The sequence below is a fragment of the Eucalyptus grandis genome, chromosome 8 (genome assembly GCF_016545825.1).
Source record: "Eucalyptus grandis isolate ANBG69807.140 chromosome 8, ASM1654582v1, whole genome shotgun sequence".
Classification (NCBI taxonomy): Eukaryota; Viridiplantae; Streptophyta; class Magnoliopsida; order Myrtales; family Myrtaceae; genus Eucalyptus; species Eucalyptus grandis.
Genome location: NC_052619.1, coordinates 68,236,344 through 68,359,991, shown reverse-complemented (window position 1 = coordinate 68,359,991; position 123,648 = coordinate 68,236,344). Strand labels below are relative to the sequence as shown.

Sequence of the window (123,648 nt, the reverse complement as noted above, 5' to 3'; positions counted from 1 at the left end):
CGTGACCTTCTTAGAGGTGGGCTATCAAAGGAAAGTCAACAGAACTTAAACTTAGCATAGCTCTATCATGCTCTAGCAACCGCAACTTCGCATTCAATTAAACATGCAATTTATCTTACCTTTTAGAACCGCTACTAATTAATTATTGTTGATTAAACGTCCAAATAAAGTGCATGAATATATTTTATTTATCAGAACTAGAAATTCAATGAATTTAAAAACTTGATTATGCTAAGTAAATTTAACGTCCTTTCAGTCACAACCATGGCAAGATTCCTTTAATTATATGATCAAAGGTAAATTTGAGCCACACTATCTTCCAACACTATTTCTCCTAATTTTCTTTTTTCTTTTTCTTTTCCTTCCTTTTTGCTAAATGTGATTATCTTATTTATTGACAAGTTCCTGTGTTTTATTGTGTAAAAAAAAAAAAAAATCGGGTTCGTTGTGGAAGAATGTCCTAGGGGATGGACTTTGGGTGAAATGGTGGATTTGTTTGGCAAGATGAATATTGGAGAGAGGAAGAGGAAGAGGAAGAGAGGCTTCATCCATGCAAGTTGTCATGAGTCCCGCCTGCCGGAAAAAAAAAATTGATAAGTGGGTCTTATTGTACACGTATCAAATGATAAATAGATTAATCTATAGTCTTACGTAGAGGGATAGTTATACCCAATACCCTCTCAAAGAATATATTGGATAGGCGCAACACTCTATGTGAGAGAATGGTAGCTCCACTCTTTGGGCGTCACCTGTTTGATGGCCCAACTTGTCAAGAGATTTCAAACTCCTCTCTCTCTCTCTCTCTCCCGTTAGTCTCCTCTCTCTCACTAGTGTATTAGGAAATGAGAAGTGAAGCGTGAATAAGAAGAGGCTGCCATCACAAGGAAAGGCAAGCAAAGATATACATGAAGATATAACAACAGATCGTTTAGTGAAATGGAAACGGAAAATTAGATCAAGATGTCAAACGTAAGGTTTATTAAGATGTCAATTCAAATAGGAGGCTCATCAGCTTATATCTATGAAACGAAGATAGAAAATCGAGTGTTAAGATGTCAATTCGAACGCGAAGCTCATTAACTCACATTAGTGAAATGGAGATGGAAAATCAAGTTAATATTTCAAATCATTGGTTTGATCAGTAAAATGGAGACAGAAAATTGGGTCAAGATTTTGAATGCAAGGCTTGTAATTGAGTTGAGATAGGAGAAGACTTTGGAATCCCCCGTCAAGTGAGGCCCATCAGACATGTGGCAACCAAAGAGTAGAGCGACCGTTTGAGGACGTAGAGTGCAGGACCTATCCAGTTTTTACTGTGAAGCTTCACTCTTCCTCTCAGTATGTTATTCCATCTATCCAAGATAGTTGATTGGCTCTGCAACAGACTTATAAGCATGAGCAATGTAAGGAGCACGTCAGAGAAGGCAACAATAGGATAGGATAGGGTGTGCAGAGTCCATTCAGCACAAAAGAAGAACTCTTATAAATTGCAATGAAGGAAGTAGGGGTATAGAGGAGAGACTCCCTTTTAGTATTATTTCGAGCGCAAGGTGTAGTAGTCCCTTTTGTCTTTTATGCTTTCATTCATCAGCCAAACAAAGGGATTCCCCCCCCTCCCCGGCGGAACAAAAGGGAGTGTTGAGCACAAAGTTTGTGCTGTGAAATTGAGTATAATTATCGAATTCAAAAACATTCGAGTATGTGAGCAATTATGATTATATAATTTTTTTTCTAATTCGATAGTAGATTATTGACCATTGTCATTCGATTGGATTCCACAATGATATTTTCACGGCATTTCGTGTTCTCTATTTTATAGATATGCATACATATATTAATCTAAATCAAAACATCGTTCCTTATTTTTTAGACAACACGAAACACACAAGAGTGGAAATTATATTAATGTAAAAATTTACGAACAAGATCTATAAAAGTACAGGTGCATATAGATAAATTAATATCAGTCCTAGGCATATTTAATAAAACACTTAGACTAGAAAGAGTAGATATAGTAAAATCCAATACGTCTTTAAATTAGTTTATACTTGATTTTAAGCGCAAATATACCTACTGATTAATGAAAATGATTGAAATAAAAGGGATTATAAATTTTTGTTAAATTGCCATTGTGAAAAATTGTGAATAATATCGAATAATTTATTTGATTTTGTTATGGAAAGTTTATAGACTAGATCGAACAAATTTAACGTTTAAGGACTACATTAAACATTTAGGAATAGTTTAAGGATCACATTAATATATTAAAAGTTTAAGGAGGAAATTACAGATTCGCATGGCAAAGCTTCTACTTGGGGAACAAATTTTTTTTTTTCAGAAATAGTTCTTTTTATTTCTACTTCGAGAAACAATTTCTGAATAAAATAACGTGCACAGTAACAATACAAAATTTCTATTTTTGAAATAGAAAATAATAGAAATGCATTTGGTACGATTTATAAAGTTTTGTATTTATTCGTTTTTTCTTCTTACTCACGAATCGTCAATCATCGCATCGCCTGCTGCGGCACGACCGCCGCCTGCGACCGGTGGGCTGTGGGCGGTGGTCGTGGGGCAGTCGTGCACATGGATGGGCCCCACACTACGCCCCTATAAGATCATTGGTAGTCTTCTTCCCCCTTTCTACCCTAGTGTATCGCTCTCTCTCTCACTTTCGCCAACTTCTACCCATGTGTAATGCAAGGAGATCAATTCTCACTTTCGCCGACTTCTACCCGCGTGTATCGCACTCTCTCTCTCGCTTTCGCTAATAAGAATGCAAGAAGATCAATTGAGGGTGGCCATGTTTTGTGGGGGTACTACGCATTATTCGACAGAAGCCGCCTCGACGTTCTCCAAAATTATGAAACACAAGCCGAGCTTACTTCCGTTCCAGAGAGGCTGTGGGTATATTCGCTATTGAGAATCTTTACAAAGAGGTGCCCGCAAGCCACCATGAATTGACATACTTGCAAGCCCATGTTTTTCCCCCAATGTCGTCATTATGGCGAGCAGTAGGGTTTCTCCACGAAGCGCAGTCGATATTTAGTCAGGTAAATCGTCAATTATTTCTTTTTCATAACATAATGCTTGAGGCTCAGGCTCTGTCATTCTTACTGTAGATACTTTTTGTCCGTCCAGCCCCAAATGGAGGCATCGTTATTTTGAACACCATGTATCATACGATAACTCCCCTGTCCCAGTCCAATTGCCGCCACCCAACCGTCGTCGCCGCAGCCCCTAACTGCGGGTGACCATCATCGTCGCTGCCCACAACCCACTGGCCACCCCCGCCAGCCAGCGACCACCCGATCGCCAACCGCCTGCCGGCTGACGACCGCTGCTCTACCATCGCACAATCGCCACAGGACCGCTACCTACGACCGGTGGTCAGTGCCCTGTGGACAGTGGTCGTGCGGCGGTCGTGCGATGATCAAGCAATGATCATTGGTCGGCAGGTGGCTGGCGATCGGACAGCCAGGGGTGGCCAGTAGGTTGTGGGCAGCGACGATGATGGTCGCCCACAATCAGGGGCTGTGGCAACGATAGTTGGGCGGCGGAAATTGGACTGGGCCAAGGGGAGTTACCGTATGCTACATGGTGTTCAAAATAACAATGCCTCCGTTGAGGGCTAGACGGACAAAAAATATCTACAATAGACATAGCCTGAGCCTCAGGCATTCTACTACGAAAAAGAAATAATTGGCGATTTACCTGACTGAACATCGGAAGAAGTAAACCTACCACTCGCCACAATGACAGCACTGGGGAAAACACGAGTTTGCAAATATGTAAGTGGCTCACGGGCACCTCTCTATAAAGATTCTTAATAGCGAATATTCCCACAGCCTCTCTAGAACGGAAGTAAACCTCAGCTTGTGCTTCATAATTTTAGAGAACGTCGAGGCGGCTTATGTCGAATAATGCATAGTATCCCCACATAACATGGCGACCCTCAATTGATCTCCTTGCATTCTTATCGGTGAAAGCGAGAGAGAGAGTGTGATACACGCATTATTCAACAGAAGCCGCCGACGTTCTCCGAAATTACGAAGCACAAGCCGAGATTTACTTCCTTTCCAAGTAGACTATGGGTATATTCGCTATTGAGAATCTTTACAGAGAGGTGCCCGAGAGCCACCATGAAGTGACATATTTGCAAGCCCGTGTTTTTCCCCAATGCTGTCATTTTGATTCCCCTAATGCCGTCATTTTGGCGAGCGGTAGGGTTTACTTCCTCCACCAGGTAAATCATCAATTATTTCTTTTTCGTAATAGAATGCTTGAGGCTCATCTGTCATTCCTATTGTAGATATTTTTTGTCCGTCCAACCCCAAACGGAGGCATCGTTATTTTGAACACCATATACCATACGATAACTCCCAAAGCCAAGTCAAATTGTCGCCGCCCAACCATCGTCGCCGCAGCCCCTAACTGCGGGCGACCGTCATCGTCGCTACCCACAGTCCACTGGCCACCCCGCCAGCTAGCAACCACCCAATCGCCAGCCGCCTGCCGGCCGACGACCGTTGCTCTACCATCACACAACCGTTGCACAACCGCTGCTTGCGGCCGATAGTCGGTGCCTTGTGGGCAATGGTCGTGCGGCAGTCGTGCGAAGCTCGTGCGGCGGTCATGCAATGGTCGAGCAAAACATGGCCACCCTCTATTGATCTCCTTGCATTATTATCAGCGAAAGCGAGAAAAAGAGAGAGCGCGATACACGCATTATTCGCTTCCTTCGTGCTTCAGGCATCACTATTTCTTCTTCCACTGGCAATTGGACTGGTCCAGGGGGAATTGAAGTTTGGTACACGGTATTCAAGATAACAATACCTCCCTGGGGCTGGAGAGACGAAAAAAATCTACAATAGGAACAGAGGCTGAGTCTCACGCATTTTACTACGAAAAATAAATAATCGACTGTTTACCTGAGTAATGTTGACGGCCCTTCATGTTGGAAGTGAATATTACCGCTCACTATAAGAACGGCATGAGGGGAAGAAGACGGGTTTGCAATCATGGTGGCTCGCCGGCACCTGTCCGTGAAGATTTTGAATGGCGAATGCACCAACGGCCATTCTGAAACGGAAATATACCTCCGCTTGTGCATGATAATATCGGATAACATCGGGCCGGTTTCTGTCGAACAAAGCATAATAACCCCCAATGAATATTGCTAATCTCCCTCCATTTTTTTGGCGAGAGAGAGAGAGTGATATTGGTAGAAGGGGACGAAAGTGAAAGAGATACGGATAAAAGGGGGAGGGGAGTGCCAGGATCTTATAGTGGGGGCGTAGTTGGGCGCATCCACGTGCATGATCGATTTTTTCTGTTTTGGGAGAGGGTTAATGGAGGCGGTTTTTTCTGTTTTTTTTTTCCTGTTGGGGGGTGTCAGCTTTGACATATCTTTATATGTTATCTTCTTCCACTGCAGTGTACGCGCTTTGCATCAAAATAAGCATGCCGATAAGCATGTTGACTATCTCAAAAAACCATATTGCATGTGAGAGCATATTTTTCCCTTAAAAATTTAAAGATTATTAATGTCATTTTCCCTTTGTAATATGATTTGTGGCTCTATCAGAATAAGGCAGATAAGAAACAATTTAAACCGATCCATCCCTTTGTTGTACTTTGCATTTGGTATTTATGACATCTCCAAATTTCTACCGAGAAAAGAAGACAACGATTACCTCTTCTTCTTCTTTTTTCCAAGTAACTTGTTGGTAACGTATTAACACTTTTATAAAATTACCAATTTTTGTTATTAGTTTCTAAATTACCAACTTTTATTTGAAAAATTTACTAACACTTTGGATTTACAACTCTCATATGAAATTATCAACCTAAATTAGAATAACTTACCAACATTTGTCTTATTAAATCACCAAATAGTTTTGGGTGCCAGCTTTCATTTGACTTACTTACCAAAATCTAATTTCTTTTAAAAAATTTACTAATATATTATTAATTTACCAACTTTTATTTTATCTTGGTTAGCAATTCCTCATCAGCTATCCTTTCTTAGCGCTCAGCAATTTAAATTAGCGCGACTTGCCTTCTCCCATTACATTACCAACTATTATTAGGTCACATCTCATTGAGTTATTCACCGACAAGGAAAATGACACAAATAGTCCATAAATATTAGCTTAATGTACAATATTGTCTCTAAGCTTTTAATTCGTCCATTGTGGTTCCTTATCTTTAGCCAAAATGTGCAATACCATCCCTTAACTTAACGTAATATCTTAACTTTTAGTACATATTCAATAATAATTCATAAACTATATAGAAATGTTCAATATTATCCCTGAACTTGAATAAATAGAAGAATAATATTAGATCTGTTTATATAGATTAGGGATTAGACCGAACGTTTATTATAAATTTATGGACTACATTGAATAAGGTAAAAGTTAAGAGATGATATTACACAATGGGTTAAAATTTACACACCATTCATGTCATTATCCATTCACCGACATTAATTTACTTATTTGAATTTGCTAGCTTTTCTTATCATTTACAGATTTTTATATAAATACTCAACGACACCTTAGTTTACCAACTCTTTTCAAAAATTAACAAGTTTAATTTTCTTTTAATAAACAACTATTTTTATCTTTTACGAACTTTTCTTTATTTTTCTTAAGCATGTCTTCAATTTATTAAAACTTGTATGAAATTACTAACTTGAATCTAAGTGATTTTATTAACTTTTTTTTCGATTAAGTTATCAGCTAATTCAGGCTTTACCAATTTTCCTTTGAATTAGTTATCAAAATTTTTGTTGTTATTTTTAATCTACCAACTTTTCTATTGCGTTACTTGATTGAACAAAAATAAAAACTCATAGGTCACTAAAACAGAGGTTGATGATGTCATATAACACCCGATAAAGTTAAAGAGCTAATAAGATAAGTAAATAAAAATTAGTAAGTAGAAGATTAAAGAGAGAGAGAGAAAGGGATTGGTAATTTTTAATCTTTTGAGTCGGCCTTACTCTATTCTTATGCTAATTCTCACCCTCAAATTTTTTCCCTATGCCTCCTTGCATGGACCACTCCTAAAATAAATTTGTCCCCACCCCAACCCCGTGAGAATGTAGAAATTCGAACCCCATCTCCTCTTTCCATATTAGAATGGTAGCCATTGAGGTAAACTTTAATAGTTGAGGTTGGTATTTCCTTTTTTTTTTTTTTTTTTTTTTTTACTCTATCATACTCTAATCCTACTCTAACACTCACTATCAGACTTTTGCCTTGCCTCCGTGCAGGGCGTGAGAATCGAAACCCACTCCTAAAATGAAATCGTCCACATCCCAATTCCCCCTGAGAATGTGGGGATTTGAACCTCTCATCTCGCCCTCCCCCTCCCCCTTCCAAATAGGAAGGGTGGCCATTGAGGCGAACCCCCAATGGTCGGGGTTGGTAATTTAAGGAGTGAGTGTTGACAATTTTTTTTTTTAACCATTCGACATCCAATAAATCGAACAACACAAAGAATTCAGCAGTCCAGAATATAAAATTCCACAAACGAATTTATTTCACATTTTCGTAATGCTCGGAGGAGGCCGGTCGTTATAATCAGTTAAAACGAAACGAAGGACAGCAGCCACACAACCGAAGAACCGCGCTTCGACTTCACAACCGTTTTCTATCCACAACAACTGCAGCAGCAGCAGCAGCAGAAGCGAGATTCAGACAGGACTGAAGCTCGCTCAAGCTCTCGCCTTCACCGCTTTCATGGCGTGCATGTTTCTCCCCCAAGGCCTCTCCCTCCCTCCTCGCCCCACCAATCTCTCCGCATTCCCTTCTTCTCCTTCTTCTTCTTCAAGTTTTTTCAATCCTCTGTCTCCCGCTCTTCCCCGGCCCCGACCTCGACGGTCGCTTGCTGCGAGGGGCGCCGTGTCGGTCTCGTGCGCGCTCCGAGCTCTCATCTTCGACTGCGACGGCGTCATTCTCGAGTCGGAGCACCTCCACCGCCAGGCCTACAACGAGGCCTTCGCGCACTTCGGCGTGCGTTGCTCCGATCAGCCTCTCAACTGGGGGCTTGAGTTCTACGATGAGCTCCAGAATCAGATCGGCGGAGGCAAGCCCAAGATGCGATGGTCGGTGTATTGTTTAAAGAACTTCGCTTTTTCAATTTTTGGGATTTTCCCTTCTTTTTTTCAGGGTTCTGGATTGTGGAAACTTGTTGGTGATTTCTTGTGGGTGGTGCTGGGATTTTGTGAAGGTACTTCAAAGAGTATGGATGGCCTAGCTCGTCGATTTTCGAGAAGCCCCCTGAAAGCGACGAGGATCGGGCGAAGCTGATCGATACGATTCAGGTATAGTAGCTTTACTTGTGGTTTGGCTTTGTTTATGAGGATCTTTTGATGGTTAATTTTTTTGAAATCCATTTGAGCTTCGGGAAAGGAAAATATAAAAAAAGAGGCTACTTAACCGTAAAAAAGAAAAGTTCTTCGAAAAGCAAGTCAAGAGACAAATGTGAAGAGCTATGAATAGGGAAATGTGGACCTTCTATCTCGTATTCGAAGATATTTAAGTCTCAGTTTCGAGCACTCTGGTCATCATGTTGCATTCGAACGATTCCTAAGGATAATGTATGTTTGGGTTGTGCTGTGTGGAGGGTATACTGACTATGGTACACAACAGTCATTGTTCACACATCTCAAGTGGATTGGCGGAAGATTATAGGATATGCAAATTCAGCTCATCAGCATACAATTTGAAACTGAGAGCTTGAATCCACTCAAACAGTACTTCAGAAATGCTGTCAGTTACAATGTCGGAATGTTCATGAAGTCAATTTGTAAAGACGTGTGAATTGCGTAGTGTTAGGCAGGACTCATGAGATTGACTATGCACTGTTGGTATAGTGGTTCCGATATCAATCTCCCTATTCATCATTATACCCTAATCTTTTTACAGTTCTCAGTGATGTTGATCAGTAGGCATAACTTCGCTGATGAGGAGTTGATGCAGTTGTTGTTATAGAAGTCAACAGGGCCTGCACTAACATTGTCTACTCTCAGTTTCTAGTTTCATGGAGTACGGTCCAATGATCACAAATTAACTTCCCACAAAACCGCTCTAACAAAGGTTTTCGTAAGTGTGAGGTCTCTGCCGTTTTCAGTCTTTGTTATGTAATTCGGTCTCTTATTCAGACCCTCCACAGGTTAGTAACAAGTTACGACAATCAGTTGACTGAGGAAGACAGTAAATGTTGACATTTCAGACCTGTTAGGTCCTTCAGAAACAGGTTGCCTTGTCCATGAGGCTTAAGGTGAGGGCATGTTTGGCAACAGCAAACAACTCATCCTATAGAGAGATCAAGCTCTGATCAACTTTTCCCTTAATCTAAAAGCCCATTTACTCTTGGAAAACATTTCACATATATAGCCATTTGGATGCCATCTGTATTTTGGAGACGTATTTACTTGTTACAATTTTCTTTTGATTCTTGGAATGTTAGTTCGTCAATTGATCCCTTTGCACTTCTACTGCTTTCTCATGCTCTAGTAGTCTACTATGTCAAGCTCAAACTGAAGTTGTGGTCATAGAAGAGGATGCCGCAATAGTTGGTATGAAATTGACACCCCCAGTCATGGGAAATGCTTTGTTAAATGATAATTATTATAGCTACTGTTGCTTCAAAAGTAAGAGAAAACTGCAAAGCCACAGAAAGAAAAATCATCCAATGACTGTATCTTCTTTTTCAGGATGCTTTTCCTAGGAAAGGAAATTATATCTAGGAGGCTTAGGAAGTTAGGATGTTGATATTTAGTGAATGAAGCAAAGCAACCCTAGTACTAAGACTGTACCTCTTCTGTTGTGGGAGATACTATATTTACATGAACTTTTGTGACATTTTCAGGACTGGAAGACAGAAAGGTACAAAGATATAATCAAATCTGGAACTGTAAGATTACATTATATTTGGCATGTCCTGGCTTTACACAAAAGAAAAAAGATACTCTTGTTTGAGTCTGCTATGATTAATGAGATGTATCTAAACATCATTTTCTCAGGTGAAACCTAGGCCTGGAGTTTTGAGACTGATGGATGAGGCCAAGGCTGCTGTAAGAAAAATTCTACACTAAAATGTGATTAAGTAAACATGGTACATTGAATCCACGTGTTTGTGGTTTATATTTTTATATAACCATTGAATCTCTAGTTTATTTTAGTCCTTTAACAAAGATTTATTCTACTTTATTTTCCTCACTTTACATTTAGCCTAATTCTTACTTGTTGCTAAAATTGCTTCTTGCAATTATTCCCCTCAACTTATCTTCAGGGGAAGAAATTGGCTGTTTGTTCAGCAGCAACTAAGAGTTCAGTCATTCTGTGTCTTGAAAACCTTATAGGAATGGTATGGTAATCTAGCAGAATCACAGAAATCTTGCTTTCCTTTTGAGTGGGCTTTAAAGAACATCTTTACACAGCTTGAATCATGATTTTTGTAGGATCGCTTTCAAGGTTTAGATTGCTTCCTTGCAGGTAAGATGAAAATAATTGTTTGGACTCTTGATATCTATTTATTTGATTTGAATCATACTATAGATTCATTTTGGGTATGAAAGATAGGGGGAAGCTTTCCAAACTGTCAGTTTGTGTTTGATTTTTTGTACTATCTGCTTTTTCAATCGTGCTTTTTTTTTTTAACCATGAAAAAAAATCGTGCTTTTCGTGACATCAATCATTCTGAGACTTTCTTTATAATCCTTGTCTGTTGGGATTCTTGTTCAATGGTTGATCTCACTCATTTAAGTAACAATAGAGGAAATCAACTCTAAATTTTATTCGCCACAGTTGTTTTAACAATGACTTGAAATTCTGTCTCGTAGGTGATGATGTGAAGGAAAAGAAGCCAAATCCTTCAATCTATCTCACCGCTGCCAAGGTGGCTGATACATGTGATTTTATGGCTTTCAACATCTGTGGAAAGTGTCATTAGTTCATATCCTTTGTTTACTGGTTTGTTCTTTTCTCGGGATGGCAGAAGCTTGATGTATCAGGGACTGAATGCTTGGTGGTAGAGGACAGTGTAATTGGGCTGCAGGTATATAATTTCCAGTAACAATGTCTTATTAGGATGAGGAAACTTAGTCTTATTTGAAAACAATTATGAATCAGTGAATTTGCAAATAAGTAAAAATTGTTAGACAAGATGTTATCAGTGTCATGAAGCAGGCATGCTATACTCGATACAGAATCGTCACTGAGTTTTCTCTCTGTTTTATTTATGTGATCTCTGAACCGAATACACTTTGGTTAAATTCTTTAGGCAGCGACGAGCGCCGGGATGCCTTGCGTAATTTCTTACACATCTTCAACAGCAAACCAGGTGACGTTCTCTTTTGATTCATGGTCTTGGAAAACGTGGAAAGTTTTCCAGCGTGATAATTCGTTCTCTCTCTCTCTCTCTCTCTCTCTCTCTCTCTCTCTCTCTCTCTCTCTCTCTCTCTGCTTGCAAGCTGCAACATTTCTAGCTTAATTTCATCATGAAAGAAGTCTGAAAGCTGTTCTTTGAACTCAGGATTTTAAAGAGGCAATCGCCAAATACCCTGATATGGGCAATGTGAGGTACAGTTGCCCCCTGACTCACTGCTTGTGAAACTTCCGTACTTGTTGGTTGGAAATAGATCGTAAGGTAGTTACAATCTATGCAGATTGACGGACTTGGAGCAATTACTTCAAAGTGCTGTTGCTGCAAAATAGGAAGACAAAGTACCTCGCTGCAGCTATAGAGAGCTCGAGAGCTTACCTTGTAGATTATGTAGATATGTTTTCTGCATATGAAGTTGGTCAAGAGGGCGATGTTTCTATTTCTCTTTATCGCAAATGCAAAATCGGAGAGGAATTGTGGATAGGTATCATGATTCTTTGGAAAGGGTATAACTGGAGGTTAAGTAATATCGATTCTTCTGCGACTGGGGCTGGAAGGGAGCAACTCAAACTTCTAACCCCGCACCTTATTCTCTTTATGAAAATATATGGGCCGGTCCTATCGACCAAAATTACTAGATTGAGAGGTTTTGTCATGAATTTGTACTGTCATTTTTTTAGAAGATCGCATAATCGCCCTTAAATTTAAGAGCAAGTTGCACTTTGGACAGAAGATTTTCAATAGATGATCTCACACTACTCTAAACTTTGGGCATGCTCAGCAGGAAAACTGTGATCAAAATGAAAATCAAGGAGACTGGAATTAAGCCCTTCAATTCATTAGCAGAATCTAACGTAAGTCTTATGTTGACCTGTTCTTTATATGTCCACCGCAGAAGGATCCTGGCATGGAAATGGTCTGAAACAAGCCCAGAACATCTGGTTCGGGCAGAAATTATGCAGACTCTTCCCTCTTTCCGTGAATTTTTAACGAATTTACAGCATCATTTTCATGACAACCAGTGGGAAATTAGGCAGCTTCTGGCCATGTTTCCACCAAACATTGCCACATGAATTCAGTCTCCCGTGAAGCAAGTGGTCCAAATCGTCGAACCAACTTAGGGCCGCATGAGATCCACATTTCTGCGGGGGTGACGTCTTAGATCACTCACCCGACCGCCTAGCTGAGAATTTCACCAAGATGGCCAGTGCCATTGCTGTTGCCATTGCAAACTAGCACGAGAAGGAGAGATCTCCACAGCAGACAAATGATTATACGAATACTAAGTTTAAGTTTTGCTTAAGAGTTGTCAAAAACATCTTCCTAACGTCTAACCCATGCGTACCACTTCGCATCCGAACCGAATTCTAGTAACAAAAATTCAGTGGTCAAATTAGACGTTTCAAAATGTTTCCTGAGGGGGTGACGGCCAGCTCCTTGATTTTAAACGTTCGGTCTATGGCCAGATGTTTGCGTCCTTCTCCAAGGCGTTTTGGTCAATTCAGGTCGCTCTGCAAATCTGAAACTTGGTTCAGCGAGCACAGACACAAAGGACACGATCCATGGGACCATGAAAATCCCAAGACGATAAGAAAACTCCAACGCAAACGAAAAAAATTACAAATCATACAAATTCAAAAGTAAAAAAAAAAAAAAAAAAAAAAATTCATTGCAATGTCGTACTGCAAAAAGGTCTGTCCACAAGAGTTTCTGTACATTTGTACATAATTTTCAACGATTGTACACATTTAACTAAAACACACGCACATAAACGCTCTCTCTCTCTTAAGTATAATCTCATACTAAATCCTCATCCCAAAGACAAACAGAGAGGTTGGAATCGCATGCATCCGAACAGGGTTCCGAGATCTCTCTCGCAGCACAACTCGAAGTGGGATTTCTTGGAAGAACAAGCAGCAGCATTAGCCGGCGATAATTTGGCAATGCTTGTTCATGTTGAGTTGATAAATCTCGGAGACCCCATGAAATGTAATGAGTAAGCAAGCGACGGTGTGTACGGCTACTAGGGGTTGAACAAGCGGTTGCGGCACCGGCATTTCCAGCCCAGGGGCTTGTAATTGGAGTACCTACCTGGGGATGCGGGGGACGGGTCGACGAACTCGGCCGGCCGGCTTGCCTCCTCTCTCTTCATCTTCTCGCGGCCTGCCGCCGCGGGCAGGCTCGGCACTTGGACCGCCATGCAGGGGTGGCACCCGTTGCACTTGTTGTGGCAGCTCGGCGGGGTCGACCCGAGCCGCGTCTTCTCCTCGAACGACAGCCCCTGCCAAGGCACGAGAGCACCGGACCAACGTTCAGCTGCCCACTTAAAGATGGGAGAGTTCCACGCCGCTAATGAAAATTACAAGAAGACTAGAGGGGAGAGAGAGTACCTGGCGAGGGAACGAGGGAGGAGGGAGGAGGAGCAGGCAGAGGAGGAGGAGGAGGAAGAGGAGAGGAGCGGCGGTGCAGGTGAGGACTAAGCGGGAGAGGGTTGGTGATGAGCTTGAGTTCATGGCTTCATTTCATGCCTCTCCATGAAGTGAGATCATGGGTCTGAACTTAAAAGAAGATCAGCTCAGCTCAGTTCAGGCATTAGCAAATGATAAAATCCTAAATGATGAAGCAAACAAAGTGGGTTCAGAATGTGAAGAAACCCAAGAGTTCCAAGACCCCAGACCCAGAGTCAGAGAGATATATAGAAGAGAGAGAGAGAGAGAGAGAGAGAGTGAGGTGTGGTGGGAGAAATGGTGAGTGGTCTGACTGCAGTAGAGAGTAGAGAGAGGGTGAAAGGAACAATTCAAGGAAGGGAAAGCAAATTGGGAGAATCCAAATCAGAGGGGGAGAGGACAGTTTGGACTATTTTATTGTTTTTTCTTTTAATGCATTTGTCTATTCCTATAGAGGGGGCACCTCTACCAGCAGCGGAGCTGTGAAGGAAAGCGATAGACTAGTTCACAAATGTATTTTCACATAAAAATGAAATGCGCCTTTTAAGACCATTGTACTCTCCTGTATAGAAATATGCAAAACGTACGAAAGGGCGGAACTTATATAAATGAAAAACTTTAGACAAGTCATGTTCAGCGTAGCTGAGACAAGTATAAGATGGGAAGGGAACTCATCAAATTCTGTTTTGATGTTTCCAGAAATGTTAGAAATTAAGTTCAATTTTCAATTTTCCGCAACGGGGCCCTTGGGAAACTAGGGCTGCCTTGACAAAATTAAAATGAAGAATTTAGTTCAATGTGTAAAATTAAGGGAAAAAGTCACATAAAGCCCCAAACTTTACCAATTATAACACATTTATCTCAAATTATTTTTTGTGACATCAAAAACTCCAAATTTATACATGTGTGACACTTTTTATCCCAACTTTTTTTCATAATACCAAAAAACCAAAACTCATACTCGTGTTACAATAAAAGCCCTAAACTTTTGTTTTGAAACTCCAAAAATCCCAAACTTATATTCAAGTGACACATTTATCTCAAAAACTTAGTGTCATAAAAAAAATGGATTTTTGGTGTCAATGTATCACATTAAATAATTTTGGAATTTTTTATTTCAAAAAAATTAGGGATAAATATGTCATAAATTGCATAATTTAGGGTTTTTAATGACTTTTACTCTAAATTAATAAAGCATATTGTCACAACCAAGAGATTTCCGGAGCTAAAGGGCCGTGCCTTACCATGGAGGACCTCTTGTGATCGTCGGGATTCCCAACAAGACTCCTTCCAGAACTTTCCAAGGGTGGGGATACAGTCATTACGCCAAATTATAAAAGTCTCTAGCCATTAATGTCAGTAGTTGATAGTTATCATTAGTGTCAGTAGGTTTGGCGGTGTGATCTCGTCCGTCGGATAAAAAGTCAATAATTTGAGGGCTTCTAGTATAAGAAGGGTGCCCTCCTCCTCATTTGTATTCATCAAATCATTTCAGTAATATCAAAGCTCTTTTTTTTTCTAGAGCTCCCTTCTAGAAACTTTCTTATTGCCCGTGACAATATCATCTTGCTGTAAATATTTAAAAAAAAAAAAAAAAAAAGAAGTGGCTGAAGTAGAGTAAAAAACATTTTTTTTTTTTTTTTTTTAATGGTGGTGGTGGTGATGGTGGTGGTGGTGGTGGGAGAACGGAAAGTGCAAGGAGTGGTAAGAGTCTGCAATGAATGACAGTAATTGATGGGGGTCGCTTTTCAGTCGCATTATTCATAGTTTTGTTTGGGGGTTGTCGTGGAGTTTTGACTGCGATTTGATTGAATGAATGGGACAGTTCTGGGAGTGTGGAGGAGGGATAGGAACTGTTGTTTATGAGACGGTCTGTTTGCATAATGAACCCTGTGAAAAGATATCGTCAGTTAGCATGCCTTACGTGCACAAAGCGGTGAAACATGCTTTTCACCCTTTTTAGGACCATTTACTTCTTTGCGAGGGTGGATAAGTAGTACTTCGCATTATTTGGGCGATTGAAAACGGGCCCAGCACATCGGTGTCGTGGCTCGTATGATCCAGCCCGTGACCTCTCGCTTTTAAAAGTTTTAAAATTATTTGAAATCACATCGCTCGGATCTCCTGCAAGTACAAATATTCTTGATTTTGGATTTATATTAGCCTTCGACAGATTACTACCTCATTTCCCACTTCCGGATTTTAGTTCGATGAGTGATGGAAGCAAATTTTCAATGACATGAAACGTAAAAAAGTAATGCACTGTTATATGCAGGCAAAATGATTCAATAGTCCACAAAAGCAAATAGTTCATAGGCTGAATCCTCATAAGGCCCTCTGGAAGGAGAAATTGGCAACTCTGATTAACTTACTATAGGGAAGTGTAAAACTCCAAGGTCTTCTCTTTCCCCAGAAGAGATCACAAGGGTTGATCTGCTTCACCAGCGATGAGCCATACATCAACAGTTTCGCATATTTGACCGGTAGGATTCCTCATCCACAATCACTGGAGGAATGCTCCACATCCCAAGCGACGGTCCTCCAGTCCGCCCACCTGAAACGTAACATCATATCCATGTAGACGCTACCGAATTGAAGTTTCACACACTGCATTAACAGTCTCCACCATTTCACGCACCTTCTGCAGTAGCTTCTTCACATCTTTTCTGATACTTGGCAGACAACTGAGGCTCCAAAGCTTTCAGCAAGCAATCATACTTCTCTTCAGCCTCTGTAATTGATTTTGCCTGCACAATAAAAAACCATACGATAGTTTGAGAGACGCACATAAACTTCCATCGATGATGATTCTTGCTATTCTAATTTTCCTTATAGCTGATAATTGTTGCTTTACATCCCTCAGTCAGATGTTAAACATAACATTTGCCAATTACATGCCACAGTTTACCGTGCTTAGCATATGGCCAAAAATTTATTTGTTAATCGTTGCTTATATACTCATAATCACTTTCCAGATATTAGGTTCCACTATTTTATGACATTACTTTAAATTTGCAGATCAGTTGGGCAAAGTTTTAGTTTGGGTGGAAATTTTCACATGATACTACAAGTGTGAGTCGAAGCAACTACTTTAATTGGAACATTAGAGGCCAGGTCGTGCTCTTTTGTATATCAACGCTTCTATTCTAGATTTGAAAATGTATAGCAGCCAAGCACAATCAATAACCAAAACAAAACTTACTGCCAGATAGGTTGGATCTCAAGTTCACAATTGATGGATAGGGGAAGGTCAGTATTCACATAGTAATTCATTTACCAGTGTCGTAGCATATTGGAATACCTACCAGCATGGCTGGGGCTGCAGAAGCTCCATATATTTTGATGAACATGCGAAGGATATTGAAACTATTTTCTAACACATCATCCTGCAGAAAAAAAGATATGCAAAAACAAAGAGATTACATACAGAAACTACAACAATAATAAGCAGTAAAGTGCTATATCTTAGGGTATTTACCTCATAGTCAAAACTAGAGCATCCACCAAATTGATACCAAGCAACAGAAGGGAGAGGAGAGGATCAGTCAGGAAATGTTATGAACAGCATTATATCAGTAAAAGGTCCCAATGACACGCAACACATGCACGCACCAATAGAATGACTTGGCTGATCACATCTACATGACGTCCTCCTTGAACGTGTCCAATATGTGTTTCTACATGTACATACAATATCTAAATAAACATAATATTTACCCCAGAGATGCACACATATACACAATGCTTATGATCCAGACACAAATAAAAGTACATGGAGTGCACGCACATACACTGAGTATGTACACATACATAAACTTCTGGATAGACCAGACACTGCAGATGCAAAGTCACTTGTCGATTGGAATACTATCTATTCAATGTACTGAGTTGATTTTGCAATCATAACCAAATGATAGAAGCCAGACAAAAGCATACTTACAGGTCATCAGAGATCTCTACCAAATATTCCGATATGGAAAGGAACTCCATATGCAGGTCATTCACCTTCAGAACAAGTTGAAAGAAATGAAGAATTCACTTAGGGGCTACCATGAAATGAAAAGGCAAGAGATAAATCATACCAAGGTAGACGATAAGAAGATTAGATAATCAAGAAAGCGGACAAGTACATTGTACCAGCTATTCATGAAAGCTAGAGAAAAAAATCATCGTAAGGCATTTTCTTTTATTTTCCTTTACATTTTTTGCTTGTTGTACACAAATAGTACTAGCACAAGTCTCTTTGATTACAGCAAAAGCATGTGCTTATCTATATAACAATATAATTCCAAACCAAATGTACAGCATGATAGTGACAACACAATACAAACAAGATTTACAATCGCAGGGATGAGAAACTGGCAAAAAACAGACACAAACAAGCCACTCCAAAACAAACTGACCAGCCTAAGTTCCTGTTATCGTCATCCTTTCCACTATACAAAACTTCATGTAAAACCATTTTGAGCTTTGAAACAAGTTTTTAAAGCATCATACTTTCATAGGAAAATCCACCATTGACTATAACTTCACTGCATATTTTAGTGAGGGTGTGTCGAATGACTATAAATGCATGTCAAGTGAGCATGCTCCTACTAATTCAGACCTCTCAGTAATAGTATCCGATTTTGTGCTAAGGACATTGGTCCAATAGGGCCAACAAGACCTAAGATGACAATGGAACCATGAAAAATAGGATCTAGAAGATGACATCCTGTTAAATTGTGTGTGGAAGCATCCAAAGATCAGCATAGAGGCCTCACATTCTAGGAAACACAGCTCTTATTATTGGTGGTTCTCTATTCACCTTAAAATTGATAAAAACCAAATCATTCATATTACACTTTATTAGAGTGCTAGTAAAAGCGATTGAGGTTGCCAAGAGGAGATATCTTTGGGAACCATAAATTTGTCAAAATAACAAATCACGAAAGATGCTTCTGTTCAGAGGGAAGAAAACTCAGGAATTACCTTTTCACCTCTCAACTCGTATAACAAAAGATTCAGTACCCTGTAATCAAAAGATTTCAAATGTATTGCCCTTGTGACATCTTCAACTGAAACCTGAACAAATAACTTTGATTATAACCCGACCTAGAAAATTAAGATGGAGACGTTGCTCATCCAAAATGACAATAATCCACAAAAAGCAATACATGACAGCTGCTAAATTACTTATGCAACAGTAAAAAAATCTTATTAAAGCATATCTTAACTAATAGGAAAAAATTATTCAAAAGCTTATGTCATTTATTCAAAGAAGCACCAGTTTGTCTCTCCTCCATAATATGAAATTTCTTCTCAGTCAGATGATATTCATACAAACTGAAAGTCCAGACCATAAAAAGAAAAATAGACGCACATTACACACACACACCCAAAGAGAGAGAGGCTTCAAGAACTATGGTAGCGGACTATCAAGGAAATCTCCAAGAGCAAAACCAGAGCAAATGTAAGACCAAGAGCACAAGTGCTTAAAAGCACTTGAACGAAGCATAGGACATATCAAAGCATCCATACCGCCTCCTCGGGCATCAAGGCAGAGCATAGCTTTCTTTCCAGTGCCCAGAACTCCTCTCCTGATTTAAATTCTTCATTTATCCTAGAAAAAAGAAAGGTGAACAGCTCAATCCCCCTTCATGTTTAGCAGATATTACCTTCAAAAGAACAGTTCAAACCTGTCATTTAGAAGTCCTCGAAATTTAAGAAGACTCTTAAGTGGTCCGAATGGATCTCCTTTGAATGCATTGACAAGTTCACTATTGAGATCACAATCCCTCTCCTGTATAGTGGACAAGATCTTCACTAGAAAATTTCAATCATTTCACATTCTTCACGTTTCTGTAAAGGTCAAGAAGATTATGACCTCAGATTGAGCTCTTAGAACTGGGAGTCCACCAGCAGATAGCTGCACTATTCTCTCATTCAAAATATCCAGCTGCACAACAAATACAGTAAGGCGCATGATTAGAATGTCTAACCACCATCCAGTAAAAAGCACCTTTTAATGGGCAACCCACATGGGGAAATAACATTCCTCCAGGAACAAAGTCTATGGAGAATTTTCCTGCTACTTTTAAAATGCTTAAGAATTTCAAAATAGAGAACCTCAACACCCATGGAATGGATGATAGAAGGAAATAGTTTTCCTTGCCCAGAGCTTTAGGAGCACACTAAGCTCTCCTCATAAATTACTCTTAGTCACCAGCAAATTCACAAGACTGTTTAGACAACCTGATGCATGGAAGCTTCTAACAAGAACAGCAAAAGGGAAAGAAACTTAAAACTTTCAAATCGATGCATACAAATTTTCACTGCACGATGAATTGCTGCATTCGCAAAACTTTATTGTGGAATGACTTTCCTCATGCCTTTATTGGTAGAAAAATCAACTTCCAGATGAAGGAGCAATGAATACTACCTTGAAGTACTCTATACTTTTGAAAGAACTGAAAGCCAATGTGATAACATAATGTCTCATGTGTCAAACAGAAAAAACGTAAAAAGCGAGCTAAAGCTTGAGAATAAAAGAGCATATAAATGAAGATAGATATAGAATTCAAATAAATCTGAAGATCACCTGATAAATGTAACTTTCTGTGAAAGAAAGCACGGGTAGATATTTGAATAGTGATTCTGGTCTGTTCACATCCATTTCATGAAACATAAAATAGGACCTGCACTGCCAATTGGTAACATTATAATTAAATCACTGGATGAGATCAAATGGAGACATATTTATGGAACTTGTTGATGGGACAACTTACAAATTTGGGAGGTGTTCAACCCAAAACTTGACCGCCAAAGATGATGTCATAAAATTGGTATAATCATGATAACAGCAGACAACTAGAGAAAGGTCTATGGATTTTTTTTATTTTGTTTTTTTGGGGGGACAGCAGAAAGGTCTATGGATCACCAGCTGAACTTTAACAGTTCAGAGTGTCAACTGACAGTCTCCTTTTTCTACTCTTTTTTTTTGCGCCCTGGGGGGTGGGGGGGTTGGTTTGGAGACGAACAGGTTTACCATGTACGGAAAGAACCCTTTACTTTAATAAAAGAAATCCGCATTAAGTCTGAATATTAGGCATATGGAAGAGAAGGAAGCTCTAGGAATGCCCACGAGCCATAGAGCCTCAATTAAGTTTAAAATGCTGATAGTGGGAAAATGAGATATGAGAGAAAGAGGAAGAGATTGTGTTTAATTAATGATCAACATGCATCTCTACCAGTTTATACATTCCACTCTACCTTGTGCATTGAATGACCAACAACCAGCATATGTTCCATGACAATCAGGTTGGAGACAATCAGGTTGATCATGTAGGGAAAAAAACCTTTACTTTAATAGAAAAAAATCCACATTAAGTCTGAAGATTAGGGGTATGGAAGAGAGAAGGAAGCTCTAGGAATGCCCAAGAGCCAAGAGCCTCAATTAAGTTTATAATGCTGATAGTGGGGAAATGAGATAGAGATTGTGTGTAATTAATGATCGGCATGCATCTCTACCAGTTTATACATTCCACTCTACTTTGTGCATTGAATGACCAACAACCAGCATATGTCCCATAAGCAGGCAGGATAAAGAAGCAGTCCAATTAATGCGAGAAACACTTACAAAGTCCTCAAGGGTTGAATTTGCTCTCTCCATCGCATTGAGTCCAATTACAGCCACATTGTGGAACTCAGTTTGCAGGGCACAATCGGTCTTCTTGTTTAATTCAGATTGAACTACAATAGCCCAAGAAACCAGCTCAAATAAATCTAGGGAGTTATCAACACTACATGAGAGAGAGTGAGAGAGAGAGAGAGAGAGAGAGAGGCAATGAGGTTGATGATGATAGAAGCATCGAAGCACCTCTGAGCCGAACATGAGATAGATGATAAAGAGAAGTGGGTTGACTGCAAACTTAAAGGATTAGGCCCAATTAATGGCAAGAAAGCTGAATCAACCAAGCTGACTTAGCAATCAGCATGTGATAACCTTGCAGACACAATCATTACATCAGAAATATAATGAGAGCCCTACCATATTTAGAATCCTTGTTTTCCAGCTTCATTAGGTCATTTTGATCAAGCAAATGGGAGGCCTCCTTGATCAACGTCCTTAATATCTGCAAAAGGCGAAAGAAGCACCCATCAGATTCGATGAACCAAATTTTAAGGCAAATGAACTTAGTAAAGTTTACTTGTACTTCACCTTTGGCAAGTATTCATTAATTAAATTGAACTTCCGGTCCATATCGAGCTCCCCACATGGTTGTATCTGCAGATTTAATATTGTTATGATAAGAAAGAAAGCCAAAACGCAAAAGAAAAAAACATCAGCCGTGACTGTGCTTCTTTTGATAAAGAAAAGATCCCTTCCAATTGATGTGAAAACCAGACACCAGATGCAGCCTGCTAGATTCCAACACCTGCTAACGTCAGTTTCACCGGTGAAAAAGTACCTAAGACTCTTTCTCTCCCCTCTCTCTTAATCCTCAGCCGTGAGCCTGCTGACCGGCCAAGCAGCAACTCCGACTGCCACCTTCTCAACGAAATCCACTCGCACCACCACCGCCACCGCGACTCTCTCTCTCTCTCTTCTCGTCTTAGATACAATAACGAGATATGGCTTCCTACACAGCCGGTGAAACGCAAGCGGAGAACTCTTTCTCTCCCCTCTCTCTCAATCCTCAGCCGTGAGCCTGCTGACCGGCCAAGTAGCAACTCCGACCGCCACCTTCTCCGCCACCGCGACTCTCTCTCTCTCTCTCTCTCTCTCTCTCTCTACTCGTCTTAAACTACAATAACGAAATCTGCCTTCCTACACAGCCGTTGAAATACAAACCGAGAACCGGAGCAAAAGAAGCCGGAATTCGAATCTTCCACGCTTCGAAAAAAGCAACGCCGGCGGGCGGGGACCAATCGAAAGGGTTAAAAACCTAGAAGGCGCGAGCACGCAGGCGCTATCTCCATCGACGGAGCGACGGTTGGCGAGAGTTCGAAGGCCGAGGGATTTACCAAGAGGAGGAGGAGATCGGCGAGGAATCGATCGGAGTCGGGATCGGAAGGCGAGACGCCGCGGCGGCGCATCAGCTCCAGGGCCGCCTGCGCTCGCTCCAGCTTCCGCAGCTCCTCCATCCTCCGTTTCTGGCTCGTGACCTTTTCCCCCGATCGGACTGCGTTCCGGGAACGATCCGCCGTATTCGTCTTTAGCGGGAAGCTCTGCAATTTTGCCGCGGAGTCCAAATGGATAAATATTTTAGGGACATGCCTAAATTCTCAAACTTATCACAAAAATATAATTTAGTCCTAATATTTTTTAAAAGTATAATTAAATTCTAAAATTTATAATAAAAATATAATCAAGTTTTAAATTTTTACAAAGTATAATCAAATCTTAAAATTTATTGTGAAAGTGCAATTAAGTCTTTAAATTTTTAAAAATACTATTACTAAAAAATGACTTGAGTTTACAATAGTACTTTTTGAAAATTTCAAAACTTTATTTGATAAGTTTTTGACTTAATTATATTTATTGATAAGTTTTAGGACTTCTAAATTTTAATTTTGACATGTAAAAGTCATAAGAAACTTGATACATTGATCATAAACAAATTTTCACACCAAAAACCTTTAATTTATAATATGAGATATAATTACCTCAAATTTATATTTGGGTGATACATTCACCTCAGTTTTTTCATAATGCCAAAAACCCCAACTTCTATTATGTGATATGTTTATCTAAAAAAAAAATTTACCAAATTTTCTAAACTTAAGACCCACGTTGTGCATCCACTTTTCATCAAAATTATTTTTTATGTTTTTCCTTCCTCCTTAGTCTTTGTCACGCCTCTTATCATCACCATTGCCACCGTTCTTACCATTGCCAAGCCAAAAAGAAAACGGAGGTGCAAGTTTTTTTTTTTTAAAAAAAAAGAAGAAGGAAAAAGCATATAACAAATTACGCATTTTTGCCACATCAGCATTCCGTCAGCATCATTTGTTCTAGATTTTTACCAACAAGCGGAATTTTGACGGAGGATAAATGTGGGTTCATATTGTTATTAAAAAATTAAGATAAATGTGTAATTTGAGATTTTAGTAATTTTATCCCCGTTTTAAAAAATAAATGATATGTTGATCTTTTCATATTTTAGGAAGGAAATAATAAAGGAAACCAGAACGGCCCACCCAAATCCAAGAAAAGGAAAGGCCCAACGAAACAAAAAAAAAAAAAAACTTCCTTCTTTCCTACCGCCACGCGATTCGAACCTAGGGTTTCCCAGTTTCCACAGCTCCCCGTCCAATCTGCATCGCGCTGGTTTTGATCCCAGGATCTCTGTCTTTCTCTTTCGCTCCCAGCTTCAAGTGCTCCAAACTCCCTGCGCTTCCCTCCACAAAACGGTCGTCTCCTTCCCCGAGCTCAGACTCTCTCTCTCTCTTCTCCGCCTCGCTCCCTCCCGGCTCCTCCCGTCCGAGGCGAAGGCTCGTCACCGTCCGGTTACCGCCGTCCGCTTCCGGGTGACCGGATGCTCGGGTGCTTGCTCGACTAGTCGGGGGGCTGCTCGGCTGGTTCGATGCTTGTATAGGATCGGAACCGGCTTGACAAGGCAGAAGAGCACGGGCAATGCGCTTGTTTTCTCTTTGCTTGGCGGGACGATTGAAGTTTGAGGTAGTCTGCTTGGGGAGTTCTTCTTGTTAGCTAGTCGGCGGGATCTCTGTACCGATCGCCGAGGCGGCCTTTCGACCGAGAGAGTTGCCGGTCGCCGCAGGCGGAGAGTTATACCTATCGTGCCGGGGCGTCCTTTCCGGCTCGGGTTGGCAACCGTAAGGAGATAAGTTAGCGCTTGGGGCGGTTTTCAGGACCGGCTATGGCATCGCGGTTTCAAGCCTCTGTGTTGGTGGCTTCGCCTTTGTACCCGAACTCCATAGCTTGGTCGGACGAGAACTTGATTGCTGTGGCCTGTGGTCGCCTCGTCACTATACTGGTAAAACGCCTAGTAGTTCACTCCGTCAATTTGTCGACTTGTCTATGCTTGCTTATAACGGCGGCTTGTTATGTTGCTTTGTGCTCAGTTGTCCTTTTGCTGGGCTGATTTGCTGAAGTTTTGATTTTTCACTTGTGATGTCTGGTCTGGTCTTAATTGGTGAGAGGATCATGGGAATGAAAAAATTCAACACGGTGCAACGGCAGAAAGAATGTGTGGACATGCTTTTCGCAAGAGTTTTTTCGTATTTTCTCATGGCGTAGTTTCATTTTCCTGGAAGCTAATAATACTCTACATTTCACTATACTCTACGCTGAAAAGATAGAGTTTCTGTTAGCCTGGTTCTTACAAAAGTTCGTGAAAATAATTTCTTTGTGGCTCTACTTTTCAATTAAATTTCTCTGCAGAATCCTGCATTGCCTTTTGGACCTCGAGGCCTAATCAAAGTACCCTCTACCGAACCCTTCTCAATTGGAGTGATCCAAAAAGAAGGTATTTTTATTTGATCTCGTGTTAGAAAGTTTGCTGGTGTTCTATATTGACTATTTTCCCTGTGATTCCATGTGATTCAAGAAGTTTCCCAAGATATAGGAACAATAAGACCTAGTCTTTTCCCAATCACACCCAAGTTGCATAATGTTTCTGTTATATCTCCCCTTGGTACAATATTACCCTTGTACAATATTACACTTGGTGAACATTATTTGTGTGCTGTAGGCAAATAATGCCAAGCAATTGTATTGCCATGAATGGATCATGATATGTCTGCAAATATTACCTTTAGCAAACACTCACTGGGTTTTGCCAAAATGTGATACAACTTGATTGCTGCATTATCAAGAGTAGTGGACTTCTCCTTTCGATTGTGTTTTGTGCAGCGAATTGGATATGATATGATGTTACGCTACTTCTATATTATATCCAGTTTGCTGGTACCCAATTCACTTCAGCATTTCATCAGTAGATTAAGAAAGCAGTGTTTCTTCACAGAATTGCTCTCCAGCTGCTTGTTGCCTACCTGTTTATCTCGTGATCGTGATCCTTATGTACGATCAGTCTCATGGTCTCCTCTTGGAATGGCACCTAATGCAGGGTATATGTTTAATCTGCTCCATTGCTTTTGCAACTTCTTTTGCTCTCATGACATAGTCATGTGGATACTCCTCTCAGCCTGTGTTAGTATGGACCGGTCAAATCTAAGTCCATTTTGTTGGTGATAGGTGCTTGCTTGCAATTTGCACTACCGAGGGCCGTGTGAAGATCTATCGTGCCCCTTTTTGTGATTACTCTGCAGAGTGGATAGCGGTATGAATCAGGCACTAACAACCACCTTATTGAATTTGTGATTTATGTGACTTCTAAATATTTTGGAACCTCCATATCCCTAGTTTCCTTATCGATGCTTGAAACAGCTACCATACTATATACAGCTTGCAGCTAAATACTGGAGCGGCTTCACTGTAGGTTCATAAAAATGAGATTTATTGAGGATTTGAAATAGATGATAGATTGATTTCAGCTAGGAAGCTTAACAATGAAAAGAGCTGGATCTAGTTACTTAATTTTTCTTCAGTTTTGATGCAGTGCTTCTGCATTAGAGATGGTTCTGTTTAAGCTTAAAAACATATGTTTCTGTGTAAAGTTTTTCATGAAGCCTTTACATGCTAAATATCCATGGGTGGATAATGATGTCTTAAATATGTATTAGACGTGGTATCACTGTTGTCATAACATAAGTACCAAATGAGGTTCTGTTGTCAATAACATATACAATGTCAGGATGTCATTTGTTATTTACATCTTATCCAAATTCATGTCAACAGTTGAATAGTCAATTTTCTGCATAGTCTCCGCTATGTCATTTCATAAGTCCACAGAACACTGTCTCTGGTATGAGTTTGTGATCTTTCAAATATGTGCAAATCTATGCTCAAAGAAGATGCACTCCAGTCATAGTATGTAGATTAAGGTATAAAAATCCCCTTTGTGGCCTTAAGCTAATTTGAAGAATCACAGTTATCCTAAAGTTTAAAGACCTAGGATGTGAATTTTCCCATTCATCACCAAGGCCAAGTTGTTCAATTGTACTAGGCCATTTGCTTCTTGAATCTGCAGGTTATGGATGTATCAGACCTGCTTCATGATTACCTTGCAAATGGCAACTATCAAGTGTTAGAGATTCCTTCAACAGAATTTTCTGATGTGAGTTGTTCTGACTATATTTGCCATTTTTTGGTCTTAACCGTTCATCTGATAATTAAGAGGTATTCAGGCAGAGCAATTCTTTTCCTGGATAATGATCTTTAAATTTCATGTTGCAAGAAGTTTGTGACAGAGCAGAGACGTGCCAATAATCCAGCAAACTCAGGTCATAAGATGGAGTTGAAGCGAAAGAGACTTCATACATCTGGAATGATGTAAATCGCAATTCTCTTCCTTAAATCTCCATTCACTTGTTTATTCTTTTCTACAGGAGTGCATTTCCCCTGATAAACATGTGTTTGTGTTTTTTACTTTTACATCGACTTGCAAACATGGAGTTTCTGATTAAAATTTTATGTTTAGGACTCCCTGCAACAATAAGAGTTCAAAAACATCGAGGGAGAAATCATGTCCCACAAACAGTAACGATAATGAATCGGCATCTGACATGAATGCTGAACAAGAACAGGGATCTCCTCAGGTATGGCTTTGTTGCTAAAGTTCCTTCTCTTATCCTTTGAGCAAGAAGCGTGAGATATTTCTGGCTTAGCATGCTTAAATTGTTGCTTCTTGAACCCATCTCTGGTAGTATTTTATGTTTTCTTACTGTTGGACTTTCCCAAATAACAATAACAGCAACAGCAAATGCAATTCCTTTCGCATGGAATTAGATATATGATGCTTTCATTCTGTCATATTTAGAATGTATTCTCTCCGACATCCATACATTGATGTTTATCGAGTGTTTTGCAACTTCTTTCTCTGATTTTAAAAGTCTTTCAGGCTTTTGCAATTAGCGTGGTTGGCTCTGTTAGCTCACTTATACCCTATTTGCTTCTCTTCTCTTGGCTAATAAACCCAAACAAAAGGAATTGCAAGATACTTCTTTACGGTTCTGTTCCATTTTTTAACAGGCCTAGTTGATGCTTTGTTCTCATTTGAATCTGTTACATAGGAACAAAAACTTGGTTTGCCTCAGTGTGGTTTGTCCAGGTACTTATACCAGTATTTGTGCTTCCCCTGTTTGCAGGCACAGGAATTTCCACTTGTGAATGTGAATGAAGATGAGTCATTTCAGAAAAATTCTAAATCTCATGGGAGATCCACTGGGAAGAAAATAAAAAATCCCACACTCCCGCTAATTAGTGCAGATCAATATGCTTCTCGAAGTGCAATGCTTTCTTCACTTGTTATTGCCTGGTCACCGTTGTTGCAGTTTCCGTCTGAAAGTTGTTCACAAGTTCAAAACAGTGCAACTCGCTTTTCGCTGCTTGCAATAGGAGGGAAATCAGGCAAAGTTTCTTGCTGGAAAATTCATGCACAGGAATGCTACTCCATTGAACATGGCAATGTTTCTCCAGATGCAGTGGTTGTTGGGATCTTTCAGGCACACAGTTCATGGGTCTCTGCAATCAGTTGGGCACTACTTACGACTGATTCTTTACATCCCCAGGTTCTACTTTCTACCGGGAGCTCCAATGGCAGGTGACTGTTGGAAACAATCATATTTTATCCATTGTATACATCTTTTTAAATAGTTTAACCTGTGAGGAGACATAGTAGATCCTCCCATGCCATTTCATTCTAAACTCCAGGGCTAATCTTAGGGAGTAGTCCTCTTATTGTGATCTGTTTTGTCTCCCCATTTTAGGTATTGAGGGAAACCCTAACTGAGTATAAGTTTTAACCAAGGCTATTGAAAATGGGGTTTATTTAGTTTAACAATTTTTCTGCCAATGACAATGTACAGTCAAGTAACTTAATATGGTGAGTGAAACCTGACATTGTCATGCTCTCAGGATGCATTTGACGCTTTTAACAATCTTTCTTCTTCTTTTCTCTCTCAAAACTTCCTGATATCTGCTCCTTTCATTGGCAGTAAGAGAGAAGAATTTTATTGGATCCTTTTAATGCCTGATACCAACACTCTGGAATGTCTCATCTGTCTGCTTCATTCTATTTTTTTGGTTTTTGGCAGTGTGAAGATCTGGTTGGCACATTCTTCTGAGCTTTTGAAGTCATCAGAAGCCAATTCTTCTCCTTTCGTCCTATTGAAGGAGGTAGTCTTCCTTGATTGGAATTACCTCAAATTAAACAATATTATTTTCCAATTAGCTGATTCTGTTTTGGCTTGTGTAATTTTTAGATTATAAATCCTGATAGCATCCCAGTCTCAGTTCTTTCGCTTACAACACCTGTTAGATCTCCACACAGGCAGCTCTTAGCAGTTGGAAAAGGGTCTGGATCTTTTGAAGTGTGGGTACATGAGCAACACAATTGTAACTTCGAAAGGATTGGATCATATGAGGCACATGACCATGCCGTGAGTTTCTTCTAATGGATCAAATTTCTCATGCTAGAGGTTATCATCTGTTTAGGAATCCATTATCAGGTTACTTCTACTTGATCAATCTTTTAATGCATGTTGATTTTGATTTATGTGTTTAAGAATCTGTTTTCAGGTCACAGGTTTAGCTTGGGCTTTTGATGGATGTTGTTTGTACAGTTGCAGTGAGGTACTTTTGCCCAAACAAATAAATGTAAGTGGCTCAATATTTAGTGGATGTTGACTCATTTATCTCTCTGTTGTCAGGATAACTTTGTACGCAGCTGGATGTTTCAAAGAAATACCCTATTTGAAGTACCTATTCCTTCTGCTATTCCCAGCCAGAGAGGCTTGATTGATGTAGGGCTATCACTTTTTCTAATTCATGGTTCCTTTAGCATGTTATTTTTCTCTCTCTTTTGGCAAAGTAGTATAAGAAAAGAAAGAAAAAGGTCCTTTTTGGAGATTGTATCACATGTTGCCTTTCTCTTCAGGTTCCAAATGTATTTCATTCATGCTTTGGAGTAGCAGTGTCCCCTGGAAATCTTGTCATGGCTATGGTATGGATCATGGTATTCTTGACTAAATCTTCACATGGTATTCTTGACTAAATCTTTACACTTACTTTCATCATTTGACATGTTCCATTCCTGTGAAAGGAGTTGTCTTTGGTCAAATGATCTGCTCTGTTTAATGAGGCAGTAAATGAAAGAAACTAACACCTAGGGCACATTGTTTACTCATTTGAGATATTCGTTTGGTAGAGAATTCTGTTTCTTGTTCTTTTGACTCTTGTTTACTATGCTAGTAATGCCATATGACATCGGTTGATCCAGTTGTGGTAGAGTATGGTCTATTCGATAGGATCACACTTTATAAGTTACATAACAAGTTCCTTGGTTATTTTGCAAAGCGCTGGCATTGGTATTTAGTTTGGCATGTGACTGATTTTGTTCAAGATAGTATTATGAAAACATAGAACTCTCAGGATCATTTGACACTATTTAGATGAATTGTGTGCGTCTTTCTTAGTGTTCTCTTCTTCTGCTTCTTCTTTGTCAAAGTTACAAATTCAATAAAGGGGTTTGGCAATTAATCCAATTAAACAAAAATCAATGTCCAGAGAGCTAGTGCAGAAGAAAGACATATGTATAGAAACCTAGACAATGGGAGAAAGTGCTCCAATCAGAGCACATAACTTCAACTTAATAAATAGAAACTTCCAGACAAAAATTGTTTTTCAGCGATGGGAACTTTTGAACATGTCTAAATATGCAGTCATTGCCAAGACGTTCAATTAATTTATTATGGTTAACGCCATGATAAATCCTAAACTAGTACCATTTGGACACATTTACCAACTTTTTTCCAACCCAAAGTGGTACTATTTGTCCCAATTTTATCCTCTGTAACAACACCATCCAGTTTGTTCAGGGAAGTTCCCTATGCGTTGTCCAAGGGACCCGACTTACCAAACCTAATGGAAGACACATAGGGCACTTGACAGCCAAATTAGCAAGAGTTTTGATGGAGGGTGACATAGGGACAGTCGTATCCTTTCGGGGGATTCTATTGGTCAAAATATAGTTGGGGGTAAATGTCTTCATATGGTACCAATTTAGGATTTTTCATGGTATTAATCAAATCTATTATACTACGAGTTGTGTGATTCCATTATCCAAGCCTTTACTGAAGTTAATTTTATTTTACAGTCACTTGTACTCCCTAACAATGTATAATGCATGAGCTCATCAACCTGTCATGATATGAAAACCTTACCAGAACTTCAACATTTTACTCTGGTACTGCAGGTTCGCAGTTTTGATTCTTATGTTCTGAATCCAATGTATCAGGCAAGGTAACGTACTCCTTTTGCTTTTAATGTAATCCCATTAAAGTGTATCTCACATCACTTAAGTACAGGATTGCAATGAGCTCGATATGCATGTAGTTTTTCTTCGCAGGTTAGCTTAAGATTGTTGGTTGGAACATTCTAACATTTTATTAGAGTCAGGTTCTGCATTCTTCATGCCCTTTTCAGTACTTATTTCACTTTATTTCTTATATTATCCCAGTTTTCTGTATTTTGGTTTGACTAAATGTGCAAGATAATCCTTCTGTCAATTTTTCATTTCGGCTTGCATAAGTGTATCTCTCATGACTTAAATACATAGTTGCAATGGGCCTTGTATTCATGTGATCTCTCTCCATTTGTTTGCGTAAGCTTTTAGATTAGACATTCTAATGACTCCAATAAATCTGTCTTGCACATTGAAAAAGTTAGAAACTTGCTTATCATTTCCCAGCGCAACTCACTAAATACAGTGGCAGAGACAGATATAACCAGAGTAGCTCAAGCCTTTTCTTGAAGGAACGTTAATGGATGTATTTGATACTAATTCCATGTGCAATGATATGATGAATATTAATGGATGTATTTTATACTAATTTCATGTGCATAAAAAAGAAATTGGTTTCTGCAATTTATGCTTTTAAACCTCATTAGGTCTCAAAAAGCTGCTGTTGAGTTTCTCTGGATGGTTGGGCAAAGAAGTGACATTTCATCCAGTGAGAAGTTGAATTGTGAAGCCTTATCTGGTGTCTCTAAGGAGGAACTAGCTTGGTGGAAGTCCAATATATTATGGTCATTGCGACAATACGAATGTTTTGAGAAGCCTCTAGTTATGTGGGATATCATAGCAGCATTATTAGCTATCAACCAATTAGTGCCGCATTTTGTGGATGATTTACTACTTGAGTGGCTCTCAAGTTCTTTTACGGAATCGTGCTCAAAGCTTTCAAAGGAAAAAGTTTTGGCAGATTTTTCCCGAAGACTCTCAAAGCTTACCTCTCGGCACTTGCATCTTCTTAATGTTATATGCAGACGTGTAATATTATCAGAAGTAAAAGCTTATGATATTAATAGCAATGAACATGACCACGGGACAACGTGTGAAAATCGAGAGGAGCAAATGATGTTATGGATGGACCTTCTTTTGACAAGTGAAAGAGAGCTCCGAGAACGACTTGTTGGTATTAATTTTGCCTGTTCCAGTCTAATGTCTCAAGTTGATGCAAATATGTCTCCAAGTGGATACTGGTATCCATCCGGTTTAGCTCAAATGGAGCAGTGGGTTGGGTGTGGTCAAGTGCGGGATCAACTAAGGCTTCTAGTATCTCAAGCCAATTTGAATGGGAAGAGGTACTCAGTACTTAACTCTTTATTGCAGATGTTTGCTTAATTATGTAATGATCTGGTTGATGGGAGCTCCAGGTTTTTAGGGAGGTCTATGCTTCCAAAAAATAAGACTATGGATTATGCCCTTCATAACTATTATTTTGGAGAAATAGAAGAGTGACTTTGAGCAAGTATTCAAAGTCTTTTGCTGCTGAAAAGCCTTGCAGGCCATCCCTTAAAAATAGCATAAATCTTTTTGACCTAACTTTTGGTGCTCTTCTTGGAATCGGATTGTGATGCTGCTTCTTCTGCCCATTGCTGCAAGTACATCTGGACAACATGAACTCCTTAGGAAAGCTATTGGGTATCAATTTCTTAGGAGAGTCAGTATCCATTATAAATGCTTAATGTTATAAGGAGTGAGAATAAATGAACGACTAGAGTACTATGAGACATCCTCCTACCGTGTCATGCTGATTTTTATCTCCATTTTATATTTAGCATCTGCAGCTGAATAACCTTAGTCAAAACTAAGGATCCACAAACTCCTCTGTTGCATACACATCAGATATCTTTTCATCTATCGTAGTTCTGTATGCCTTTTTGATTGACAATTGAAAATTGCCGTCCTCTGTTTGTTAATTAGTTTCCACTGCATTTTCCATTAAATGGCAGCCTGGGCTCCCGTGACCATGTAAGGGAAGAGAGATGCCCCTATTGCACGGCTTCAGTTCCTTTTGAATATGCAGAAGTTGCATATTGTCGAGGCGCAAATTCCAATGGCAATGTGGGCCAGAGACACAAACTGGTCAGATGCGCTGTGTCGATGCAGATTTGCCCAACGACTCCCCTGTGGTTCTGCATCTGTTGTCACCGGCGGGCTTCGAAGCTGGCTCCGGAACCTCTCTTCACAATGGTTGAGTATCCCGAAAACTTCGCTTCTTTAGTTGGATCTTCTCTAAGAGTAGCCTCAAAACCTTTGTGTCCCTTTTGTGGGATTCTGCTGCAGAGACACCAGCCAGAATTTCTACTTTCGACAGTGCCAGTTTAAATTAGTTACCTTGCTAATTATGTTGTAAAACTGTGTGCTCGTCAATAATCATAATTCTATGCTTACAAACATTATTGTTCCGAAAAAAAAAAAAAAAAACGTGATTCATGATGATCAATATCTCTTTCAGTCCTCAAGTCAACAAAACGCTCCTCGTCACAAGATGATCACACAGGCATGAAAGGCTAGAACGACAGCAATGTCACGCTGAACACGGGGAGCTCTCTAAGCCAGTGGACGGCACACGTCCATGTTTGGACAGATGAAGGCGTTTTTCATGCGCAGTTAGATGTCTTGACACTGTCACAATAAGGTCGAGATCGCGCCAAGTCTCTTCACGATCGATTAGTTCGCGTAACCAATCATTAAGCCCTACTGGGACCTGTAATCCCGCTCTGCCTTTCGCGCTTCCTTTGATAAGAAGGCGTCGAAGAAGCCGCAGCACCTATCGTTCCTTGGACGATCCCAAAGAGCACCCATGTGCCGATCACTCGTAATAATTCAGCTGCCCACCTTTGGCAACAGAGAGACTGCAGAGACAGAAAGGGACCTCCCAAACGTACCTAAAATGCATGGGACCAGAAAGAGAGAGGGAGAGAGAGTCCTGACGAGTGATTCGCGAGCTGATGTTTAGTTGGAGGGACCAGTTCATTTCTCACATGTCGGTGTAATTGCGTTTGTCCTTTTGATTGTCTACGTGCTGAAACTCGATCGAAATCAGAAAAATGTGAGGACGTTCATAGCAAAGAGGAAGTTCCACGGCAACTGCAAATGTAATTGTCAGAAATTTTTTGATTTGAGGAACCGGACGCGGCTCGTCCTAACTCCCACTGACCGCGTGTGAACTACTTTACAATGCGGACAGCATACACGAGCAAAGACGTAGACCGGTTCTGGGGACTTGTAGATACTGCATGGGTTTCCAAATAGATGGGTCTCGATACGTGTACGGCTGTATAAGAAAGAAGCAATTCATGTGTACCGGTGTTTCATCTGACTTGACTGGTTGGAGGTCATAATTGTTATTCAGTCTATCGATTGCCACTTTCTGTAAGTCCTTCCATTTTTAGCCAAGAATTCGACCCCCGTATCGCTTCCGTCCACCTTCTTCTCTTAAACCAACTTACGGATTCGAATTATGCTCCGTTGACAAAGTCATATTGAACTCCTTTCCTTAACTCCTATTACCTTATTTCCGGGCGAAATCTCTTCCTACTTAAAAGAATATTGACATAAATGACACGTGAAGTAAATCTTAGTTTTTCTCCAAGCATATGGGAGAGAATATCACATAATTGCCAATCCCAACTGTTGGTCTCAGCAGGAAACGTTCATTCGAGCATGTATGTACCCTCCAGTCCACCATGCCTCACGGGTCTTCCCTAGACATAGCATCTTCCATTAAATATTCCCCTAAATTCCACGTTTTCAAGAGTTCGTGCCAGCAACTTTAAAAAGTGCCACATTAGTAAAATTTACCATCCTAATCTTTCGGCCTTGAAACTCCTATGCCGTATCATCATTAAATAACTTCTTTCGTCATAAATGAAAGAGGAAATCAATTGAATTATGCATCAGAGTCATGACCTTTTTTATCATATTCTCGCTCTAGCACTACTTCCTAAGAGCAATGTGTCTATTGATTTCACCATTATGTGGATAGAGCCTTCATTAGGTGCTGCCATCCAGCCATCAATGCTTCTTCACGAGTCACAACCTCTGGAGGGCCTCAGATTTGATCACCGCTGTTGTCGTCGGTAGACATTGTCATCTTAATTGCACTTGCTGACTAGGCCTCCATGATGTCATTGGCCGCCATCAATCTACTTCCTAATCAGAGCCTATTGGAGAGTGGGGGGATGGCAAAAGGTCGAGGGACATCATTGGTACAATGTCAAGTCAAAAGTGATAGCTTCAAAGCAATAAACGAGTCCTTTAAGTTAATTTCCCATAATAAAAACTTAGTAATATGATGATTTACAAGTGCCAGTGGATTATTGGAATATCTCACGTCACGTGATGGAAATCAACTTTTTGGTACGTTTAGCTTACTTGGTATGAATGAGGGTGTAATAATTTGGACACCCCTCACATGACTTTGTCCCCTCATATGATGTCGGTATTCTCCCATGCATTAATTTACCAAATCGTCCTCGTTCCCTCCGAAGTCCCTAACCAACCGACGCCACCTCGACCGTTGATCTCTACCGAACTCTCTTCCCTCCCTCCCAAACTCCCTCACCTAATTAAATCAATAATAATAATAAACCATCGTAAATAAATTAAATTAAATTAAAAAAATCGCATTTAATTGAAATAAAATATGAAAACCCTATAAAACCCCCCTTCCCTCCTCTCCCTCGTCCGCACGCACTCCTCCCTTCAGCCGCTTCTCTCTCTCTCTCTAGAATCTCCCCCGCCGCCGTTAGAGAGAGAGGACGCCCGCGACGGCGACGGCGACGGCGACGGCGACGGTGACGGCGACGACGGCAATGGCGGTCGCGAGCTCCTCCGCGCTCTCCTCCAAATCCGCATTTGCCGGCGCCCACTCCTCCCTAGCCAGGCCTCGCCAGCCGGCCGCCGCATTCTCCCTCCTCCCCGCGAGGGGCGCCCGCCGCCCGATCTCCGCCGTCCACGCGGCGGACCAGCCGAAGACCCCCGGCGCGGCCGCCGCGGCGAGCAACTCCTCCGCCGTGACCGCGCCGGCGGCGCCCCGCCGCCGCGGCGGGGACCGGGAAATGGGCCGTCGACAGCTGGCAGGCGAAGAAGGCGCTGCAGCTGCCGGAGTACCCGGACAAGAAGGACCTCGACTCCGTGCTCGCGACGATCGAGAGCTTCCCCCCGATCGTGTTCGCCGGGGAGGCGCGCAGGCTCGAGGAGAGGCTCGCGGAGGCCGCCATGGGGAACGCCTTCCTGCTCCAGGGCGGCGATTGCGCGGAGAGCTTCAAGGAGTTCAGCGCGAACTACATCCGGGACACGTTCAGAGTGCTGCTCCAGATGGGAGTCGTCCTCATGTTTGGAGGACAGATGCCTATCATTAAGGTCAATTTGCTTCTTCCTTTCTATTTTCTTTCGCATTGCTTGTACCTGCTGCTGTAGAGAAATTTCTTGTGGATTCTGGGCCTTCTCCTTGAGGAGGAGAGCTCGTCTTCGAACTATCTGATATCGTAATATGAGATATAGTTGTTAGCATTCCTACGAATAGGTGGTTCTTTTACAATTCATCTGTTTTGACAGTTGATTTGGGAGAAAATCGTTATGGCATATCAAAAAAGAAATGTTTTTCTTGTTACTGGACACGCCTTTTCAACTCTTCTTCTTAGTTGTATGAGTTATCAAAACCTGCATTGCTTGACTGGCGAATATTTTTGGTTTCATTCTGAAGGTGGGGAGAATGGCGGGTCAATTTGCGAAGCCTAGAACTGGCCCTTTTGAGGAGAAGGATGGGAAGCAGCTGCCAAGTTACAAGGGAGACAACATTAACGGCGATGCTTTTGATGAGAAATCAAGAACTCCGGACCCTCAAAGAATGATAAGGGCTTATTCTCAGGCTGCAGCGACTCTGAACCTTCTAAGAGCATTTGCAACTGGAGGTTACGCTGCCATGCAGAGAGTTACCCAGTGGAATCTTGATTTTGCAGTGAACAGTGAGCAGGGAGATAGGTAAACCTGGCTGACATTCTTTTGTTTTTAGTCATCATGGATTTCCTTAGTGATGATTATCATTTAAATTTAGTGGAGATGGAAATAGAGGACTGCCGAAATGATGTAGCATTAGCTAGTCCTTCAACTAAGCTTCCTTTTGTGCATAAATTCAGCTCTGTAGCATCCTCCGAATTACTGGACTGATTGCTGAAAGTGAGCCTGGTTTGAGCTTATTGCTCTTACTTGTTAGGCCTTAACAATATATTCTGTTTCATATTGCCGGTGGTGAGGATTGGATAGTGGATATTGGTGGTGCTTTATACTACTAGATAGGTTCATTGCATGGATCTAATTGTCTTTCTCTTGATACGGTTTATTAGGTATCAGGAACTTGCTCATAGGGTAGATGAGGCCCTTGGTTTCATGGCTGCTGCTGGACTCACTGTTGAACACCCTATCATGACATCTACTGAATTCTGGACATCTCATGAGTGCTTACTTTTGCCTTATGAGCAAGCTCTGACTCGTCTAGATTCAACTTCGGGGCTGTATTATGACTGCTCTGCTCACATGCTCTGGGTTGGGGAGCGTACTCGCCAGCTTGATGGTGCTCATGTTGAGTTCCTCAGGGGAATCGCCAACCCTCTTGGAGTTAAGGTATGCTGATTTGCTGTTTTGTTACGCCATGGTTGGATCTCAATGTTATTTAATCACCCATTGTCAAATGAATCTACTTCATATAAACTCCATTTCTCATGGTATGATCGTAACCCTCAATTGTTGTTGCAGGTAAGTGACAAAATGGATCCCAATGAGCTGGTTAACCTGATAGAAATCCTGAATCCACGTAATAAACCGGGAAGGATCACGATTATTGTGAGGATGGGTGCTGAGAATTTGAGAGTAAAGTTTCCACATTTGATCAGGGCGGTCCGCAGAGCGGGGCAGATTGTCACCTGGGTCTGTGACCCAATGCATGGAAACACCATAAAAGCACCATGTGGACTCAAAACACGTGCCTTTGATGCAATTCTGGTATGAACTACCTGTCAAAAATTTCTCTCTGTCACCACCATTTTGCTCAGTTAGTTTATTGCACGTATAATAACCATTCAGATCAAGTTTGAAATAGTTGATCCAATCCTCAAAAAATGACACAAGTCACAAACAAGCACGCCCTTTTTTTATCTTATGGTCAAGGAGAGTTATTGAGATAGATGGCTTGCAAGTAATTTTTAGGTTAAAACTCCAATTTAAGTTGCAAATGAGTCGTATGGCTTCTGTTCAGCAAATACAGGCCCATAGCAACAAAAAAATAAGGAAAAACAGTTTTGTGACATCATATTCTGTCGTACTATTTCAAATTGAGGCAGGTAACCATATTCTGGTGTTTGTTTTCCTTGCCAATCAATCGGAGATATGCACTAAGATGCACTAATGGGATCCAGCTCATTTAATTGTCCAGTAAATTGACTGTATCTCTAAATAGAGGTTGTCAAGCTATTGGTAATCTTTTGTGTCCATAACTTTCTAATCTTATACTCCACTTAGTACTAGCTGATTTTCTATTGTAACTGATTTTCTATTGCCTTTCTAGGCCGAAGTGCGTGCATTCTTTGATGTTCACGAGCAAGAAGGAAGTCATCCTGGAGGAATTCATCTAGAAATGACTGGCCAGAATGTAACCGAGTGCATTGGAGGGTCCCGGACTGTGACATATGACGATTTAGGCTCACGTTATCACACACACTGCGACCCAAGGCTTAATGCTTCTCAAGCCCTTGAGCTGTCATTCATTATTGCTGAGAGACTTAGAAGGAGGAGGATTGGAACCCCGCGCATGCTTTCATTGAGTGTTTAAAAGGTTTGGACCATCATTTCTCATGAGTGGCAAACTTGATGTCACTGGTGATGATTACTGATGTTGCTTTTTCAAGGAAGCCAGAGCAGATGAAGTTTTGCCGACCTATTGTGTAAACCAGTATATAGTTTGTTGGTTCAGATCGTCTATTCGTAGTAGTGTGTAGTTGGTTTGTTCTGTGGAAGCACGGGGAAATGGTGTTGGGGTTTGATCAGCATCCAATGTCTTATTGTAGGTTAAGTTTGAGATTCAGTTGTGGACTTGCACATCAATTTGTTTAATAAGAGCTTTGTCTCAATTTTCGAAAAGAATAATACGAGCTTTTTGCTGAGCATAAATGGAAACAGCGTGCATTGATCCATGAGGTTGGGGCATACTGGAATTGTTTATTAGATATGCCAAACTAAAATGATATGTAAATCCATTGCTGCTGCAGCAACTGATCTCTGTTGGTTTAGGATTTCATTTCTATAACTGGTAGCGTGACATTGGTTTTTTTTTTTTTTTTTTTTAATTTGGTCGAGGTAGCAAGACATTTTTGACAATGATCGGCGTTGTACTTCAGATTAAAACATTATGCAAAAGAAAAATGACACAGATCATTTCTAGATTTGCACCGTGTGTAATGTCATCTTTTAATTTTTAATTTGTTTAGTGTGATTCTTAAACTTTAATCCAATGTTCAATACTAATCTTGAATTTTTAATTTATTGAATATAATCTCTAAACTTTTGGTACACATTCAATTTAGTCCTTAGACTATATAAAAATGTTCAATATTGTTCATTAATTTTATATTTAAGAAATGATAATATTAAATAATTTCATAGTAGTTTAGGAATTAACTGGAACATTTATCAAAGATTCAAAAATTACATTGAACAAATTAAGAATTCATGGACAATATTGTACATTAGGTCAAAGTTTAGAGACCATTTATGTTATTATCCTCCAAAGAAACTTATAAGGATGAAGAAAACATGAGATACATTAACAATTTTCATCATTTAGTCTCGAAGTTGTGAAATTCAGATGGCTAATCAACTGTGTTTCTTCTTAGTGCTGGACCACCATAACTTGAAAAGGCTGGTTAGGAATATATCCGGCGAAAGAAGAGTGCCAAAAAGTGATTCTATTCTATTCCTTAGGAACAAGACATGATGACGTGGGAAACTCTACCACGTCGGAGGTTGTTATCTTGAGGAGGAATGATTTGCTTAGAGGTTCAGGAGCTGAGGCAAATTGTGTAGAGAGTTAGGACGAATGAAAGTGCAAGTTGCAGCAGGAGGCCAAGAGAAGAACCAGAGGAAGGAGGCCAGGGATGATGTCGATTGGAAGATGAAGAATTGAAAGCGGGAAGTCTTGGCGTGGCTACTTTTCTTTTCTTTCCTTTCCTTTTCTTTTTCTTTTTGGCTCTGCAAGTTGCTGCCTGTCCCTGACATGCCACATTGGCGTGAAGTTAGATGGCCATAGATTCATTGCTCCCACGTATTCACGTGCCCACCTCATCTTCAAAGACTGGTTTCGCTCCACATGATGAAAGTTCATGTCACACTTCAGATAGCTCTACTGGCTGAACGTTCGAAAGAACCTCTCCTCATCATTTTTACAGACGATTCTTTTTGGTCAGCACCTTTCTTCCGGAGCCTCCTTGTCGATTCTGTTTGTATAAAGATTCTCGCGAAATCTCTGGTCATAAGTGAACCTCCGTAATGGCTGCAATCAATCCCCCCACCCCACGTTATCCTCCTCATGGCTTCCGAGTCATCGGCTCCCTCCAACTTGGCTCCTGGTCCTCAAGTACGTAGTTTTGTAGCTCCGTGGTGAAGGGGTCTGTGGACAAGTATCTTATGCCTCTTTCGTCAAACCGGGCATCTACCACAGAGTGATTGCAAACCCATCATAAGCAAATACATTTTCGAAATTTCTTGGCAATTGTTAGACCAGTCAGGAAGACCCAAAGCGTTACCTTCGCAGCCATAAGAAGCGGACAGGTCCTCATGTAGCTTTCAAACTGTTGGAGATATTTCGAAAGTCTACTTGTTAGTCTCTCTTGTTGATCTGAATAGTCGGTTAGTGTCTGGATGTTTATTAAGTGAGGTGGTTGGATAGCAGATTAATTAAGGGTGTTGAGGGTTTCACGTCACCTCTGGAAATAAGCTTCTCATGTATATCTTTGTAATCAGAATGAATAATACACTAATTTAACTCAGAATATGTGACAGTGGTTTGAAAGTAGAGATGTTTTCTGACCACCTTCAGAGTGTCACCGCTATATCTGCTGGGCTCTGTTATGTACTTAGCGAGGCCTAAGGAAATGCCCTTTCGAGTAGATCCTTTAAAGTCATGATGATCCTCCTTGTACCAGATAAAGCAAAGCTAGAGCATCAAGTGCAATTCCTCTCCCCAGCAAGCCATGAGCGCAACCCCTCGGATCGAATTCATGGAATTCACGATGCTTCTTTATCCGATTGAACTTGACAAGGGCACCACTACAATGCTTGCAAAGGCTGTGGAATGAATAATGGAGCCACGCATCAAATGAAGAGCGATCATTTTCGTGCAGAGCACCTCATACATGAAAATGATCTAACTGGTGTCACCCTAAATGAATCTAATGCAGATAACTTGGGGAAATAGTCGGTGCTCTGTTCACGTTGGGGGCTGCTGAACAGGACATCCGCTATGAGAAGATCTACCAAAGTTAAATAATCTGAGACCATGCCTCACCACCAGACTCCCGAGGAGATACTATCTTAAAAACATCACAATTGTCGTAACATTCTGGAGCTACGAATTCTTCATTTGCGATCCAGAGCCAGAAGTGCTCCATCAAAATCAGTTTTAGCGGCGGCAGAATCGCCTCCAATTGTAGGCTTCCCAGTCAGCCAACAAGAAAGGCAGCTACAAGAGGAGCATTAAAATTTTATTCCCTGTTTTTTTTTTCTTCTAAAGGGCGCACGTATAATGAGAAAGGCCTGAAGCAAGAAGCTCAAAATGACAGCCTCTGAGGCTCTATGCATTCCACACTGCCATCTCATTGGCTATGACGATGATTTTTCAGTTTCCTGTACTTTGAATCTTTCATATTAGGATGTTATTGGACGCATATATGAGCTAAAGTTGGGATGCTGCAGTTAGATAAGTATAATCTTCAATATAGAGACAGGCAAAACAAGCAGGTCTGATATAACGAGCACATAAGAGCAAACAAAAATTGACAACATGTCAGCCAAAGATCAGCTTAACACCCAACATTAGAGTTGTTCTGGGAGGATGAGTATTCGTCTGTAATACCATTGTTGAGCACATTAGGCAGCTTCGTGGAAGACACATCACAACTCATGCTCGAACACCGAAAAAAATCTGAAAGTTCGTAAGATCATCAGGTGGTAGGCAATGGATTCAAGCCTCTTGTTTTCTTTCTTCCTTGATTTCAAACGAACAATCAGCTTGTGTTTAATCAGGCTACCAAGTCTTACCAGCTGGTCATTTTAAAATTCAGAAGAGTGCAGCATGACCACTGTAAGTCGTGTAAGGCATAAAAAGGAACTACTTCCTAAGCCCTTACAAGAATGTGAAATCAATCGAAGAAGTCCTAAGTTTTAGGCAAAAGTGCTGCGCTCTAGCCATACCTTGGAAGAGGAGCTTGCCTAAAGGATCACAGGGGCAACAATCTAACACCATCCTTGTGTTCCCGGACAGAGAGAGTTCATGACCCAGAAAAATGAGATCAGTAGGCATTTCATCTATTCATATTCCAATGGACCAAGACAGATGAGAAAGGGAAATTGGCAGTCAATCCACCACTAAAGGAGAAAACTTGGTGTTAAATTTTAGTTTGACTAAGAGTATAGGAACTAGGAAGTAGTGTGAAACCCCTCAAGAGCACTCGTCATTTAAAGAAAGAAGCATGCTGATTGGAGAAGCAAAGGAGATATCCACACTCAAAGGTTGGGTGTCACACCTTTTCACAGGAACTTCTTAATGGGAAACAATGGTATCTCCAATTATAGCCCCTCTAGGATGTAAAATATTTCTTTTCACCCCTAATAGTGTATGAGACTAAATGAATAAATTTCGATAAGGCTAGTTTTCAATGCATAAAATTCTAACAAATATGTCTTGTTCATTCCACCTAAAATCGATTTTACGGTATAGACACTTATGACCTCCCCCAAGGGATGGAAACACATTGGCAAAGTTTTCAACAGCCAGGACAGCATAAAGATGCATTTTCAGATGATCATCGTAAAGAACTCTGTTCAACAACTTACATTCAAGCAGGTTTCCAGTGTACACTCAAAATGTCATACTTCATAGGTGATGGTCGTATCCATTTTTGATAACTACCATCCAACAGATAAGGGAATCAGATGTAAAAATCACACTTGAAAGTAAAATTACTGAACAAAATGTTTATGCAGATAAACCAAGGATTTCCTTAACAGGAAATGAATGACAAAATTCCCTTCCATCCTTTTTCATTGTCTACTTGAATGTAAGTTGTTACACAGCATAGTTATAAATATGGTGAAAAACATAATATTCTTACAAAGGAACCGCCCATCTGTTACAGAGAACCTATCATTCCAAACAAAAATCTCCAAGCATTCCTATAGACCCATTTAAAAACTTACCGAGTTTTAAGGGCCAAAATTGGTGGAGGCAATAACATAAATGGCAAGAAATTTAGCCATCAATGATCTTAAGAACTAGATTGAATCAATTAGTGTACATGAAGTGTGAGAACACAACAACCAACCTTTGTTCAGCCTTCAGCATTGAGTCTAATTTCTTCAACATCCTCAGCCATGTCACAGTCACTATTGTTCACCTCATTTGCATCTATTGAGGGCTTGCTCTCTTGCACTGGAGATTCCTTTGCAGGTTCCATGCGCAGCAATAGCCTTTCTAGCAGCTCCTGACAATCGAGTGCAGTCACCATGACACTCAATGACGCCTTACCCCTCCAGCAACCAATGGCTATCGGGGACTCGTGCACAAGATTTGGATTTGATGAGCCTATGTTATCTACAGGAAAGTAGGTAATGTCACAGAAGAGATCATTAACTTAATGTTATAACAACCGTACGATGTTGCATACCTTTCCGCAAAACTATAACACAGCAGCCAGGCATCAGCTTTGCTGCCTTCTCACTGAATTCAGCGTCAACAAGATCTGTAAATTTAATACTCTTGTATTGCAAAAGATGCTTAAAATCCGCCACAGATGCTTCTAGGATTTGTTTGGTCACATATGGGAGGATGAGTGGCAATCCTTCAGATGATATGCGGAACAAGCATGGTGCAGAGGTACCTTCCCTTGATGTTTGTCGTTCCTGCAGAAGTAACCACCATTGTGACGAAGTTAGATTGCAACATCAAATGTATTACGAATAATAAGATAAAAAAAAAGAAACAATTTTAGATGTTACACATCCAAATAGTAACAGGAAGAAGAAAAGCAAAACTTGTCAATCACCCATTGGAGAATACAATATCTAGTCTAAACCAAATATTTCCTAGAAATTCCCACTAATGAAAAGTCAACACCTTAGATAATTCACTAAAGTTACATATAAAATTCTCTATACACTGGTATACACTAAAGAGAATGGGAACCACAGGGGGAGAAGAGCATTCAAGAAGGTACACCTATTGCTGATGCACAACACAAGAAAAACCGTTATCATATGCAGAAAGATACTTACAAACATCTTAAGGCCTATAGATGTTATCTTAAGTTGCTGGCCCACTTTAAAATTCAGCTCCAGAAGTTCCTTAACTGATTCTGAAACATAGTAAATCCTCTTCACACGGGTAGTTTCACTGTTCCTTGTAACAAGGTGGTTACTCAATGGGAAGGAATCAACAATGCCATAAAAGTTCTTAATGCTGTTTATGACATCTTCATCTTGCAAAAACACCACAGGATCGACGCCCCTCCACTTGCCTTGCATCTGCAACTTCCTCTTACCACCTGCTTTGCCATCATTTTGCTCACTTGGAGCTTCAACCCCATTTGAGTTATCATTTTCACAGGCATTCCCAGAATCTGTCTCCAAAGGACCTTCTTGTGGGGCATCCCCACAAGCTTCCAGAGCTGCTTCTGCGACTTTCTCACTGTTGCCGTTTGCTGAAAAATCCTCGGATGTCTTCATATCTTTAAAGACCTTATCTTGAGCTTCATCAGGCTGTCCATCAATATGAAAGGAAGATTTTGCTTGATGGCTATTGTTTTTCTCCACAGTACCTACTATTTAAAATGCAGAAACATAAATCAAGTATTAGTATAACTAAATTGATGGAAACCTGTGGTCCTCAAGCATCTGTTTCAATGGATCAGATCACAGTCTAAATTTCTAGTTTTAATGTCTTTTTTTTGTTTATGATTGATCTCATATCTTTTACATACAACTTCCATACATACTTTTCTTTACTAATAAATTTACCACTCATAAATCTGCAACCATGTTATCTGATTATAAGAAAGAAAATCTGTCATATATAAGGATAAAGATCATTTTTCTTGACAAAATTAACGATTCACCAGGAGTCAAAAAAGAATCTCATAATTGCAAAAATGAGCAGCAGATACAAATCGCCTAGTGGAAGGATTGCCATTAAAACTACAATTATATAAAGGCAGGAAAAAATTTGATCAATCCAAATTCATAAACACATTAAAAAGAGGCAGCTCAAAAGGATTTTTTTATTTTTTTTATTTTTGGTATTCCATGTTCATCATGGACTTAACAGGATCTGAAGTTACCTGGCAAGGGCCCCACTTTGTGTAGGACAGCAATGAAGAAAGCTCCGCCATTCTGATCATGAGGCACTATTCTCATGCAACGTTCCAGTGGAAAACCAGAAACTTCCTCCTCAAGATCATTGGCCGAAGTCACAGGCTTATCCAATTGAACAGGCAGGTCTTCCGAGCTTGTAGTATGACTGTTCTGTTGTTCTTCTTCAAGTTCTACAGAGTGATCAACAGGTTCTACAGAACTACCTGAAGGAAACATACTGGGATTCACTGCACCCCTACGAGACAGGGGACAATCCTTGTAGGAAGCCAGCCAGGTGCCTCTGTCACGAACCTGCACTACCAAAGGAAGTAATGGAGTTCACATTCTAGAAACACCGATTTACACGGTGTTACACTCATTATTGCCAGAAGCTCAACCTATTCAACAACTTGCCAAAATTTAATTGCTCAAGGCAAGGAGCAAACCCATCTGGAAGCTCATTCTGCTTTGATAGGTTGATAATAAGTTACTATGCCTTCATAAGTTCATTTTCTCACTTAAAGGAAGACTTCCCCTCTTAGAGATATTTTTCCCTTCACGTGATTTTATTCTCACAATAAAGTTTCCTCTCGTAAAGAAAACACAAGCATTTAAAGGTGGACCTAAACTCCCTTCATACTCTGATAAATGAAACCCAGATTTTCCAAGCATATTTCCAATCCCACATCCACTATGTCTTTTCCAACATCTCAGACCATGCATCGGGGTAACTCTACATCTAGGGTTTCTAGCTTAACCTGACTCCACAAAAGATCTATAGTCCTGATCGGCATACCAGACAATGAGAAAGCTCTGGAAAGTTTGCCAATGGCATGGATTCTTTTCCCAGTTCTTGACAAGAACTAAAAACCTTCACAATTATAATAAATCGAAGAAGAAAATCAATTGTAGCAGTAAGTCCGAACCTTCCATTTCCTAAGACCTGGCCGTCGGATAAGTTGAGGAAGCTCACTAGAAACATCAAGTAGTTCAACACAGCCTCCACATTTTCGCAGAATCTGGGGGGAAAGGAGAGGGTCATACCACAGTAAGAGATGTTTAAACTTCCTCCACGAGTTCTTCATAAAGCAGTCTCAGAAATAGTAGCTCAGAAAACTTTAAATTGCAAAGCAGTCATAGAGAAGAGAGACGCTCCAAAAACATAGATATCCAAGAGGAGAATTCATATCAAGATTTATTAAATTGGAAAAGTTCTCAGATAGGTACCTCAGCAACCACAGCCTCATCCTCAATTGGATTCATCGAACAGGTCGAGTAAACCATTCTCCCACCAACTTTGAGCAATGATATCCCTGCATTTTTCACCGAGTACTAAAGATTTGCTCCTCAATGGGCTAAATTTGTAATGTACAAATACAAGATTAAATATAAGCAAATTGTTAATTTTTTGCTAAGCCTCCTTAGACAGCAGGAATGGCAGAACAAACAAGGAAAAGTAGCTCTACGTTTTGAAATTCAAACTTTCCAACAAAGTCGCATGAGTGTGCACTTACAGTCATAATCAATCAACTCCAGAAGCATGCAAATTATGCATTAAAGATTTATAAGAATCTCAAGGCAGCCTTGAGCTAAATAAATATAACTTTTTGATAAAAAAGAAGATAAAGAAATTGCTGCAGCGTCAAAGGGAGCGAAGCAGGACAAAATAACATAAACTGTTTGAACAACTTTTTTCAGCAAAGCTACCTCGCATCGCTATCTGAATTTGCAAGCCATGAATTCCATTGCCCATTCCTGTATTCCTGTCATAACAAACAAATGTTACACTTGGCACACAATGCAGTTGGAAAAATCGCAACAGAATATGCCCAGGCCATAGGGACAAAGAGAGAGCTTACCACTTTCTCCAGATATCCGGGGCCTTTCTGAGGGTACCATCTCCGCTGCAGGGAACGTCACACAAGACACGATCGAAAAGGAGTTGATTAAGGCATGGACCTAACTGATTTCCCATCTCAGAAGTATCAAACTGACTTTTGCTTAAACGGCAGCCTGGGAATTGTTGAGCTTCATGATTTGTGACCACCAAGTTGGCAGTGCACATTCTTTTTGTTTGATGAATGAGAAGATTGCATCGTTGGACATCCAGATCATTGGCAATGACCTAACATAAGAAAACCTATAGCATCAGAACAGTCTCATTGGTATGATTATGAGAGCAATTCCCCAATCCAATGGATAACTTTATCAGGCAAATCACAGGTAAGATTATGAACCGAGAGTATGCAGTTGGATAAAACAGCCATTACACAAATCATTTACAAGGAAAAGAAGAAACCGGGAGCAAGAATTTAACTATAGGGATACACACCATTCCTTTTGGTAATGATCCTGGTTTTGTTGATCGGTGTATAATCTCAAGCAACTGGAATGTTTTTGATCCAGGAGCCGCACACACTGCATACATGCAAAAAAGAATGAAATCAAAAACCACTTTTAGCATCTTCCTTCCCCACGGGAGGGGCTGGGCACCTTTTAGGTAGTCCAATACGGATCCCATTAAAAGTGTGCTGCACAAGATTTTTGGAGACTGTTAATTCGTCACTTGTCAATATAGTGCTAACTTTATAGTTAATAGTACTATAAAGCTTACATATGAACTCCGTGAAAAAGAAATAGACTTCACAAAATACAATATCTATGTAGTAAGTTTTTACAAGGCAAGCAAGTAGAGTGCGTCAATAAAAAGAAATAAATGGGTCCATGAAAGAAGCAAAACCACTCACTGTCCAGCACAAAATGGTCTGGTTGTACATCCAAGAAAAGAGGTGGCACCTACACCAGAAGCAATTCTACTTTAGGAGAAAGCCTGGACCAGGAAAGAAAAGGCACGACCACATTTTTAGAAGACTTTGATGACGTAGACCCACCATGCTCACAGCTTCCTGTCTAGTGATGTTACCAATCTCATTCTCCAGCTTTAAGAACTCATGAAACCTGAAAGTTAAGCAGAGGAAGATTAACAATGGCCAGTATCTGAAGTGATTATACATCAATATCTGTTAATTTATTACATGAGTCTCCGGTAAAGGCATGAAGTTTTCTAATGTACCAAAATCTTGTTGCTTATGTGGTGTAGTATCATTTCATGTGCCCAGCAAACCCTATAACTTCATCCACCTTAAGTAACCTCAAGCCAACATCCCACATAACCAAGAAATGGTGGCATAGATTGATCAAGTTCAGCATGCTCATGCAGGCTGTGTTTCTCTTTTAGAATGAGCTAGCCAAAGTCCTACCATCTCGTTATGCCAAATCCTGGTTCGTAGTGCATACTTGTTTGCTTGGGAGATAGTCCATGACTATAATTGTGATGGACTTTCAGGGTAGTGACATAGAATGAAAAGCTAATTCTAATTACTGCCCGCAGCAAAGAGAAATGTCACATCAGTGATCGCTACTGGTTGCTGCAGTCAAGGAGACCACTAAAGTTGTGACTTATGACTCATAGATCAAATGAAGTTGCTTCAAGTTTAATGTAGTAGACAAATGGTAGGGAAGTGTTGATTGTAACAATGAGTAGTGATAACAATTGTAAGAGGCCATGCGTTGGTTTAACAATGGTATCCTTGTATCTAGCAAACTGATGAAAGTAAAGTTGCTCTCAGATTACATAATGGCAGAGGCCAGATGCTAGAGAATTGTGCCAATAGCATCTCCCAGCCAAGCTGCAACCCCGTAAATCTCAATGTTAGTGGTGCAAAGGGACAACTCTGCTACCTCGAATTCTGTTATAGGATTAAGGCATTGCTTGATGCCTCCCACAAGAGAGATGAGCCTGAAAGTATTCTCTAGCTACAAATAATGTCATCAAATGCACAACCTACCTCTCAAGAGCCTGATTCTTCCTCAGCTGCATGCGGGAAAAGTTTGAATGCCACGCAAGATTCTCAGGATACCAAGCTAATGGTCTTATAGCCTCCACTTCATCCCCCTCAATAAACTGGAGAGAAGATGAAAATGCCAAAATGACTAAAAAAGAACAATAGAGAATAAACAACATTACAGATGCTATAATAACAATAATAAATGTCACATGGATCATCACACCTCAGCCTGTAGAGATTTTGCAAAGTCATTCTCTAGCTGTGATCGAATGTCCATCCAAAATTGGCTACTGTAAATCCAAATGAATGATATACAACAAAACATGTTAAATTCTATATGTTAAACGTCTACTTGTAAGTACGGTGGTAGAATTAAATAGGTTTCCTTGCTCTTAAATTTGCAGAAAAGAAAAAAATGACTGAATAATCCTGTGTCTTGAACAGCCCAACTAGCAAGATTGATTTTCATGACCAGAACTGCTAGTAATCAAAATAACATACATACTTCAAAACAAACTGGATGAACCAGTGGTTCCTAACAAATAATAGTACTAAAGCAGATGCCATTAGTCAATTCTAATGAAGACAAGAAAAAAGATATAAAAAGGAAAAGAAATAAACAATTATAGGTAAAGTAGAAAGGACAAGATACAAGAGGATATCCTCAAAAGGTTGCCACAATTTTTATTTTTATTTTTTGCAGGAAAAAGAAAAGCCAAAAAAAAAAAAAATGCAGCAGCACCAATCCCCAATATTTAAATTCTAATCTAAACCAATCTTTAAAATTCAAAATTTCAATCCATGAACTTCCATTTTTGTGAGATGTTGGTCTGAGTGTAGCACTTGAGTCACCCAGGGCATAAGAAACATGATGACTTGATGTCACCTCACCTTCCTCCGCTTATAATCAGGACTCTGTTGAGTATGGCAACTACACATGAAGACTACATTCAGGACTTAATGCAAGTTGCTTAGCCTATGGTAAAAGTTAGTGACATCAGTTCACAACCTTTTAATCACAAGAGTTAATCACCACTAAGCCAGTCAACATCCTTAAAGACATTTATTGGGACTTATGTTTCAGCAAACAGCCATACCAATTCTCTCACTCAAAATCAAAACTATTGAAGCAACTTGCACCTTGCATAATACATAATGACACCTTGGCTGGTAGTTCTCATTTATTCTAGATGACTTAGAAATAATTGTAGATTAACAAGTACTTAATAGAAACTTCAATCTAAAAGCTTAGTAATTAGTGGAACGAGACTATATTTTCCTAATACCCAGACAAACACCGTAATTTTAAAAACACCCCCTCTGATGTGCAAACCTGACAAAGAACAGCATGTGGAATTGAGAAACAGGGGATAAGTAAGACAAGAACCACGCGCAAAATGAACTACTAGACAGGGGTTGAGAAAGTGGTGCCCAGCTCTGATATTATTTAGAAAGTCCAACTTAAAAGCTTGTCATTAGATGGTTTATGAGGCTCTGACCATCCTAAAAGTCCCAACCTATGAAACCACAGTCCGTAAATTGACATGAAGCAAAGGAAAGCAGAGCCACAATCTTTAGTGCAATTATACATAGTAATTCCTAATGTGAAAACGCAATGAAAATAACAATCGACAGTGATAAAATGAACTAGTACGTTGATGAAACTTATAATTCCGATTCCGTCAGTAGTGCGAAAATATGACAAAGAAACAACCAAGTTCGAGAAAGAAAGAAAATTCCGAACGATTCTCTGCGAACACCGCCTGGAAAAAAGAGATAGTAGCTACCTCGAATTGATTCGAAAAGCAGCAGGCAACGGTTTCCGGAGGCACTCCATGAACGCGTCCCACTCTTCTTGGGACACAATCCCTTGCCCCTACAATGCATTGCCAAAAGCAGGAAAGTTTAGAGCTTTAAGCAGTCGAGCACATCCTCAATCTCCTAAGAAAGTACAAAGCATACATCACAGGCAATCTGACCCGCAGAGAAGCACAAAAACGAACGCACACAAAAAACGTGAGCGTGAACGGGATCAAACACATACAATACAAGACAATACTTGAAGGGAGAAGAAGTAGAGAGACCTTGTAGTATTCGTCAAAGACGAGGTTTTGAGTGGCGAAAGGCTGCCAGGAGCCCTTTTCGGCGGCCTTTCCGGCGTCGTTGCCGTCGTCGGCGCCGGGGTTGGCGTCGGCGGGATCGGATTTGGGGCGCTTCCACACGTTCTCCCTGCTCTGCGAGAAGTGCCTCCTCTGCGTCCGCGACCTGCCCCTTCCGCCCATATTTTCCGCCCACCGCCGCCGCCGCCGCCGCCGCCGCCCTCTTCTGAGCCCTCAAGAAACGGCGAGGCTCAAAGGTTTCTGCGTATCGCTAGCCGTTTCCTGCGTGGGGGAGCGAAAGAGGTTCTCTTTCTGCTCTCGGACGGGAAGAAGAAGGAGGAACCGCAGAACTGGGCCGGCTACTTGGGCTGGGCCGATAATTGGGCTGGGCCGGGCCTCAGTTAAGATGCAATTCTCAAATTTGATTACTTGCTAATGAAATTTAATCAAAGTAAATTCCCATAAATTTCTCTTTAATAGCAACCACTCAAAATATATTAGATCAAAATGCTTGCAGTTTAGGTTCACATCCGATGTCATGATTGAAATAATATGGTACAGACTTAGCTTCCTTTTTTTCAGGAAAAATTAATTATTTGAAAATTATTTTTATGAGAATATGCACTTTTTATGTATCTCTTTTAAAATCGATTGCACACTATTAGAGAGAGAACAACGGGAGGTTCAGTCAAAAGCATTTGGCGCACTCTCCTTTCAATGATTAAGCAAGTAAGAGAGAAAAATCTCTTTAACTTTCCTTAAGTAATTTTGAAAAAAGTCTAATCAAATAGTATCTGTTATATTGTATTGATATATATATATATATATACCACATCGAAAAAGCAACAAAAAATCGTTAGTTGAATGAATAGATCATTCCTAAATACAACCATGATCAATCAAAAAATCGTTAGTTGAATGAGTGGGTTTGATTCTTAAAAAAAAAAAAAAATATGATCAACTTTCCTAAACAGGCAAAGTAAAAAAAAAAAAAAACAGCCATGATCAACTTTACAATACCACCATAGATGCAATCATACAAGATGGCCATATAGGGATGAGCTTTTAATGAATAGTAAGTAAGCTGAAAGGCCAATATGGACAGCCGGTTGCTTTCGTAGTATGGTTTTTGCTCGAGATGTGTACTGCTGGAGAGTGAGCAAACAGTGAAAGGACTGTTGAAAGCGGGCAGTATATGAACGGTAGTTGGTAATCAATGCCGGGAGAAAGAGGTAGTCAAAGACTACCCTTCTTCTGGGAGTTGTTTCTAGAATCTCATTTGATAGTAGGCACTCCTTAATCTTCAAAATCTAGTCTAGTTCTGCTGTAGAGGGCTTGATACTCATCTTGGACAAGCCTCGATCAGGACAAGATCAATAGCAAAATGAGGGTAATCGATCAATTGTCTGTTTTTTAACTTTAAAATCGATGGGTGGACCGTGCTTGTGCTATCAAGTCGACAAATGACTGCTATTTTAATATATGTTTCGATCGCTAGCCGTTTCCTGCGTGGGGGTGCGAGAAGAAGTTCTTCTTCTCCTCTTGGACAGGGGAAGAAGAAGGAACCGCAGGACCAGGACGCACGAGAGGCCGACGAATTGGGCTGGGCCTCCGTTAAGATGCAATTCTCTAATTTAATTGCTTGCTAATGAAATTAATCCAGGTAATTCACACAAAATTTTCTTCAATGGCAACCACGAAATATATTATTTCAATTATGATCATAAACTAAAGGGTCGTAGACATGGACTAATGCTTACAGCTCATTGAATGCTACGGTATGTACTTAGATTTTTCTTTTTTGTTTCGCGAAAAATTAATGATTTGAAAAATAATTTCCAAAAGTAATTGCTTCTATCCCTTATAAAAATGAACGAACAAAGGATTAAAAAAATGAACGATCGTTGTTTACTAAAATATGCAAACATAAATTGTTCTTGATGATGAAACATTTTTTCATTGACTAATTATTTCAAAAGATACAAGTAATTATTTTAGGAAAATGTTTTTTCTAATAATTTATTTTCCACAAAATAAATGCACATAAAGTGAAAATTAATCTTATCACTTCAAATTTCTGCAAGTATTGATTACAAGAGGAAATGTCTTTTATGGATTCTTTTGTCCTAATAAAATAAACTTAAAAAGGTTTATAAGTTATAGCACCTCAATGCTATTAGTAGTGCTTTGTGAAAGCTACTGTCGAAGTACTTTAGTCCCGAGGGTGCTCCGATTGTGAGATCTAAACGCTTTGACAAGCGGTAGTAGTTGCGGAAAAGTCATTCCACGTACACATTTTGATACCATAATTTGAAAGATTAGAACACTTCTTTAACGACATCAATTGGCACACATGCAAATGTAATTCTTAATCAAATAATGAGCTAGGCAAGTAGTTTATATGGGGTTGATGCCTCCTTCATGTTTCAATCTTTCCATTTTTCGTAACCATTTTTTTGGCTAAAGTCTCCCACCTATATTTGAAAAAGAATTTGTTCAACATAATGATGAAGAAACCTTTGTTATAGTTCTGCTTCTTTCTTCCTCTGAAAATGAAGAAAGACTAGTCACAAATCGCCGGTTAGGTTAGTCCGACTGAAAAAAGACATAAGACTTTTGGCGACTTGTCAAGCTTCGACCAACTAAAGTAAAGATTGGCTTCTTACAAAGGTCCTTCACTACACACTTTCTATATGTTTCTTTTCATCATCGACTGCAAGCTATCAAAGAGAGAGAAAACATTGAGAGGCGCACACAAAAGCATTTAACCCACACTCATTTCAATGATCAAGCAAATAAGTAAGCAAAATCTCTTTCACTTTGTAATTTTGAAAAGAGTTTAGCCAACTCATCTATGCTATACTATATTGATATGTGTACCACATCAAGAAAGTAATAAAAAAATTATTAGTTAGATGAACAAATCATTCCAAAACGCAGTTATGATAAGCTATACAATACCATCACAGATGCATTCAAACAAGATGGCCATGTAAAGATTAGCTTTTAGTGAATAGTAATTATGTTGGAAGGCCAAGATGGATAGCCAATTGCTTTCATAGTATGGTTTTTGTTCGAGATGTGTACTGCCTGAGAGTGAGTAACATATGGAAGGACTGTCGATAGCAAGTGGGAAATGGACGATAGTTGGAATCCCAGGCCAGGAGAAAGAGGTAGTCAATAGATTTCCCTTCTTTTGGGAGTTGGTTCTGGAATTCCATTGATAGTAGGCACTCCTCGATCTCCAAAATCTAGTCTAGACCAGCTATAGAGGACTTGATACTTATCTTCAACAAGCCTCGATTAGGACAAGATCAATAGCAAACGGGGACAATCAATCGATTGTCCATTTTTGGCTTTGAATTCAACAATATCTATCATTTCTTTGCTCTCCGGAGAGAGGTGCGTGGATCGTGCTTGTACTATCAAGTCGACAAATGACAGCTATTTTTAAATTATTTCTTTCGAACGGTAATCGAGAAAATAAAAAATATCGAATGGTTATAATAAACATTCACTCTTTCAATAGTGACTGTAAACTAAATGACAAGAGGGGAACCGGAAGCATCCAATCAACTGGGATTCCCACCTTTCAGATGTTATATCTGCTCCTGCTGGAGTGGATAATAGACTCTCTACTACCTATGCCAACAAACAACCATCAATGCTATGCTTTTTCAAATCATGTTCCAGGGTCAGAGAGATTCAATCTATTAAAAAAATCTGCAATGAATTCCAGAGCCTTAATTCTCGTCGAACGCTCTAAAAATGGTGGCTTCAACAATACTTGAGGAAGACGTGCAGGCATCTCGCTCGTCAACAAATTTAACTGTTATCCACCCAATTTCCGTTTAATTCGAGTACAGTTATGTCCAACAATTCATTGGTTATTGTATTTCAGAAATGGACTATGGTGAGTGTGTTATCATGAAAGTCTCCAACTGAGGCTTCGTACTCACCTTGGTTAAGTTGCAGTGGCAAGCCCTCAATCATCTTGTTCTCTAGAAGTCTTGTATGAACAAAGAGTTCTAACTCTATTTCTAGATTGAGAACACAAAATTCATCTACAAGATTGAAAGGAACGGCATTATGAGGAGGCTGGTTATTTAGTTAGTTGGGAAGTGATATTTAGGGTGCGTTTGGGAACCACTTTTGGGGAAAGTCTTTAGAAAAATGTAAAGACTTTTGACTTAAAATGTGTTTTTCAAAATGCAAATTGTGTTTGGTAAATTGTACTTTGAAAGCTCTTTGTGAAGTGCTCTGAGCAAAATAGTGTTTGGGGAATTACATTTACAAAGGAGTTTTGTGGTAAAAAAAATTATCAAAAGAAAAATTAAAAAAAAAAATTGATCGGCAAGGGCAGCGGCCGTCGGCGACCTCTGACGACCGTCGGCGACCTCCGGCGACCCCAGATCTGGGGCGGCGAGGTCGCGAGTGTCGCGCGACGCGGCCTCGACCTCCGGCGACCCGGATCTAGGGCGGCGAGGTCGTATGCATCACGCGACGCGGCCTCGACCTCCAACAACCTAGATCTGGGGCATCGAGGTCGCGGGAGGACCTCGCCGCCCCGAATCTGGGTCACGACGAGGTTGCGAGAGGTCGCACAATGCCGCCGCGACCCAAATCCGGAGGCGACGAGGTCGCGCGACCCAGATCTGGTCGTCGCTCAAGCCTCTGGCACCAGATCTGGTCGCGACCACCAAACCTGCAACCAGATGGGTCGCGCGGCCCTGGCGAGCTCTGTGCGGAGCTCACGGTGCGGCAAGCGATGGTCGCCGGCAACGCCGCGACTCGCGAAGGTCACCCGACTCTCCGACGACAATCGCCTAGGTCGCAACGTCCCTGTAGCAGTCATCGACCCGGAGAAGATGAACAGTGTTTCATCCAAGGACACGAACCGGAAAAAAAAAAAAATTCATGAGGACAATTTAGGAAAAAAAAATGAACAGTATTGCATGGACATGTCGAGAAAGCTGAAAGCCTAAGGCAAGTCATTCCCAGCCTTGGACTTTCAGCCTTAAAAATACTTGCTTTGCCATTAAGTCCTTTCCAAAATTGTTTGCCAAACATCCTTATTTTGGCCCAAGGGGCTTTGAACTCCCAAAGAGCTTTTTGGGAAGTAGTTCCTAAACGCAACCTTACATCGGTATCTTAGCATTTAACGGATTTATGAAATTCAAGTGGACACTTCACCCGAAGTTTATGTCCAAGAGTTAAAAAAGAAATTTTGAAACGATATATCTAAAGGGGATTTGAGGATGAATTGACGTAAAACGAAATAAAAGTGAGCGATAAAAAGTCAAAAGAGTGGGTGGATTACTAGGAAGAAGAAGAAATAGGTCAAAAGCGGATCTTTATAGCCTACATATTTATGGAACTCAATCTCAATTGGAAAGCATAGCTCTATCTTTCAACAATTGAACGAGAAGCGATTTAGGAATAAACATTTAGATCAAATGCGCTCACCCAACAAGAAAAGGCTCCTAGTGGTCCTGTCTGTCCTTCTCTCTACATACAGTATCTTCAGTACCGATTTACTGACGTGATGTTTGGACATAGAATCAAGTCCTTGTCAAGTAGTGATCTCTAAATAGTTGGATATCCATTAGTGTTCCTTTAATATATTCTTTTACTTTGAAATGCATTTTTTTCTTTCCTACAGAGTCTAATAAATGCATTAATAAAAACTATACACATCGCAATTATTTTAACTTTTTATAATATGGTTTTTTTGTTGGACAATAATAACATGCTAGAGTACTTGATGTGGAGCTGTCTGCGAGAACATCGTCATAAACTAATCAGATGAATCAGGACTTTTGCTTATAATTCCAATCTAAAATCTTAGTGTAGGAGAATTTCATGTTTTAAATTTTTCTAAATATAATTTTGTCCAAGCACGTTTGACAAGATGAGTCACTGGGCACTCATTCCCGGATAGCCTTGGTGTCCATTGCACGTCTAGCGCATCCTTGCACTTCGGACGACACAGTGCAGATCTCGCAGGGCCCATATTTCCAGCAATAGGTACCATCAAATCCTAACTCATTGATTCATATTGTCTGAGAAGCAAAGGACCTGCATGATGGAGTACGCCTTTACAGAAAAAAAATTTATATGCGTGAACATACCGCAAAAAGATAAGTACATTTTTGGGTGAGGGCGGGCCTAACTTGATCAAAATGGGATCAAGCTTATTTCTATCGGGACGTCTCCCAAGTCCTCCCTGACTAGTTGAATGGACTACCGAGCCTAGGACGAAGTCTAATTTTCATAAATTCAAAATTAAGAAGAAAAAAAATGTGAAGGGAGTGCACTAGTGAGGTCCCAACAACAATTGTTTCATCATTTTTCTCCCTACCGGAAAAATAAAATAAAATAAAATAAAATAAACAAGCAATGAATAATTTTTGTGAAAAGAATTCCCCTTTTGAGAAAATTATTCAAAAATCATAAACCTATTGTACTATAACTAATTCAGTCATAAACCTTCAATTTTACCAATTGAATTCTACATATATTTATATTTTGCCAATTGAATTCATCCGACTTATTTTTAAAAGAAAATTGTTAATATGGACACTGGCTGCCTACGTGGCACAATCAACACCAGCATTGACAATTTTTATAATATCTTTTAAAAAATAAACTTTTTTATAATTCTTTCTTCCTTTTATTTTCTTTCTTTTTCCTTTTTTTCTTTGAAGCCCGGCAAAGAAGGGCCATTAGCCAACCTTCGCCAATCACAAGCAAGGCCCGACTAACCCTTACCTAGATCTGGCAACCCTCATTGGACTTGGCAAAAAAAAAATGAAGGAAAAGAAAGAAAGAAAAAAAAAATAATTCATTTTTTTTAAAAAATATTAAATTAATTTTTCACATTAGCACCGGAATTCGGAAAACACATGGCACTAGTGACGTTTGCATCAATGATTTTCTATCAAAATTGACCGAATGGATTCAATTGACAAAATCAAAAAAAGTTTAGGACTCAATTAATATAATTAAAATATTTAAAACTGAATTAATCAAAGTGTAATGAATTTAGGACTTTTTTTAACATTGCCATTCTTTTTCGCTTCCAAACTCTTCCATAACAAGAAGGCTAAATTGGATATAAGCAAATCTTTAAAAGGCTTCATATCAGTTCTCGTTTAAACCTCGGAATGTAAAACAAGATGAGGATATTTTCTCCTCTCGAGGAAGAAAATGATTTAAGGGGAATTAGGGGTGCGAGGCATTCATGTACTGGCACGTTAAAAGAATGAACGCATCAGTAAAACTCGCCGTCTCAGTATATAAAATGAAGAGGTTGCGAAGTCCCCCGTAAGAGCGCAATTTTTGAACAATTTGCCCTTCCTTAGAAGGCTAAACAAATCGAGCGGGTTGCTTTAGTGATAAAGTTGCTTTAGAATGAAATATTCATAAAGCTGTAAGATAAGTTTAAAGGATAAGATTAAAAAAGCAAAAGTTGATAAGATCAGCATTATACTAATCCCTTATCGAGAAAAAAGCATAATCAGTCTCTTTCGTCCGTTCATGGTACGCATGATGACTGTTTCTGACTAATTTGATTCGCACTTTGATTAAGAAGTTTTGAGCACGGAACATGTCGGATGGTGGGAATCACCCGAGGAAAGGAGACATCTGGTCATGATGGAGTCAACAGACAATTGGGTCAACGTAGTACGTAACTAAATAATTCTAACCTAAAAAGTTAATCATAGTAGAGAACCCGGACCATCTGTCAATGACAACGTAAAGCTATGAAATATGTAGGCTTGTCGACAATTTAAATAATGATTAAAAAAAAGCTATTTACCTTGAAAGACCTAGGATTATTTTCCATATCGGCTGTTAGCAATTTAAATCGTTAAATATTTTCTGACAAAAATTTCGACTGTGACTTGATACCACTTCATTAAATCTTATTTTTGTTACTGTCGTTAACCCTTTATGATTTTTTTTTTTCTGTTAGCATATGTAACGGACATGACTTTTAAGGAGTTATACTATTATGTATTCGGTTCATTTTTAGGGAATTAATTAATCGTTACTTTGTATTAATTAATCATTGGAAAATACATAATGAGGATCCTATTTCTTGTTTGCCCTTCTTGTTGTTAAGCCTTGTTCATTTTTATTGTGTTTTTTTCCCTTAAAATATCTTGTGAGTGAATTCACACTTTCATCAATTTTTTAAATATTATTTTTAATGTTTACTTTTTCTAGTATTAATATCTTGGTTAATCTACTTTTCTTTGTTTTCTTTATTTCTATATATAGAAATTAAGGGCAAAAAAATAGATTTATATTTAAAATAAGATGAAAAATACACAGTTACCTTTTAAAAGACGTGTATTGTACATATCAAGAGAAAAAAATTACAAAGGTAACATAACTTAAATTCGGGAGGCACTTTTCTATAGCAATAAGCAAAAAGGAATTGACACCGAACCGAATCGGTCAATTCTTAACGATTCCTAGGGCACCGTTCCCATTCTCAATTTCAAAAAAAATGGAACCGGTTATTTTTGTATGATTCTCGGTTTTAAATGTGGAACCACCCCGGGACCGGATCATTTTTATTTTATTTTAATTTTTTAAATTTCTTAAAAAATTAAAAACTAAAAGGACCTAATCCTTCCTTCAGAACACAAACACTCAGTCACTTTTGTTTTTTTTTTTTTTTTTTGAACCCGGAAATTTTTTAACAAATAAATTGAGTATTATTTATTCATACATGCGCACATGCATTAGGCACTAAAGGTGGTTGGGATGAGGGATCAAAATTTCCAAACAACAAACCCACAGCCAAAAATAAGGGGAAGGGCATATACGCGATCAACCAGCACAAGTACAAAATGACCCAATTAATGAAAGGATTCAGCCACATTTAGGTATTCTTCTGCTAAAAGCTAGTGCATCAACAAAAGTTTTCCAAGGAAAAAGCCTAAGCAACTTTGCGTCTTCGTCCACCGGTTTCATTGGCCTACCTGAAAACTGAACTAGTCCAAGGACCAATTCAACTCTCTATTTTCAGAATCTGAGAGAACCGGCCTCTCTAGTCCAATTCTCGATTCCTGCGTAAAGATTGGACCGCCCTGGAACTGATCACCTCTACATTTCCATAAGAGTTCAGGTCAAACTCGAAACATTTATTTATTTATTTATTTATTTATTTATTGCTGGAAGAGCAATTATTATATAAGACCTTCATTTTATATTTTATGGAAAGTTGAATTTCCAGTTACAGCCAACTTGCAACGTGGCTGTCGCTATTATTGGTCTTGCACAGAAGTAGGAGTAGAAGCCACTCTATTCACTTGTTGACACTTTTTTGGCTAGACATCGCTCTCTCTCATCCCGCCTCAATTGGCCTCAAGGCTTTTTGCCTCCCGTCGTCCTCGTTACAACATCCTCCGCACCGATGCGTGATGCTTGCTTGTAAGGCAAAAACCGTCCCCCACCAAAGCCATCGTCTCTGCATTTGACAAGCGTGCGTACGTGGGACACTCACTCAAACATGGTATTCCAAAATGTGAAAATTCCGCCATTTCAACAACTTGGATTATCTCGATCAGACTCCCACTTTTCTTAACCTCAACTCGTGCTCCCGAGAAACTTACCGACACCAACACTCTTGAAGGAGTGCTTTCCAATTTCTCCCCTGCCGAGTGACTCTTTCTCGACGTGTGCAGAGAGAATGGGCATAATCACGGGGTTATTCATTATATTCACCTACACTTCATGTCATCGTCGACATACTGTAAAGTCGGCCCAATACGAAACATGCTGTGACCCGTGTTTCCTTCGAGTTGGCTGGGTCCTCTTTTATGTCTCATTTGGAATTTTCTCAATAATTTAAAGTTCTTTCGTCGTATCGAGAGCGACCTGTGGAGCGCATTAAAAATCAGTGGGAGGTTTTTAAGAAAGTTCAGCAAATGCTTTATGAGCACCTACTTAAAAAACTTCACCCACACAAAAGTCAAATTGGACCGTTCCAGTAATACTCAAGCCCTATTTATCTCGTCTAAATTAAATAATTTAGAAAAAAAAAAATTTCTTAAAATCTGAATGTCAATACGTGAGCATGTCAGGCCACCCTTTGCCTCGAGAGCTATAAAATATCCATAAATTTCTTCACCCAAGAAGTTGAAAAGGGCCAGCGACAAACTGAAACTGAAAGTCATCGATCAAAAGCCATCATCAATCTCTCCAAATTCCATTCAGTCCAATCCTCCGAGCCTCCAAAAGGATCATCAGAACAAAAGGGTAAAAGGCAAAAATGAGCCCTGACCTGTCTGTCCTCTTCCTCCTCCTCCTCCTCCTTCTCCTCCGGCAGACGGCCATGGCCGTGGCTCTCCAGCCCGGCTACTACGCCGAGACGTGCCCGGGAGCCGAGGCCGCGGTGAGGGAAGCGATGAAGGCGGCCCTGATCAGGGAGCCCCGGAGCGTCGCCTCCGTCATGCGTTTCCAGTTCCACGACTGCTTCGTCAATGTAAACCGCCGAGCCACGAATCTTCTCTGCTTCTGAATCATCTAATTTTCTTCTCCGTTGAATCTGAATGGTTTTCGTTCTCTCGTTTTTTCTCTTCCCGAAAGGGCTGCGACGGGTCTCTTCTCCTGGACGACACGCCCACCATGGTCGGAGAGAAAGAGGCCCTGTCCAACATCAATTCGCTGCGGTCGTTCGAAGTCATCGACGAGGCCAAGGACGCGCTGGAGAAGGCCTGCCCCGGCGTCGTCTCCTGCGCCGACGTCATCATCATGGCTGCTCGGGACGCAGTCGCCCTGGTGAGTAAAATCTCTTCATCTTTTTACCAACGAACAGAGCACGTCAAGAAATGACACTAAACATCATTCCAAATTGAATTTACTTTGGAAAACCAGATTTATGTGGACACAAAGAAGAAGAGCTGTCCTTTTAATTACTGTAGACAATGCAATGTCAATTTATGAAAATTTATAAAGTGAGATGAAAGGGAAATGACATTGGAGATATTGAATTATTTGTTCTTTTGATTCGATGAATATATTCTGAGATGGGGTCGGCGGTTCATAAATAGGACATGCAAAAAGACAGTATTTTTTTTCCATAAATGGTGAAACTGCAGAATAATAGATATTTTGGAGCCTAGACGGTTTTGGCTGCCGGATTTGGCAAATGGTCCCTTCTTCTAGTCCGGGTCCTGGTTCCTGAACTGGCTCGTGAGTGCGGGCCACTCTGTTTCCGGCCCTGCGAATGCGAAAGACGATTGATTTCGCCCGATTTTAGTCCCTAAGGTAGGACCGGGGGAAACAGGGGACATTTACAGCGCTGATCTTAGCCTAAGAACGGACGATCAACTTTGATTTGAGTTCTAATGCAACGGAGCTATCTTTTCTAGACCGGCGGGCCGGATTGGGAAGTGAAGTTGGGGAGGATGGACAGCCTGACGGCTAGCCAGGAGGACTCGAACAACGTAATGCCGAGCCCGAGGGCCAATGCGAGCTTCCTTATCGATCTTTTCGCCAGCTATGGCCTCTCCGTCAAGGACCTGGTGGCCCTCTCCGGGTCTCACTCCATCGGGCAGGCCCGGTGCTTCTCGATCATGTTCCGGCTCTACAACCAGTCAGGGACCGGCAGACCGGACCCCGCGATCGACCCAGGTTTCCTGGACGAGCTCTACAAGCTCTGCCCGCAGGGAGTCGATCAGAACGTGACGGGGAATCTGGACTCCACGCCCCGGGTGTTCGACAACCAGTACTTCAAGGACCTGGTCGCAGGCAGAGGGTTCCTGAATTCGGACCAGACGTTGTTCACATTCCCGCAGACAAGGGCGTACGTGAGGAGGTTCAGCCTAGACCAGGACGAGTTCTTCAGGGCTTTCCTCGAGGGGATGATCAAGATGGGGGATCTGGTGTCGGACCAGCCCGGCGAGATCAGGAGGAACTGTAGGGTGGTGAACAGCCGGCCGGTGGATGGCTTGTCGGAATCTTGAAGGGTTTGATTATGTAATTTTGTTACATGACACAGAAAATTCGTATAAAGATCTGACCGGGTGATTAGAGAAGCAGTTCCGCAACCAGAGAGACAAAACAAACATGAAGTAGTCTTATACATGTTCTTCTTGCAATTTACTGAAGAAAAAGAATCTGACTAGAAAGTGGTGCTGTTAGTAAGTTTGAGAAATATATACAATGCTGATCTTATCAATGTTTTCTTGCAATTTACACAGCACTGCTGAGTTGCCATTGCTGGCTTTAAAAACAGAGTTGGTGCAGTTGGCAAGTTGGCAACTGTGTCCATGTGAAAGTAAGGCTTTTAGGTCCGGTCCCGATTCTTTCTCCAAATTCTTTTTTGCATAGGAGAAAAACCATAAACTTTTGGTCTAATTCAAAATGTGCCTTGAATTTTTTTTTAGTTAAAAAAAATTCCCAAATCTACCTCATTAACTCTCTGTCTAAAATTGGTCAATTCTTGTTTGACATGGCATTTCCACATCAGTGAGAAATCCACATCAGTAAGGCTATGCAAAAAATTATTTCTTAAATGAAATCATTCCTTGATATGAAAACTAGAAAAATTTGGGATGACCAAGCGCAGTTTTGGACGAAGGGCTAATGAGGGCAATATTGAGAAAGTTGGTGAATTTTTTTTAAACAAAAAAAAAAAAAATAGGGTAGATTTGGAACTAAAACTAAAATTGATTTTTATATAAAAATTCGGGATATAATTTGGATTGGACCAAAGGTTTATGCATTAATAGGATTATGCTCTATACATAGAAATGAAAATGCTCTGTACATAGAAATGAAAATTGGGGTTAAATCAACGTTCAGATGGGAGTCTAAACCGTATCTATGCATGAACTAGAAACGACATTAAATCAAGCACCCCTTAAACTTAGAGAATATATTACAAATTCGAGCTATATAAGCAAGGAGTCCATCAAGTCCCAAGTGACATCGCGAACTCGTATTCATAATTTCAAGTGCAATTCAAAGTATTAAGTTTTCACACGTTCATTTCGAAATACTCAATTGCTATACGTAAGAAATAGGCCAATTCGACCGCTTTCGGTAGACAATTAGGATAGCTGATAAACGAGTATGTAATCAGACAGACGCATTGATTTCTGGAAAGAGCAACGCCATTTAACTGTAACTGCCATTTTCAATCTGTGACAGACAAACTACCTAGTGTTTCACAGAAAATCTCGTCAGTGTGCTCCTTTTCAGCTTCATAAATTACACAGCCAAGAGGAGGCAGCATCAGCCTACCATCTGGATCAAATCATCCCTTTTCCCAAACCCAAATGTACGTACCACACGACACAGTCCCTTCCAAAGCAGCTTCATCGTGTATATAAACATCAACCCAGGATCTAAATTTGTATACCTCACTCGTCAAAAGAACGAAATTTTATCGCGAGCCGATCGTCAGTGAATATGGTAGGTCGCACTGCCGTCACAGCGCGCAGACGAAGTCACCGCTGGCCTCGATATCGTCTATATCCGCATCGGTTTCCAAGTCATCCAGATCCATGCTCCCTCCGACTAGAATCCCGCCGAGTTTCGGGTTCTCTGCCGGTATCCGCGCCTCCTGAATTATGGCCAATATCTCGTCCTCGCTCTGCTTCGGATCGTTTGGTCCATCGACTTGCAAGAGGCCTTTCCCATCGTCCATGAATTCCACAGGCAAGTTCTTCAGGAACCATGGATGCCTTTTAATCTCATGCATCGTTATTCTCTGTTCCACAAGGCGACATCGCAAATTAGTATATTTATAATAGAATTGAGGTCATCGTTTTCTCATCGATGATCTTGCTCCAGCGGGCTTTCAGTGCAGCGGTCCAAAAAGAAATAACTACTAACGAAACTACAGTTCAGATTGAACTCTCATGAGAGCGATTACCTTTTCAGGGTTGGCTACAAAAATTCGAGACAAGAGATGTATACATTCAATAGAGACACGCACGTAATCCGGGATCGAGTACTGACGCTGAGTATTCTCTGCATCAAGCCATTGCTCATTTTTAAAGGTCAAGCCTAAAAGAGTGAATAGTACTTTGAAGACATCGGTGACTTTGAACATGGATGATGGAGTAAACCTGAATTGTCTTTCTGAAGTTCCTTGGATCATCTGGATCTTCGAAAGGATAAGCACCGACCAGCATGACATACAAGGTAACCCCACAAGACCAAACATCTGCAATCTACAATAATCAAAGAAAACTATGCTTAACCGACAGAGGACAATTAGGTCACCTAACTAGGGCCTACAGTGGGCGAAAATTTTTCAAAAATGAAAATAGGAGGAGGAGGAATGAGGAGAGAGTTTTGATTATACCTTCCCATCATATTCTTTTGTTGACAAAACCTCAGGTGCTATATAGGCCGGAGTCCCCACTGTCGATTTAGGTTGAGAATGCAATACTGATGACTACAAGCGAGACACAGCAGTCAGCAACGATAAAATACAGCAATTACCCGTGGAGAAGCACATAATTTTATCAGCAAAACCTTGCCTTTGAGTAGCCGAAATCACATATTTTAAGGCGTGGTGCCGTGCTCCCATCAAGCAGAGTGTTTTCCAGCTTGAGATCCCTGTGGCAAATTTGCTGTGACAAGACCGAATTTTATACCACACTGTCAGACATCCAGCTACAATAGCTGATGCAGATTGAGAAATTACAGTGAAAATTCCGTTTAATGACTTGGAATGAAAGAGAACTGTTACCATTGAATGGCAGTAACTGACCCCTGAGATGAGCTGCTGATAGAAAAATCTTGCCTAACAAAGAGACAAAAGAGAGCTTCAGAGACAGAATCAAGTAATTAACAGTACCATGTGAATTTTGAAGCGACCATCTTTACCAGAAGCTAGTGATAACATTCAACAAATTCAGAAGAAAATGAAACAGAAAAAGACATGCCACAAACATCACAGATGTGTTTTTATCTTTCGTGAAGTACCTCATCCTCGCTGAATCTACCAGCATTACAAATTCGTTCGAATAATTCCCCGCCCGCAGCATATTCCATGACGATGGCCAGATGAGTTGGTGTGAGCAAGACCTGCAAAACAATACTCACTACCGTCAAAGTTCCAAATTTCATGCACTATCGACAAGAGGAAACAGCATACAAATCCACCAATGTCCAGCGGCTACGCACAACCAAATTGTTTCAACTTTTGATTCTTGACTACTAAAAGTTATGGTACAGCAAGGAAACTATTTTGCAGATGCCTTTGCCAGTTGCAAAGAATATTTGGCAGGAAAAAGTTCCAAAGAGAAAAGTCACACACTGTCATTGGTTTTCTATATTCGCAAATCTTGCGGGAGGAGCAAGCATTTAATCACCATCATCTAATACTAACCAACTCATAACCAGTCTTTCAGAAAGATGTGCATTTATTTGTATTTCAACTACCACTGCCTTGGGCAACTACTCACTAGAGTAATCGCATGATGAAAAAACATGTTTACGGCCATCAAAATACAATCTATACACTAAATTATCCTCATCACCCATGTCTAGCAAGTTCACATCTTTAATGCATATTGATAAGTGCGAAGTAAGTGATTTGTAGAAATAGCACAGATGGGACTGTTCAGAGGATAAGCCAAAAGGGGCAACGTTTACCAGCTAAAGGGAGGGTGAGAAAACGTGTCAGAATGCAAGTAAACATTCAGACGGTCAGAATATCAATTTTGCTATTCAATCTCAAACCTAACATCATTCAGAAGAAAGGATAAAAAGAGAAAAACTTGCTTTCCGGTTTTTTCAAGTCCTCCTTGAAGTTGCTTTCTGAATGTGATCCCAATTCCAATCCATCAGCTACAATAAACTCAAAAACGTCCCTATCCTCATTCTCACATGCATTTCTTGATCACAAGAAGCACGGGACGGCAAGAGCCAAACCCGCTAGAATCAGCGGAGAATTACCTCCTTAAATCTGATTATATTCGGATGCTTAAGGGACCGGTGGTTCATGATCTCCCTCTGCACGTGCTGATCGATCTGCAAACCAGTAAAAGGAAACCTCAAACGCAATCCTCATAAAATCCTCTGTCTTTCAAGAAAACACCCAAAAGCGACAGAATTTCCCACAAAGTGCTGAAGTCACGAGACGCAGGTGACAACTAAAGAGGCAAGAGAAACAGAGTCACGACAACAAAAAAGACCAACAAAAAGAGACAACAAAGATTTACCTTCTGGCCTCTTTCAATGTACTTAACAGCGAAAAGCTCACCGCTCCAACGGTCCTTGATGAGCTTGGCGACCCCGAAATTCCCCGACCCAATATCCTTCAGTATCTCGTAACGATCCATTTCTGTTCTCTCTCCCCTTCCCGGCTGCAGAACAGGACCAGCCTTTCCGGCCACGATCGGAACCCGACGAAGTTTTCAGACGGCCAACGGAGAAACCAAGCGATTCCCGGGTCAAACCATCGAACGTCTTCGAGCAAGCGGCCGACTTTCTCGATGGGGATTCGGTTTGCGTGCGGAAAGCTGCTTCCTTTTCCTGAACGGTGGGTTTCCTTATTGGTGGGTGGGAACTGACGAGGACAGAAGACGGAGTCGGCAGTTCTGGAGAGAAGACAGAGAGAGAGAGAGAGAAGAGAGAGGAATGGGGAAGGAGGGACGTGGCGCGATGCGAGAGGGTAGGAGTTCGAGCTGAAGCCGAACTGAGCAAGTGGACATCGGACGTCGTACCCCTGGCTTTGCTGTTTCTGAGTTTCGAGGTGGGCCCGCAGGTTCGGATTAGTTAATCGTTTCTCGTTATTTATCTCGGGAAACTAAATTTCTAGATAAGGTTAAATAATAGGGTTACTACGACCAAAAATTCTACACAAGTGAAGCATTTACCTTGAAAATGAATTTTGGGATAACAAAATTACAAATTGATATACCTGTGATAAATTTACTTTTCGTTAATTTTCATTACTGAGTTAGATGAAACATCTCATAAATGCACTAATTTGATGTTTTACTCTCAATGTGTGGTTTTTTTGCAATATTAATTTAATTTAACGGAATACAAACAAATAATAAATTTATCATAAATCTATCAGTTTTGAATTTTTTTTTATGATCAAAAAATTAGTTTGAGATTATCTTACCACAAAAAAATTAGTTTGAAATCAATTTATCCAATTTAAAGTTTTTCGTAGTGTTAACCTAAATAAGATAAAGGTGGATATATAAAATTAATATGTCAAACGCTCTAATTGATCTTTATTGGGATAATTATTAAAAAAAAAAGTCTTAGTTTATTTTATGGATGGATAATTACCAAAAAAGTAAATCTTAAACATATTGTATTAATGTTAATTCAATTCAAAATCTTTTAATTTGATTAATTTAATCTCAAACCTTTTGAGGATTTGCTAATATAGTCTATCATGCCAAAATTGATTGGAAATTGCTTGGACACTAGCTGTCTTACACGACACGACTAACAATGATGTAGATAATTCTTAATTATTTTAAGATTTTCAGAATATTTGATAAATATTTTATTCTTTTTTTTTCTTCTTTTTTCTTTCTTTTTTTTTACCGAGTTCAACAAAAAAAATTCAAAAATTTTTAAAAAATCATAAATTCACGATTCCATCAATCCGTGCCACTTAAAATGATTTGCATCAACATCAATAATTTCTAATCAAAATTAGTTTGGATGAATATATTAACAAATTGTCAAAAGGATTTATAACTTAATTAGCAAAATTGAAAAGTTTATAATTGAATTGGTATCCTTATAACATGTTCATAGATTTTTTGGTAATTTTCTTAGTGTACGTATGCCAATCCTAGACTTACCAATTTATTCTTAAACATTTTTATGATTTGTCAAGATAATTCTTTTAACTAATTTTGGTTAGTAATCATTGACTTGAACTTTAGCCATTATATGTGGCACAATCGATGTTGATGTAAATAATTTTTTTATATTTTTAAAAAAAAATTCCAAGATTGCCATTCATATGATAGATTTAAGAATTTTTTTTTCTTGTAATTTCTGATCTTTATTGGATTATGAATATGACATGATTTTTTAAGATATCTATTGAAATTGGTGACATTACTTTATATATTATCTTCTTATAATCTTAATAGTATCTAAGATTACTCAATCGTTGTCTGATCCTTTTTTTAATAATCTTTGAAGGAGACGTTTTTTTCTCACCCATGGGTTATGGACACGTTAAGTTTCGTCTTGGATAATGATGTGGCGAATTTTAAATTGCGTGCTTTTCCTTACAACATTGAATATCGAAGACCACCATGGTGATTAACCTAGTGATAAAAGTCAATACCCATCTTTCATGAGATCGTGAGTTAGACTTGAATCGGGAGCGGATTATTGAGCAGTTAGTGAACGGCACCATCGAATGGTTTTGCGCAATATCTTGTGTAGAGAAATTTCATAACATCTTGGCAAGTCTACATCACAATTCTTGCATTGATGCAGTGACAGACTCGTTAATCTTAAACTTTTAAACTTTTAGGTGGTGCAGGTGGTGCAGAGTAGTAAGGCTCAAACTAAATACCCTGTGGCTAGTGTAGGATTCTTACAGTGACGCTAGAAGAAGTTCACTAATGGCAATTTCATCTTTATCTCGCCCTTTTATTGATAAAGAAATTTGGTCAGTTGAAGAAGAATGTATTTTCGAATGATTCTAACGAATTATTTTCTCACGAAAATCCGACAACTAACTTATTTCCTTCACACGACTGATTCATGTTTCCACTAAGCTCACCAATTTGTTTAACAATTTGTGCAAGATTCCTAATCAAAAGTGAAAAAGCTACGGGATCTGGATCGCAATATGTGGTAGTACTGCTGCCAGCAATGCCTTCACATGTTGTACACACATCCAATGCCTACCCAATGCTTCGAGGGAAAGCATTCGATGCGCAAGCCAAGTAACAATTACAGCTTTTCAAAGTGCATTTCGATTCGACGATGCATCGACTCTGATCAACGACACGTGATGTTAGCTCGGCATAGGTTCGGAAACACGGACGGACGGCGTACCGATGAGGGTGGGCGCCACCGTGATTGGTTCGGAGGGATTCCCTCTGTTTTCCGATCGTTCGCTGAGGAAGAAGATTTGTCCACGAGCGGGAGGGAAGCTTGCGGACAGTCTCCCGCACCCGCAAACGTCAATGTCTTCGAAGACGACATCGCATGTCCGTTCGACAATGATGAATCGAGGATTGCGGATCATCCTCCGGGGAGGTCACGGTCCAGAATCACGGAGAGGACCGAAATAATAAAGACGCGACGAAGAAAAACTCGATCTCTCCAACACGCCGGACCGTGAAAAATCTGATCCCGTAAGATTTGCCGCGAATTGTCCGGCACCCTCTCTATTCTGTTCCTTTCTAAAACAGCAGCCCCGCACGAACTAGTATTGACATGAATCGAGCACACGTGCGCCGGTCGCATGCCATGGCTTCTTGAGTAGTGGACCAGTTGCTGTTGGCAACGATCGACGCGATGCGCTAGCATGAAACTCAATTCGCAGGTTTCTCATCTGTTTGTTTGTGGTACATGGAAACATCACGGATGATGTCTTTCGGATACCAATTTCTTGCCTCAAACGTGGGATTGTCAAGTTGCAATCCTTACATATATTGACTGTAGCAATAGAGCAACAGCGTACGTGATTTGTAACGGCATACCTCTCATTAGTATGTACACGAAAGAGCTATACGTAAACTCTCGTGTGTTCGCATTCGCGTTCCTTCCCTTATAGCTCGTACCCTGGGAATCTGGAGTTCTCCGCGTCAACGAGATCGAACCAGAGGCAAGCCGCCCCGGCGAGCCCTTGGTAAAGGGAGAAGGCATAGTCCGCAACGTGCCCGTGCCCCGTGCCGACGGGCTTGTTGGCATCGTGGTAGAGGAAGCTCGCAAACGCTCTGGCTCTGTCCTCGTAGATTCTCTCCCCCGTCAAGCGATACAGCGAGAGAAAGGCGTACGCGTTCCCTGAAATGCCATCAGCAAGCCCCACTTTCTTCACGAGCCCGTTCTTCCACACAACTTCCCCCGCCTCTATGGCCGCATCACGGAAGTCTCTGTCATGTGGAAAACCTGTAGGGACCAAAGGATTTCCATTATATCGATTCACATTAGCACAGTTTACCGATATAATCAAAAGAGCGAATTACGACAAAAATGTTGCTAACCTGTGATGCCTTGCATAGAGTGATGGCCATCCCCGTCGCACCGTGAGACCACTGAACCAGTTTGTCCCTCGGGTTCCCTTCGCTCGATGGGTAATTCCCACTGTGCGGAAATCTCTTGCTCATGATATACCTCAAAGTCCCCTTAACATCCTCGAGGTACTCTTCGCAGAGTGGAAAGTGAAGCAACACTTGCAAGATTCCAGCGAGGCCGTTGGCTGCGCCCAAGTACCGGGTCCCATGCCATCTGTACATCAATGGGCACGTAGCGATATCGGACGCACCGGCCCTGCCCCCAGCCAGCACGGCGTCAACAATAGGCATCAGAACATTGTTCGGCACCGTCTCCTCTCCCAGGTTCTTGTTCAGAAATAGAGCCGCCCACAGGAAACCAGCTCGGCCGTAGAGAAGGTCGTACGACATCCCAAAACCGCCCTCCTCAGGTCCAACCGGGAGAGCCCTCTCTTGTGCCACCTGCATCATTAGCAAAAATAAGCCTGAGCGTTTGACTGATTGTTGATTTATCCTGATCAATGAGGATATGAAGGAAGCAAATGACAGGACAATGAACAACCACTCGACAACAAGGTTCGGAAATTCCGACTCCATGAGAGCAATCAACTTATTATAGTACTACATCCTCTGTTTCAATGAGACTGATGCAAGCTCGGATATGATTTTGAGAACATATGTTCGACTGATTTCCACAAGAAGCTATGACATTACTGCGGATTCTTAGTTGGACATGATAAATATGGCCACCAACAACAGAACAATGCAAGTATAAGTGGCATTGCACTATTTGACAAATCAACTGAGTAGCTTGATGCATTACAAAACCTGAAAGTACCCAACGTGAGAAGAGCTAAAATATCGGACTACAGAAAATCCTCAACTGACAAAATGTTTGCAAAGCGTGTTTTCAGTTACGTTCCAGCATTTTACCTTAACTTCAGCTCATGAAATTTGAACCTCTATACTCGTATCCCCAACATGTCTTACCATTAGACCGCGAGCCTAGAGGACCGATACCATTTCTATCCCTCTGATCTCAATCTTTAGCTTGCCAGATGATGAAATATCTTTTTCGCTATAAATTCATTTCACCGTCATCTCATTTACTACTCCCAGTGGTAATTCTAAGGTAAGTTGTAATTCTAAGGCTTACCAGAGATTATTTGATATACGCTCTTCATGAAATAGGCGAAAAAATCGACGGAAGATATTAAAAACAGGCTGGCAAACAAAATTGATTCCCTTTTCACGTATCAACTATTCAAACACCTTCACCATCAGAGCTGGACCAGACTTTCTGCAATCTTGAGTACACCTTCCGAAAGCGATTCATCATGTGTGTCCAAACCCTAGATGTCCTCAAAACAGACGTCGCCAAACACATGGCCCACTTTTCATGATGAGATATCAAGGAGAGAAAAAGGATGATTTGTTCCGATTATCACGGTACTAGTACCTCGAGGAATAGGTTGAGGAAGAAGTCACGCTTATGATGGTCCCCCAGAAGATTGGCAACCACCGCGCCCAACGCGAACACCCCTCCTTTACCACATAAAAACGTCACATGCCTGTATCAATCGTTTTGTTTTTTTCCAGTTAGCCCAAACCCTCAAAAGGAAAGAAATATATATATCAGGAAATATTAGAACATATATTTCCAAAGAAAACTCCAGTCCAAAAGAAAGTATCAGATGTTAGGTTTTTTCTCACCCCGAATTCATAGACAGAAAAGCACCGGTGGCCGAACTTCACAATCAGCGGAAAATCTCGAAACCAGACCATTATATTATCACGGAACGAATGATATATTTATCTATCCCAGTGGCTTACGACTACTTTTATCATTATGATGATATAACTGAATTAAACAGGGATTATCATAAAACCCATTATGGTCGAGAGAAATGGGAGAAATCTTCCGGGTTTTTTTCTCAAGATACAGGAAATTGCATACGCATTTACCGAAGCTTCCACCTAAATCTTCGTGAGGAAAAAAAAGAGTAAAGCGATTACCACAAATGTTTTTAATTTATACAGATCACTGCGTCACAGTTATGTCTTATTTATTTTACCCATCCTCCAAAATATTTTCAATTCGGTTTAGCTAAATCATAGGACGTCGAAATCTTTCTATGTAGTGCATTCCAAATTCTTGCTAGCTATGCCGAAAATCAAGAAACAGAGCACTCTCTATCGAGTATCCACGGACATCCTTGTCCCAAATTAGGTAGATATTTTCTGCAAACTTCTCTTTGTTTGTTTTTTTCATCGCGAGAGCGCATAAGGACAATTTCGATTAAAATCCAAAGAATTTGGCTAAAGATACCGCTCGCCGACTCACCTCGTGGAAGCACGCGCCGCGGAAGCGCACGCGTCGACGATCTCGGCCGACAGCAGCAGGTCGGCCCGGTCGCCGGTGGCCGCGTACGACCTCAGGCACAGGAACGCCGTCCCCAGCAGCCCCGTGTACGCGGTCGGATCGGCCGCTCCGCCTTCGCGCCACGTCGCCTGCACCACCTGATGAACGAATGATTCCAGTCAGTTCACGGCACACCAAATCCCGCGAGCTCCGAAACTCGAGCTTTTACACACGAAATATCGCAAACCATGTTTCCAAGCTTCGTTTTTTCCCCATCGCAAAAGAAAAGGTCGCGTTTTTTCCACGTCAGTACGGATTCCGTTTACCTGGTCCTTGAGAGAGAGGGCCGCCCGGAGGAAGGTCTCCCGGGGGAGGGACAGGTCGGGGGCCCCGGGATCGACGGGGAGGAGGACGGCGGTGGGGTCGAGCCGCTCGCCGCTGCTGTCCCCTCCGCCGCCGCCGTTGTTCTCGTGGCCGTCGCGAGAAGCGGCGGCGAACTGCACGGCCGACGACGACATGCTCGCTCGGTCGCTCCGCTGCAACGCTGCTCGATCCTCTCGCCTCGGCTTCGTCTGCTCTTGCAAAGCTAAGCACAAGCTCGAACCAGAAGTCGAGACGCGCAGATAGAGAGAGAAAGAAGAGAGAGAGAGAGAGCGTGCGGTGCTGCGCCTTGGGTGCAGGAGCGGACGGCAGTGGCCAGTGGCTACGTCCTTATAGCACGTCATCCCATTTCGGGGAATCCGGTTTAATTAATCAACTTAATTAAATTAAGCTGCGGTTTAATCATGCTTGATTAATTAAAAGGGGATTATCCGGACTCGTCAGAACCTCGTGCGGTTTTATCAGCTTGACGATCCCCATGAAAAAATAATGCGTCCGGGGAGTTCGATTGATTAATGGATTAAGGGGCGATCTTCTCCCCGGTTCACGAGAATCGCGTGGTTTTGCGGACCCATTAAAGAAAGGTCACGCGGCGTTGCGTGGTCGGCGGGGGACAGGGGCCGGTGGTGGCGTTCGGTACGGTCCCCCGAATTATCTTGCCCGGTTTTATCTCCATGTCGACGTGTTGGGCCGACGAGATACGAAGTGAGCCGAGGCCCGTCCGCCACCTGTTTGATAAAATTACCCAACCGAGTGGCGACGCGCCCCCAGATTTTTCTATAGAACTTTCGAGATTCCAATGATTTCCTTCCCCCCCTTGAATAGCATTGGCGCGTGATACGTTGATGAACTGGAATCCGTTGTCTTCCGCGCCGCCATCATTGGTCTATCACCGTCTGTTTGAATTCGAAACTATGGACGCTGTCTTGGCAGTTCGCTAGCTAGATTGAGACGGCCTCGTCGTAGAGACAATCGCGAATGACCAGGTGGCGATGGCCCGCGTCGAGACGGCTTTGCGACGATGGAATGCCGTGGAGGATAGTTTCTCCAGCTGTGGAGCTGTAAAGCAGTGGTCAAAGGCAGCCAAACGTCGCTCGCTGCTGCGTGATATTTACGGGATGAGTAAGTAGTCAGAAGTGTCAAAAATTCGGACGAAACTTGCTTCGACATGATCCGATCACGGAAACGTTCAATCTACAATAAGGGAAATAGGTATAATCAATGCGCTTCTTCGCAGGACAACTTCGTCCATGATCCGATCATGGAAACGTTTAATCTACAAGGGGGGATGGGTATAACATGCGCTTCTTTTATAACGTTGTCAAGTTTGCTTGGGATCGTTTCGATATCCTCTCAGGAATTTGTTTAGAGGGGACTGACTGATGATCTTAGTGATGACTCTTCTCTCGTCCCCTTATGATTTCCGCGAATCTATGGAGCAACGCTCTCTTCCTCCTGTGGAGTCTCTCGTTCTCCAAGTCGTTGAAATGCGGCGAACCTAGACTGTCCAGGTCCTCCGAATTTGTCATCTCGCCATCGCTCGTATAAGCCAAGGATGACTTCTTCCCGTGATGGGCGGCCGACCCAGGAGAGTCCATGACGTCGAAGATCGACCCTTTGAGTGGATCGATCTTTTCTGGGTCGTCTTCGTCGCGGTCGTCGTCGCGGTCACTGCCGTCGTGGTCTTTCTCTTTGTTCTCGAGGTTATCACTGCTGTACTTGTGTCTAGGGTAGCCTATTAGGTCCTTCAGATTGAAGCTGAAAGCCTTTCCAAGTCTCGTCCCTTCTTTGTGTTCTTTCTCGTCGGCCGCAATCGAGCTCAGAGCCTTCGATTTCCTCGCAATCTCCTTATCGTCCGTCTTGATGTCCTTCTCAGAAAGCAGCCTCTTCAACTCTGCGATGTTCTCGATCGCGGCAGCCTCATTAATCCTGAGGCTCTCGATCTCCCGGCTGAAGAATTTCAGGGCATCGTCCTTCTCAGCCATGTCATCCTTGAGCTGCGAATTCTCAGCACGGGCGATGCTGGCCGCTTCCTTCGCGACGCTCGCTTCGTTCAGCGCTTGCTTGAGTATGTCGCGCAGCTTGATGTTTTCCTCTCTCGATGCCTTGACCATCCTGTCGGCCGCCTTGAGAGACTCGGCGAGCCTAATGTTTTCCTGTTGAGCCGCCGTCCTTTCGTCTTCGGCTCTCCTGATGCATCCCACAAAGCCCGTTTCCTTCCCGTTCCATGCCAGGAGTGACTCTTCAGCCTCTAACCTGAGCCTCTCGCTAGTGTTCTTGTATTGTTCCATCTCTTTTCTTGATTCATCTAAAAGTTCTTTGAACCTGTCTTCGGTGTTCTTCAACTTTTCCGTCACCATTTCTGCTTCCCCTTTCCAGTGCTCGAGCTCAGCTTGCGTCACGTCGAGCCTCAACTTCACCTGATTCATCTCCGTCGCTACCTCCTTCAATGCCAAGGCTAAATCGTCCATCGCCTTCTTGCTGTTCTCTTCTGCTTCGCTCGCGGATTTCAGCTCGTTCTTGAGCTTGCTGATCTCATCGAGGAGGCCCTCGACCTTCGAAGAGGCCTTCTTCTCTCCCTCGCGGGTGCGGAAAGGCTTTCCTTCGTCGATTGAAGTTCGGACCTGAGACTTTCCAGGGTCTGTTTCGTGGAAGCATTGTCCTTGAAGCAAATTCTCGAGACGTTGGTGGCTTTACCGTTTTGCCGCGACTGCTCCTCGAATCTCTCTACCTTCTCTCGTAGCGAGCCATTCTCGACCTTCGCCTCCTCGACCGATATCTTGGTCTGCTCGAGCTGCTTCGTCAAGGCAACCAAAGACTCGAACGTCTTCCCTTCGGATTCCTTTCTGTTTCTCAGTTCCTCCTCTAGCTCCCGAATCCTCCTCTTGCTTTGCGAATCCGCCTCAGCCTCGACGGCTTTCGTGTTGCTCGGCTTGTCTTCCAACTTCTTCAATGCAGCCTCTCGGTCCGCCAATTTGAGCTCGAGCTGCTTCGCCCTTGCGGCTTCGACCCTCAATGACTCCGTATCTTTCTCCTTGACCTTCAGCTGTTGGTTCGTGTTTGCCAACAATCTCTTAACCGAGTTGAGCTCTGTGTATATCTCCGGCACTTTCCTAGCCGCAAAGGCCTCGGCGAGCCTCCTGTTCGCCTCCTCGGCCGCCTTTCGCGACTCTCTCAGCTGAATGACCATTTGATCTCTCTCGTCCTCCGCCTCGTTCAACCGTTCCCTCAATGTCCTCAGCTCCTCCTCGAGCTCCTCCCCGTACTGCTGCTGCATCCCTGCAACTTCTCGGGACCCTGTTTCAGCACCCAAAATCATTCATTTCAACAATCGGAAACCAGTCGTAAAACTTTCCTGGAATCTATCTATGCATTAGCTAAACAAACTCCGATCGTCCTAAGGACAATGCCATTACAAAACATGTCGATTTCCCTAACGCAGAGATTATAGTCGGTGCTGCGACTCGTTGCGACGCACAAAGGGTGCGACGCATCTGGTCGAAGCATTTCCCAGGAAAAAGTGATATTCACGAAGTATGTGCCGGAAAAAGGGACATTACCTTATACCTCAAATCTTAGCCCCCTTCGTGTGGGGCTTCCGGCAGAGAAAAACAAGAGGTACTCGTTTCAGACTTTTCCGATCGCGAAGAGGTTCGATCCCAGCAAAAATCCCGCAGATTCAGATGACTAGAATTGAAGGACAGCAAAGATCATGGAAGGATGGAACTCGAGGTGTCGGAAAAATCCGAAACTAAGGCGAGATCGCATGAAACGCATTCGAAGATTGCAGATGACAAAGCGAAGACGGGGAAAGGAACATGAACATGCCGTCGCTTCAAGACATTCGATCGATCCGTGGCGATGCGAGGTTTCTAAATATCGGGGAGATCACAAACGAAACAGGGGCCAGAACGGACTAAGCGTGCCGGACATTTGCAGGGTAAAAGTGAAGAACGTAGGAAGAGGCCGAAGTTGGCGGGGATTCCACTAAAAGAACAATGGAACAGAGGCGAACGCAACGAAAGACAGTTTTGGCATTTCTCCCATCGTTGAAAGTGGAGTCAAACCATTTCCATTAGCCCTGTTCCGCTCTTTCCTTTCTATTGTTAATTCGATTTGACTGACAGCAAAGACCTCAATGGGCTCGTGCCAAGTGGCGCGATCCCAGGTCGTCCAAGATTTTATTTGGAACAATTAATATCACGAAAAACCTTAAATTATTAATATGTGATAAATTTATGCAAAATTGATTTTTTACTATAAAGAATTATAAACCGGTATACACGTGATAAATTTACTCTCCATTAGTTTCAATCAAATTACTGAGTTAGATGACGTGTGGTAATTGACTGGTGTATTGGTTTTGAGTTTTACCTTCCATTTCTCAGGGTTATACCAATCTGTGAATTTTTTTTATGTTAATTATTAAAAAAATTCAGCCTAATATCCTTAAAAATGCCGGCATTCCACCCATTTTATCGAAAAATTATCTAGACTTTAGAATGTATCTAGGAGACACTTGAACTTATTTTCTTAATGAAATTTAGCCTTCGTTGTCGCTAATTACTGTTAATATGCCGTCGTGCTCCCATTTGTGGCTAATTATGTCCTTGAAGTGCCTTTAATTATCGTACTAATCCAACTTAACAAAAAAGGGAAATAAAAAGAAAATAAAAGCAAGAGAAAAAAATACTTTGCATTAATGTAAAAGTATGAAAAGATAGAATACTTTATCTGTGACATTTACTTAAAATTGAAATTTTAATATTCAAATTGATGAGCACTTAAAAATTAATTTTCCTTTACGTCTTGGGCCACATCCCTATTCCCCCATTTCAACAAAGCCCGTCTCAAACGAGGGCAAGGCAAAGGCCCAATCAAGATACACCAGTTCACTATGCTTATGAACACTTTTAATCCAGGCTTTTTTTTTTCCCTTCCTCGATACTAGGCTTGGATTTCGAATGAACAAATTCAAACGTACTTCCGCACGTGCTTGCGCGCGTCGTTCGTGCCCTACCGGCCCCGCATGTAACGTAAACCTTGTCGAATGTTGGATTTCAATTGAGACTTTGAGCAATTTTGGACCGCACCCGCATGTGATTGAATGGAAACGTCAAAAGTACTCTTCTGTGTGCACTTTCAAATTGGACCTAAGTCTGTGCCAAGGGACAGTCTGTAAGGTGGGGCCTTGGCCCTCCTCAACTTCCTTATAATTGTAAATAGTGCCCATTATTTTTAGAAGATTCTCTTTTTGCCCCCACCCCCAAAATAAAAAAAAACAAAAACATTTGCTTGATAGAGTAACACCCGTTTCCAGTTATAAGGAAAAAAAAATCCTCATTTGTTACTATATTGTGAGGAGGTACTTGCTAAGTAACTGGTTTAACTTAATGTTTATGTTGATCCATACATATAATATATAAGTTGGAGGGTAATATATTTGGAACTTTGAAAAAATTAAATTGAAAATAATTGTGTCATAAAAGGTCCCCCTCCCCCAACTTTTCTATCCTAGGTCCTGCCTGTAATGTGACACTTGCATAGATTTTTTTTTCCACATGTTTCGAAACTTCACTTGTATGTTTTTTTTTCTAATTTTTCAGATTTTTTGGAAGGGAAACCATAAGCAATAGCACAAAATAAGCAATAAGTTGCAACAAACACTGCCGCAGCCATAACGTTCTTCCCTCAATTAGGTTCCCTTGTTTTCCTAAAGTTTTCTAGAGAAGTTTTCTCTTCTCACTTTATCAATGAATTCACTTTACTAACTTGGTTGCGATAAGAAAAAAATGCTAGTCTTGCGTATACAAGTTTGGGCTAAACCAAGTGTAAAGTTGAATTTCGCCGAAATTCCTTGCGCATGAAATATAAATGAGACTTGATGTCACATTCCTTCTTGCTATATTTTTTTTTTTATTTTTCTCTCGAAACCTTATTCGAAATGTCTATTCGCGATTAAAGCAAAAGTCATCAGTCAAACTATCCGTTGCAATTTTTAATTTGTGAACGTTTGTTACCTTTTTCGCTAGGCGATTCTACGTCAATTTTCCAAGCCGTTGTTTGATTTTGTTTTTCAACTTTCGATTAACCTCTTTCTCTTATGAGGCTCCATTTTTTCAAATAATTTTTTTAGAAAACATTTTCCTCATTTTTCAATATTTGGTTCGTCTAAAAAATTCAGTTAACAGAAAACATTTACTTAAATTAAGGAAAATTATTCTTATTTTAAAAAATAATCAATTTTCTAAATATAACTAGATATCGTCGCTTGGGTGCAAAAACCCCAACGTTAATTATGGAGTCCTCAATGTCCAAATTAGGTCTATGATGCCTAAGCCTAGATTTATGAAGGTCGGGCCCATGACCCCAATGCTTGTGCCTAGGTTCTAGATGCCTGCTTTTAGGTCCATCAAAGCCAAGCTTGGACCTTAGTGCCCCGGTCTTGAAGCTCCGATGCCTGTGCTCGATGCCCCGACACTTTGGCTTGAGTTCACAGAGACCAAGGCCGGGATCCTAGTATCCAAGCTTGAATCACCAACACCTAAACCGAGGTCCATAAAGGTCATGCCCTGGGTCCGTAGCGCTAGGACTCGAGTCCCTGGTGCCTGAGCCTAGGTCTATCAAAGCCCAGACCCACGACCCTAGTGCCTATGCTTGGGTTCATCAAGGCCAAGCCTAGTACCCTCACACTCGCACCTTGGTCTATCAAGGTTGAGCTCATGACCTAGGTGCTAGTGCCCCAATCCCAGTGTCCGTTGAGGTCCATCAAGGTCAAACTCGGGACTCTAGTGCTCATACTCAGTTTTTTGGTTACCCATGTACAAGTTACTAATGTCTAAATAATGTATGTCTATTTAAAAAAATCAAATTAGATTTTCCATACCAAATGAGGATAAACATTTCTTAATTGATTTTTAACTTTCAGCCAAACATTGAAATATTGTCATATTCCTAGAAAATGACTTCACAAAAAATATTCGCCAAAAATATCACACTTTCCCAGAACGAACAAAGCCTAAATATCGACATGTACTTCATCGGTCCATAGACCAAAATTATAACGGAACACTCCGTTCTTCTCTCCTCTTTCTCTACCAACTGATATCTCATTTCTATTGTTCTCACTATACTCATGTAATGCAATGCACAATGATAAGAAGGTCTATTCAGCCACGGCAGGTAATCGCTTCCTACTTCGATGATCTCAAAAATTATCCTTAAGAGTATTGTTTGCACACCTTATATGTTCATGATTTTCCTTTCCATTTGACGGTTCTCAGAATTTCACACCATCTTCTTTCTCTAAGTTTTTACCATCCATTCAATGACATTTACAGATTATTTCCCCTCAATTTCAGGGGTATATACTTACCTATCCAACAAAATAAAGACCGATCTTCCACATCTAACATCCAATCTATATATATTTGCTTCAATTACTACAGTTTCCATCTTCTAGAAGTGGAATTAACCCTTCCTTCAAAATGACCAACAAAAATCGAAATTCTAAAAAAAGAAAAGAAAAGAAAAGTCATTAGGCCACAAAAATTGAAAGCTCTCATGCTGACTTCTCAAAGGTGCTTTTCTTGACCGTATTATTCCTCCTCCTTTTTTATTTGGAAAAAAAGTACAGCTATTTCATTTTCTTCCTAGAAGCCAGCATACAAGAGCAATCTGTTCATATTTATAAAAGAGGAGTAGGAACAAAAGCTCAGATGAGCCAAGCTCTCAAGTCTGTCTTGGCAATGTTCTGTTTATCTTTATCACAGGGGATCTGGGCAACTGTTATTTTATGAGATTATATTCAGAAGTGATGAAAGCAGGGTCATGACTCATCACCAAGATTCTGCTTTCTTCCCCACCTTTTCTTTTATAAATTTCTTTCGAAATTAGCTTTTGGACAGCACTCACATATATTAAAGAGAAAGAAAAAGGAAAAGGAAAAGAAAAGTTTTGCCTACCATTAGGGTGTCCTAAGCCTCTACAAATCCCACCCACCTGAAAAAAGAATGAGCAAAAATCATGATCCATTAGTTATATTTTACTTGCTGTTTTCCCCCACCCCTCTCTCTTCACTTTTCCTTTTGTTTCTCCTGCGCCAGGTTGAGATTCTGATGCACACAACTCTCTCGAGTAGGTCCTTGTGATCTGCCCAAGTTACAAAAAGAGCCATCTCTTTCCTACTCAGAAAAGCATGGGATTTCAAAAGGCTTTCGAGAGAAAAGGAGAGGGACTGTATGTGTCGAATGATGAGAAAACCCGTCTACCACCATGTGGAATGCTTTTGAAACCCGCTGCAAACCCCGAGAACGAGAAAAAAAAAGAAAAAGAGATTTTCATCTTCGACCCATTTATTAATTTCGAAAATCGAGAGGACGTGGTGGGAGAAAACCAATTAGGACGGCTTGTGAATTTTTTCTCAAAGCGACTTTTCCTCCGTTTTCTTTTGAATACCATTCTTCTCCCGACAAAAATCTATCTTTCTCCCTATCTTCCTTTTCTTTACTTCCCTCCTTTATCTTCTTTCCACTCGCTTTTTTTACCCAAATGTAAAATGGCAAAAGAAAGCCCGGACTCGAGAGTCGTATCAACTAAAGAAAGACACGACCTCGACTCGTGTTGCTAAACGTGCACCGTCCACAGCATGATAGAATATGCACCCTAAACCCCACGTAGAACGAGACATCTCCCCTTCATTTATTATAATACAAAGTAGAGTTTCTGAAACGCGTTCACGAGGAAACTGACCCTTGAATCATCTTATTTTCGCATAGTTCGAATTAATATCGTTTTCTCTCGCGACATGACCGGCTTGGATGGGCAAGAACGTCAAGATCGATTCTCTAGGAAGGCTCTGGCATGTTTCGCTATCTGATGGGCAATTCAGTCGCAATCATAGGGGGGTGGGGGGAGATGAGGGGCCCTTCTTTAGCTGGCAGCCGCAACGGAGCAAAGAAAAAGGAAAAGTTTGGGGGACAATTTTTTCTTTTCATACGGGAAAAGATATGTGGCTACAGATTACGAAGTCTTTTGATTCCCCGACATGCTTGTTCATTTTTCCAACCACTGGAAATTGACTCGTGGGTCATCTCAATGGCGAGTGCGTGATAAGAGCTGTTGTCTGCTCATCGTTATTTTATGTCATGAGGAATTTTCATGGATGATGGGCGGGAGATAGGCGCTCCTAATCTTGAAATTCGAGATGGGTTTCGAGGTTTAGAGGATGAGATGATGATGGGCATCGTCGGGTTTTTATGATGCCAGATTCGTCTCTCGGTTTCATGTGAGTTATGTGAAGTATACATAAATTCGATAACATCGATATCGCTTTCTGCCATACCGACGCTGGTATTACGATCAGTCGTAGTTCTAGATGTTGATTCGTCTCTCAGTTTCATGTAAATTCTATAAAGTATATGCAAATTCGATATCATTTTATGTCGTATCGACGCTGGCACTACAATAAGTCGTAGTTCCTGGTGTTGATTATTAGGATTCCCAGAAGCATGATATGAGGCCCCCTGACGAAGGAAGAAAGCCATAACAATATCACGGCCAATGAATCACTAACTCCGGGGTTTCGTCATGAAATAATTAATTGTCGATAGTGGAACCTTTATTTATCAGGCTATAAAACTTTGGAATTGCTCTTAATAAAATAGGCCTAGATTCTCTCCTCATCGAATCCTAAAAATTTGTGCTGTTTGGTGAGTCTACGTATATGGCGATCGTGTAGGGTCAAAAAATGAAGGAAAAAAAAAGAATCTGGGGAGGAGTTGCTTACCAAAATCTCTGAACCCCCAACGTGGTGGTTCCATCAGCCTATTGACTCCCCCATTTTGCAATTATTTATGCTAAGAATCATTACACACATTAAAAATCCTCCCAAAAAATAAAAATAAAAACCTAAACCCTAATGGGTTTTCTATACTTCACTAACCCGCCGAATTTCGCAAGTCCTGTGCTGCTTTTGCAGGCTCCAATATCGTTGGAAATCCAAGGATTTTGCTCCAATCATTGTTGAGGCGGGGCGATTTTGGGGGCAGCTTTTCCTCCCCCATGGAGAGAAAACAATGATTACCCCAAAAAATACCCTAAACCCAAAACGTACTTCCCAAGTTTTCGGCCTGTCTTGCTGGGTGGATTCTTTTAACATCGATACCGTGCAAAAATCAAAGTGTTCGGGCAGGGGGAAGTAAGCGGAGCTGCGCCGATCTGAAAGCAATCGGTTCTAGAAACACGACCCTTGGACTCCACATACGAACGAGGCAAGAGCTGCGGTCGTGTCCCACTCATCTACTCAAGTCTTTGAATATTAGGGTTCGTGTTTGAATATTGAGATGTAGCTTTCTGCATCCGGTTTTTCTGCGTTCACAGGAACAAAGTCGTACTGTCCCATCTCGATTGCAAGATCCTCGATCGTGCATGTATCGCTGTGTGAAGTCGAAAGAACCCGGAACTTATCCGGACTCACAGCATTTTCGAACGAAGCCCGTCGAGTTTTTGTTTGGGTATCTATCTATCAGTTTGCTGAACAGGGGTACTTTTGGTCTTTATCGCGATTCATCGATGCTTTTCGCATCTTTGTTCGCTATGACAGGACGCGAGATGTCGAACCGGGTATCACTGTCTAGTCTAAACTTTGGGGAGGGCGACAATACTTCCTCTTTTTACCATGCAATAAAGTCTACAGAATTCGTCAGTTTTTTCTTTTTTTAATGATTTGAGAACCGCCGTATAGTCGACAGCTGGCAACGTAAATCCGGGGCGACACTAGCGCGGGGACCCACCTCCCATGGTGCCGCGCTTATGAATTCGTCAGTTTGGTGATGCATAGAGCATTTTAGGTTATGTTTGTTTAAGTGAAAGAAATTTTCCGCAAATTTATTTTCTAGACTTTCATGCGTTTGGTTTACTGAGAAATGATCAGTCGACGAAAAACCATTTATGATAAAAGAAAATATGCATACTTAAAATTAGGAAAATATATTCTTTAACCCAGAAAGGGAAAAAAAATTCCATCATTGTTATGTTTTATTCGAAACAAACAAACCCTTAATGTGCCTCCAAATCCAAGACTTAATGACTTATCAGGAACACCATTTTCTTGCCCTAGTCTTATTATATACCATGTATAGACCAATTTGAGATTTGTTAGAAGAATTTATATAAATTAGGGTCAATATTACGAAAAGTTCTAAACCGGTACACTTATGACAAATTAGCTCAAATTAAACCAAAAATTGGTATATCTATGCAAATTTATCCTCAATTAGTTTCCATTAAATTTTGTTGTTAAATTGCTAAGTTGGATAATATGTGACAGTTGACGGATATGCTGGTTTAGGATTTGCCCTCCATTCATCACAACTGTATCAATTGTGTGGTTTTTCATGATGTTAATTCAATTTAATAAAAATAAATGGATAGTAAATTTGTCGTAAATACATCAATTTTTTTATTATAGAAAAATTAATTCGAAATAAATTTATCATAAATATATTAATTTAGATTTTTTTGTGATATTAGCCTTATAAATTACTAAAGAAGGTACTAAAATCTTGCTCGGTTTTGGGGCTGGGGTCAGAGCATATAAATACAAATGACTCGGAATTTCAGGCAGTGTTTTTGTTTTTTTGTTTTTTGTTTTTTTTTCTGGGGATAGGGCCATGATGGTCACGTAAAAAAAAAAGGCAAAAAAAGGAAAGTAAGGGCTTGGGATGTCACTTTCTGTCATGCACAAGTAAGCTTTTTCTATACAGGGCGCAGCGAAAAAGCAGCTCCTCTTTATTTGAATCGATTCAGTGATGACGTGTGTGAAATATGTTAAGAAAATATTTTTTGGGCATCGATGCACTGCACTTATATCACGCGATAACGACAGCCAAATATATAAGAACGATTAATAAAAGCAGAATACGAAAACTTCCTCAAGCACATATCTTATTTTCGAATAACATAACTAATTGATTGCATCATGTTTATAAAAAAGAGAAAATAACGTAGATAGTCTCAAAGACTTTGATCCAATACGCAAATGCCATATCTAAACTTCTTTTAATTTGTGTGATGTGATTTACAGATCGCGTTTTAACGTGTAATGCAGTTCATAAACTTTTAATTTGTTCAATGCGATTCCTGAATTTTCAAGCATCTTTGTACAATTCAAAGAATGCATTGAATATATACTAATAGTTTGAGGCGAGGTCACGCGACATCGTAAATATTTTCATGTGATTCAGGAACTACTACATGAGCATCTGGTTATAGTTCAAGGCGGAATCACACTGAACAATTTAAAGTTGCAAATTAGGTCAATATTCACGGACCGCATTAGGAAAGTTAAAAGTTTAGAGAAACCATATTGGACATCATATTAAAGTCGAAGGACTATATTATGTGTGTCGTTATCGAGGCGAAGTTACTATTTCCGGGTGGGGCCGTTTTCTTGGGACACGAGAAGGAGCTCGCACGTGCTGCTGTCCAATGAGAGAGACGGGAAAGGAGGGGAGGGGGAAGGGGCGGTGGGTCCCGGAATCCGCGATGACATCGCTACAGCTAATCTTTGGAAAAATTGAATACCCTTTTCCCCCACTTACTCCTGTCGTTTTGCTTGTCACGGTCGCCCGCGTCTCAACAGCCGCGTTACCTGCCCTCTCCATTGCCTTATTAGTCCTTAATAGAAAAAGCCAAAAGGGAAAATTTTGCCTACTTCAATTTGCACCCTTTTCTTTTCTTTTCTTTTCTTTTTTTGAGCAAGCACCCTTTTCAAAAGGAGGGGAAAAAAAAAAGTTTTCCTTTTCAAAAGAAAAAAAAATCGGCTGTAGAGAATGCACTATTCGACTTATTTTGACATGAAATGTTTATTTTGTTAATTGAAATGCTTAACTGGAGCACAAACACGATGAGATGCAGACCGTACTTGATTCCGAACCGCTGCCCAAAGCACACGTCGTCAAAAAGAGAGGATTGTGTGGTGGTGGTGGAAATCCGCCGACTCTCGAGGTCTGATGATGTTCGTAATGGTGTTTTTTTTGGATGAAACGAGCAGTTAAATTTATGATGATTGATTTGGAAGCTGCGTTCATAGTTCCTAAGGGTCTCGAGGCAAAGAGAAGTGCAATTACTAATCAGAGACAAAATCGTGACTTTTAAAGAAACAGGATAAGAAAAGCGTAATTTAATTGCCAGAAAAATGAAATCGCGAAATTATAATATCGCAATAATTTCAAGCGTCAAAATGCAAACTTCTTGAAATCTCGAGACTCGGAGTAAAATTTCCTAAAAATGGGGATGAGATTCGAGAAATGTCGTGTGCTTACGTTCGATTCATCCAACTTTTGCGAGTACGATGCATGTGCGGTTGATGGGACCAAAAGCGATCACACGGACTAGGCCACCACGCCTATTCCACGCTAGGTCTACAACCCCATGACTGTCGAGAGAAGGCACATCGATCGTCCCCTATTCAGTCCAACTCGAGCTTTGGCAACTTCCGTCGGCAGGGTGCTCCCACGTCAACATCGGTCCGATACGAAGTGAACCCATATAGCAAGCAATGACGCCAGGCAGAAACCAAACAACTCCGCTTAAAATACACGGTCGTTCGTGCTCCATGGTCCAAAAATACAAATAGATTCGAACACGCACCTCACGCGTCGATCTTCGGTAAGATAATTTTTTTTTCTTTTGTTATTTTATGAGTAAATGTGGCAAATGTGCATTATTTATTATTTCCAGCGACATTAAAAAAATAATCACGGACGCATTCAAATTAGCACTATACTTTTCTTTTATTTTTCTTTTATATATACGGTAATAAAATAATGGCACGGGGTTCTGGAATCGCGGCGACTTTTTGGATTAAAGCTAAATCGGCCCCGAGCACAAAAGTCAAGCTCATCGCCCCGCGTTTTCAACCCTCGCCGCGTTGCCGATTAATCGCGCGTTGCCCCGATGATTCGCTGACGCCCCGTTGCCGATCTCCCTCCCCCGCCCGGCTCGAGCCGAGCCGAGCCGAGCCGAGCCGCGCCGACTAAGGGACGAGGAAAATGTCTGTCTGCCGACTGCTGAGGTGCTTTGGTATATGCTCAGGCGAGAGCATATTCACATTTTTCATGGGAATGTTTTGTCGAAAATCAAGGCTATTATTAATAATCACATTAATTTTTGCATATCCCTTCTTGCTCCGCAAACCGTCCGTACCTTAATTATTATTTTTTTTAAAGAAATCTACGGAGCGATAATTTCAATGAATATTTCCCGTTGATGACGGATCGTTTTTAAACACCGACGTCAGATGATTTGGTGGGTGCGGATTTCTTTATCGTCACATTCCATGTTGCCGCACGCCACGTGCGAGCGGGACTCGAGGCCTCGTGTTTCTTTGAAACTCGTAATATTTTAGTTGTCCCATCACTCGACCAACCCCTTGATTTTAATTGGGTTGGGTATATAGTTTCGAGTTATTGTGAGCATAATATGGACTTCACAGTAAAAGTATAGGTCTAACTGGATTGATGTGGAGGTATAAAAGATCGGTTTGTGTTTTTATTTCACTTTAAACATTTCCTTTGCTTATTTGAAATCCTACATCCATGTCAAATCAAGCACCTTAAAATAATTACAAAATATAGATAATAATATCTCCTAGATGTGGTAAGTTTGTCGGGATAGTTCCATTACAAATACTTAACTAAATTGGTAATTTTCTATTGACTGTCCCTTCTAACTTACTACATTTCTTAGAAATTGAATTTGTAAGCTAATCTCAACATGCCTCATTGAGAGTCAAAGCTAGATGATTTTTGTCTATTTTCAATTTTCTCTTGCTTGGTTGAACAAGTTTCCTTATTCTAGTTTTTGAATTATAGATAGCAATGTTACTTATGTTTATATTAACTTTGGGTATAATGGTAAGGCGATGTCTGCGTCAGTTTCTACGCGTTTTGACCAAACAATTTTCCCAAGCAATCTTGAGAATGTATTTATATTAATAATCAGCTGGATTTTCGTGTTCCGATGTCTAAACTTGAAATAAACTAACGAGAGATTTGATTGAATGAAGATTTGTCCAATAACAATTTACAGCTCACTTTGAGAGGAAATTACACAAAACTTGTTTGAACTCTAAACTTTATTGTATTACAGTCGTTAGCCTTCCGTTATATTTTCTGTTGGCGTGTGTAATACACATCACTTTTAAGAAGCAAATATGTGATTTTCATATTATTATTTTTATAGAATCTATCTTTTACCTTTGATTTCCATTGAAAAAAAAAAAAATAGAGAAAACAAAAATATTCCAAGTATTTATAAAAGGAAATGATTAATCAAAAGCTATGGTGATTTTATTAAATAATTTTTTTACCAATCATTCATTTTTTTTTTTATTAATTCACATCTAAAAAAATAATGAGTATTTGACATTTTTGCTATTAAAAACTCTTTTTTCCCCTTAATTGGGTTTCTTTTTATTAAAGTGTTTAATGAGTTTCATAAATTTTTTAAAAATTTTAATTTTTAAAATCATCATTAATATTTATTTTTCCTATATAATATTTTGGTTAATTTTAGTTTTCTCTCCTGTTTTCCAATGTGATTTTTTTTTACAGTAATTAAGGTAAAAGAGAAATTTCCTTCAACGAAAGAGATGAAAATATAGACCTACGATTTTGTTCCTTAAATATCATGTACGTTGGACATCCTAAAGGAAAAAATATATTTTAGGGTTAACGGCTACAATAAAATTAAAATTTGTGAGGTATTACGTAACAACTCAAAATTTCGAAAAACATACTACTCTCAAATTTCATGGAGATTTCATTTATTTCACGAAAAATGTATAATTTAGAAAATATTTTTCTAAAACAATGATTTATATCCCTTACAAAAATAAATAAACGAAAAATATTTTTATCATCCGTGAAAATATTTATATATAAATTGTTGTCGGTAATGAAAACAATTTTCACTGGTTAATTATTTTAAGTCGTATAAGTGATCATTTTTAGGAATATATTTTCTAATTATTTATTTTTCATTAAATAAACAAAGTTAGAGTTTTATGCAATTTTCCTCTATTTTTATAGAGAAAATTTCAAATGAGGGCCTAAAATACTTTCATTTTCTCAAATAAAAGTCATAAGTAAATATTATTCCAAATAAGGGTTAAAAATGCCATTATTTTCTCAAATAAAAGTATGGAGTTGATCTTATTTTAAGTAAGGGTCTGAAGTAAATCTTATTTCAAATAAAAGCCTAAAGTTGTAATATCGGATTTAAAGAAGGGCCTGACTTCATTGGTTGATTAAGGGTATTTTTGTCTTTTTAATTTTTAATTTTTTTCCCATAATAAGCAACCAAAAAAAACCTAAAACTTCAAAAAAAAAGAAAAGGAAACACTTAAGCCCTCCACTTGTGGCCACCGCCCCATCATTAGTGAGGTGATGACGATGGCTAGCAAGGTCGCCAGTGCCTTGGCAAGGATCAGCAAGCCTTGTCAACCAAAAGTGAGGGTAGTCGACCTTTGCTTAGATTTAAGATAGGGTCGCTACCCTCTCTCGTTTCTAGCGAGGGTCAACAACGACCCTACTAGTCCATCGCCACCACCTCATCAGAGATTGAGCAGCGTTGGGCCTCTCGCTTGTATTTTTTTTTAATATAAAAAATACCTTTTATGATTTTTAATCTAATTTAATTAAAATTTAGGTTAAAATTGTCTATGGAGGAAAATGCCCATGATCGGTTAGAGTATTTTATCAACAAACGAGATTAAGCCATTATTTGAAATAGTAATGATTACTTTTGGTTTTTTTTTGAGAAAATAAGAATACTGCAAACTTTTGCTTGGAATTTTTCATTTTTTTTGTAGAAAATTCTAAATAAGGACATAAAATGCATTCGTTTTATCAAATAAAGGCTCGAAATGGACTTTATTTCAAATAAGGATTTAAAGTGGTAAATCATCTTAAATAAGGGTTCAAAATGAAACTTATTTCAAATAAGTACATGAATTGGTTATATCATTTTCAATAAAGAGCATAATCTCTTAAATCAAATAGCACTTTCGTCTTTTACTTTTTAAATATTTTTACTTTTTTTTTCTTTCATTTATTTTTTCTTTTTCCCCATTCCCTTTGCTAGTCATGGCAGAGGTCACCAAACTTAGGTGAGGGCGACTGTTGCTTGACACCAACGGGGGCAATCGTTACTTGACATCAATTAGGGTGACCCTCGTTAGCCCAAGCGAGGGCGAGGGTTGCTGTCGCTAGATCTAGCGAGGAATGCCCTCGCCTAAAGTGAGCAACCTCGCAAGCCATTGATGATGATGGCCAGGGAAGGAAAGAGAGAAAAAAAAAGAAGGAAAAAATTCAAAAAAAATAAAGAAAAGTAAGTTATAAATTTTTCGATCAAAATACTCTTTTTCTAATAACTGAAATAGTAATCAGTTGGTCTAGTGCCATTATTTAAGACTACTTAGTCATTTCATACTTTTATTTGAGACGATTTGATCACTTTGAGCTCTTATTTAAAATAATATTGATTTCGAATCTTTAATTGAAAAAATGGTAACATTTCAGACTTTTTTAGGAATTTTTATTTTTTTATACGATCGGCTTCGTATATCCTCACCACCCCCAAAATATCTGTCCCGAGGGCGGTACGACCGGCTACATCCGGTTGATAGAGAGTTTGCATTTGGCTCGCATTTTGGGTTCATTTCATTTCGCTGCAAATGCCCACCCGAGGGCACTTAACCCTGGTCAGATTTTAACCCCGGTGCCCGGCTCCGAGCTGGTTTATTTAAAGAGAGAGAAAGCGCATGACCACCAGCTGGCCAGTGATATTGCTTCTCCGATCTCTCCCAATCCCCTCCTCTCACTCTCCCCCAAAAACCAGTCTCTGGTTTTCCTCTCTCCCCTGCGCGCACACACATTCTCTCTCCTCCTTCCCACCATTATTACAGAAACAGCAGACTGCGTAGTGTTGAAAAACTTGATCCACAATTGATTGGGTAATGATGATGATCTAGAGGGAGAGAGAGAGAGAGAGCATAAATTCAGTGCAAGCTTTTGATTGGTGATTGGTGATTGGTGACATCTCTTCTGGGTTGGGTTTGGGTTTGTGGGTTTGGGTTTGGGTGGGTCTTTTGCTTGTGAGAGTATTATTCTTTCTTCACCCTCTGTGCATGAATTTTCTTGGGCCATGCTCATGCATTCTCCTCCTCTTTCTTCATCACCATCGTCATCGTCTCTGGCTTTGATGGGTTGGCGAGGGGGGGAGCTGAGGGAGAGGGAGAGGAGAGGAGAGAGGAGCGGCTGTGCGTTCGCGTGCAGGGCTGCACGAGGTGGTCTCGTTTCGGGCGCGGGCGCTCTGCTTCCATGGCTGCTTTTAAGTAAGACGCCAAAAGAAAACCTTTTTGCTCTCTCGAGTGTCATGAACTCGCACTGAAAGTGCGCGCCGAACCGAGAAGAAGAAGAAGAAGAAGAAGAAGAAGAAAGAGAAACCATCCCCTTAGAAAACGCGAAAAAGAGTAAATAGTAAAAAGAGCAAGCTTGATCTTACTTGATCTAAAACATTAAGATCCTTCTCTGTTCGAGAGAAGTCACAGTCCCGCTTTTTCCAGACATGAAGAGACTTGGCAGCTCAGATTCGTTGGGTGCTTTGATGTCCATCTGCCCACCTTCAGGTTCAACTTCTTAAAATTAAATTAAAAATCCTTCCTTTCTTTGCTTCTTTCCTTGTTGTCTTCTTTGGAACTTGCCTTTCTTTTCACAAGATTCACAAGCACTAGCAATGCTTAGTTTTGCATAAAGCGAGAGACCCATGTGACACATGCTCTCCTGGTCCTCCTCATACATGCACCTTTTCAACTGCATCGATCTCTCGCGGAATATCAATTATTCCATCGAAAACCAGAATTTCTGTCCTTTTTCTTTTCTTTTCAGACAAGAGAACAACAAAAAAGGAAGCGAGAAAAAGACCAATTTTGATTCAATTCCAAGAACTTCACGCCCCTCCTTTTCTGGGTTTTTTCAATCTCAGCTTATTCTCTTGATTTGAACTGATTCGGGGGAACTGCCGCACAGTCCCAAAAACCAGCATTTTCTCCCTCCTTTCCTGACCCAAAAAAAAGAAGCAAGAAGAAAGAACAGTTCCGATCCAATTTCCAACGTGCTTGCCAATTCATTTCTGGGTTTCGATCTCGAGCCTAACCCACCAATCTTTTTCTGTGTTCTATCTCGATCCAGAGGAATTGCAGCACAGTCCGAGAAACGGCAACCCCATCTACCACAGCAGGGACCTGCAGTCCATGCTGGAGCTGGGCCTCGACGAGGAAGGCTGCGTGGAGGACCAGTCCGCCGGCGGCGGGGGGCACGTCTGCGGCGAGAAGAAGCGGCGGCTGAGCATCGACCAGGTCAAGGCCCTGGAGAAGAACTTCGAGGTGGAGAACAAGCTCGAGCCGGAGCGGAAGGTGAAGCTGGCCCAGGAGCTGGGGCTGCAGCCGCGCCAGGTGGCCGTGTGGTTCCAGAACCGCCGCGCGCGGTGGAAGACGAAGCAGCTGGAGCGGGACTACGGCGTGCTCAAGTCCAGCTACGAGGCGCTCAAGCTCAGCTACGACGCCCTCAAGCACGACAACGAGGCCCTTCACAAGGAGGTAAGAAAAAAAACACAACACACGACCGAACACTGCGCACGGGTCAAATGCGAGTGATGTGATGACGTCATATATGGACTGCGGTCGTAGATCGGTGAAATTATTTATCATGGTACGGTGAATTGTTCGTCACATGATTATCTTGTCCTGCCCCTAGGATGATAAATATTAGAAATTGAATTAGAATAACTTAGGTTTTTGATGTAGGCTTCTTTTTACCGTGGATTTAAATGAAAAGATACTGTGAATCGAGAAATAATATGGTGACCAAAGTAGAGTCTGAACGATTTGTATTAGGTCACAATAAATGTCGTGACATCTTTAGGAAATGTCTCTAGTTTGTGTAATTTCCGTAATTGATCTGTAGTGTAGTTTTGAAAGTAAAGGAATTGGATTCCGTAAATATATCACTCGAAACCACATAATTAACATATACATAAATAATCCAATGCTCGTGTATTTGTTTTGATCACTAATATGATCTTTAAAATGCGTTATTCAATTTTCATGATTTTTTTTTTGGTTGAATATGATTCCGTAATTGTCATTTGATAATCTGTCATCCGATTCGTTTACTTAATTTTGTGAATCGATTTTTGCCGCAGATAAAAGAGCTGAAATCGAAACTCCGGGAAGAAGACGACAACCCCGAGAGCAATCTCTCCGTCAAAGAAGAGGTCATCATCCCCGGCCACGACGTGTCGGACAAGATCCGGGCCGCAGACGACGGTGACGACGACACCAAACGCTCTCCTCCCCCTCCGATCACCGCCCCGCCTCGCGAGCTGAGCTTCAACAATGGCGGGCTCAAGGACGGGTCGTCCGACAGCGACTCGAGTGCAATTGTGAACGAAGAGAACGCGGCGACCAGCAGCAGCAGCCCGAACCCCGCCGTCCAGAGCCACGGCGGCTTCTTGAAATTCATGGGGTCATCGTCCTCTTCGGCCTCCCCACCGCCGCCGCCACCGGCTTCCTTCGGCGGGTGCTTCAGCTTCCAGTTCCAGCGAGCGTACCAGCCTCAGCCTCAGCCTCCTCACCACCACCACCACCACAGTCCGTACGTGAAGATGGAGGAGCACAATTTCCTCGGCGGCGAGGAGGACTGCAACTTCTTCTCCGACGAGCAGGCTCCGACGCTGCATTGGTACTGCCCCGATCAGTGGAACTGATGGATACGAACTTCTCTCGTTGGATGGGACTGCAGATTAGAGATCGATAAAAAAAATGTAGGGCGACAACTCCCTAGCTTTACGTGCTTGTGAAGTGAAACAAACTCTCGGGCACATGATTGCACGAATCACTTCAACCCGGCATGACATGACTCGACACGACGAGAATAAGATCGAGCTAGTGAGAGAGAGGGGTTTGGGCACGGAGCGAAAATTCGAGTAGTATGCAGTTCCTTATTGCACGCGGCATTCCGGTTATAGGATGCAAATTAGAATTGAATATGATGCGATATGGTAATGTTTTTGTTTCCCTCTTGTGATGGATCATGAGAATTCAGCATGGACAAGGGGTGAATAAGAAGAGTTTCTCAAAATTTCAAAGCCATGAGACGACGTCAATATGTGATCAATTATGCTCCTGATCAACCCAATATGCAGCAAATCTGACCAAATTATTATATAAAAAAATGACATTGGGAAGCAACGATTGGCTTATCATAAAGAGAGTTGCCAGTTGTTGAATAGTCACAATCGGCGATTAGAGTTAGGGAAAGATAGTTGGCACAAGACTACATGTGCCTTGTGGTCCCTGGACGACAATCCACCGCAATGGCAATTAGGGGATGACAAATTGGACATGGCAGTGAGAACCTTGGCCGCAAGGTATTTGGGTTAACTCACTTCTAGTATTGTCCATTTTGACTAGTCACTATCGAGTTTCATACTTTCTTTGGAGCTTATCTATCTTGACAGTGCTCTCACTTGAGTACGTTGGACATCAAAATATCAAAATTCCGATTCTAAAATGATGCCATTTTGTCCAGTAGCACTTTTAAATTTTGTAGCGTTTTTTCCTTATTCGGTGCATACTTTGGTACAATCTTAACCTTTCTCGTCTTCCCAAAAGTCTACCTTGAGCCCCTCCTTATCCAAGCTTGTTTGCCCTAACGTTCACTCCCCATCTTCATTGATCGGACTTTGTTGTTATAAGTCTACAAGCTTCCGTATGATTTGTTCCCGAATCACTCACCCACTGGAGAGTGTCCCAGTCTGATATTATAAAATTACATTTGTGGATTAAGTTACTCGATATACTGTATGCTTTGATGTATCCCATGCCAAACCTCATTATTTTTGTCCTCTAGCATACGGTAGGTAACTTCTCAAGGAGGTCATTAATTTAGTTGTGCTTTTATCTAAACATGTTTGCATCGAAGTCCCAATATAGAACGTTATTGTCATGTTAAAAGGCTTATTTTGTGAGTTAGTTTTAGTTTTACATGACTATTTAGGAGCACTCTCTTTTGTTTAGTGCATAATTTGATTTGTTCTTATCTCTTTCGCCATCCTAGAAATCTAAAAGAAATCGCTCTTTGTCTTAGCCCATTTGTCCCAACGATCACTCCTCATCATGTTTTGTATGAAGTACTTATGCATTTTGCTACTTGTTTTTTTTAAAGCACGTTGCACGTACATACTCAAATGCTTTGACTTGAACGATAAACTTGATATATCGGATATCACGAATTACGACGTTCAATTAATGACAATCGCTCCAAACACCAAAAATATTAAATAATCAACGTACGAATTTAATGGAATTTAATTTCAACTTTAAAAAAATTCAATTTCTATTGACAACGCTAGGATAAAACAAGAAAGAACTGTACTTTCATATGAACCAATTTCTCTCCTGCTATTTTGCAAAGGAAAACCGACACCACTGCCTTGCTATTTATTATTCGAATTATTCGAAACCGAGAACATATATATATATATATATATATATATCTATAAATATATATATTTTGAGATTCCAGAGAAAATAATTTCGTTATAGCGCTAGAAGACTGTTATATCCGACCTGTGATTTTCACGACCGTCCGCAAGCTCTCGCTCGCTTCGGCAGGGGATAATGGCTTCCCTCGGCCTTCGTCACCCTTCTTCCTCCGTCTTCTCGAGCTCCCAGTACGCTCTCTCTCTCTCTCTCTCTTTTCTCTCTCTATCGTGAACCAGCGTGCAAAGTGCGGTGATTATAGAATTCGCTTCCGTTGGCATGTAGTGCTTACCTGCCCTGTTTCTTTATTTTATGCGACCCGGAATCGTGTCTTGTGTCCTCCGCTCTTAAAGCGACGTCCTTTGCTCGCGTCGGGAAATTCCGGATGATGGGTTGACGCCGATTCCGATGGGAATTCTGAAAGTTCTGGTATTTAGAGCATTCGATTCATTTAATTTTTTTGTGGGTGGTGAAAACTGGGGGAGGTGTTGAGATCTGGGATCAGCTGGGTTCTCCTCGTTCTCAGTGATATGAATATCAGGTGTAGATGGTGGCTCTTGGCTTGATTGTTTCGCTTCTCTTATAAATTGAATTGGGCTGATCCCATAAGGAGAGGAAGAGACGGTTCCGCCGATAATTTGTGCTGGACTCTGGCTTTTGTGGTGAGGATACGATTTGTTCCTGCGGCCAGTTTGCGGGTTCATTTCAGGCATGCCTGACTAAAAAACAGAATTCTTAACTAGTGTGTATTGTTAACTAGCGGCCGTAGCGTTTGAATTCTGAAGCACCAAATACAGAGGACCTGAGAAAAAGCAATGTATTTGAAACTGCAAACTGTCCTCTTTTGTTCATTAAGGAGTGCCCTTTATATTATAAGCTTTGCAACTTGTGATAAAGAGAATGAACCTCTTATGGACTATGCTGTGGGGTATTTTGACTAGCAACCTAAGTTGTTTTCAAGAAGACAATGTATAATTTTGGGAATTCAATTGCAATGTGTCGGTAGTTTTGATATCCCAAGCACACTTTATGATGAATGAGGAGGATGACTAATTCTTTCTTTTCTCTGGACAACATAGTTGTAAGCATGGAGTGAGTACTTCCGCATCATACCTCTCCAAATCCGGCGTGTTCTTGAGGATTCCGAGCAAGCCCTGTAGATTAAGGGGTATCGGAAAGGCGACATATGCGGTACTTTCTGGGGAGGATGATCTCTTACCCTATTCCTATAAAAATGGGGCGGCCTCAAGGAAAAATGTTGTAATAGATGAACAAGCACTGCCCAAAAGGGTTCGTGTTGACTCCAATGGTGTAGCGTTTGGGACGCTTGCTGCTGAAATAACACCTAACACTCAAGGGTTTTTTCCTAACGAAGATGTGTATGACCTTGATGTACCTTCAGAAGGATTTTCGTCAATTCCGGAGGCAATTGAAGACATTCGTCAAGGCAAGGTTGGAGCTTCCTTGCCAATCAATTCATTTGTCGTTGTTCTCCCCAATCAAAGTTCTTCCCCTCATCTGTTATTTTGAGATGGGAATGGGATTAGGATATTAAATTCTGTGTGTTCTTGCAGTTTGTTATTGTTGTAGATGATGAAGACAGAGAAAATGAGGGAGATTTAATAATGGCAGCATCTTTGGTAACGCCTGAAGCTATGGCCTTTATAGTCAAGTATGGCACTGGAATCGTATGTGTGAGCATGAGAGAAGAAGACTTGGAGAGGCTGCAACTTCCCTTGATGGTCACCCATAAGGAGAATCAGGAAAAGCTTTGCACAGCTTTTACTGTTTCAGTGGTATGGATCTTCATGTATGTTAGGTCAAGGCTATTGCCATTTTAATATTTTTATCCGGAAATTTTTATAAAGAGCTTTTTACCCAGACAGATAAGCTTAAATAGAATGGCCTATTGCTTTGGAAGACGATGAGTCCCCAAGATGGCATGACTCACCATGTGATTTAATGTTTGATTTCTCTTATTTTTTGGCACTATCTGGAACAGTTTTGGTTGTTTCTGTGTGCAATTGTGACATCCATGACGTGATTCTTCTGCTTTTATTGTTTGGGATGTGAGTAATTTTAAAGCCATCAAAAGGTTTTATCATCATGCATTGGTTAGGAATATAAATCTTATTGACTTAATGCTATTATCAAGTTACTCAATATCATATTAGAAATCAATGGATGATGTTGGACATCTTTTCTAAATAACTGATTTAGCCGCTTTACAAAAATCTATCTGTATTGAGCACTGTGACATGAACCTATGATGTAATTGCTCATAGTTGTGCACATGGTTTTGTAGGCAAAAGCTTAGTTCTTCTGAGAGAATTTTGTAAGTTAAATACATGCTAGAAAGGAGATCGAAGTTGCCATGAGAGAATGCATTGTCCTGCGGAGGGCGTTAGCACAAAAAAATTCATTAACTATAGGCTGGATTTTTGCTTTTGGTATTGTAGTTGACTAAAGAAACAAGTTTGGAAGTTTCTAATACCTCAGTAGTTTCTTATGGAGGATCACTTGATTAACTGTGAGATCTGAGTCGGTCATCTTTTCATATAAGGACGCAAAACGCGGGACAACTACTGGTGTCTCAGCTCATGATAGAGCCAGGACTATATTGTCTCTTGCATCAAAAGATTCGAAACCTGAAGATTTTAATCGGCCGGGCCATGTTTTCCCCCTGAAATATAGAGAAGGAGGGGTTCTCAAAAGAGCTGGGCATACAGAAGCTTCTCTTGATCTGGCGATGTTGGCTGGGTTGGAGCCTGTTGGAGTTTTATGTGAGATAGTGGATGATGATGGTTCTATGGCCAGATTACCAAAGCTTCGACAATTTGCGTTGAAAGAGAACTTGAAGATAATTTCGATTGCTGATTTGATCAGGTATTTTTGCACCCTAATTGCATGAACCTGAAAATAATTTCAATTGCCGATTCAATCAGGTACTTTGCACCTTTTTGCATGCTCAATTTTTCTTTTTTTAAGTTTGTCGTCCCTTTGATTTTGGCTGAGACAGTCTTCAATCGCCTTCAGAGTGGTCATTTTCAGCCATCTGTTGTAAAATGGTGAATCTCCTTTCTGAGCATCCAATCTGAGAGGTGATTTTCCCTGTAGAATTTCCACAATCAAGCAACTAAGCACCTTTGTATCTTGTTATCTTCTTTGCGAAATCTGAATTGAGGCTTCCTCTGTAAGTCAGATGTCAACAAAGCTATGACTTGACAAATTCAGCAGTTTAGATTGCTATTAGTGGTACCCTGCACTTCTGTCATCTGATATTTGATTGTATCTCCTGGAATTAGATGTGTTTTGCATTTTTTTTTTGGTCACTTGCTTCATCTGTGGACGATTCATTGCATTTGGAATCTCATGCATAGGATCAAGAAGTACTATGACTCTATGGAGATGTTAGAAGTGTTCGAGTTATTAGAAGTACATTGGAAGAGATAACTTATACAAATTAAAGTTCCTTCTTTTAAGTCACCCAATCCTTAGACTTTGGTAGATGCCTCATCTAATTGCTCAAGTCATGTTTGGAACAAGGTTGAAGACTTTGTTCTTAAGCATGATGCAGATTCATAGTAAACAGCACGTTTGGTTGTACTAATGACTATTACATTACAGTTCTATCACTGGTTGATTACCCACTATAGCATTTGCTTGCAGTAATAGCTATTACACATGATCCATGTAATAGCTATTACATCATAAAATACTTTTGTCTCTCTTTTTTTCTCATTCACTTTATGAATGATAGATATTAATTATCGTCAAAATAATTATTGATATCACTATATCCATTTGCAGTATTTTTGTGATTGATGTAATATTAATTACGTTACTTTGATAATGCATAATTTTATTATGTTGAAGATGCATAATGTGATAATCAGCATAATAGCAGCTGCTCCCTGTTAGGTATGTTTATTTAAATTTTCATAAATTAAAATCACATTAATTGATGCTCAAATTGTGATAAAATTATTATTTCAATCATACTATTAGTTATGCGACAATTAATATTTATTTCTAAGTAAAAATGTATTATATGATAAATTTAAATCATAATCATGAATTAATTTTTCAATGATAGATGAAAAATTATATATTAGATTGTAATATCTGGATGATTGGCGATTAAAGTGATGATTACTAAAATATAATATCTAATTTAGCATAATTTCATGTTATGCACTTAATTTAATATTATAATCATAAATAGATTATTAAATGTTAGGTAAATATTTTGATATGGTATATTATATATCTGGTAATTTATATGGGGCATTAGTTTCATCAATAAATATTGACTATCGAAGTGATAATTATCATATTCCCTTCAATTATGATTTCAGGGGTATTTTGGATATCCTAATGCTATTCTTCCCTTAATTACATATCTCATTAACGAAATTAAACTGTTTAATAGGTATTGCATTACTTAAACTAAACAGTGTAGTAGGTATTAGGCCGCAACTCTCCCTCCTTAGGTTGATCTTGTGAAGGGGCCTTTCCATATTTTGCCAATCAGGGCATTAGATTCTCACCAAGGTTTGGTGATGTGTGATGCTATTGGAACTTGGAAGATTGTCTTCCATTATCATGTTTCCTGTGTGGCATGCATATGGTTTTTATGTTGGAATATGTGTTCTCTGGCTTATTGCGATAAAATTCATTGTCTACACCTTTTATGGCAGATATAGAAGAAAAAGGGATAAGTTGGTGGAGCAGGCTGGTGTCGCCCCTATACCCACAATGTGGGGGCCTTTCATGGCCTTTTGTTATAGATCACTGCTTGATGGGATTGAGCATATTGCCATGGTTAAAGTAAGTGCCATTGCAGAAGAACGAAAGAATATTTCCATAAGTTACTATGAAACTGGTACCGGATGCATGATTTAGAATAATCTCTCAGTTTGCCTAGTGTTTTGATTTTTCATAATGATATATGTGATGCAACAGCTTACTGAAATAGTTTGTAACTCTGTTCTTTCCCCTTTAAAACTTGTTATGATGTCTGACCATATAACTACATTCTTTTTGTGGTTGCCATCACTTATATGGTTTAAAAACTTCCAAATACAAAAGATAGCAAGTTTTCTTTGACATTACTGAGGTGCTGTCTTGTACTTTTCATCAATTTTTAGCGTGTTCTTGGAAATATGTTCATTTGTGAGTCTTTAGTAACTTTCGTTTGATTGGCCTACATCAGGATGAAGATACATGGGACGACATTAGGTGTAGGCTTCAACTGTCTGTTTAATTCATTCTGGACATGGACTGGTCATCTGCTTTGTATAATATATATTTTCAAAATGTGGCCTACCCACTATACTTCCTTGGATGTAATGATTTGAGAAAAATGAAAGATGCTTCTTATCTTGTTTCAAAAATATATATCTATTTTCAGAGTACCTGTAGTTGGAAATTCCAAATTACTGGTCCTTCTTGTTCCGTAGTTACAATTTTTTCTACTTGATTTTACTTTCTCAGTATAATCTATGCGCATCAGTAGATGTTATGCCTGTGGAGGGAGGAATATCAGAACTCCTGAAGATTGAGAATACTCAATTTCTATTGTTGGGTTTGTAAGACCGTCCACACCTGCAAAGATGTTCATTTGGTTGTAATTCATCGATGAACCAATCCCTTAGCAGAGACAGAAGCAAAGGTGATAAAATATATCAAATGAGAAAAGCAGGCGGGTGGTACTCAGGGGGTTTTGAGAGAAGGGGAATCAAAAAACCAATCACTATGTAGTGATCTTAAAATAATAGCTGAAATCAATAAAATAAAAATATAGCCTATCAAGTATGCACACCACAAAACGAGGGGAGCTTTGCATTAGATAACGCTGCACGTACTTTTCAGTAAAATGAATTATCATAATTATTTTTCAGGGGGTTGGGGAAGGACCCCATTGCCGTTCCAGAGAATTTTGTTTTCATTCTCTACTATATAAATCAAATAGACTGTTTGTCTCTATGGAGGAGGTTTATCTCCTGGATGGTTAGCAAATTCTCAATTTTCCAGTAGTTTAGTAGCTATGTGGAACACCAACTCAAGCAAAACATAAACTCTAAATTCTAAGCTTGTAAGAATTTTCTACATATGCTGTTTAATACTAGAAATTGTCATGCAGTCATCGAGGTAGGCTCTTGACTCTTGATAAGGATGTTTCACTGAGGTTTTTAGTATTAAACATACATGATTAAGTCAGCATATGGCAGAAGCCTTATCAGTTGTAATGGACCTGGTTAGTTGTCTCCCCGAAATGCTCTTGTTGTTTTCAAAAATTCTTCAACAGAGTGATGAAAGGTATTTACTAGAAGTAATAGATACTTCTGAAGCCAACAAAAGTAATCATGAATTCTCATCACCAAGTAGCAACTAACTCATATGATAATCCTGTTTTGTGCATTGAGTTTCTGACTAGCAAAGCTTATCCTATAGACCACAGATTGGACAGTTTTGTTGGTCAATACCAAATATTAATTTATAAATGCTGCGTCTCATGATAGTCAGTGTGTACTTTATTAAGTCAAAATGAATTAGGAGGTTTGAACTTTGATCCCTTTAGGGTGAGATTGGAGATGGACGCGACATTCTCGTGAGGGTACATTCCGAGTGTCTCACAGGCGATATATTTGGATCGGGGAGATGTGACTGTGGAAATCAGCTGGCGCTTGCTATGAAACAAATCGAGGCAGCTGGGAGGGGTGTGCTAGTGTATCTCCGTGGGCATGAAGGGAGAGGGATCGGTTTGGGCCATAAGCTTCGTGCTTACAACTTACAAGACGATGGTCGTGACACTGTAGAAGCCAACGAAGAACTTGGATTACCTGTTGACTCCAGAGAATACGGCATCGGTGCACAGGTACGTGCTAAAATCCCATTCTCTCTAGTGCCATCATATGGGCTTCCATATTTGTTTCTAATGTAGCTTGGTTATTGTGGCACAGCATGTTTGGAGTATGCTATTTGTTTGTCTGCTCTCTGTTTGGTATTTAATCTCCTCCCCTTCAATGTATCAAAGCGCACATGCGAATCACATGTTGGCTCTAGCCTTGTCGGGGTATCTAGACGTTCAAACCTTTTTATGGAAGAGGTACAAACTTCTTGATTTTGAACTTGCAGCAGATTTCTAGTTCTGCTTTATGGCTTTAGAGTACAATAAAACTACAGATTACACCGTCTGATGTGCTTGAAAGGTCGCTCCTGGTTGCAAAAGCAGTTTCTCCCATCCCTTATGCTTTGTGACTGCTGCATATCCCCTTTCTCTTGTTTGGTCTATTTCTTTTCGCACCCGTTTCTTTTCCTGTCTTTCATTGCAAAGTAAGAGTTGTTGATCAGTGACCAAATCACTGCAGATTTTACGAGATATAGGCGTACGCACGATGAGGCTGATGACAAACAATCCTGCCAAGTATGTAGGCCTCAAAGGCTATGGTTTGGCCATAGTCGGTCGGGTGCCGTTATTGACGCCTCTGACTGCGGAGAACAGAAGGTATCTGGAGACGAAGCGCTCGAAGATGGGACATGTCTATGGCCACGAAGATAGCGATTCCGCCGCAGATAACTCATCCGAGGCATGAACAAATTCAAGAACACGACTCCTGCCTATCGGCTTTTCGTACGTATTCAGAGCATTATGGATTTCCCGACATTTTGGCTATCAACTAACATTTGATTGTCTTTTGTCCCTTGGAGAAGACTATAGATATTGTTTGGAACCGTAAGCAATTTGTTAGAGAATTTAGTAGGTATATCATCCGTTAGCTAAAGTTTTTTAAAGGTTTGACCCGGTTTGACCTCGGATCGAACTCGTGAAATCTTGATTAGAGGTGTAATTGGATCATATTATTAAAACCTTTCCAACATTACTCAGTTTTCCCAAATCTGGCTGTGAAATTGCAAGAAATTGTATTTTCTAATCATGACAGTCCGATCTAGAGGGTACCGGAAAACTTGTGAATTTCTCTGGCCGATCATGACATTTTCAAAAAAATTCGAATCACAAGCTTTCTAAGGATGCATTCGATAATCATTATGTTTTTAGAAATAATTTTTGCTGAGAAATGAATTTTTCTTTTAATTCTATTTTCAAGAATAATTTTTGAGTTTTTGAAAGCATTTGGTAATTGTTCAAAATTTTTATTCTTGGGATGGAAATGCGTTTGGTAGAATTGGTAAATTTTTTTTTTCTTTTAATTTTTTAATACTTTTATTATTATTTTCTTTTCTCTTGTTCTTCCTCCTTTGTGGCCGGTTGGTGGCCATGATGGTGACCGGTGACCAACTGGATGAGGTTTAACGAGCTTACTGGAGGCTCGCCTGATCATCGTGAGACTCAATCTTGCTAGATTTTGGTGAGGCCTAGCCTCGTGCTGGCTAGCAAAGCCAAGCCTCCCGTGGCTTAGTGTCACTAGGGGTTGGCGATGCTCAGCGGGGTCGTTGGCTCTCATCTGGCCATTCGATGGCCATGGCCGAGGTCGGTGGTTGGGTAAAAGAAGAAGAAGAAAAGGAAATAAAAGAAAGAGAAGAAAAGAGAAGAAAAAAAATACTTTATTGTAGAAATTATTCTCGAAAACAATTTTTTTTTGTTCTAAATTTATTTTCAAGAACAAAAAAAAAAGAATTTTGGTTACCAAGAACAAAAGATTTATAGACATATTTATGTTATTTTTTTTATTGTCAGGAATAAAAGAATAAAATTAGTTATTTATGGGAGTATTATCAAATAGATCCTAAGTCACAGGAAGGAAGATGCCCCTATTGAAGTTGTTGACCATCATTTCAAGTCAGCATTTGTGATTTTTCAATTTCAAAGACTTTCTCTCGACCAAAAGAAAAATTCATTAACTTCCATTAATCCCTTTCCAAGGAAGGCAACAAAAAAGTGGACGAAAGATGGCATCTTTATCTATGATCACTGCCTCTTTTTGTAGTCGCCTTACAAAAGTCACACTCCATGGAATCTTTAGCGGGTCGAGAACTCTCCTTTTACTTTTTCGGATTAGATAAATATTCGAACAATTAATGTATCGCTATGATCTATTTAACATATATATAATTGATCCGAAAATTGAGATTCATCCTCTCATTTCCTTTTTCTACCTAATTATTGATCGTCAAATGAAACAATATTTGTTTAGCAACATTGAATCTTTACGAGATTCACAATCATTACTTTTTGTATTCGACTTAGGTTTGGTGCATGTGGGTAGAGTAAAATTCATCCTATAAAAATATAGCTTTGGTCGCTATTTATGTGCATTTACTCAATCGCCTATTTCATTTGGATTTACAAGGCATAAAGGAAACCTTAGATGATTATTGGTGGGATGTTATTACCTAATATGGTGAGAATTTAATTTAATCTTGGAGACTTAGCATTGCGTGCAAGTAATTATATCTCCAAAGTTGTAAATGAAAAAGCAAAGAAAAGAAATAAATCATTTGAAGGACAGTCAAAAAGGGGAAAAAATAAAAACTTTCTTTATGCTTTCTTACCCACTAAGCCTTGCTTTTTAATTTGGATATTTTTTTTATTTGTTCTAGGTATCTTTTTGGGGAAGGGATGGAAGGCCGATAGGCGACAATTAACCGGGTAGGTAAGTTGATGTGATCTAAATAGGTAGTTTTAATCCAGCTTACTTACCTACCAATGAATCGACTAAAGAAAAAAAAAAACAAACCTACCAATAAAACATTTTTTTAATTTTTTTTTCCTATTGAGAGCATGAATATTGGGATATGCAAATAATTTATTCCAGGAAATTGCACATTCCAAAAATGGAAAATTATTTAACAACGAAAAATTAGAACGTATTTCTTCTTTTCCTTTTTAATGTTTTTTTAATGTCTTTATGGAAACTCTTGCCACGTTTTTCTCTTTCCAAATTCATGTTGGCTTGGGCACCAAGTACGAATCCAATGGAAAATACTAGGATTTTTCTTTCTCGATTGGACATTAAAAAAATGGTAACAAATCGAATCGAGTATGAAATTGGAGGGAAATTATTTCGCACATTGCCCAAAACCGCACATCATATTTGTCTCTATTTATTGTCATTGCCGTTTCTTGTAAATTTTCCTCAGAAATATTTGCAAATCGGGCTCAATTTCCTTCATATAAATCACCAAAAAGGGAAATTATGTAAAACCATCTGAATTTGGGCTCTAAGACACATCTGCTCCTGCTCTTTCAACCATTCCACAATCCTCCCTCAATTTCCACCAGCATTTGCAATGCTTATGACTCTTAAGGGTAAAAATATATTTTTATTTTTTGAATGAAATCTCACTTTTATAATTAATTTTTGTAAAAATGGAAAAAATAATATTAAAAAAGAGAAAAAACTAATTAACCGAAAAATAAAGAAAGAAAAATCACAGTCCAACCAAAAGAATGAAAGAATATATGCAATTTAGATAAAAGGAGAAAAAAAGGCTTAAAAATGACACCGTGGAATTACAAAAATTGGATGCGAATACGTAAATAATTAATTAATGCCAAAAAAAAAAAAAAATCGACCGATATAGAGTACTTCCAAATATCACCTTAAGTTTCAGCTAAACATTTCAAATTTCTTCCATGAGTCGAGGGCATAATCCTCTTTTAATAAACATTTTTTAAAAATACTCTCGTTTTCAATCATTTCATGCATTAATTAATCGTCAGAATTGACACGACGATCATCCGATACCTATAATTCGATCATTTAATTATCAAGCCCGTTCTTTCTCTCTTCCTTTCACTTTCACTCACTGGCATCGTCTACTCTTTAATGCACCTCACCGACACCGTCGAAAGACTCATCAAATAATATTAGCAAGCTTTATGCCTAACCAAAGTGCTGATACTAAGCTTGTTTTGAATATGAACACCTCAAATATGCTATTTTTCCTCCATATCTTCCCTTAACAAATGAGATGAACATGCAGAGCTCTTTTCCTATCTCTCAAATTGTGCAAAATCCACAATTTTTCTTCCTGACCCAAAAAAAAGTTCAATTTTTTTGCTCTGGAGAAGTGAGGAAGGAGGAAAACCTAAAAAAAAAAAAAAAAAAACAGTGAATATAAAAATCGAAACTTTCGAGGAGAGAGAGAGATATCCAAACTGTCTCGTCGCGTCTCGTCACTTCCCGGCATCTCTCCGTCTCTGTTTTCTCTGTCCTCTGTTTCTCTCTCTCTCTCTCTACAGCAAAAGCTCGACTCTTGAGTGTGTGAGAGAGAGAGAGAGAGAGAGTGTGCGAGAAGCCGAGCTTTCTCTCTCTAGGTTTTTCCTCCGATGCCATGAGCCAATCGTCGATCGCCTCCGACGTCCGGCACCACCGCCACCCGCCGCCGTACGGGGCCGCCGCGCCCTTCCGCCCCCGCCTCTTCCCGTCGAACCGCCGCCCCCTCCCCCTCCCTTCTGCCCCCACCTCCACTACCGCCCCGTCGACCGCCCCCGCCGCCCTGCTTCATCGTCGAGCTCCGCCTCCGCCACCACCTCCCCCTCCCCGCCGCGGCGGCGGCCCCGCCCCCGCCCCGGCCCCGCCACCGCCAGGCCGGACCCCGCGCCCTGGTCGCCGGCTGCCGCCCCGAGCCCGCCAATTCGACCTTCTACGAGGCTGGCGACGCGGCGGCCGCGCTCTACTTCGAGCGGTGGGAGGACGCGCGCGACGCGGCCCTGCATCTCTGGGAGTCCCGCCTCTCCGGCGCGCACCCGTTCTCGCCGGAGCTCGCGTCGTCGATCGCCGCCGGGCCCGACGCTAAACAGGAGCTCGAAGGGAGGCTCAAGGCCTTGTTTCTCGAGAAAATTGGGGCCTTGCTGGATGGAGAGGCGGTGCGAAAATGGGAGGCGAAATCGCGCCAAGTAAAGGTTGAGATTGATAAACTGAGAGCGCCGATGATGAGGAAGAGGTCGGTGGGTCTTAGGATGTTCGGCGAGCTGAGCGAGAAGGTCAAGGGGCTTTCTTCGGAGCGGGAACTGATCGAGAAGAGGGTCATGGAGTTTAAGTCTGCAATGGTCTGCATAAGGGATCACATCGAAGGAAATGCTGTTGAGGAGGCTTTGCCGGTCTTCAAGTTTGAGAGTGGCCATGTCGATTGGTCTCGGATTCATCAGTTGATTCTGAGGGAGTGTAAGAGGCTCGATGATGGCTTGCCCATCTATGCCTGCCGGCAGGACATTCTTCAGCGAGTTTATAATCAGCAGGTAGTTGGAACTTTTTGTTCTTGTATTTTATCCTTGATTTTATGTAATTGGAATGCTGAACGGCGGGAAATCCACCCGTGTTTATATTCCCAGAGTCCTAAGTCTATGTGTGTATATACAATAGCACGAGAGTTATGAAAATTCCTTTTCTTTTTATGAACTGGTATAGCATACTACCCTGACAATTCCTAAGGGTTCCTTGACCTTATTGCCTTTTGCATTATGCGCGAGTGATGGCAAATTGTCGTGCTTTTCTGATGTTGGTTGCCACCAATTCGCTTGGATCAAGTTGTTTTAGTGAGTTGGAGCATCTCCCTCCATTTTAAGTCGTCTGCCCGGACTGATTATCTTAGAAGTTCATTTTAAATGCATCTGTTAGGGCATATCATTCTTATTGGCAGCATCTATTAAGTCGGTGGGTTAGGATATTTTTTTTTCTTTGGTTGGGTTCGTCTATCTCATTACACACTAACCCCTCGTCTTTGTAGGAGTAGTTGTTTCTTTGGAGTAGTAGGGATGAATTTTGCATATGACTTCAATAGAAGATAAAAATCAGTGTCGGTATGCACTTTGTTTGAAATTTGAATTCTTTTCAACCTCCCCCAAGATGTCCAGTAGATATTTCGAAGTTATATGTTTGCAATCAGAGATTGCTTACTTCTTTAGCCTTTTGAGATTTGATTGGTTTTGGCTTTATTTTGTGTTCACGACATGTTAAACCTTGATCCCTGAAGTATGGCGGCATTAGCATGATATATTCTCTGTCCTCTGTATCTCATGACTTTTGGCTTATGTATAATTTTCCAATATGGCATCTTTCTTTAACCTCAACAAATCAATTTTCAAAATTCTTTTCTTCTTTTCTGAATGCTTGTCAATCTCTACTTGTAAATAAAGAGAACATTGTTATTTGAATGACCTTTTCTGTTTATCATTATGCAGAGAATAAACTGGTGCTAAGACATGTTACTAGTCTCTTCTTGTCTCTTCTTTTTAGCTGTCCAGTTCTCAACTTTGCAGGGCTTTTGCCCTAGGTTAATGCCTCTTGTCATATCTCTGTAGGGCTTTTGCCCTTGTTTAATGATCACTTTCCATCAAATTTTCAATTTTTAAATTTCTCGTCATAGTTGGGTGACTTGAACCTCACATGCTTTACCTGAGGTATCTATCTGCTAGTCGGTATAAAGATGGTGCCAAGTGGTCGCATCCTCTTTTCAGAAGAAGTGCTTCTCTGTGGTCAGTTTCTGTAATTTTTCTTATTTCCTTGGCATCCAGCCATTCACTATACTCAATCATCCTCAATAGATTTCTATCTTGTTTCAAGGATCTAATTCATCTCTTAAAAACACTATTCTATTGAGCAGAGAAAATCCGTCGTTGAAATTAACTCACTGATAGCATCATCTTTCTGTACACTGTTGCGCCTGAAGTAACAAAATACAGTAGTTGGTGATTGGTTAGTCACAGAAACTTGTGTCTAGTGGATGATACGGTCTGCCTTTAAGCTGTCAGTGGTGATTGTAGCTGTTGATGCATGATTTTATTTAAACGGAATAATGAATTGATGGTCTTGGAAGTTTGGCTCCATGGTGGGTGGCAGGAAGGTGGTAGCAATATAGTGTGGACTAGTGGGTTGTCATTTGATGGTGATCAGGTGACTTATTGGTTGATGGTGGTGGATTGTGATTGATGATTGGTGGTCGTTTGCTAGTGACATGAGTGACAGACATCCTTTGAATGACTAATCCTTGTGGAGATTGGAAGTGTTTTTTGATACTTAATATGTACTTTTAGATCTACAATGTGAATTTTTAGTTCAAGATGTTTGACTATGGGAATAACAATGACATGCTGAAGATTTCAGGGAAAGTGCAATGGAAGTTTCAAAACTTTGTACTAATTACAGATGAGTCCTAAAACTGCGTGATAAATCTATTTGAATTTTACATTCAAGGATTTTCAGCAGTTTCTCTCACCAAAAAATCACGTGTGACATTTGCAAACTATGCCATGTGTGATATTCTGACGGTATAAAGCTGGCAGAGTTGTTTGTTTGGACCAATTTTAAAAGTTGTAGGACATATATAAGGACCTATTTGTACTCATGAAATAGTTTTAGGACTTCGAGTATACTTTCATTGGAAGATCTCCATAGTTTTCATTGTAAGATGGGGACTCTTCGGTTGACTGGTGAATTGCAATGAACAGATTTCCCTTTCTTAAACTAGATCGCTCATTATCATAATCCGGTGTCGTCAAGCCACTCTTTGGGTGACTTTTATTTAATTCTGAGTCTTACAGTCACCCTAATTCATAAATTGTGATCGATAGACATAGTGGGTTATGTAGAAGAATGATGCTATTGCCTCTGAGGCATCTCTAAGATATCTAGATCATTATGATATACTCAGGTTATGTTTTTGCTCTGATATTAGAAAAGGATACCATTCTTTTTGTTGGGATTTTTTGTTGGTTTTTTTTTTTTTTTTTTTTTTTTTTGGGTTTTGGGGGGTGGGGGTGTAAGCCACCTGAGGGTGCCGCTAGTTGTAAAACAAATTTCAAGTTGGTGACACAAGATTGACTGTACTGGAAGTTCCTACGTTATATTTACTGAAGACTAGCTGATGATTGGCGGAATACATGATGTTAGCTAATCTGTCTGCAGAATTACGGAAACTTCCTCCTCATTATTTATAGGATGTAACACGTGCCTCTTAAACTATTGTGGGATTCACTGTTTAATGTTGTTGAGATGTTATTTGAGATTACTTTGCTAAAGCAATCCAGTATTTATTAAATCTTTCCTTGCATGTCTATTTTGTCAGCGCTTCTCTTCTCTAGTTCCTCATTTTACGCTCTTCCTTCCTTTTTTAGTCTTTTCACCTTAAGTTTTCAGATACGTGGTACTAAATCTTCGGAGTTGCATATTGACCATTTTAGATCACAAGAAAGTGTGAATGTTGATCTTTGAATTGCCTTTGGACCTTTAAATACCAATCTCATGGAGAACTTTTTCCCCCCAAATCTAGAGTTGGATGTAAAAGATCAGGAGAGCTTTACCGTAAATGTTCTCTGTATTAAAACGGTATTTAAGGTGCATTAAGAATGCTTCGACTTTGGCAATATCTTAGAGACTGAGTACTTGCTTCTGTGTAAACAAACTCACGATGGATGGCTTTTCCTGCTCCAATATTATGTTCTCTAACAGAACAGTTCGTTTAAGTAGTAGTTTCTTTCTTTGCACTTTGATAGTGGCTCCAATGTTATATACTTGGAATTTGGTTGGCTTTTCAAATTGAGATGAGCTCGTTGAGGCAGAGGATCATCCTCGATATATAAGATAAAAAAGGTAAATTAGGAGAAATTGCATGTAATCATCTCTCCACTAGTCTCACATCTGCCAGTCATGGTTACGAGATAATTAGAGTAAGTGAAGCATTTATGACACTTTCCCTTTTTTTGCTTTATCTTGTGTCTTTAATTTGCAAATTTCAGGAACAGCCAAGAGGTTGTTATCTCAATGATAATGTCTTGATTGGAGAGTTTAGATAGTGAACTCTGGCCTCAGGTTGGAGGGAAAATTTTTCTCCTGTGGGACCATTGGGCCTTCATCAGGAAAAATTAACTATAATAAAGATGAATGGAGAGACATATTGGAGTATTAATTCTGTAAAGTTAGTCTCTTGTTTATTTCCGAATGTTCTATGTATTGGTTACCTTCCATGTCTTTCAGTTCACAGGTATAATACCCATCTATTTTTCAACATCAATTATTTATCATGCATCAGAGCAAGAAACCAATTCATAGGATTGAAAAGGCTAGAATTTGCATGAATAGACTACTTGAGGTGATTCCATGTTCTTTTTACTACAAACTACTTTGTGGATTCACTACAAACTTAATATGTTACTATTGCATTTTTATGTTGGTAGTTTATGTCATTCACTATGATGATGAATCTAAATGCTAATTCTTGGTTCTCTTTGCAAATATTTTTCACAGATAATGGTATTGATAGGAGAAACTGGTTCGGGGAAAAGCACCCAGTTGATTCAATTTCTTGCTGATTCAGGAGTGGGTGCATATGGTTCCATAGTATGTACTCAACCTCGCAAGATTGCTGCAATTTCCTTAGCAGAGCGGGTCAGAGATGAAAGTATTGGTTGTTATGCAGGCAATGCAGTTGTCCGTGATCTCACATTTTCCTCTTCTCAATTTTTGAAGTCAAAGTTAGTATACATGACTGATCATTGTTTGTTGCAACACTACATGTGTGACGAGGATTTATCTGGGATTTCCTGCATCATTATTGATGAGGCACATGAAAGAAGCTTGAGCACCGATCTCCTTTTGGCAGTAATTAAAGAATTACTTGGCCGGAGGTCTAATTTGAGGCTTATCATAATGTCCGCAACAGCTGATGCAGACCAGCTTTCAGAATACTTCTATGGGTGTGCTATATTTCATGTTGTGGGTAGAAACTTTCCAGTAGATATCAGATATGTGCCACCTTCATCTGCTAGGGCAAATTCTACCGGGGTTATTGCATCATATGTTGATGATGTTCTGAGGATGGCTAGTGAGATTAACAGAAGAGAGAGAGGAGGGACCATTCTTGCCTTTTTAACTTCTCAAATGGAAGTAGAGTGGGCTTGTGAAAAGTTTGAAGATCCATCTGTGGTTGTGCTGCCTTTACATGGGAAGCTCGCTTATGAAGAGCAGTTACGAGTTTTCCAGGAGTATCCCGGGAAAAGAAAGGTAATATTCTCCACGAATCTTGCTGAGACATCACTTACCATTCCTGGAGTTAAGTACGTGATCGATTCTGGTTGGGTGAAAGAAAGCAAGTTCGAACCAGGCACCGGGATGAATGTTCTGAAAGTTTGCAGGATTAGCCAAAGTTCTGCGAATCAAAGAGCTGGTCGAGCAGGGAGAACAGAACCTGGACGGTGTTATAGGCTCTATGCCGAGTCTGACTTTGTCTCGATGCCCCGCAGCCAGGAACCTGAAATTCTTAGGGTGCATCTAGGCATTGCTGTTCTGAGGATCCTCGCTTTGGGAATTAATGATTTGCGGGAATTTGATTTTGTTGATGCCCCCTCTGACAAAGCCATTGACATGGCCATTAGAAATCTTCTTCAGTTGGGGGCCATTACTGTGATTGATGGTACTTATGAGTTGACAGATGTCGGCAGGTATTTGGTTAAGGTTGGAGCTGAACCTCGGCTAGGTAAGTTGATCTACAGTTGCTTTCATCATGACTTGGGCAGAGAAGGTGTTGTTCTTGCTGCTGTGATGGCAAATGCAAGTAGCATATTTTGCAGAGTTGGTAGTGATACGGACAAGCTTAAATCTGATTGCTTGAAGTTGCAGTTTTGCCATCGTGATGGTGATCTGTTCACTCTTCTGTCTGTTTACAAAGAATGGGAGTCTGTGCCTCAAGAAAAGCGGAATCTGTGGTGTTGGGAGAACAGCATCAATGCCAAATCAATGAGAAGATGCCAAGAGACAGTCAAGGAATTTGAAGACTGCCTTAGAAGGGAACTCAACATTACAGTCCCATCTGTCTGGCATTGGGATCCTTATAAGCCTAATAAGCTTGATGACCTTTTAAAGAAAGTTATACTATCCTGTCTTTCTGAAAATGTTGCCATGTACTCTGGATGCGATAAACTTGGTTTTGAAGTGGCTTTGACTGGTCAGCATATACAATTACACCCTTCATGTTCGTTGTTATCGTTTGGGCAGAAGCCGAGATGGGTCGTTTTTGGTGAAATCATATCATCGTCTATTCCATATCTGGTTTGTGTTACAGCTTTCGATTTTGACTTTTTGTCTACACTTTGCCCTCCTCCCTTGTTTGATTTTGATGAGATTGAGAGTCGGAAGTTGCAATCGAGGGTAATGACTGGTTATGGCAGTACTCTCTTGAAGAGGTTTTGTGGGAGGTCCAACTGTAGCCTTCAAGTCCTTATAGCACATCTTCGGGAAGAGTGTATGGATGAACGGGTGACTGTTCAAGTTGACGTGGATCAAAATGAGGTTTCAGTATTTGCTTCTTCGCAGGATATGAAAAAAGTTTTTACTCTTGTCGGTGACTCACTGGATTGTGAAAAGAAATGGTTGCTGAATGAATGCATTGAAAAGTGCTTATATCATTGCCCAGGCATTTCAGCCCCCGTGGCACTGTTTGGAGCTGGTGCTGAGATTAGGCATTTGGAACTGGATAAGAACTTTTTGACCATTGATGTATGTCATCCGAATGTTAATTCTGTCGATGATAAGGAGCTTTTGGTTTTTCTTGAAAAACACACACAAGGTAGCATTTGTGCCATCCATAAATTCACAGGCAGCTTGCCAGATGGCGACGACAAGGACAGATGGGGCAGGATAACTTTTGCTACCCCTGAGGCTGCCAAACGAGCTGCTGAGATGAAAGAAGTTGAATTTGGTGATGCCATGCTGAAGTTGCATCCATCACGGTCATTTTTGGGAAGTGATAATAAGTTTTACTCGTTTCCTGCTGTCAAAGCAAAAGTCCACTGGCCACGGAGGGAGAGTACAGGTTTAGGCATTGTAAAATGTGATGTCCGTGATGTGCCTATCCTGCTTTTTCATTTCTCCAACTTGGTTATAGGGGGCCAATATACTCGTTGTGATGTTGGCAAATATTACAAGGGCAGTGTAGTGATTAAAGGACTTGGAAAAGAGCTTTCTGAAGCTGAAATTTTGGATGAGTTGAGGAGAGCCACTGACAGGAGAATCCTTGATTTTTTCCTGGTTAGAGGAAAGTTTGTGGAGAATCCTCCAATCAACAAGTGTGAAGAGGCCCTCCTGAGAGAGATCACTCCTTTCATGCCCAAAAATAACCCTCGGGCGAGTCATTTTAGTGTTCAAGTCTATCTACCTGAACCTAAAGAGACCAATATGAAGGCTTTGATCACCTTTGATGGCAGATTACATTTGGAGGCTGCAAAAGCTTTGGAGCAAATTGATGGAAAGGTATTGCCTGGTTTTTTGCCTTGGCAGAAGATAAAGTGCCAGCAATTGTTTCACACCTCTTTATCATGTCCCGCACCTGTCTATTACGTTATCAAAGAGCAACTGGAAGATTTGCTTGCAAATTTCAAGGAAATTGAAGGTAGTTCTGGCATCACTTCTACATTCTCATCTCACTTTCAAGCCTTTTTTTTTGGTGGGGGGGGGGTGAAAATAATGTTTCTACTAGTTGTTACTGCATGATTCATTATGAGTCTGGTCTATTATGTTCTTACTAGATACTTTCTTCTTTTCTTGTTTGTTCTTGTAAATATTGCTAGTCTGTGACAGCATCTGGAAGCTACTTCTTTTTGTCTGGTCACACCAGAATGGTAAAAATATGCGTAGTGCTTGCCTATTGTTGCAGAAATCAGAACCTATTTATTAGAACCTTGCTCTTTAAGTGGAAGTTGGTGTTTGGAGCCCCGTAGACAAATAATAGGGCATTCTGTATGTCCTGTTTCTTTAGTTGTGTCTGTTTGGTGTTTCTGGTTTTTGTAGGCTTGAGTAAGTGCCAGTAGTATCATTAGTATCATTCTTAACAAGGTCCTTTGCTGTTCTTTGTGTCTACAATGAGCATATTTGCCAATGTTGCATTTCATTTTTTTTTAATGTACATCAGCATCAATGTCATTAATAGTTTCTGGTAAGTAACTTTATGAATTACTATATAGTCTATGCCCATGGAGGTTGTTTTATATCTCGAAGCTGAAGTTTGGCAGTATCCATCTCCCGTTGTATCCTTGGATAAGGAAATGTAACCCATGATTAAAAAATTGTTTATATTGCTGCACCTGCACCCTAATCCTCTTTTATGGTCTGTTATTAGCTTTTAACCACTTGTAGTGCTGGATGCAATAATTTATGACAAATGGGGTTTTAAAAAAGTCTGAAATATTTCCTATATGCGAGTCTGTGGTGTCTTTAACTTCTTGTGTCGGAAGTTCCCTGAATTGCTCTTACCATTTTACAAACAATATAATTGAAAACTATAGTTGCATGACTTTCCTTGTGATATCAAGTGTAGATGCTCGTTTTTTTTTTTTTTTTGGTTTTTATCACATTGCTGAATTGCTATACCATTCCTATTGTTTTTGTGACATTGCTGAATTGCTGTTTCATGGAAGATCAATATTTTCGGTTGATGAAATTGATTTATTGCACGGCATATCTTCAATGTAATATCTGGAAGTGAAGGTCGTGAGAGAGGTCTGGGGAAGTTTTGAATTTACCTTGTTTGTTCGTAAGTTTATTTGTCTTAAGGTCGACGAATTACATATCTAGTGGAAACTACCAACCCTTGATTCTGCTTTTGGTATATGTCTTAAGGTTGATGAATTACATATCAACAATGACAGACCGGGAAATTATGGAGCATATAGTTCATCAACTAGAATATATGAAGGTTGCTGTTGCATTGCTGCCTTTCAAAGTGTTCCAAAAAATGAGGAATTTTTATTTTTATTTTTTATTATTTTATTATTTTTATTTCAAAAGCTTTTGATTTGAGAGGGGTAATGACATTCACAGCCACAGCATCAATTTCTGAATGCTTACGCATATCCCATATGCGCTGAGTAACGCATACTTTTCTGTAGACGGAGACTAACTGCAGTAAATAACCTCATCTCAGGGGCAGAATGTCATTCGGACAGGACATCAAATGGTTGCTTTCGAGTGAGAATTTCTGCCAATGCAACAAGAACCGTGGCAGAGATGAGAAGACCTGTGGAAGAGCTTATGAGAGGGAAGACTGTTGACCACCCTAGTCTCACTCCTGCTGTAGTACAGATTCTTTTCTCCAGAGATGGCATCACTCTCTTGAAATCACTCCGGCAAGAGACTGGAACCTGGATATTATTCGACAGGCACACGTTGAAATTGAACGTGTTTGGATCTTCAGAGAAAATTGCTGAAGCAGAGGAGAAACTCATCACAACCCTTGTAAACCTTAATAAAAGCAAGCAACTTGAAATTCGACTTCGTGGTAGGGATCTGCCTCCTGATCTGATGAAGGAAGTTGTCAAGACATTTGGGCCCAACCTTGATGGACTTAAAGAAAAGGTACCTGATTCTGAAATCTGTCTTAATGCTGGTCGCCACATCATCTTTATGAAGGGCAATAAGGAGATGAAGGAAAAGGTAGAGGAGATTATTTATGATTTGGCGAAGGCTATTGGTTCTTCATCAGAGACACCTAATGAAGCGGTGGTAGCCGCAGAAGATTCCTGCCCGATTTGCTTTTGCGAGGTTGAGGATGGCTACCGGCTTGAGGGCTGTTCACATCAATTCTGCCGGGCCTGTTTGGTGGAGCAGTGTGAATCTGCTATTAGAAACCTTGATAGTTTTCCCATATGCTGTGCTCATGAGGTTTGTGGGGCTCCTCTTTTGGTTTCTGATTTGAGATCATTATTGTCAGCTGAGAAATTGGATGAACTATTTCGTGCCTCCTTGGGTGCATATGTCGCTTCGAGTGGGGGGTTATACCGCTTTTGCCCCTCCCCGGACTGTCCTTCAGTTTATCGTGTCACTGGTCCTGGAATACTCCCTGAGCCGTTTCTCTGTGGAGCCTGCTATGCTGAGACTTGTACCAGGTGCCACTTGGAGCATCATCCTTATGTCTCCTGTGAGAGGTATCGGGAGTACAAGGAAGATCCTGATTTGTCTCTCAAGCAGTGGTGTTCGGGGAAAGACCATGTGAAGGAATGTCCACAGTGTGGGTACACAATAGAAAAGGTAGATGGTTGCAACCATATAGAGTGCAAGTGTGGAAGGCACCTCTGCTGGGCGTGCTTGAAATTATTCAGAACCAGCGAGGATTGCTATGACCATTTGAGGTCTGTTCATATGGCTATTATCTGAATTTTAGGTACTTGTGGTGGTTAGAAGCAGCTCTGTTTCATGTTATTTATGTAAATATTGTCAATGTACATAGTTCATCTGAAGGCCTAAAAGAAAAAGGAAATCGTCTAGCCAATTAGACTCATAGTACTAGCTCCCAGTTCGAGACTTTCAATAATGCTCTCTCTCTCTCTTTCTCTCTCTCTCTCTCATTATATTCATACACACGTGCGCACAATATGGGTGCATGCGAGAGCATGTGTGCCTGTTTGCGTCTGGGTGTGCCAGCTTGCATGTGTGCTGGGAATGCAGGCACATTGCATGGAGATGAGCTCAGGTTGGATGGTGAAGTTGTTTATAGAGCCTCTCTCGTGCCTGGGGTTATCGAGAGGTAGAGACTAACCGTACATAAGACCCTGGAGTTTAACATCTGGACTTGCTATGTCCGATTGACCATAGACAATAGCCTCTTTAGTTCTTGAATGAATTCCGGTTTTAAGTTTGCACAGTAGAAGACATGGTAGGGTGGAATTTTTGAGTGCTTCTATAAAATGAGCAGTCAGATCCACTGCATGTACTTCTTCTTTATGGTCGGTCCCTCAGGTTAGACTTTGGCTCTGATCACGCATATGCTTTTACTAGTGAGAATGAGAAAATCCCACACTGGTGGGACTGCTTTGACCACTCAACTAGAATGAAGGACTGCAACTCAAATAAGAGACTTCAACTGTCGAAGAAGGTTGGACTCCAAAACACCACAAGTGATTCAAATTATGTCATTATGTTGTTTGGCTCTTATCGCTTGCAATTGCTCTGTTTATCTTCATTACGGTTTCACCGGCGATCTCTGACAATAAGAGATCGTACTATTGCTTATACTGCTTGGGTCATGTTCAACTAGCAATTCCTAGTGAGGTTATGAGAAGTGTTGCTAGGTCGAAGTTTGTCATTCATTAGTTGTGCAATCCATGAAATCTACTAACTCGAGCGAGGGCTGCTGCCCCCGTTGAAGATTATATCGTACGACCACCAAGCGAAAATATTGCGCAACTAATGGTTTTTAGCCTATTCATGATTTTCGTTCCCACTTCCGTGCCGTGTATATATAGTGAATACACATACCTCTTCCACTTAACATTTAACAACCATTGCACTCATTAATATCTCTTTAGGTTCCATATGAATATGATACAGCTATATATGTAATAATGTTGTGTAGTGCATTCATATGCACTACCTCCAAACCTTCGTTTTCAAGGGGAACTGGTCTTCTTGTTTCTTTTCCTCCTCCTCCCCATCACTTCATTGGCTGATGAGGTGTAACTGGGGGAGCTGATTATTACTAGTGATAGAAACCTTGCACAAAAGACAAACTGGTAAATTGGTGGACCTAACGCCTTATCTCTCCAACTTGACTAGTTGTCCTAGTGCCCCCCTTGATGTGATATAGTTGGAGGCTGATTTAACACCTGTCTCCCTGATTCTTGAGCCGACGGAGCAATATTCAAAAGTCATGAACACCGCCCGGCTTTGCGCGTTAGATCTCGGATTAATTTCTCACCTAAAACAACCTCATGAGATTAGGTCACGCAGAACCAATCCCTTACGAATTTTCTCGGTAAATGACCCATGCAACGTCACAAAATGTTGTCTCACCTGCTTCATATCGAATGGTGCTGGTGTCTGAACCTTTGGCTCGATTAATTCCAAGAATACTTTGTAATCGCTAAGTCCACATGCATCGGGTATTTGCTCCATCCAAAAGGGTGATGGGCGTAGTCGGCAAGATTACTTTAAGAAGAAAACGTTGTAATTCAAACACGGAGTCTAGGTGTATTTGCATTAAACGCTTAAACACTCGCCCAATCTCCGGGGCAATACTATCTCCTCTCAATGTCAAGAAGCAAAACAACAGAGAGAGAGAGAGAGAGAGAGAGTACTATTTTACCAAAGGCAAAGATAGCCCCAAGCGTCACGTAAACGCGTGGAATATTTCCAGTAAAGACACATGACTCTGTCCCTCCCATTGGGCTCTTGACCCCCAAAACAAACGCGAAAACGAAATTGCCAAGCAAATGCTTCGAGTCTTCCATGAAAACGACTCTCTCTCCTTCTTTACCTCTAATTCTTCCAAATAGTCAAAATCTCCTTTCAAGGATTGTCCAAGAACTGTCACCTTCGATGTTAAAGAGCCATTCATGGCTTGTCCTTTGCATTGAGTAAATTTGACCCCCAAAACATACGCCAAGACAAACGCGCCAAGTAGAATGCTTCGAGTCTTCCATGAAAACGACACCCCATTGGCCTCTGATTTTCCAAGCAATCAACGTCTCCTTTCTTTCGAGGCTTGTTCAAAAACTCTCACTTGAACTGAAAATTCTTGGCCACCCTCTGTTCGGTTATGGTCCATTCCTTGCTCAATGGCTTCTCCTCACAGAAAGCTTTTTAGGCTTTTGCACCCGCAGGATCCCCCCCCTAAACCTCCTCCTCAAGATGATCCTTGGCCGCCGCCGCCGCCGCGCCGCAGCCGCTAGGACGATATCCCCGGAGACCAAAACCAATGATAATTGTTTCCCAGATAGCAAAACCATCATTTGGTATGCCCTTGGCTCTGTTCTCTTGACAGGGATCGTCTGTTGGATCCTAGTGAAGTACTACCGGAAGCGGAACAGCTCGATGAGGAGAAGAACAGACGCACCGATTCTTTTTCATACGCAGGAAGATTTCTTGGATGAAGACCAGGGGCCGCCCCTAGAGCACCCGATATGGTTCATCCGCACGGTCGGCCTCGATCAGTCCGTCATCGATTCCATTACGGCTTTCGAGTACGGGAAGGGTGAAGGGCTGATCGAAGGGACGGAGTGCTCCATTTGTCTCGGTGAGTTCGAAGATGGCGAGAATCTCCGGCTTTTGCCCAAGTGTAGCCATGCATTTCATGTCCCTTGCATTGATACTTGGTTGAGGTCTCATAAGAATTGTCCTCTATGTCGTGCGCCGATAGTCAGAGATGCTAGGAATGGCCGCATTAGTGCGGATGTGGAACAGCCTGGACTGAACAATTTAGGCTCCAGGGAAGAGAATTCGATGATTGAGAGTCATAGTAATAGTGAAAACACTCGAGCAAGAGTTGAAAGCAGTGAAAGCGAGGGCCAAGATGATGGAGTTAGCACATCGCATATGGAAGACGGAATGATTTGCGATAATGTAAACAAGGTTCCGAGTTTTTGCAGTGGAGAGAGCTATGAAGTCCCTGTTCCAAGTTATCTGGGTAGTGAAGGACGTAGAAGGGTCACGGATCCAGAGACTGAACCAACAAGACGGTCATTTTCCGCGGATATTACCAATTCTTCTGCAGAAGGCATACTAAAAACTCGGGTGAAACAAACAAAGGAAGGACAGAGAAGGGTCACTGATACAGATACTGAACCGACGAGACGATCATTATCGGCTGATATTACCATTTCCGCTGCTGAAGGCATACTGAAAACTAGGGCAAAACAAACAAAGAGTTCGAATGTTAAAGTCGCTGCCAGGCAAGATGGTGAATGTTCTAGAGTGCGCAGAGCAATGAAATTTTCTTCTTTCGGGCAGTCACAACAGAAGGGACCTGTTCCGATGAACCGGTCACTTTCTTCAGGGGGAAAAGTATGGCCATCCGGACAGACCAGAAACCAGAATCCGGCAAATTCATTTTAATCAGGAGGCTTCCCTAATAGCCGGTCTTTCGATGCATTGATGTATTTTTAGCGCAATAGAGAGATACTCCAGGCATTTGCCTTGTAAGAGTTTATCGTTGGTTATAAGTTCATGTCCACACTCTGAAAATGTTACGCCTAAGTCTGCTATAATGGATACATATTGGAGTTTATTATATAATTTTTAAGTGTTTTTGTGCGCGATAGTTCATTCCAATCTGCTATTTGCAGGACCGGAGTAGCAATCAAATCCAATTTGGCCAACTTCAATTACTGTACAAACGCTATGTTAAGAGAATAATTGACGATGCTTCTTGTGAAGAAACATTTCTTAATTATGGGGGGCAGCTTGAAGTCTTGACTAAATTCATTTAAGTCCAGCATGTCACTGAAAGTTTGCACTCTTTAAGAACCAAAATCTCCTGCATTCGATACTGAGACAGATAATCACAATAGAGTGGTCTGATCAGTGATGAGTGTGAGCTATTCTTTTT

General features: G+C 40.4%; 15 protein-coding genes across 20 annotated transcripts; 8 read left to right on the top strand and 7 right to left on the bottom strand.

Moving 5' to 3' along the window:
• The first annotated feature begins 7,616 nt into the window (after positions 1 to 7,616).
• Positions 7,617 to 12,082, top strand: LOC104415771 (haloacid dehalogenase-like hydrolase domain-containing protein At4g39970). The gene is made up of 11 exons (XM_010027126.3): positions 7,617 to 8,116; positions 8,242 to 8,335; positions 9,886 to 9,930; positions 10,040 to 10,090; positions 10,309 to 10,383; positions 10,478 to 10,511; positions 10,859 to 10,914; positions 11,014 to 11,073; positions 11,299 to 11,358; positions 11,551 to 11,597; positions 11,684 to 12,082. The coding sequence occupies exons 1-11, from the start codon at positions 7,752 to 7,754 to the stop codon at positions 11,730 to 11,732; spliced, it is 936 nt and encodes a 311-aa protein (XP_010025428.2). The 5' UTR covers positions 7,617 to 7,751; the 3' UTR covers positions 11,733 to 12,082.
• Positions 12,083 to 13,048: 966 nt separating this feature from the next.
• On the bottom strand, positions 13,049 to 14,212 carry LOC104415769 (EPIDERMAL PATTERNING FACTOR-like protein 1). Its single transcript, XM_010027125.3, has 2 exons — positions 13,791 to 14,212; positions 13,049 to 13,681 (listed from the first exon to the last, which is right to left on the bottom strand). The coding sequence occupies exons 1-2, from the start codon at positions 13,911 to 13,913 to the stop codon at positions 13,424 to 13,426; spliced, it is 381 nt and encodes a 126-aa protein (XP_010025427.2). The 5' UTR covers positions 13,914 to 14,212; the 3' UTR covers positions 13,049 to 13,423.
• A 1,875-nt stretch (positions 14,213 to 16,087) lies between these two features.
• LOC104415768 (hypothetical protein) lies at positions 16,088 to 23,086 on the bottom strand. 3 transcript variants are annotated; one of them, XM_010027124.3, is made up of 14 exons: positions 22,854 to 23,085; positions 22,048 to 22,113; positions 21,877 to 21,961; positions 21,466 to 21,578; positions 20,428 to 20,529; positions 19,714 to 19,785; positions 19,526 to 19,629; positions 19,368 to 19,449; positions 18,819 to 18,911; positions 17,788 to 17,852; positions 17,326 to 17,338; positions 17,153 to 17,233; positions 16,486 to 16,594; positions 16,088 to 16,401 (listed from the first exon to the last, which is right to left on the bottom strand). In XM_010027124.3, the coding sequence occupies exons 1-14, from the start codon at positions 22,971 to 22,973 to the stop codon at positions 16,307 to 16,309; spliced, it is 1,200 nt and encodes a 399-aa protein (XP_010025426.2). In that variant the 5' UTR covers positions 22,974 to 23,085; the 3' UTR covers positions 16,088 to 16,306. The 3 variants fall into 3 exon arrangements, 2 of the variants coding, with proteins under 2 accessions (XP_010025426.2, XP_039174331.1); XR_720472.3 differs by lacking the exon at positions 16,088 to 16,401 and adding an exon at positions 17,460 to 17,524 and having other exon boundaries at positions 22,854 to 23,086; XM_039318397.1 differs by lacking the exons at positions 16,088 to 16,401; positions 16,486 to 16,594; positions 17,153 to 17,233; positions 17,326 to 17,338 and adding an exon at positions 17,345 to 17,524 and having other exon boundaries at positions 22,854 to 23,086.
• Positions 23,087 to 24,098: 1,012 nt separating this feature from the next.
• On the top strand, positions 24,099 to 33,652 carry LOC104415767. 2 transcript variants are annotated; one of them, XM_018862021.2, is made up of 16 exons: positions 24,099 to 24,826; positions 25,234 to 25,318; positions 25,817 to 25,919; positions 26,047 to 26,131; positions 26,942 to 27,028; positions 27,152 to 27,243; positions 27,392 to 27,509; positions 28,059 to 28,513; positions 29,007 to 29,088; positions 29,175 to 29,351; positions 29,491 to 29,544; positions 29,622 to 29,714; positions 29,849 to 29,914; positions 31,166 to 31,212; positions 31,861 to 32,556; positions 33,208 to 33,652. In XM_018862021.2, the coding sequence occupies exons 1-16, from the start codon at positions 24,710 to 24,712 to the stop codon at positions 33,581 to 33,583; spliced, it is 2,733 nt and encodes a 910-aa protein (XP_018717566.2). In that variant the 5' UTR covers positions 24,099 to 24,709; the 3' UTR covers positions 33,584 to 33,652. The 2 variants fall into 2 exon arrangements, with proteins under 2 accessions (XP_018717566.2, XP_010025425.2); XM_010027123.3 differs by having other exon boundaries at positions 27,149 to 27,243.
• Positions 33,653 to 35,956: 2,304 nt separating this feature from the next.
• LOC104415766 (phospho-2-dehydro-3-deoxyheptonate aldolase 2, chloroplastic) lies at positions 35,957 to 39,427 on the top strand. Its single transcript, XM_010027120.3, is given in 6 exon segments — positions 35,957 to 36,290; positions 36,292 to 36,625; positions 36,969 to 37,246; positions 37,609 to 37,885; positions 38,018 to 38,263; positions 38,826 to 39,427. Coding segments are annotated over 6 exon segments (1,614 nt in total). The 5' UTR covers positions 35,957 to 36,075; the 3' UTR covers positions 39,090 to 39,427.
• A 4,117-nt stretch (positions 39,428 to 43,544) lies between these two features.
• Positions 43,545 to 52,121, bottom strand: LOC104415765 (RNA cytosine-C(5)-methyltransferase NSUN2). Of its 2 annotated transcripts, none has more exons than XM_010027119.3 (15): positions 51,810 to 52,121; positions 51,513 to 51,601; positions 49,949 to 50,015; positions 49,726 to 49,841; positions 48,769 to 48,835; positions 48,625 to 48,673; positions 48,210 to 48,295; positions 47,737 to 48,002; positions 47,585 to 47,640; positions 47,105 to 47,190; positions 46,804 to 46,896; positions 45,865 to 46,189; positions 44,804 to 45,348; positions 44,197 to 44,431; positions 43,545 to 44,123 (listed from the first exon to the last, which is right to left on the bottom strand). In XM_010027119.3, exons 1-15 carry the CDS (start codon positions 52,005 to 52,007, stop codon positions 43,861 to 43,863), a joined length of 2,541 nt encoding a protein of 846 aa, XP_010025421.2. In that variant the 5' UTR covers positions 52,008 to 52,121; the 3' UTR covers positions 43,545 to 43,860. The 2 variants fall into 2 exon arrangements, with proteins under 2 accessions (XP_010025421.2, XP_039156475.1); XM_039300541.1 differs by having other exon boundaries at positions 44,804 to 45,345.
• Positions 52,122 to 61,961: 9,840 nt separating this feature from the next.
• Positions 61,962 to 64,044, top strand: LOC104415764 (peroxidase 17). Its single transcript, XM_010027117.3, has 3 exons — positions 61,962 to 62,325; positions 62,430 to 62,621; positions 63,215 to 64,044. The coding sequence occupies exons 1-3, from the start codon at positions 62,113 to 62,115 to the stop codon at positions 63,806 to 63,808; spliced, it is 999 nt and encodes a 332-aa protein (XP_010025419.2). The 5' UTR covers positions 61,962 to 62,112; the 3' UTR covers positions 63,809 to 64,044.
• Positions 64,045 to 64,860: 816 nt separating this feature from the next.
• On the bottom strand, positions 64,861 to 68,498 carry LOC104415763 (serine/threonine-protein kinase SAPK1). Of its 2 annotated transcripts, none has more exons than XM_039301026.1 (9): positions 68,027 to 68,498; positions 67,761 to 67,835; positions 66,786 to 66,887; positions 66,550 to 66,603; positions 66,338 to 66,430; positions 66,160 to 66,252; positions 65,903 to 66,025; positions 65,725 to 65,805; positions 64,861 to 65,559 (listed from the first exon to the last, which is right to left on the bottom strand). In XM_039301026.1, exons 1-9 carry the CDS (start codon positions 68,144 to 68,146, stop codon positions 65,278 to 65,280), a joined length of 1,023 nt encoding a protein of 340 aa, XP_039156960.1. In that variant the 5' UTR covers positions 68,147 to 68,498; the 3' UTR covers positions 64,861 to 65,277. The 2 variants fall into 2 exon arrangements, with proteins under 2 accessions (XP_039156960.1, XP_010025418.2); XM_010027116.3 differs by having other exon boundaries at positions 65,725 to 65,822; positions 65,921 to 66,025; positions 68,027 to 68,493.
• A 2,829-nt stretch (positions 68,499 to 71,327) lies between these two features.
• On the bottom strand, positions 71,328 to 75,072 carry LOC104415762 (lanC-like protein GCL1). The gene is made up of 5 exons (XM_039300953.1): positions 74,708 to 75,072; positions 74,364 to 74,539; positions 73,479 to 73,590; positions 72,009 to 72,481; positions 71,328 to 71,914 (listed from the first exon to the last, which is right to left on the bottom strand). Exons 1-5 carry the CDS (start codon positions 74,897 to 74,899, stop codon positions 71,575 to 71,577), a joined length of 1,293 nt encoding a protein of 430 aa, XP_039156887.1. The 5' UTR covers positions 74,900 to 75,072; the 3' UTR covers positions 71,328 to 71,574.
• Positions 75,073 to 76,150: 1,078 nt separating this feature from the next.
• LOC120287474 (spindle pole body component 110) lies at positions 76,151 to 77,233 on the bottom strand. Its single transcript, XM_039300281.1, has one exon. It carries the CDS (start codon positions 77,231 to 77,233, stop codon positions 76,151 to 76,153), a length of 1,083 nt encoding a protein of 360 aa, XP_039156215.1.
• LOC104417781 (WEB family protein At3g02930, chloroplastic) lies at positions 76,812 to 78,735 on the bottom strand. Its single transcript, XM_010029000.3, has 2 exons — positions 78,323 to 78,735; positions 76,812 to 78,059 (listed from the first exon to the last, which is right to left on the bottom strand). The coding sequence occupies exon 2, from the start codon at positions 78,037 to 78,039 to the stop codon at positions 77,272 to 77,274; it is 768 nt and encodes a 255-aa protein (XP_010027302.3). The 5' UTR covers positions 78,040 to 78,059; positions 78,323 to 78,735; the 3' UTR covers positions 76,812 to 77,271.
• A 13,848-nt stretch (positions 78,736 to 92,583) lies between these two features.
• Positions 92,584 to 95,979, top strand: LOC104415760 (homeobox-leucine zipper protein ATHB-6). Its single transcript, XM_018861320.2, has 3 exons — positions 92,584 to 93,456; positions 94,019 to 94,425; positions 95,031 to 95,979. The coding sequence occupies exons 1-3, from the start codon at positions 93,396 to 93,398 to the stop codon at positions 95,592 to 95,594; spliced, it is 1,032 nt and encodes a 343-aa protein (XP_018716865.2). The 5' UTR covers positions 92,584 to 93,395; the 3' UTR covers positions 95,595 to 95,979.
• Positions 95,980 to 97,421: 1,442 nt separating this feature from the next.
• Positions 97,422 to 105,257, top strand: LOC104415759 (bifunctional riboflavin biosynthesis protein RIBA 1, chloroplastic). Its single transcript, XM_010027113.3, has 7 exons — positions 97,422 to 97,562; positions 98,451 to 98,823; positions 98,946 to 99,167; positions 99,935 to 100,257; positions 102,072 to 102,201; positions 103,955 to 104,251; positions 104,745 to 105,257. The coding sequence occupies exons 1-7, from the start codon at positions 97,510 to 97,512 to the stop codon at positions 104,967 to 104,969; spliced, it is 1,623 nt and encodes a 540-aa protein (XP_010025415.2). The 5' UTR covers positions 97,422 to 97,509; the 3' UTR covers positions 104,970 to 105,257.
• Positions 105,258 to 109,024: 3,767 nt separating this feature from the next.
• On the top strand, positions 109,025 to 119,637 carry LOC104417780 (ATP-dependent RNA helicase DEAH11, chloroplastic). Its single transcript, XM_010028998.3, has 3 exons — positions 109,025 to 109,579; positions 113,583 to 116,721; positions 118,252 to 119,637. Exons 1-3 carry the CDS (start codon positions 109,271 to 109,273, stop codon positions 119,478 to 119,480), a joined length of 4,677 nt encoding a protein of 1,558 aa, XP_010027300.2. The 5' UTR covers positions 109,025 to 109,270; the 3' UTR covers positions 119,481 to 119,637.
• A 2,035-nt stretch (positions 119,638 to 121,672) lies between these two features.
• LOC104417779 (E3 ubiquitin-protein ligase ATL15) lies at positions 121,673 to 123,360 on the top strand. Its single transcript, XM_010028997.3, has one exon. It carries the CDS (start codon positions 121,743 to 121,745, stop codon positions 123,153 to 123,155), a length of 1,413 nt encoding a protein of 470 aa, XP_010027299.2. The 5' UTR covers positions 121,673 to 121,742; the 3' UTR covers positions 123,156 to 123,360.
• Positions 123,361 to 123,648: the final 288 nt, after the last annotated feature.

Excerpts from the sequence above, each read along its gene's own strand:
- LOC104415771 (XM_010027126.3), top strand. The coding sequence starts at position 7,752 with ATGGCGTGCATGTTTCTCCCCCAAGGCCTCTCCCTCCCTCCTCGCCCC. Across the intron at positions 11,074-11,298 it reads ACAGTGTAATTGGGCTGCAG|GCAGCGACGAGCGCCGGGAT; the intron begins GTATATAATTTC and ends TAAATTCTTTAG. Across the intron at positions 11,359-11,550 it reads CATCTTCAACAGCAAACCAG|GATTTTAAAGAGGCAATCGC; the intron begins GTGACGTTCTCT and ends CTTTGAACTCAG.
- LOC104415759 (XM_010027113.3), top strand. The coding sequence starts at position 97,510 with ATGGCTTCCCTCGGCCTTCGTCACCCTTCTTCCTCCGTCTTCTCGAGC. Across the intron at positions 100,258-102,071 it reads TCGATTGCTGATTTGATCAG|ATATAGAAGAAAAAGGGATA; the intron begins GTATTTTTGCAC and ends CTTTTATGGCAG. Across the intron at positions 102,202-103,954 it reads AGCATATTGCCATGGTTAAA|GGTGAGATTGGAGATGGACG; the intron begins GTAAGTGCCATT and ends TGATCCCTTTAG.
- LOC120287474 (XM_039300281.1), bottom strand. The coding sequence starts at position 77,233 with ATGGACGATTTAGCCTTGGCATTGAAGGAGGTAGCGACGGAGATGAAT.
- LOC104415767 (XM_010027123.3), top strand. The coding sequence starts at position 24,710 with ATGGCATCGCGGTTTCAAGCCTCTGTGTTGGTGGCTTCGCCTTTGTAC. Across the intron at positions 27,029-27,148 it reads CTTCAACAGAATTTTCTGAT|AAGTTTGTGACAGAGCAGAG; the intron begins GTGAGTTGTTCT and ends TCATGTTGCAAG. Across the intron at positions 29,915-31,165 it reads GAAATCTTGTCATGGCTATG|GTTCGCAGTTTTGATTCTTA; the intron begins GTATGGATCATG and ends CTGGTACTGCAG.
- LOC104415765 (XM_010027119.3), bottom strand. The coding sequence starts at position 52,007 with ATGGGCGGAAGGGGCAGGTCGCGGACGCAGAGGAGGCACTTCTCGCAG. Across the intron at positions 51,602-51,809 it reads TCTTTGACGAATACTACAAG|GGGCAAGGGATTGTGTCCCA; the intron begins GTCTCTCTACTT and ends AATGCATTGTAG. Across the intron at positions 45,349-45,864 it reads CAAAGTGGGGCCCTTGCCAG|TAGGTACTGTGGAGAAAAAC; the intron begins GTAACTTCAGAT and ends CATTTTAAATAG.
- LOC104415763 (XM_039301026.1), bottom strand. The coding sequence starts at position 68,146 with ATGGATCGTTACGAGATACTGAAGGATATTGGGTCGGGGAATTTCGGG. Across the intron at positions 66,888-67,760 it reads ATATAATCAGATTTAAGGAG|GTCTTGCTCACACCAACTCA; the intron begins GTAATTCTCCGC and ends ATTGTTTTGCAG. Across the intron at positions 66,253-66,337 it reads GTGATTTCGGCTACTCAAAG|TCATCAGTATTGCATTCTCA; the intron begins GCAAGGTTTTGC and ends TCTCGCTTGTAG.
- LOC104415762 (XM_039300953.1), bottom strand. The coding sequence starts at position 74,899 with ATGTCGTCGTCGGCCGTGCAGTTCGCCGCCGCTTCTCGCGACGGCCAC. Across the intron at positions 72,482-73,478 it reads TCCTCAACCTATTCCTCGAG|GTGGCACAAGAGAGGGCTCT; the intron begins GTACTAGTACCG and ends CTAATGATGCAG. Across the intron at positions 71,915-72,008 it reads CTATGCAAGGCATCACAGGT|TTTTCCACATGACAGAGACT; the intron begins TAGCAACATTTT and ends GGTCCCTACAGG.
- LOC104417780 (XM_010028998.3), top strand. The coding sequence starts at position 109,271 with ATGATGAGGAAGAGGTCGGTGGGTCTTAGGATGTTCGGCGAGCTGAGC. Across the intron at positions 109,580-113,582 it reads AGCGAGTTTATAATCAGCAG|ATAATGGTATTGATAGGAGA; the intron begins GTAGTTGGAACT and ends TATTTTTCACAG. Across the intron at positions 116,722-118,251 it reads AAATTTCAAGGAAATTGAAG|GGGCAGAATGTCATTCGGAC; the intron begins GTAGTTCTGGCA and ends ACCTCATCTCAG.
- LOC104415764 (XM_010027117.3), top strand. The coding sequence starts at position 62,113 with ATGAGCCCTGACCTGTCTGTCCTCTTCCTCCTCCTCCTCCTCCTTCTC. Across the intron at positions 62,326-62,429 it reads TCCACGACTGCTTCGTCAAT|GGCTGCGACGGGTCTCTTCT; the intron begins GTAAACCGCCGA and ends TCTTCCCGAAAG. Across the intron at positions 62,622-63,214 it reads CTCGGGACGCAGTCGCCCTG|ACCGGCGGGCCGGATTGGGA; the intron begins GTGAGTAAAATC and ends TATCTTTTCTAG.
- LOC104415769 (XM_010027125.3), bottom strand. The coding sequence starts at position 13,913 with ATGAACTCAAGCTCATCACCAACCCTCTCCCGCTTAGTCCTCACCTGC. Across the intron at positions 13,682-13,790 it reads CTCCCTCGTTCCCTCGCCAG|GGGCTGTCGTTCGAGGAGAA; the intron begins GTACTCTCTCTC and ends GTGCCTTGGCAG.
- LOC104417779 (XM_010028997.3), top strand. The coding sequence starts at position 121,743 with ATGAAAACGACACCCCATTGGCCTCTGATTTTCCAAGCAATCAACGTC.
- LOC104415760 (XM_018861320.2), top strand. The coding sequence starts at position 93,396 with ATGAAGAGACTTGGCAGCTCAGATTCGTTGGGTGCTTTGATGTCCATC. Across the intron at positions 93,457-94,018 it reads GTCCATCTGCCCACCTTCAG|AGGAATTGCAGCACAGTCCG; the intron begins GTTCAACTTCTT and ends ATCTCGATCCAG. Across the intron at positions 94,426-95,030 it reads ACGAGGCCCTTCACAAGGAG|ATAAAAGAGCTGAAATCGAA; the intron begins GTAAGAAAAAAA and ends TTTTTGCCGCAG.
- LOC104417781 (XM_010029000.3), bottom strand. The coding sequence starts at position 78,039 with ATGCAGCAGCAGTACGGGGAGGAGCTCGAGGAGGAGCTGAGGACATTG.
- LOC104415768 (XM_010027124.3), bottom strand. The coding sequence starts at position 22,973 with ATGGAGGAGCTGCGGAAGCTGGAGCGAGCGCAGGCGGCCCTGGAGCTG. Across the intron at positions 20,530-21,465 it reads ATTCAACCCTTGAGGACTTT|TGCAGGTCCTATTTTATGTT; the intron begins GTAAGTGTTTCT and ends ACCAATTGGCAG. Across the intron at positions 19,630-19,713 it reads TTCTAAGAGCTCAATCTGAG|GAGAGGGATTGTGATCTCAA; the intron begins GTCATAATCTTC and ends TCCACTATACAG.